Here is a 144,179-nt window from a genome sequence, read left to right on the forward strand (position 1 = left end):
GGTGTCTTGGTATGGTCTGGGACTGTTTTTGCTGTTGTTTTTGCTGCCTTTCTCAAGCTTGATACATCGGACATATAAGGAATGTGTATTTATTTATATTGTGACATGCTTACCATTCTCTATTTCACACTCCTATCGATTTTTGTATTGTTGTTGACCTGCCCATACTAAACATTTGTGAAAAATAGCTTCATAGCTCATCGGATTTCTTCAACCTAAATAAAGATTTAGATTCATACGATGTAAATGTGCAGCTCTGAAATTGACTGCTTGTGTCACTTGGCGGAAGAGTCTCCACTAGAGGGAGCTCTAGAGAGAGAGCCCATCGAGAGTGTATTTGGCCTACTCTTCCACCCTGGGCTAATACTCGAGTTGCCTGTTTCTTGAGTGAACTAACGTTAAGTGGAGTGATGGGGGTGGGGATCCCTCTCCCCCCTTTAAATCCCGACAACTGGTTATTTTGTTATTGACCAGAGGAAAAAAAAAATTGCATGTTTTACTTTTTTTGTGTGTGTAGGGCTGTGTTTCGTGATGCCCGGAGCTGGGATAAGTAACTTGCCCACGGTATTTCTTGTGGCCCTTTAAATATCTACCGGAATAGTAAGGTCACGTGGACTCCTCGAGCCAAACGACTTCCGGGAGTCGGTGGACCCTACCAATAAAACGCGCGCGTTCACGTGATCAGCTGAGTAGTGATGACGCAATCACAATAATCTCCCGCAGTGTTAGAAACTTTGAAGAGAAGTTTAAGACGAATCTGAATTTAAATCGTAAATTAAACTTGTAAGTGTCGGGGAAATCCCCTTAAATGACAACTGGGCGCTTCGTCGGAGCCGAAGCGGCGTGGAAAAGCAATTGGAGCGCCTAGGCCCAATCCCGGTGAGTGAAGCCTAAGGTCTTTCCTGAGCGGCGCAGCCCGCAGCGCTCGTGGGGTCCCCGTGTACCGAGACCGTGGCTCTCCCCGTCGGCCCTGCCACTAACCTACGGGAGGGGGGTGTTATATCGGAGTGTAACTCGCGCATTCGGCATGAGAAGAAGACGAGCGCATCTCGAGGTGAGACTCGAGCCTTTGGCGTGAGACTTTGAGGACACCATAAGGGTGCGAGACTCCCGCGTAGCGACTTTGTCTCATTTGTGAGAAATTGCTCCGGACGGCGTGGGACTCGCGCAGTTGGGATATGAATCTCTACGCATCGGTCAGACAGCATTTGGACGGCAGACACATTCGCCGTAGGAACTGGGGAGTGGGACTCAACGTGGCATGGCAGCTCAGGGGCTGGGGTCGAGACGGTAATCGGGAGAGACCCCCCCGCCCAACCGCAGTGGCCGCACGCAGTAACGGCGTCAACATCTCGCGATTGTACTATGCTTGTTTTTTTTGTTGTTGTTTTAAAATTCAACAGTGATTCTGTGCGGTCAATTGTTGTTTTGTTTACATACGTGGTGGTGGTGGCGCCTTTTCGGTAACATATCTGTCACTTAAAGCGCCATCACATTCAAACTCATAAATTAGACAATTCTAAACCCACCGGGAAGAGATCGACTTAGGATGTCGGGACGCGGAGAGCGGGGCCAGAGGCGTGCGGTTCACAACAAGGAGCGGCGCAGAGGGAAGCGACCGACGGGAGGAGGAGGAGGTGGGGGAGGAGGAGGAGGAGTTGGAGTTGACCCCGTGGATGAGTTCAAGTCGTTCTCCAAGCAGCTGTTGGCACTGGGATTGAAGATACGCGAGGTGGCAGGAGATGGGTGAGTGCGAGAGCCAGAAGGTTTGGAGGGTGAGTGTGTGTGTGTGAGGTAGTTTTTGGTGCACCGAGCATGGCACAAGCGCCATGGCGACGTCACCACCACTTCGTGGCGAACGGCGATTGTTTTTGAGGGTGTGATGTAGAGGAGGTAAGTAGTGTGTGAGTGTTGAGCTTAGAGCAGCGTTCTTCATTGCAAGTCTCGCGGGCCGCTGGTGGCTCCTCGTGGCCTTTAGTGTGGCCCCTGGCGTGCGCCTCACCTCCCCCTCCGATAATACACAAATGTGAAAATGCCCCATCGTGCTGTCAAACCCCCAATGGTTTAAAATGTGTGGCAGCCCTCCTACTGATGTCTTATTGGCGAAAATTGCCCCCTTCTGCAAATTAGTCAAGAGCACTGGATTAGAGTGTGAGAGTGGGGGGTGAGGTTGTGTGAAGTGTGACTGAGAAGTGAGGGTGTTAACGTGTTTGTGGTGTTCTGTGAGGTGTGGCTGTTGGGATCGGTGAGATCTGTGTTGGGCTTAGATTGTGGCTTTCGTATAAATGAGGGCGCTTCTGTTATGCCTGTCTGAGATGTCGGGGGATTGTGATGTGTGTGTGGTGGTGAGGTTATTTGGGTGTATATCATTTTGTGGGAACAGTATGTGAATGTGTGTGAGGTGTGGTTGTTACCGTTGGGGTGAGTGTGAAGCGTGCGAGGGTGAGAATGTTTGGGGAGCTTGTGAGTTTGCGAGAATATCGGGTGTGCTTGGTGTGTGAAGTGGTGTAAGTGTTGGGGTTAGTATGGTGTGTGAGGTTGAGGTCAGCGTCTGAGTAAGATGCGATTGTGTGTGTGTGAGAGAGTGGGGTCAACATATGAATGTGTGTGTTGGGTGTTTGATGCTGTGTGGAGGTGGTGAGTATGGAAGTGATGGTGTCAAAGAGAGTGTGTGGTTAGGATGTGCGATTGTGAGAGTGGGTGTGTGCATTTTGTTATCATTCCTTCATTTCTCCATGTCCCCAGTCGTCTTTCCGTGCCTCACTTCGCCTCCCTTTGCTCCCCTTCACCTCTTCCTGCCTCCCTATATTTCCCTTCATCTTTTTGTGCCTTCAAATCCCCATGTATCCTTTCACCTCCCCGTGTCTCCCTTCACCCCCCTCCCCCCCATACTTCCCTTCTCTCTCAAAATTCCTCCACCTCCACGCCCCCTGTGATGGTGGGTGCAGGAACTGCCTGTTCCGAGCGCTGGGCGATCAGCTGGATGGCGATGTAGGGGGGCACCTAAAGCACCGTGAGCACACGGTGGAGTTCATGCGCGCTCACCGCGCTCACTTCGAGCCCTTCCTGGAGGACGACGTGCCCTTCGAGCGGCACGGTGCGTGCGACTCATCACTGATGGTCGATTCACAGAGTACAATCCATTGTCACTCAAGCTGGAGTGTGTCCCTTCATCAGTTCTCCAATTGAAATTGATTGTTACGCAGAAAATGTAACATTGATTCGTCAATATGCCGTGTAAAAGTGATTGTTATGCTCGTGACATGTGCAACAATACAACAATTCACTGATTAAAATCGATCATTTATCACATGATGAATGCATCAATGCGTGCATCTTAGAATCGATTCTTTTTGATTAATGCAAATCAAATTATTCAAAAATCAAATTATTGTGTTAGCAGAGAGCAGAACAACAACATCCATTGTTGAACTGTGTTATTCTCCAGCGTATATACTCCCTGCCTTAATCAACCAGGACTGATAACCAGCTTTGTGAAGTATGGCGTTATTTTGATGAATGGGGAGCCCCTCATCAAGCAGTGGAATGACAAAAGGGCTGCACCCGTGCATAAGCGAATGCATTTGTCATGTATTATATACATGTGTAGTGAGTCCAACTGAGTTGCAGACATTATCTTAGGAGAAACACTATTTATTTACACAACGGTACGTAACATAACACAATCTTCACTCGGGTCTCGAATGCCCATCTAACCACGCTACGGCGGAACTAGACACGGTTCGCAATCCCGGTCCGGACCACAAGCTGGGTCCCGGACCGCGTGGCTAGAGGCTTCTTTTCCCCCGACGTTAATTTTCATAACACCAGCACATGAAGAACCCCGAGCTCTTCACGGGGCCCTCGTTATATCCTCCCGGGCTGGGGCTGGCTCCGCCCTTCGCCCCGCCCACCTTCCAGGTCTCTCGGGCTCCTTCTCAAAAGTTCCTGAGAGCTCTTTTGGACCACGTGACCGCCCTGTGGCCCCCGTCCAACGGTGGCCCCCTTCCAATATCATCCGGTCACGTGTCAGCAGGTCAACCAGCGTATCATGCCCTAATGTAACCCTGGCTGGCTAACGCTCCCTCTCGCTCCCTCACCGGGAGCCCGCACCGCACACTGCTCGCGGTGCCTCCACGCTAACTAGCGCTCACCCAGCCCCGCCAGGGCTGGTACTACACCCCGTAACCCGGGCTGTCCATAATGACAACACATCCGCCGTGGCTTCGTAAGCCCCGGCACCATACAGTGACAGCCACAGTCACTACACATGTATATATGTGTACATGGAGGTTTGTGAAAGACGCTACTGGAGAGTTGGAGGCAGTTGCCTTCCAACAACAACCGAGGGCAGAGGAGCAATGCTCACAACAACGAGCAGAGCGCCGTGTGGCTAAAACACAGAGAGTTGGTACAGTGCGAAGCACAGCTGGTGCATCTGCCATTCATCTCAGTCTGTCAACCCATGGCACCTGGGTCTGTTGTGTGACCTGGCAGCAGGCCTTCCACACTTCACGTGACCTCAGTGCATCTAGCATGGCACAAGCGCTGTGGTAACGTCAACCGCCCCTTCGTGATGAACGGCGGTTGTTGTGATGGTTACATTTGTGTTTCGCTAAACAGTTGTATGTATGCATTTTGTGTGTGTGTGTGTATAGTCGCGAACCTAGCTAAACCCGGAACATTTGCGGGCAATGATGCCATCGTGGCATTTGCTCGGAGCCATGAAGTTGTGGTCGTCATTCACCAGCTCAACGCACCTCTCTGGGAGGTGAGATCGGTGGTGGTGCTGATGGTGGTGGTGTGGCTGTGTGATGGTGGTGCTTCGTGCCCATGATAGTGGTGGTCCGTGACCATAATAGTGTCAATGTTTATGATGATGGTAATGATGAGGATTGTGACCATGTTGATGGTGGTATTTGTTGTGGTGTTGGTCATGCTGATAGCGGTGTTGTTACATGGTGATAGAAATTTAAGACCCCAGGACTGAACTCACAATTACAAGTTAATCTGATTGCTGCAGTGATTTTAATTGAACCCAGGTCTGGAGAGGGAATGGTGGTGTTGATGTTCATTGTATTGGTGTTGATAGTGTTGATGATATTCTTGGTTCTTTCGGTAAAGTCACGTAGAAGGGAAACAATAAAATAATTAAAAAAAACACGTTACCACAGCGTGTTGACGATGTCGGTAGTGTTCACATTGATGGTGCTGATATCGATGCCATTGTTGTTGGGTGATGTCAACGATGTTGATGTCATATTGATGGTGTGAATGTCGGTGATGGTGCTGCTCCTACAATTGGTGACTGATTCAAGTAGGCGTTCATGTAGTTGGCGATGGTGTGAACGTAGTTGGTGACCGTGTTGATGTTGGTGACGGTGTTGTTGCTGGTGCATGTAGGTGCGTGGCACGGACAAGGCCGGTGCCCGGGAGCTGCACATCGCGTACCGGCACGGGGAGCACTACGACAGCGTGCGGCGTGTCGGGGACAACACGCACTGCCCCGCCAGCCTCCACACCAAGGTCCAGTGCCCCTCCACTCGCTCACTGGCTCACGCTCTCGCGCACTCACTCCGCATGCTCCCCCATGCTCGATAACATTCTCCATAGGCGTTCCTGACGCTCCCAATCTTTCACGTAAGCTCCCGCAATCGGTCGCGCTCGCTCTCGCACACTCTTCTACATGCTCTTGCACACTACCACATGCTCCCAGACTTGGTAACACTCTCCCTAGCTTTCCCAAACACTCCCCACACTCAATCGTTCTGCCAAACTCTCGCTTTTAAAAACTTGCCCACTCTCCCAGACTTGCCCACGCTCCCCCCCCCTCCCCCACTCTCCCCCCAACTCTCCCAGATTCTCACCAAGACACTCGCCCACTCACTCCAACACTCTCCTCCTTAATCTTCCACACCTTTCCGCACTTTATCAAACTCGTCTAAACTGCTTGACCTCCCTCCATCCCTGCCTACCTGCCTGCCTGCCGACCCTGTCTACACAGACGCTGAGCATGGATGAGGAGAACCGTAACCGCGGTGGGAGCAATCACTCCCCGAGTTCCCCCGCACGGCGCTCCGAGCGTGACGAGCAGGGCGCCCTTCAGAGAGTGAAGCACGCAACAGGGTGTCAGGTGACCCTAATATGTGTGTTTGTGTGTGTGTCAGGTGACCCCGGTGTGTGTATATGTGTCAGGTGACCAGTGTGTGTAAGTGGTGCATGCTGTGTGTGTGTGTGGGCCTTGGTAGTGTGAGTGGGGGGTGTGAATGTAATTAGGTTAATGTGTGTGAAGGGCTGGTAACCCCTCCACCTGACACTTCTACCAAACACCACGGTGGAAACACCGAAATAGCTCATGCTGGAGGCCCCAGAGGACAGGCGTTTATGACGTCTTCTGGCCAAACTCCGTTTGACAGAGCCAGACTCAACCCCACTCCCCACTCTCGGGGTTCCTCTAGGAACAGGAGACTTCTGCAATTGGCCATGTGGAATGTTTGGACTCTCATTGCAGAGGAGAGACTGCCACTCCTGTCAGGAGATGGACTGGTACCGCCTGGACCTCTATGGAATTCAGGAGGTCCGGTAGACCGGTTCTGGCTCCAGTCATGAGGAGTGAACAGTTGTCGACTCGGGGCAGGAAACTGCCAAACAACAGGGAGTGAAACTTATTTTGAACAAAAGAATGAAGGTTGTGTTGGAGCATGGCTGTGAGGTGTGGGAAGTTCCAGGCTGCTTTGGGCTTGCCTCCCCTTCAACAAGAGGAAAGGAATGGTGGTGGTATTTGCTTACGCCCCCACTGAAAATTAACATCAGTGGAAGAATGCAGAAAAGGCCGATGAGTCGGACGTCTTCTATAACCTCCTCTCCTAGGTGCTAGCTAAAATGGCCCATCTGAATAGAGTTATACCTGTTGGGTCACTTTAATGCCCGAGTGGGTCATGAAGCAGACATCTGGGTCGGGGTAATTGGAAGGCATGGGCCAGATCAGGTGAATAATAATGGTAGGAGGCTGCTAGACTTCTGTGCAGCCCATGACCTTGTAATTATCAACACGTGCAGTGCTGCAAGGATGATTGGTGGCCGTGGGTTGCTAAGGAGATGCAATCTGCCTCAGTAGCCCGTGATCACAAATCACTCTTTAATTTCATTAACGTTACTTGCAGCGTTTCAGCGATAACCATCCTTAAGGGAAGAATGGTGAATCTGATCTCCGACCTCCAGAAACTGGTCTGCAAGTTTATAGAGCGTTTCTATGAGGTCTTGGGGGAGGGGAATTCCCTTAGCCCAGACAACATCATTGGGCAAGGTGCGGACAACCCTGCTGGGGCTACTGTGCTTCAAATATTAGCAGAAATAGCCACCCCTTCTGAGTGGTTAGCTGATATGCTATTTGTAGAGGAAGTACGAGAGACCAGGAAAAACATTGGGCAGAAATGAATCTCCCAAGAGAAATGCTGAGTGAGGGTGGCATAGTCATCTGTGTGCAGACTACAGGGGCATCTCAGTGTGCCGAGAAAGGTCCTGGAAAGGATCATTCAACATCGCCTTGCCATATTCTCTGTCCGTCTGTTGCAGCAAAGTTGTAGAGAATTCCAACAAGACCTAGATCTTTGCTTTATTGACCTGTTCAAGGCCTATGATATTATGAACAGGCCAGGGATATGGGCTGTGCTTCGTGCTTTCAGAAACCCTGACTCTTTGCTCACAATCATTCAGGGCCTTCATGATGGTGGGCAGGTCCGGGTAAAGCTACGTGGCCAGGAGTCAGAACCATTCCCTGTTCACCTTATGGTGTGACAGGGATGTCCTCTGGCTCCCATATTATTTAACATCATCTTTGATCACGTAGTTCCAGAAGCTTTCCATGGCTGCACCGGAATAATTTCCATCTGGTACAGATACAATGGGAGGCTGATCGATGCCTGGGTGCCATCGAGGGATGACTCCCTATTGGTCAGCCATGTTATGTATGCTGATGATCTGGTGATTGCTGCTCACTCAGACTCAACTCCCCATTGGTGATGGAGTAATTGTGGAGAGAGTGGAGAGGTTTCCATTCCTGGGCAGTGTGCTTATGACCAACTCCGGTTTGACAGCAGAGGCCTTACTCCGCATGCCCAAGCAGATTCTGTTTGGCTGGATAGTGGGGGCTAAACAGCCATGACTCGGGCTGGAGAAGAGATGGACTGATGTGGTGAGGGAGGATGTGGACATGAGTGGACTTGGAGGCAGTCACCCTCTAACAACAATGGAGGGCAGAGGAGCAATGCTCGCAACAACAAGCGGAACACCAGGTGGATAAAATGCAGCGAGTTGGCACAGTAGGGGACACAGCTAGTGCATCTGCCAGTCATCTCGGTCAGTCAACCCAAGGTACCTGGGTCTGTCCCCGTGACCTGTTGGCGAGCCTTCGAAACTTCACGTGGCCTCAAAGTGCACCTGGCGTGGCACAGGTGCCGTGGTGACGTCACCGCCATTTAGTGGGAAATGGCGGCTGTTGTCTTCAGTTGATCCCTGTGTGTATGTGGCAGATTACCTATGTGTGTCGGGATGTGTCGGGTGACCACGTGTGTGTGTGTCAGTTATGGATACAGTCTGTTAAGACTGTATGGGGGATCTTTGTGTCAGGTGACCCGCGTGTACCCATATGTAGTCATGTAATGAGCTGTTTGTTTAATGTATCACCTGTTTAATGTAGCAGTCTTAACGAGGTGGTAGTTAACGAGGTGTCGTGGTGGCGCTGCAGAACGAGCTGCTGGTGCGTCAGTCCCTTGAGGATGCGGGCTTCAACGAAGACACGGCCATCGGGGTCGTGCTTCAGACCATGGAGGCCCTCGCCTCGTCCGCTCATGGTGCCCGAACGCCACGCACCTCCTCGCCACACTCACGTCCTCATTCACCACCTCACCACACTCGCCTTGCTACACACCACCTCGCCACACAAACATCTCGTCACACACCCCTCATCACCACAGCCACTTTGCCAAACACATACACTCTTCATTACGCGCACCCAAACCTTGTTAAACACTCCTAAGAAATATACCTCTTCACCACACTTAGTTCAACATTTCATCACCACACCTCTTAAAACACCTCTTCACTATGCCTCCTCACGGGTGCATAGAGAATATATAGAAAATGTTTCCGTCACTACCCTCTCCTCCCCTCGTACAGATGAGGTGGAAGAGGATATCATCTCATCGTATGTGTAAAAAACCCTAACACTTATCTTTCACCCTCCTCCTCTTCCCTCCCCCTGTCGTGTAGATGAGGTAGAAAAGGCTGTGACCTCGTCACTGCTGCTGGACGATCCAAACCTCCCGAGCGGACCAGACGAGAAGAACCTCCCGCACAGTTCCCACGACGACAGAGATTGCGACGATGACGATGAGAGGCGGAAGCACGGAGCCAGGCAGAAGCAGCAGCAGCAGCAGCAGCACACCAAGGCATGAGCATCATACACACCCGGAGTTGTTAAACGGGTACGGGTTAAACCGTAACCATTTCCAATAGAATCATCGTAACGAATGCACCGATTGGCACGCATTAATGTATAGACGGCACAGCGGCCCAAGTCACTGCGTGCCATCGTTTCTCGGTTAAAAGGTAAAGGCACAGCCCTGCAATTGCTTGATGCTCTCGCCACTGCTGGTAGAAGAGGCCTCCACTTGAGCTCTTGATCTCAGAAGGGGTGAGCGTACCCACACTTTACCCCACCACCACACGGGATGTGCCGGTCGATGAACTTTTGGATGACGGAAGTGGGCTGGATGGTGAGGGGGTGGAGTGGGGGTAGATTTAATAAATGTACCCCATTGTTTCAACTATTTCACTGGGAGTTTCTCGGTTCGAAGTGTTACGACTTGTCAGCCCTTTCTGTTTGTGTACAAATGCAGCAACCAGGTATTTACAGTTCTTTCTCGCACGGTAAATAATCGGGAATCCAATACAAATATATAGTTAATAATACAATTATTTGGGACTTTCGGTTAAGCCACGTAGATAGAAAAATAATAAAAAATATCACGACGTTTCGATCACAACACAAGCAATCGTCATCAGGTGAAAAATATAGCGGGAGAGTTGCTGAGGCAGGAAAAAATATGTTGCGATCGAAACATAATATTTTTTATTTTTTAATTATATTTCTATCTACGTGGCTTTACCGAAAGACCCAAATAATATAATTTCCTGCAGTCACGAAAGCTTCAAGTCAAGATTTATAGTTAACTAGCGGAAAGTACCCGGCATTGCCCAGGTCTTAAAAATATTTCAAAACTACTCTTAAAAATCTAACAGTAGTGCGTACTGACTGTGGTGGAGTACCTGTTATGATTACAGCAGTGAATACTTTGGTGGTATCTGCTTTCACTGCAGCAGTGCATACTGTGGTGGTACCTGCTATCACTACAGTAGTACATGCTGGCTCTATAGCAGTGTTTATCGACTGTATAGCACAAAGTACTCATCTGACAGAGTGGCATGGTGAGGCCGAGTCCCATGCAGAGCCTCCGGCCTCGCCTAGATTGTCCAGCCGGCCGAGGTGGCACCTTGGCAGGCTGGGGCTGGGCTGCTGACCCCCCCCCCCCAGCCACGATCTCCCCGGCCGCTCTGCAGTACCGTATTTTCACGCATATAACCCGTGGGGTAAACAACTTGTTTACAAACAAAACAAGAGCCTGCAGGATATATGGAGGTGCGGGCTATCCCAAAAACATTTTACACGTTTGACATGTCATAGCTTGTTTAATGTTTTCATGGTAGGACTATCCACTATGCAACACTTACCTTTGACGAAAGCACTGCTGAATTAACCACTTGCACTAAAATTGCACATGTTCTCACGTTTTAAATGATTCTAATTGTTTGTACAATTAAACGAAGTGGGCGCACTTTGTTTACCGTAATACTTTCAGTGGCTGTAGGGGGGTGAGAAAGTTTCAGCTGAGGCTATGGATTGCACAATGGGAAGGGCCTTAACAAGCGTCTACCAGACGCGGAATCAATTGCTGAGTCCCTTAGGCCGCTGCTATTGGCTGAGCACTATACAGTCGCGACCATGAGCTTTGTTTCAAACTTCCAATGGCTTTGTTGCCAGGAGGCAATGGCGTAACCGTAGTGCCGCTATTGTCTGCGCAGTGCGCAATCTACCAGTGCTAAAACTGTACAGGGGTAACTACCGGTCCAGTAGCGGCACTACGGTAACGCCATTACCTCCTGGCAACAGAGCCATTGGAAGTTTGAAACAAAGCTTACTTACTTATCTACCAGTTGTGTGTTAGTTATTTATTGGATATTTACTTTTGTTACTTATTTACTGTTTTAAGTTCACTCGTTTCTGGTTAGTTTGTTTTCTTTGTGCGCGTTATGATTTTAATGTTAACAATTGATAGTGGAATGTATTACAAATGTAAACTTTTTATTAATATGATGGAATTAAGCTGCAGTAATGACGTTAAAGATATTAATGCATGCGGGGTATATGGAGGTGCGGGCTATCTGAAATTTGTTTTACACAAAACGCTATTTTTGCGGGTTATATGCGTCTGCGGGTTATATGCGTCTGTGGGTTACATGCGTATGCGGGCTATATGCGAGAAAATACGGTAATATCTACGGCCTATAGTGGTAGCATCTAGCGACTGTATAGTAGTAATAACTGCACGCATCGGGGTTGGGGGGATATCACACAGTGAAGAATTAACGTCAGTGTTTAGTATATTTTAATAGCATTTTTAACGCGAAAGAAAATGTCCCCCTCACTCCCACCGAAGGCGTGCGACTTGGCATGGGCCCCCCCCCCCCCCCCACCAAAGGCACGTGAGTTGGTATGGTCGTGCACGCATCATAAATAAAAGGGAAGCGCACTAAATCGCTAATTAATCTAATTTAATATTGACGGATGTGAAAAAGGAATAGCGCTTGCTCACCGAAGGGGGTTATGGCCTGGTGCCTGGCTATTTTTTAATGTAAACCCCATCGTTGGAGAGCAAAGCGCGCGACCACACACAAACTCCGCCACAAACCCATACACAATTTTTGACTTTTATAAATATATAGATAAGTTGGTTTCTGTAGCCGATATCACGAATTGTACTAGATTTTTGGGTTAGACTACGTAATGTTCTGACCAAATCTGTTTTGCGAACTCTTCTGCACCTGGCATAGCCAAACAAATTTAGCAAATTTGTATTCTTTGGGTCTTATTTTTCTATCTACGTGGCTTTACCGAAAGACCCAAAGAATATTAATTTCTGCAGTCACGAAAGCTTTAAGTCAAGATTTAGAAAATTTGGTTTGTGAGAATTGTCTGTCAACTTACCGGAGAGGAAACACTTGTACAACACGTGTCAATTTAATTTGTTTGGCTGTGTTGGGTGGAGGAGGGTTCATGACACAAATGTGGTCAGAACATTACATGGCCTAACCCATAAATTAAATATGAACTCAAATATAAATCTAAATTGTAATGTTGTGTCGAGAGGGTCCTTTCGATTTAAAGCTTTTGTGACTGCAAGGATTCATCTTCTTTGGTTCTTTTGGTAAAGTCACGTAGAATGAGAATAAAATAATAAATTGATAAAATAAAATAACACAATAAAATTATCACGACATTTCGGCCACAACACAAGCGGCCTTCATCAGGTGAAGGGACGAGACTGTCTGGAGAACAGCGCTAGAGCGAACACAGCCAAGCTCAGACCGCGACCTTTAAGCTTTGTGAGAAGAAACTGAGCGCCTTGACAAAGGAATTAGCATAGAATTTAGCATTGAAATAGCTGAGTGATTAGCTTGTGACTGGTCACAGAAATGGCTATGTTACAGTCAAAGCATACACATTCACAGAGGCACATAGTACAAATCAAACAGGAGAATTTAGCATTGAAATAACTGAGTGATTAGCTTGACTGGTCACAGAAATGGCTATGTTAAAGTCAAAGCCTACACATCTGAGCTATTAACAGATCTGAAATCGCTGCAACCCTCAAAAACGCTAAGTTGCCACCTAGCAACATCAGCAAAGATGAACGCTTTGAATTATCTCAATTAAAAAAGAGAGATAAATATTGTCGTCCTCTCAGCCGACAAGGGCAATGCCACTGTCATCATGGACAAAACAGAATATAACAACAAAATTCAAGAACTACTCAACGATGGCAGGTATACAGAAATAAAAAGAGATCCCACCAACAGCCTGGTTACCAAAACGAACAAAATCATCTCTGATTCAACAGCATTAATTGATCAGACCAAACAGTTCTCGTTGAAACCCTCTGCTGCCAGACCACCAAGATTATATGGCCTTCCAAAGATACACAAAGAAGATACACCCCTTCGTCCCATCGTCTCTACTATCAACTCCCCCACCTATAAACTGGCACGTTTTCTTGCTGATATACTGCGACCTTTCACTGGAAAAACCACCTTTGCGGTACTAAATTCTACGCGTCTGGTATCGACAATCAAAGGCATTTCCCTGTCCCCAGACGACCTGCTTGTCAGTTTTGATGTGGTGTCCTTGTTCACCAAAGTCCCGGTACCTGACACCATCGCTATCATTGAAGACCTGGTTCATCAAGGACTGCATACTGATGTACCCCCCCTGGTGAGACATTGCTTAACCAACACATACTTCACCTGGAATGGAACTTTTCTACAGACAAACTGAGGGCACTCCAATGGGCTCCCCCCTATCTCCGGTTGTAGCCAACGTATTCATGGAAAAATTTGAAACTGACGCCATCCAGACTGCCACTCTACGCCCGACCTTATGGAAGAGGTACGTGGATGACACTTTTGTCATCTGGCCACATGGCCAGCCTGCTCTAGACCAATTCCGCGACCACATCAAATCCATACACCCAGCCATCAGATTTACCATGGAGGTCGAAAAAGATGGCAAACTACCCTTTTTGGATGTCTTAATTGAAAGGAGACATGATGGTTCAATGAGCCACTCTGTCTACAGGAAAGCTACCCATACAGATGCTTACTTCAAACCAGATTCCCACCACCATCCATCCCAGAAGAACTCTCTCATCAAGACTCTATACCATAGAGCCCAATGCATTTCCGACCAGGAACACATTACCAGTGAACTCAAGCACGTACACCAGGCTCTCAGGGCTAATGGTTACTCCGACTACACAATCCGCAAAGCCATCACTCCAGTCATGAAGAAGGATCCTCTTGTGGAGCCACTCAAAACCATCACCTTACCCTACATTTCAGGGGTCACTAAAAAGATCTCCAAAATCCTGAATAAACACAAGATCCAGGTCCGATTCAACACAGTACATAAAATCCGTGATCTGGTTCCATCTGTAAAAGATAGTACCTGGGCGTTTACAAACTAAAGTGCCTCTGTGGTAGTAGCTACATTGGAGAAACCAAACGACATATCTCGGACCGCATCCGCGAACATAAAGCATACTTGAAACACGGTAGGACGAACTCCTCTGCCGTGGCAGATCACTGTTATAATTCAGTGGGCTCACATGACATTGACTTCTCCAAGACGGAGGTTCTTTGCAAACCAACCGGCTACCATGAGAGATTCGTTCATGAGGCCATTCACATATACAAGCACAGAGACAATTTCAACCGAGAAGATGGATTCCGCCTAGTAACCATTGGAAAGATGTTTTAAACCATTTCCGTTCTTAATTGTATTTTACGATGACCTTCAGACCGCAGCTCTTTCGCTGGCATTGACTCTTAATACCTCTGACACCACGGTTAATGGTATGGTTTACAACATGGAGTATAACAGCGCCTCGCAGCTGTCTCTCTCTCCCTCCTCCGTTCCGACCATGGATGAACTCTTCCGTCTAAACGGGGCTCGTAGTTATCCGTGGTGCTAAAGTTGAGGGTAAGAATCCACCCATTTTTTCGCCATATAGCATTGTGATATATAACGACTTATTGTTGGTAGCTTAGCTGATTGGAGAATATATAGAGTTTATTGATAACAATGAGGTAATTTATATTTTAGTTTTTTATTGGTTTACTATATAGTATTCATTGTATTGTGTAGTGTATACCCAGTTCCTGTTAATAGCTCAGATGTGTAGGCTTTGACTTTAACATAGCCATTTCTGTGACCGGTCACAAGCTAATCACTCAGTTATTTCAATGCTAAATTCTCAATGCTAAATTCTCCTGTTTGATTTGTACTAGGTGCCTCTGTGAATGTGTATGCTTTGACTTTAACATAGCCATTTCTGTGACCAGTCACAAGCTAATCACTCAGCTATTTCAATGCTAAATTCTATGCTAATTCCTTTGTCAAGGCACTCTGTTTCTTCTCACAAAGCTTAAAGGTCGCGGTCTGAGCTTGGCTGTGTTCGCTCCAGCGCTGTCCTCCAGACAGTCTCGTCCCTTCACCTGATGAAGGCCGCTTGTGTTGTGGCCGAAACGTCGTGAGAATTTTATTGTGTTATTTTATTTTATCAATTTATTATTTTATTCTCATTCTACGTGACTTTACCGAAAGAACCAAAGAAGAAGATGGTCCTTTCCTATATAGTACACATCTGGGCAGTTCGGCAGCATTGGTTCAAGCAAGCCTGACTGCTGATGAGACCCTATCTGTCAAAACCTGTCCATATATGTTGCTTGTAATAAACCAATGCTGCTGAAGGCCGTGTTGTAAATTGGGAAGTGTAATAATTTTACACAGAGGGTAGATAAATGAAGGTGAGACGTATTTCGTGCTCATTTATTTTTTTGTTACTAACGATCGTTTTCTGTGACCTCCTCCCCCCCCCCCCTCCTCTTCCCCCTTCCTCCTCCTCGTCATCATCCTGTGCAGCAGACCGGCGCTCGCCAGAAGCGCGAGAACAAGCGTCTCGATAAGAAGAGGCGGCAGGTGGAGCGGCACAGGCAGCGGGTGCTGGGCGAGCACGGAAACTCCGCCGGGGGTGGCGGTGGCGGAGCCGATTTGTCCGACGGTGCTCTCCCCGTTGCTCTCACCAAGGGGCTGTCCACGCTCAGCATTTAAAGTCCGAATGGAAGAGACCTCAGTGATGCCACTGTTCTCTCTCGGTCTCTCTCCCTCTCTCTCTCGCCGGGTCTCGATTCTTATTTTAGTTTGTGGTGGGGATTTTTTTTTCATTGTGTATTTTGTTCGGGTTTGCTTTGAATCGCTGCTGCGGCCTAGGCATTCGACACTTGCAGCGCGAGTTCAGATCCCGGTCGTGATGTTGATGCAGCCCATCGTCGTGATTGTCATCATCATACTATCATAATTTAGGGCAGCAGGGTGGCAACACAAGGGGAACACGTGTGCCTAACGGCAAGAAGGGACCTGGGTTCTACTCCCGACTCGGGGGACCTTTCGGTGTGTGGAATTTGTTTGTTCTCACCCTCTATCTCGCATCAGTTTCAGAATCAGAATATTTATACTGGATGAATTCAATGAGCTATGAAGCTCTTTTTCACAGATATCCATCTATGATATCTACTGGACATTCTTCCGGATTTTTGGGTTTCCTGCCATAGAGGAAAAAAAACCCTACAATTTTACTGGCATTGGCCAAAATAACCACAATGATGAAAACATTTCCATGCGCACCATTCAATTGGGATTACACACAGCCCCGTCCTGAAAAAAAACTTGGAGGGACCCACATGAAGATGAGTTTGAGGCTTTCCCGCAGGCCACACAGAACTTTCAAATACCTTTTGGCAGGCGACCACACAATAACACAATCGAATAATTAAGTGAAAAATAACGTACATGTCAACTGAGGCTTGTATTTTATGATAATTATACCCGCTGTAATAACCAGGGCAGCCTGTTAAAAATCGAACCGCAAGCCTCTGCATCGAGCGGCGGACTCTGCTGGAACGCGTCACCGTCCGATTGCGTCACAATAATTTTCATCTGTCATAGGTTCACCATGATCGTCGCCCGGCCGGACCCACTGCTCGGCAATCGACTCACAATCAGTTTAATCCCTGATTGGGGGGGGGGGCGGGGGGGAGGTTGACTCAGCTCATTGAAAATATCTCTGAGGTTCATAATATTGGTACCACTTTGTGCAAAGTCATAATTCTTGTTACAATAATGATATCACCAACCTATTAATCATTATGCACCACTTTAACAATTGTTACGACATCAACGTCATTATGTTTAGGTCTGTCATCTCTATCAACATCACGACCACCACTAACCTATCATCTTGTTCCAGGTGGCTACATTGAGTACCACCAAGTTAAGGCTACTAACAATACACTGTCGGGAATTGACAGTGGCTGCTGCCGTTATATTTAATTGCAATAGTCTGGGTGCTACCATAGTAATGTTGAATTTCATCAGCGGGTGACGAGACCTCGCGTGCAAAATGGAAACTTTTTTTTTTAACATATATAAACGTTCAATTTGAACTACAGAATTCGGCATTGAGTTACTGGTAAGTCATGCACCGAATCGAGCACACGACGATGTCTGGGTTGGTGTCTCGGGATTGCCGCTTATGTTTTAAATATGTTTTCCATTGTAAAAATGTGCGTCTCTTCGACTGTGTAACTGGAAAAGCCAATGTGAACGCAAGGGTCCCTTGTATAATTTAAAACAATTTCTTCGTCTATTTCGCTTTTGTCATTTTTTTCCTCCCCCATAATATTCGTTATCCCCACTGCTGTCGATATCGTGGCAAGAGACGTCGTAGGAATGGATACAATCGAACAAATTTTGATAGAACCAAAACCTGGCTTCTATAAGAGGTATTTACATATTTTTAGTGTCGGAAAAATGTTGCTTCGTCATCTCGTTTCGCTCCGTTATAGGGTAAACGCTCAACCCCAATGTCTTGGCAAGGCAGAAACAATGAGCACTCGGTGGAAAGTCAACAGTGGCTGTCCCTTGGAGAAACTGGCTCTCACCATAGCAATGTGGAATTGCCACCACTGTGCCCTGGGCGGACGATGGAGATGTGGGCACAGCCCTGACCCTTATCTATGACTAATCCTGACTTGACAACATATCTCTAGCCCTAATCCTCACTCTAACCCATAACCTCGACTAAACCATAGTGCTAGCTCCTTAACCTGACACCGACCAAACCTGAACTCTAACCTCAAAACTAAAATCTGACTTTAAACCATAGCTGTAACCCCTCTAAATCCTGACCATGACTAAACCTTAACCCTGATTCAAAACCACAGCTTCATCCCATAGCCCTAGACCTGACTGATTTAACTGAACCCTAGTCATTTAATCTTGACACTAGACCACACATTTAACCTTGTATATAAGCTAGTGCTCTAACTTCAATAAACTATTTCCCTGACCTGACTCCTTTCTGTAAAATTGCTCTATAAAGCCAATTTGTGTGGGGGGGGGATGTAATATGATATATATACGCATTGAGATAAGAATGGTGTTGTGATGTTGAAGAGCACTTAAGTATTGAGTTGCGTGTGTTTCACATCATTTCAAACTTGCAAATAAACCAAATGCATTGAGTGGAGTTTTGTGGATTTCAGTTTAACCCCGGGGGGTAAAAGATAGTGGACCTCTCGCCAAGGTAAGGGTCGCCTGAGATTCGTTCTTGTGATGGTTTTTAGCCAGGTAAGAGCCCACTGTGAACCATAATCTTATTATTGTGCTTGATATAACGATAGGTTTGGGGGGGGGGTTAAAGAAAGGATTTCGTAGATCGTGCAGAATTGTGCAACAGCCATTAATGAGTGCTTGGCATGTGGAAGAGATTACAGTACAGTATCCCGAGAAAACCCATGCGTACGAGGCGTTAACACTGAAAGCTCCACATTTAGTAGCTTCAGAATCCATGCTATCCTACCCCAGTTCACATATGCACTGACTAGCACTGGTTAAGTGGGTGTTAAACAAGCCCCATGACTAACATACCGCGGGGAGGCCTGAATGGATTTTTTTTTTATTATAATACCACCTTAACGAGGAAAGCATCATCCAGTCTTAAGTCTTTTTCAGGAGGGTCCTGCCAGGTTTTTGCAGTAGGGGTTGACGTGTGTCATCCCAATTGAGTAATGTGTAGTTAATTACGAGGCATTCGGATGTTTGGCCAATGCCACTTACATTGTGTGCATCTATTTAGCTATGGGAGGACACTGTGGGACCTAAAATGAAACCCCCGCAGAACAGGAGAACATACAAACTCCACACAGGTGCCCGAGTCACAAATCCAACAGGCCCCTTGCTGAGGCACAAGCATTAGGGGCCGTCCATAAATGACGTCACGCACCTGGGGGGGGGGTCAGACATTTGTGATGTGTGACGGGGGGGGTGAGAAATATGACGTCACATAAAAAGGCGCAACTTTAAATATAGACAACACGTTCTACTTAATTAGACTTTTTACAACATCAGAGTGCAGCGCCACATTAAATACGCACCACAATGACAATAGTTTAAAGCGATTTGAAGCATGTTTTATTTTGGGGGGGGGGCACAGCTTTGTGACGTCACATTTGAAAGGGAGGGGAGGGGTCTGACTTTTTGTGACGCCGTGTGACTAGGGGGGGGGTAAAAAAATCGTCCAAAATCGCGTGACGTCATTTATGGACGGCCCCATACCTGATGCACAACTGTGCGACTGTGATCATCCAGACCAGAAAACGCAATTCCCGATCCACAAATACGAAGGAGACATCGCAGCGATACAACTTCCGCTGCTTCTGACGCGGTTATCTGGCTTGGCCACCTGAATGTCAAATTGCAGTTGTTTCGATTTAAAGCTTTCGTGACTGCAGGGATTCACACTCTTGGTATCTTTCGGTAAAGTCACCGTAGAAGGGGAAACAATCAAATAATAAAAAAAATATATAAAAAATAAAATTCCCACGCCGTTTCGACCGCAACACAAGCAATCGTCATCAGGTGTGAAAACCCCTTCCACGTGACTTCACCGAAAGAACCAAGAATGTATTTGCAGTTGTTGTTGCCCTGCGCCTACATCAGCAGCCGCACGAAAGAAGATGAGCGGGGGAGGAGGAACGCGGACCACGCCCCGCCCCCCCCACTCCCCGCCCCGCCCCCTAACTCTCCGCCCCGCCCCCCCCAACTCTACACCCCGCCCCAAAACCCCACCCCGCGTCTGAACTCCGTCCCCCCCCCCGACGATGAAAAATCCCCGGGACAGGGAACCGGATCCCAGAGCCGGTTCCGCGGGCAGCGGCGCTGGGCGGGAAAGGTGAGGGTCTTGTCGAGATTCGGAGTGAAATTCGCGTTTTATTATTATTTTTATTATTTTTTTTAATCGTCGCTTTGTCTAATTTACGACGTTTTGTTTTTCTCTCTGTTGAGAACCCCCCAACTGAATCGACGCGTGGCTAGGGCCGTGTCGAAATCGGCGTGTTTTGTTTGTGGTAAAATATCGTGAGGAGGAGAGCTGTGATGCAGGGGGTGGCTACGAGGAGGCTATCGGCTGAGTTGCTTTTATTCCTCGGCAGCGGTCATCATCATCATCTTCTTATCCCCTGTGGATGGAGGTCGCGTTCCTCTCGCGATCCTGCCGTGTAACGATGCAGCCCTCTCACCTGCACGCGAGCTGCTGTTTCCATCGTTCCATCTCCCCCGTGGATGTCCTCCCGGAGGCGTTCCCGTTCCTTGGCGGCGCTCGCTGGCTTTTATTGTGAGGAGTCGGTGGGGGGGGGCGAGATGCGATTGTTATGGTTGTATTTTTAAGACGTTCGCAAACGTCTCGGTTGTTAACGTTCGTATTTTTACCTCGGAGGCGAACGGACAATGTTGTGCAAGGTTAAGGTTTGAGGCTTTCTCGTGTCGGCGATATCCCGGTATCTGTTTTTATTGTGTATTCCGCATGTTTTATTACGGTAATAATTGTAATGTTGGATGTTATTGCTTTAACTGCGGTTTTTGACTTAAATGGAATGGAACTCATCTTGTGAGAGTACGTCTGCCGAGGAGATGTAATCAGTAAGATCGGCTAGTGTGGCAGACGAGGTGCTGGGTGGATTGTTTACATGGCACGATTTGGGAGATTGCGAAAGCTTTAGGGGGGGGGAGCCTTAATCCAGCAGTGGATTGAGCATGGCTGATGAGGATCATCTATAGTAAATAGTAACAAACATTTCAAATGCATGCAACTCGTTGTGCAAGAGCTCATCATGACATGCCACTTCACTACCTGCTTTACCTGAACATCTCATGCAATATTGATTATATGACGATATATATGGTCCGGCAGTGGATTGATTGTGGCTGATAAGGACTGTGGCTCACGTTGCAGCGTTTTATTGTGTGTAAGAGGTGAGGTCATAAAGGCGCTTAAGGTATAAAAACAGCTTAACCAGTTCATAACACTCCCCTAAGGAGACGTTTCAGGTAATGGCCCTGATTCATGGTGTGCTCTTTAGAAGGGCCATTGCACGAAATGCCACCTAGTGTATATTGTCTCTCGTTAGATGATGTTTTGCACCGCTGCCAATGCAGCATCACAATATATTTACGTAGGGATAGGTACGTGGTTATTGTGAAAATGTATACATTGTAGATCGTATTACAAATGTACTTGTGCTATTACAACTAAAATCTGTTTATCTCACCAGGTAAGGTCCCACTGAACTATATAGGTGATTTTCAGAAGCGACTTTGCCACAAATGATAGCCCCATGAAGTAGCTTTTATGGGAAATGAATAGCAGCCAAATGCTCTAAATGCATGTTTATAAATGTGGAGGGAAAAAAACAGAGGACCCGGAGAAAAATCCACGCGACCACCGGGCGAGAGAGACGCAAACTCCAAATATACAGCAGGCGTCAAGGGTCGGGATCGAACCCATGTCTCCTGTATACCAGGCGAGGTAGTTAACATCTCGCCACTGCAGCGCCCTTAATTAACCAGTCCAGCTGTTAACACGATACGGCAAGTGCTACACTGATCATTTACTAATACTGTACTCTGATGTGGCTAATATGTTAAAAAATTATGCTGCATTATTAATAATATGGTGGACAAGATATGCAAGTAATACTTTAAAGTGATGTAGTTTAGTGAGCTCTTGTTAATGTGTTATATGTATTTTAAGTGTTTAAGGTACGAACAACATGCTTAATCATACTCGGTCATGATCTACGGTATACACAGCTGATGAAGATCACCCCGTGGTGTCCCCATCCCTTATTTGATTGATGCCTCATCTCGCTCCAACAATTGAGCTCATCTTAACATTCCAACTCTACGGTCAAACTATCAGCCCCCTTCCTGCCTTTGGCTGCCATTCTGTCAGCAGTCTCGACACTTAACTTGATATTCGGTTGACTGTTCTAAAATGAATATTGTTGAGGCCTTCATCCAGCAACGGATTGTTCTTGTGCACAAGACAAGATGTTTTTCATCGTGAGGTGTTTAAAATGTGTTTTTATGCATCCTGTTACTGTATTAGGGTATCAGATTGTTATGAACCAGTATTGTTGCTAGATTAGCATTTTCATCAGCCATGGTCAATCCAGTGATCGGTGGAGGACTCCGATGAATCTCAGTATGCTCTCTCACCAGGTAAATAAAGAACGTGAATGCATCAGCGTGCAAATTTACAGTACAAAAGCCTAATGCCATCCTGCCCTGTGAAAGCCTGTCAATTAAGACATGTGTTTGTTAATTTCATAGTTATAGTCGCTTCGTGCTTTTGCTGTTACATTGGCGTAAGATGAAGACATTTACATCTGGAACTCTCACAAAAAGTACAGTTTGGCAACATCACCCAATGTTAGACAAACGACATGTGGAGGATGACATTACAGAAATACATCCGTGGTCCCTTCGATTACCTGTGATCCATAACAGGTGGTGGTGCATCTTGTGAGGTGCTCTGTGTAGAGATCGTTTTCGTATGTCCTCAAGATAAATTCTGTTTTAGGAGATTAATTTGTTTTCAAACTAAGTGAAATCCCAGTTTTATATTGTGTTTTTTTTTGTGTGTGTGCAGTCACTTGAGAACCCGGTTTAAACAAACGGACACGGCCGAAACCAGAGATCTCAGCCATTGCTGGTTCAGTGCTCTGACACAATATTAGCCCCCTGTGCCACTTAGGCACCTTCATATCACTCCGCACAAAAATGTTATCTCATGGCTCCACCTCCTCCACGGTAGTCATATTCTCGGATGTGTTCCATCCTTTGGCTGCCATTCCATCACTAGTGTTGTCCATTTGCCGTCATCCGTTCTCACCACGATGCGTCATGTCCGACCCCACTTGCCTTAACAGTCAATGTGTTGTCTGATTTGTATTTGTTCCCTGATCTGTGTGCTCCTACCACTGTGTTTGTGCATTCTAGATGTTGTCCGTATACATATTTTAATGTGTTACGTATGATTCACTGTCCCGGAAACATGGATTGTCACGATTCAGGCTCTCAGTTTCATTCAGAAATCGATTCTGCTCGACCACACGTGTCCTGCGACTGACTAACTGTGGTTGCATCCATTTATACTGCTGGGTGGACAAAGGTGGGGAGGTTTAAAAAACTTGGCCATTATTTCAAATGCCAAGCTGGGTAACCGAACCAGCGATCTCTGCCCAGCAAATTTCGTGCACTAACAATTGCAACACGGCAGCATAAATATTTTATTAATATCATATTTTATCAATGGTCGTGTGATTAATTATCACAGTGAGTTCCCCCCGCTCAACGAGCATGCATCGTTGCTCACCTTCACTGACGGCCCCCTGAGCCGGCGGTGGAAATTCCTTATTCCCGCGGCGGATTCCAGTCTATCTGCAGTTTGCGAATTATTATGAAGTAATTTGGGAGGCACATGTCTTCAACTTTGTGCACGATCGCTCGCCCGTTAAACGCCGCAATTGGCTTTTGGATAATCAATACTTGGTGCTGGTTACCGTGGAAACAGTTACACTCGTCTACTGAGTGGGCAATTCAACTTGCTTCCAGATCGGAGGGTTTTCCTCCAGATTCAGGGATTTTCCAGAGGTGCGAAACAATGGTTAGATTCCTGTCGCAGTGGCCCAGTGTATTTTGTGTCCTTGCTGCATTCAGATGGCTGTCCTCTCACCCGGTTCATGCTGGTTCATCAGCTAATAAGCTTGTGAAAGGAGAACACTAAGAATTTCAATGTGCTCTCACATGGTTAAATAAAGGATATTAATTCCTTAACAGGCACATATTGTAAGGCTAAGGCATTGTGCTGATTTCAACGTGCTCTCATTTGATTAATTGAATTATTTTAGGTCTTGAATCGGCAAATTTACAAGCTTTGGACGTTGTGATACATTTTAGAGTGCTCACCTGGTTAAACAAAGGATTTAATTTTATCAACCGTGCACCGTGACAATGAAGCCCGTTGTGCACTCGCATGGTTAATAAAAGCTCTTATAGCAGATTCACAAGCCTGGTGCATTGTATCGCTGAATCTCAATGAGCTCTCACCTGCTTAAATAAAATATGTCAATTGAAGCGCGTTGGCAGGCCTAGAGCATTGAGAATGTATATACTTGTAATATTATTGGTCTCACAATAGATTTGGATAATAGATTTAATTAATTATTTGGCATGTTAATAAACCCAGAGCATTGTGACCTTGAATCTCAATGTGCACTTACCTGGGTAAATAAGGGATTTCCATTCAGTACCTTCACAAACCTTGGGCTTTGTATTCTGGCTACCATGTTTCAAAGAGACCTGTAAATTCATTTAACCCACCCCAGACCCTAGTTAAATCAAGATTTCAATTCATCAGTCGACATGTTTACAAGCCAAGTGTGTTGTGGAAATGCATATTAATGTTGTGAAAACACATTGTAAAATAAAGTACAAAAATTCATAAGTCGGCACGTTTGCAAAAAGCTTTATCAATGTGACTGAATCTCAGTGAACTCTCCCATGGTTAAATAAAGGATTCAAATCCACAGTGCACTGTTTTCCAGTAAGCATATGTCAAAGAGATCTCAAGCTACATCTAAAACTCCCACTTGCCTCCCACTCCTACCCCGCCACCATACGCCTCGGGCATCTTGACAGTGAATCTCAGCGAGCGCTCACCTGGTTTCATCAAATATTTTAATGCTGCACATTGACAAGGCGAGGGCATTGTGTTCCGGTCACCGTGATCTGTAAATGCGTTTAAATCACCCACCCTCTCCACAAGCCGAGGGTGTCATGACGATGAATCTCAGTGTGCTCTCATACAATGTAAATAATGAACGTGAATGCATCAGTCTGCAAATTTACAGCACATTCAAAAGCCTAATGCCATCATGGCAATGAATCTTGGTGTGGGCTCACCTGTTTTGTAATGGATTTCAATGCAGCACCTATATTGCTGTGATATTGAATCTCAATGTGCTCTCACCTGGTTAAAATAAAATATTTCAATTCACCACTTTCATATGCCTTAGGCATTGTATTCCGATGATCGTGTATCTAACACATGCGTGTCATTGTGGAGAATATATACCAAAATAAATAGGCAGATGGTACGCCTCCTTGCCATATCCATCCCTCCACATAAAAAATTATAAAGTATTTTTTACACATCCTATCAGCCACATGGCTTTCTGTGAGTGTCTTTTTTAGTAGCTTTGGTTTAACACAAGCAAACTCTGGATTGGTTCCTTCATTCGTCATTTCATGAGCAGAGTCAGGCTTTCTTGAACCAATACTGGTGAATTGCCAGATGACAATTAGGCAAGTGTTTCTAATACATCTGTGGATATGTTTGAACACCCTGCCCCCTACCCCCAATCCTACTGGCAGCAGGCAACACGAGCGCACAAGCAAGCGTTGATGCCTGCTGAGTGGCGGTACCAACAGCAGCAGAAGCAAGGAAGGCTTCGCCCCCGGAACCGGCCATTGTGTTCCTCTCATCCTGGGGGTTCAGCCGCTGTCATCAGAGCCGCTGGTGAGTGCTTGGGAATGGGTTCATAAAGGGCGAGTTTGTGACACCGCGTCGGCGCCGCTGAGATTATTATTAATATACGAATTAAGGTTTCACTCCAACTGGGATTAAACTGGGTTCTCAGAGAGTTGATGGTGTCAGCCTGCTGAACAGTGACTTGCATAGAGACCCATCGACTCGCAGAGACCAATAGACTTACATAAAGACCTATAGATTGACAGTGCGGTCCATAGACTTACCTACAGATGCATATACTGCAAGGGCAAACCAAGAATCGATCAAATATTGGCGATTCAACTCATCTCGGGGCTGTGACTTGTTTGGTGAGTGTTTGCATTGGGTGGTGATTCATCGAGCAGCATGGGACATGATGGCGGTTTCTGATTGTCCACACCTTGGTCGTGCTGTTGACACCTGATGTGATTATCTTGCGATACCACATGGCAAAACGAGAGCGCGATGTGGTCTCGACTGTAAATATGACTATGTGCAAACCAGGCTTTCAATGAGAGCTTCAGTCCGAATGCAAGGGTGTTTGTGTGTAGTAATTTATATGGAGAGTGGTGGCATAGTGGTTAACGCACTGCACTATAAACCCTCCATCCTGGGTTCAATTCCCACGTGTGGCCAACATCATTGACAAGTCATATCTGAACCGGTCCCGGGCTTCCTCTAGTCCGACTCAATTTTAAAGTAAAATGTGGTGTGGTGTTTATACATTGAGGGAAAAAAGTATTTGATCCCCTGCTGATTTTGTACGTTTGCCCACTGACAAAGAAATGATCAGTCTATAATTTTAATGGTAGGTTTATTTGAACAGTGAGAGACAGAATAACAACAAAAATCCAGAAAAACACATGTCAAAAATGTTATATTGATTTGCATTTTACTGAGGGAAATAAGTATTTGACCCCCTCTCAATCAGATTTCTGGCTCCCAGGTGTCTTTAGAAGGTGACAACAGTTGATGCGATTATTCGTAAATGGAAGAAATACAAAAGAACTGTCAATTTCCCTCGGCCTGGGGCTCCATGCAAGATCTCACCTCGTGGAGTTGCAATGATCATGAGAACGGTGAGGAATCAGCCCAGAACTACACGGGAGGATCTGGTCAATGATCTCAAGGCAGCTGGGACAATAGTCACCAAGAAAACAATTGGTAACACACTACGCCGTGAAGGACTGAAATCCTGCAGTGCCCGCAAGGTCCCCCTGCTCAAGAAAGCACATATACATGCCCATCTGAAGTTTGTCAATGAACATCTGAATGATTCAGAGGACAACTGAGTGAAAGTGTTGTGGTCAGATGAGACCAAAATGGAGCTCTTTGGCATCAACTCAACTCGCCGTGTTTGGAGGAGGAGGAATGCTGCCTGTGACCCCAAGAACACCATCCCCACCGTCAAACATGGAGGTGGAAACATGCTTTGGGGGTGTTTTTCTGCTAAGGGGACAGGACAACTTCACCGCATCAAAGGGTCGATGGACGGGGGCATGTACCATCAAATCTTGGGTGAGAACCTCCTTCCCTCAGCCAGGGCATTGAAAATGGGTCGTGGATGGGTATTCCAGCATGACAATGACCCAAAACACACGGCCAAGGCAACAAAGGAGTGGTTCAAGAAGAAGCACATTAAGGTCCTGGAGTGGCCTAGCCAGTCTCCAGACCTTAATCTATAGAAAATCTGTGGAGGGAGCTGAAGGTTCGAGTTGCCAAACGTCAGCCTCGAAACCTTCATGATTTGGAGAAGATCTGCAAAGAGGAGTGGGACAAAATCCCTCCTGAGATGTGTGCAAACCTGGTGGCCAACTACAAGAAACGTCTGACGTCTGTGATTGCCTACAAGGGTTTTGCCACCAAGTACTAAGTCATGTTTTGCAGAGGGGTCAAATACTTATTTCCCTCATTAAAATGCAATCAATTTATAACATTTTTGACATGCGTTTTTCTGGATTTTGTTGTTATTCTGTCTCTCACTGTTCAAATAAACCTATCATTAAAATTATAGACTGATCATTTCTTTGTCAGTGGGCAAACGTACAAGCAGGGGATCAAATACTTTTTTCCCTCACTGTATATCAGCACTGGGGAGACAAAGGTGGCCTGAGACAGACAAAGGCTGACCGAGATATATAGACAGAAAATGAAATGAAGTGAGACTGACAAATGTACGTATGAAAAGAGGAATAGACAGAAATATGTAGTGACAGACGTAATTACATTCAGACAATGACAGAGAGGACCAATACAGACATAACGACAATAAACACAGTCACATAGACAAAGAACAGAACGTGGACACAGAGACACTGACAAAGAGGGAAACACTGACATAAAAATAGGCACACACAGATATGGACACTGACACAATCGAGAAAAAAACATAAACAGACTCGGAGCCCTGGCATTTGACTAGATTATGTAAAACAAGGTCCCTCATTGGATACAAAGACTGATTTGCACATGCGCAGAGGCACATGGAGAACTAGAGAGAGAGTACCTACGAACAAATGAATTATATGCACCTGATCTCAGAAGCTAAGCAGTTTTTAGCTCGGTTAATGCTTGGATAAGAGACTGCCAAAACCGTTATAGACTCTGGCTGCGAGGTCCAGAAAATGGTCATAGTGGTTTCTTTAATATATCAGTGGGGAGATTTAATTGCTATCCCCTCATATATGAGCTTTCGCTGTGGGCTGTGGTTTCTTTCCCACACAAAACATTCATTGATGGAATTGTCCAAACATAATGCAGGAGGTTACTGGAAAATTCTTCGGATTTTATCTTTAAAAATTCGCACAAATAATAATAACTGTTTTACAGAGATCTATACAGAAAGATGCTAAAAACGTAGGCACACACAAATATACAGAAAGGCTGACCGACTCAGAGGTAAAGTTTGAGGCAAAAAAGGCAAAGGTCCCCCATATAGACTTTAACAGATTTTTGGGGCAAGTGAAATTATTGAACGTCTATGAAGGCTGGCAAGACACACAATGGGTTGGGTGTCCAGCAGCATGCCTGGCTGCCTTCATCTCCCCAGTGCTAATGTTTACAGACCACACCAGGTACTCGTTTAGGGCTGACTCGACATCGGGGAGGCCCACGATCGGTTCAGATATTAGTCACTGATGTTGGTGGTGAGCAGGTATTGAACTCGAGTCGCCGGGTTTGTAGTCCAGGGTGCTAACCACTACACAACCACTCGCCATATTCTGAGACAACAACTGCCATTTGCCGCTAATTTTAGGGGAGATATCACCACAGCACTCGTGCCAGGCCTTGTAAAATAGCATACACGGAGATGCACACCTACATACGCTTATAGAGATACACGTGTGGATACACACAAACTCGTTGAAATGGACAGAATTAGACTGAACCGTGATACACACACACGGAGCCTCGTCTTTTGACTCGATTATGTAAAATAAGGGGCCTTCTCCTGGCATCTCCCTCTCATTCCCATTTGCATTTTTATTGATTCCAAGCCCAGGATGGCCAAGCCCTGAATAATTAGAGCCCTCCCTCTGGCTCGCTCTTGCTCGCTCTCGTTCTCTCACTCTTGTTCTCTCACACTCGCTCATGTTCTCACTCGCTCTCTCGCTCATGCTCTCACTTGCTGTGACTCACTCGCTCTCACTGACACACTGTGAGGGTTACAGGCCGATTTGCGTCATTCTGGGTAAACCTCCACCACTGCTATCTGCCAGTCATTTATCTTGTCTGCCCCTGCATAGCTCTCCCTAGTGTCATTTGCATCACAATTACGGTGTACAGTTTAGTAAAAAAATGGTATCGGCCCACCACCTTTTCCCTCTGTTTACACACTGGATGTTCAAAGCGTCGTGCCCCAATTTCACAAATGTTTCTTGCCAGTGCATTGGTTCGCATACTGTGCTACAATTCCTGACTACGGCTTACATCAGTGGCATGTATCTGAACCAGTCCTGCGCCTTCGCATAGGTCGACTCGGCCTATGCGATCGCGCAGAACTGTACCTTGTGTCATATGTTAAAAAAAAAAATTTGCACTGGGGAGACAAAGGCTGCCAGGTGTGGTGCTAGCTCCATCACCCTCTCTCGTGCCTTGTCTCACTGATAGCACTTGCCCCAACAGTCTGCATGGCTCTGTCGTGAATCTTTGTCTTGTCTGTGTTCTGTGTAGTGGTTTTGTTGTCGTTAGGTGGTAGCTCATTGTGCCACAATCCTGGTGACCCAAGTTCAATTCCTGACCTTCAGCACAAAAGCAAAGAGAGCATTCAGTCTTTCAATCACCCATCCATTTACTCATTTGTTAATTTCTTTACTCGCTCAATTGTTTGCTTGTTTGTTAAGTCACAAACTCAGTTGGTGTCTTTTGTTCATTAAATCTTTTTCCTATTTCTACATTCAGTCGTTCATTCGTTTTCCAAACACCATGCACTTGAATACTCATTTATTCACTCGCTCGTTCACTCGTTGGTCCAATCAGACGCCTGTGCTTGTTCCTTTTAATCCTTTGCTCATTCATAGGCTCAATCTGATTGCTTAATCTATCACTTATTTGCTTATTTTGCGTGTTCATTCACTCAGTTCATTATTTTGTTCGCTCACCCATTGGCATGTTAACCAACTTATTTTTTCCTCGTTCAATCAGTCACTAACTTATTTGTTTGCACATTCTTTCTCTCATTCAGTAGTTAACTCATCAGCTCGTTCTTTTCTTGATCGCTTAACGAATGTCTTATTTTTTCATTCATGTCGATTCATTTTGCTTATTTATTGATTAGTTGGCTCCATGTTGCTTATTCACTCAACTGTTCAGCCATTAAACCAGGCTTTCACTCATTCTTACAATTATTCTGCTCAACCATTGTGAGTCTCTCAATCAAATACACGCTCATTGGCTCATTTGTTCACTCGATGATTCGTTTTATAATTAACATGCGCGTATGACGTCAACATGTGAACTCAAGACGACAAGCTGGGACAATGAGACTTGTATTGTTTGACAGTTGAGATGTTTCAACGGCAGCTACGTGCTGACGGGCTGACATCTACCCACCGTCGATGCAATCATTTCTGATAATTAGTACATTTGGTTTTCGTGCCATTTTGATAGTGCGGGTCTAACATGAAGCCGCTATGTTTCAGATATGGATATAATGTAGTCTGCCAGTAGGGAGGGATGTTGATACTTGTAATCCCAAGTGAGTAATTTTTTTTTATTTAGACCATGATGCCGAAAGACAATGGCGTGCTCCATTCGAATGACATCAGAACTTTGACGTCCACTATCAAGCAGACGACATGTATTTGTATGGTTAATGCACCCGCAGTATTAATCAGGGCAGTCTGCTGGATTCAAACCAAGAACCTCTAACATGCAGTGAAGGTGCTCCCTTGTCACCACCTTGTCAACTGCTGTGAGATTATCAAATTATACTATACTACTAAACTTTGACTATTTTTATCTTACCTGGTAAGGCCCAATGAGCTTTAACTCCTTTTCAGAAGCGACTTGTCCACATAGCTCAACGAAGTGGCTTATTAAGTGGAAATTTACAGCAGCCATATATTATAAATGCATGTTTCGAAATGTGGAGGGAAAAACAGAGGACCTAGAGAAAAATCCACGTGACCACGGAGAGAACATGCACACTCCAAATGTACAGGCGTTCGGGATCAAACCCACGACCTCCTGTATACCAGTTGAGGTAGTTTACATCTAGCCACCAGCGGCTCTAGGTAAGCATAGAGCATATCCGAAGGGGAGAAGTGAAGGAAGGGGGTGGTCATTTATGTAGCCAGCTCAATTAACTATCGAAAACAAGGATCGGTACATTCCAGACGTGATCTGTCGACACATACGAATTAGCATTCACAGGGCTCAGGTATGTGTCTGTTTGTGTCTGTGTGTGGAGGGGAGGGTAACACGGGGGTGAGAATTAAGCATCGGAGTTGTATTTGCATGCAGATGTTGTGTGTGGGGTGTTATCCGTGCATGTGTGAAGGGGGGTTTGTGCACGTATGTACACAGTCTGTTTATATGGGGTATGTGTAATTGCGTGTGCAGGTTTTTTGTCTATGCGGGTGTGTATGCGTGTCATTGTCTTTATTATACAAATCCTGGGAAGCGGGAGGGGAGTGGAAAGTACATTGTTCGATTCCTGCTCATGGCCAACATCGGTGATAATTATCTGAACCGATGTTGGGCCTCGACGAGGTGGATCCAGCCTCAAATGAGTCACTGAGGAGGTGTGTAAAACATCAACACTGGGGAGACAACAGGGAACCCGACGTGGTCCTGCTCACACCACCCAGCTCTCGCACCATGCCCAGCCTTCACAGGTGCTTGCTAACAGCCCTTGCCCCAGCAGTATTTTAAAGGCTACATAGAGGTTCTTTGTCTTTGTTATACACACCATTGTGTATGCAGAGTCCGTATACATGTGTGTGTGGATGAGGATATCCTTGTATGTGTATGTGCAAGCACGCCGCATGTGTGTGTGTTTGCATGGCCATCCATGGTATAATTTGAGGGTAATCGTGATTATCCGGGGTTGTGAGAAACCAAGGCTCCCCCCCCACCACCCTCCCCAAAGGCGTGGAGAGCAGGGATGTACATATCCTAATTAAGCTTGTTTACCTAGTAAAGCCTCGCTGTATGTTGCTGTGTTTAATCCCAAATTAGTAATTTGCAGGTCATTTTTCAGCATTCGAATGTTGAGCTATAAGTTACATTGCATGGGTTTTTTGCTCAGGGAAGAAGAAATCAGAAAATGCAGAGGAAACACATGTAGAACAGACTTAGAATGTACAAACTTCCCCTAGAAAGATGCCCGAGTCAGGAATCTAACCCAGGAACTTCTTGCTCTGAGGCACAAGTGTTTTTTACTGGACCATTCAGGAAAATCAGACTGCGTTTGAAGACTCGTTTTCAAGACCATCATTTATTAGATCAAAACTGGAGAACCCGGAGGAAACCCATGCAGAACCGGTGATGCAGGTGAACGAAGCTCCCTGGCGGTTTTCAGACGAATGCTCTTCCCATGCACAGCAGTGCTGCTTGTGGGGGGCACTAACCATGGGGGGGGGGGGGGCACTGGTCCACACAGCTGCCGGCAAAACAATATCTCGCGTACAAAGGTGGGAGGGGGGGGGGTTGTTGTTACAGCAGAGCTCTGCTGCTTTCCCAGTGGGTCCTGCACTTTGCTTATGTGGCCATTCACACACGCGTACAATAGGAGAGGGGGGCACCACGGTTTTACTAGTGGGGGGGGGCGGGGTGGGCAGGAGAGTGAAGGCTGTTGGGCACGGTGTTGAGTGCTGCGGGTGTTAAGTGAGAACACAATGACAGATTCCGTGCGGGGGAGCTGTAGCCGAAGGGACAGCACGCAAAGGGGGGAGTTACTTTAACACTTGAATATGGCGCAGGTTCAAATCCCGACTCCGGTTATGACGCGGTTCTTTTCTCGACCCACCGGGTTGAATCATCTGACTTTGTTATGAAACTGCTGGTACGCCCCAGCTTGTTATATTTATTCGTCCATTTATTCAATCAATCTCATTAATTTGCTCGTTCGTATAATCGGTCACTCGGTGCACTCGTTTTACTGAATTTCATTCATTGTTTCACTCATTTCATTTAGTGCTTGACTAATTTCCTTCAATTGACACATGTTTGTTCAATCATTTGCTCACTCATTCGCCCAGTATTTCAGACATTCATTGAATTGTTTACTCGTTTTTTCCCTGCTCATTCAAATCATCGATCACACGGACCCCATAGCCCACACACTCATCCATCGCCTGCAGCGGTCCATTAAAGTTGTCTCGCACGATCGCTCACGCACACACTCGCACTATCGCTCACACACACGCACACAAACTCACACGCACACAAACTCACACGCACACTCATATGATCGCTTGCGCACGCACGCATGTAAACATGCTCAAACACATACATACAAACATGCGCACTCAAGCAATTATCACTCGCACGCTCACACACGATCGCTCACACGCGTAGGCTCGCTACGTGATAGCTCACACATTGACACTCGCACAATTGCTCGCACACATGCAGACACACGCGCACAATTGCTTACGTGCAGTTGCTCTCTCCGACACGCGCTCTCGCTCACACACACATGCATACTGATCGCCACTCATGCGTTAGCGCTCGTTATGTCCGCCGTCGCCTCGGAGCAGCCAAATTAATTGGTCGCACCGCGAGAAACGCCGAACGCTAGCGGCAACGCGCATCACGTTTAAATGATCGTACGACTGCAAACCTTCCTTTTGCCCCGTCTCTCGGTCAATCCTTGGGTTGATGTATTCATTCACCGAGTATTTTGTTGATTTGCTGAATCGTTAATTGAATGATTATCTCATTCTGAAGCTCCTATTCTTCCTTTTTATTATTCGTTTGTGTTGGCTCATTATTCTTGTCTGCCATGAAATCATTGACTCGTTTGTTCAATCGTTTGATCAATTATTTGTTTATCAAGGCAACCGTTGGATTTTTCGTTCACGTGTTTATGCATTATTTTTGTCAATTGTTTACTCAGTCTTTCATTATTTCAGCGGTTTGTTCACCTGTTCACATGGTCATTCTTTAGCTCGTTCAGCCATTTGTTTGTTGAATAGTTAACTTGGTCCTGTATTTACTGATTTGTGCACTCACTGGTTACATAATTTAATGTCATTCATTTGGTCACTCAATCTTTTGCTGTATATTTCAGTATTATTTAAATTATCGGTTCAGTAGTTTTCTGATTCATTCACTCATATGTTTGCACAATCTTCAGCTCATTTATTAAAGTGTCTGCCCATTCTGCTGTGCTCGTTGTAAACCCATTCACTCATTCAGTTGGTCCCTTGTTTAATTTTTCAATTGCTTTCATTCAATCATTCCCTCACTCCCTCATTCATTTACTCCACCTTTTGCTTATTCCTTCCATTTGTTTAGTCTCGTGTCCATTTGTTAAAGAATTCCTTGAATCTTTCACTCATTCATTCATTGTATATGTCACAGACGTTCACATTTTTATATTATTTTGGGGGAATTTTTGTTTGAGATAAGGCCACTGCCTCATGTGGCTCATCGCGATGAGCCCCGTGGGACCATGCTTCGCCGGCTCGCAGAAGTATCGCTATAACGACGCTAATTTCATTGCCAGTGTTAACTCATGCAAGTCACGCATTGTGCTTTGATGAGACCAGGGCCTCGTGAGGTTGTGGGGACAGACAAGTATGTCAGTTTTTCATTCTCTTAGAGACGCCGTCAGGAACGGTCTTTTTGTCTATCATTGTCTAGATTTCCCGTCTGTCAGAGTCTGGTCTGTCTGTCATTGTCTAGAGACTCCATCAGAGATTGCTCTGTCAGGCTATTGTTGTCTTGAGTCTCTGTCCGTTAGATACCTGTCTGCCACTGTCTAGACCCCCCGTCTGTCAGAGACCGGTCTGTCTGCCTATCATTGTCTAGAGACCTCACCAGAGACTGCTTTGTCAGTCTATCATTGCCTAGAGCAGTGGTTCTTAACCTGGGTTCGATCGAACCCCAGGGGTTCGGTGAGTCGATCTCAGGGGTTCGGCAGAGCCCCCGCCATGGAGGTCCGGACACACTTGAATTATTGTATAAATTTGTGATGACACACACGGCCCGCTTGGCCATCACTGGCTGCAGATGATCATGCTACACTGCTTGGCCAATCAGTGCTGCGGGGCATTTAGTGCGTACTCAGTAGTCAACGTGTGACTGTTGTTGTCGTACGTCGTGTGATTTCTTTAATATTTTATCCATACTAACTATGTCGGGCAAAAGAAGAAAGTGGTCGGACGAATATGTACAACATGGATTCTCATGTATCACGGAACGTGATAGGAGTGAGCGTCCTATCTGCATGATTTGCAACGCCAAGTTGAGCAACTCTAGTCTTGCACCGGCAAAACTAAAGGAACACTTCTTGAAGCTGCATGGAGACGGGGAATACAAGAACACAACACTTGCTGAATTCAGGGTGAAGAGAGCCAGATTCGATGAAAGGGCCACTCTGCCTGCTCTTGGATTTGTACCTGTTAACAAACCGATCCTGACAGCATCGTACGAAGTTGCTTACCTGATCGCAAAGCAGGGCAAGCCACACACCATTGGTGAAACACTTGTGAAACCAGCTGCTTTAAAGATGGCGAATCTGATACTCGGAACAGCGGCCGAAGGTAAATTATCCCAAATTCCCCTTTCAAATGACACCGTCAGTGACAGAATAGAAGACATGAGTAAAGACATCTTGGCTCAAGTAGTCGCGGATCTGATTTCAAGCCCGGCAAAATTCAGCCTTCAACTCGACGAAACCACAGACGTTTCTGATCTAAGCCAGCTTGCTGTTTTTGTACGCTATGTGAAAGACGACATGATAAAAGAAGAGTTTTTATTTTGTAAGCCTCTTACAACAACAACGAAGGCAGCCGATGTGAAGAAGCTTGTGGATGACTTCTTCAGAGACAACAATCTTTCATGGGATATGGTTTCTGCAGTTTGTACGGACGGAGCTCCAGTCATGCTGGGAAGAAAGTCTGGTTTTGGTGCGCTAGTAAAGGCCGATGCACCACACATCATTGTGACGCATTGTATTCTGCACAGGCATGCGTTGGCAACAAAAACCTTACCTCCAAAAATGGCAGAAGTATTAAAAACTGTGGTGGAATGTGTGAACTATGTGCGAAAAAGTGCTCTGAGGCACCGCATCTTCAGTGAGCTGTGTAAAGAAATGGGCTCTGAATTTGAGGTACTTCTGCTCCATTCTAATATTCGGTGGTTATCCCGGGGACAGGTGCTGAATCGTGTTTTTGCCATGCGTGTGGAATTAGCCCTGTTTTTGCAAGAGCACCAACACTGCCATGCAGATTGCTTCAAAAATCCTGAGTTCATTCTCATTTTAGCGTACATGGCTGATATATTCGCAGCTCTCAATCATCTCAATCAGCAGATGCAGGGTGGTGGAGTCAATATCATGGAAGCGGAAGAACACCTGAAGGCTTTTCAAAAAAAGCTACCGTTATGGAAACGACGAACAGAGAACAATAACTTCGCAAACTTCCCGCTTCTGGACGACTGTGCAAGTAAGATCGAAGATGTGTCTGGAATCGGAGATATTTCTGTATCCACGGAACTGAAGCAAACAATTGCCACGCACTTAGATGAGCTTGCAAAGTCTCTCGACGGATATTTCCCTACAAGAGAGTCATATCCAGCATGGGTGAGACAGCCGTTCACGTTTGCTGTTGAAACAGCAGATGTCAATGATGAATTCCTCGACGAAATCATTGAAATTCAGCAGAGCCAGGTTCAACAGCAACTCTTCAGAACAACAACGCTCTCAACGTTTTGGTGTCGACAAATGAACAAGTATCCAGTTATTGCTAAGAAAGCCCTGGATTTTTTTATACCATTTGTTACAACACATCTTTGTGAGCAATCCTTTTCGAGGATGCTGGACATAAAAACGAAGAAAAGGAACAGACTTTGCTGTGAAAATGATATGAGAGTGGCACTTGCCAAGGTGAAGCCACGCATATCTGAACTGATCTCTCAAAGGCAACAGCAGAAGTCACATTGATTTCCAGGTATGTAATTTGTTGTGAGTTTATGCATTGTGTTGGTTTTATTCTTTGAACAAGGTAATGTTCATGCACGGCTCATTTTGTGTACCAGTAAAAAACATATCTATGTCTTGAATTTGAAAAAAATCACATTTTATTTTTCACTAAAGAGGGGTTCGGTGAATGCGCATATGAAACTGGTGGGGTTCGGTACCTCCAACAAGGTTAAGAACCACTGGCCTAGAGCCTGCTTTAGAGACCGGTCTATAAGTCTATCGATCATATTTCCCTGTTTTTATTCCATGGAAGTCACTTAAAACCCTCCCTTGTGTAATATTCTCAGCCGTTTTGGCCTGGTTGCCATTGCAAAATAACGTCTTGAGCTCGGTGGGCCTTACCCAAAATAAACCGACTGACTGACATAGACCCTGCAGAGGGACCAGTCTGTCTAGAGTCCACATCAGAAACCGGTCTGTCAGTCTGTCGTTCTCCCAATGACCCAAAAAGCCAAGGGACTAGAATAAGAAGCAGAGGACTGAACAGTGAAGTTTGACGAGGCAACGTTTTATTCAATTACTGTAAGTGTAACGGATAACGTTTCACTTGCCCCACATAACCTGCAGGCTCGGAAATTGCATATGTGCCCCAACATTCACTAATAGACAACATCTGTAGTAACCTCATCCATTCATATTTCCTGAGTTTCTGTATTGTTCATATTTTGGCATTATTTTTATATTTCACTGTTTTTTGCATGTACTTTAGTAGGGTTTATGATGGGTGGGACACGTGTGCTGAGCAGAGGAGGGCAGGATACTCAGGCAGTTGAGTGGCACCCAGAGGTTGGCAATCAAGGGGCCTTGCGTTGGCTGTATAATAGGAAAGACATAATGGCAGATAATGGCAGTGGGACTGTGAGAGTGGTGATGATGGATGCATTGTATGTCACAACATCAAGCCTGACCTCTGGATTGTGGTGAGGATATTTTATGAGTGGTCCTTGGAGGTCTGGTGTCGACTGCATCTCAAATATGCCACCCGTTTGTATGGAGGTGCATAAATCCCTATATAAATAAGTGGGTATTCTTTAGCAGTCCAGGAATCGTCGAAATAATCCCCATTCATGCCAATGCATCTGTAATCAAGCGAATGGGATTCTAGTCGTGAGTTGGAACGATCGCCACTAGATGGCGCACACATGTTGTTTTGGTACCATTGATGCAAGTGGAGCTTTGAATGTGGGAATCGTCCAGAGAAGAATCGCAATTCCTGCTTTAAACATCCACAGTGAAAATCCTGGGATTTGATTACAATGCCTTCAGGAATTGCCCAATACTAAGCACCGTGTGCGGTTTCACACCTCTGAGCATGGTTAGTTACGTACGGTGCGAAAGAAGTTCAACATACATACACCACCACAAACCACACATTAACACACCATCACAAACAACACAGTTGCACATCGTCTAACACACCACCACAAGCCACACACCATCACACATCACCACATACCACCCACACCTCTACGCCACTAGAGTCTAACACACAACAATACATACCTCGACCATACACACAACCCCACCTCACTTGACCATAGTCCTCCATACCGAACCAATGCTAACACACCTCGGCACAAAAACCAATATCATCCAATACCACTGTATACATGACAACACACACCAACTCGTACAACTGCTCCTCCATATCCACACGCACAACCACTCTCAACCCAACGTCGACTGCACACCAAAACCCCACTAGCACCCACCTCCACACACAACCCATGTCACCACCGCTCACCAACGCTCACCACCACCGTACACCACCAGGCCTCCCCACACCTTCCCCTACCAATCATTTCCAGATGTGGACTCTGTGCAGGAGTCTGCATTGGAGGTGGGAGAGGGGATGGCGGTGGTGGAATTTGGGCTGTTTTGATATATTTTATATCACATACCTCTCATTTATTTTCTTCTGGTCTCGTTTTGTTTTAACAACTCCTGGCGGTTTTAAAATGCAAGCATTTCTTTAATCGCATCAAGTTTTATATATAAACACACATTGTGATATACATACTTACATAAAAGTTCCCTGGGAACCGTGAAGAAAAGAATGTTTAGATGAGTGCTGTTAACGAGCGCGTGAAGAGGTATTATGGCAAATTCCATGCCCGGCCTCCTTTGTCTCCCTCATTCCGAAACGTTCGCACTGCACACGGTCCTCATTATTAAGGCAGACTTGGCCTTGTCAAAACAACAAATTAAAATAACGTAGCATCGAAACATCTATAATCCATTAAATACTGTTGGTACAGATCGTTCACTTGTACTGTGAGTCCCCAAATGCTTTACATGATGGCAAGATGTTAACTACCTCTCCTGGTATACAGTAGGGTCGTTGGGTTCGATCCCGACCCTGACCCCTGTATATTTGGAGTTTGCATGTCTCTCGTGGTAGCGTGGATTTTTCTCTGGGTCCTCCAGTTTCTCCCTCCACATTTATAATGAATATGCATGTAGATTATTTGGCTGCTATTAATTTACACAAGTCACTTCGTTGAGCTATCACTTTCAGAAGCCAGATCGCTTCCGAAAAAGAGTTATATATCTCAGTGGACCTTACCTGGTAAAATAAAAACAGTTAGTTAAGATGTTTGCACCTTTCAATACGTCACTTACCGTGATGTCAATGGAGTGCTGCTGATTATGATTTTAAGTTGCTTCACGCAGTTCAGACTTCGTGTGTGTTTTTGCATAAACATTTGCAACACGCTGATTGTTCGTAGAAAAATGTAATCAATTGGGATTATATGTAGCAATCATCGCCCCCTACTCCTAAAACTTAGAACCATCCTGAAAGATAGGCACGAGACTCAGGGGTTCTTCCTGGGTAATCAAGTGTTATAATAATACCATATGGACAATCCTCGACTTATGAACATAATCCGTTCCTGAGGCCCGTTCATAAGTCCGAACACAATCATGTACGATATTTAAATGCTCACGTGGTCGGTGTTATGAAATGTTACGGTTCAGAAGAAAAGGGAAGCATTGTTAAACTCATAAATAAAAATAAACATTGTACATTTCCATGTAATATTTTAATAAATACTGTATAGTAAATAAAACATAAAATAAAGTAACATAAGTAGAATTTTTTTAATTTTCACTTACCTTGAGTCCTGATGCTGGCTTGCATGTCGGAAGATGTGCAAGGAGTCACCACAATTGCACACACACACGTTATACGCGCATGCACAAAAGACAAAGACATACGACAAAGATCCCCCGTATAGCCTTTACAGACTGTTCGGGCAAGTGTTGTTCGCGAGCACCTATGAAGGCGGGCACGGCACACGAGGGGGTGGGTGGCCAACACCACACCCGGCCGCCTTTGTCTCCCCAGTGATGATATGTACACACCAGATACTCATTTGAGGCAGTCAGCCTAGGGGGGAGGCCCATGACCAGTTCAGATAATCTTCACTGGTATTGGTCGTGAGCGGGAATCGAACTCAGGTCGACGGGTTCGTAGCGCAGCACGCCAACTTCTTCACTCTTTTCAAACACACACTTTCGCGCGCAAACACTCACTCCCAGTGCAAGTCTGGCTCGTTACGTCTCGCGGAGGATCACTCCGCTGAACAAAATAGTTTTGCAGCTCAGTTTACAAGTGCGAGTTTGCAATGTAAGTCGGTGTAAAAAAAAAAAACGGTATTTCATGGAAGCTGGTTCGTAAGTGTGGGTGTTCATAGGTCAGGTGTTTGTAAGTCGAGGACGGCATGTAATACGTTTGTGGGAGTGTAGCACAGTGGGTTATCACACTGCTATGAAACTGGAGACGTGAGTATGATGCCTGGCCATGGCTAACATCAATAACGAATTATATCTGACCCAGTCATAGGCATGCTCCACTTCACCATTCGGCACTGGTCAGCGTGGTTAAGCATGAGAAGGCCTTCATCCAGCATTGGTTTGACAAAGGGCCGTAGACTCCAGCAATTAAATGTTGGCTAATTGAAACGCAACGTTTTGGCTTTAAACGCATCTTTTATACAGTCATACCTCGGTATACGACCGCTTTGGAATACGTTTGATTTTGGTATACGTCGTGTTTTGACGAGAAAAAAATGTCTTGGGATACGACTTCTTGCTTTGGGATACGAGGCGCTTGCTAGAACTTGTATGGGTCGGGGATGAGTCACCGCGTACCCACGTATACCCCGTTCACGACTGAGACACAGCGCCGCGCCTCAGTCTGTAGGCTATCAACTCCTCTCGGCAAGGTTAAATGATGTAAAATTTTACGTTTATTTCAGTTTATTTTAACGTATGCATTTTAGTAATAAGTAGTGTCTACATTATGTTATACAACCCCATTAATGTATAATATGCCATATAAAATGTAATTTCTTATACTCTGGAACGGATTATTTCCTTTCATTGTATTTCTTATGGGTAAAATTCGTTTGGTAGACGTCATTTTCGGTATAAGTCCTACCTTCTGGAACGAATTATCGACGTATACTGCATTTTGTTACCACTATGCCACTTCCCATGTGCTCCACAGTCTCACGCCATCTACTGGTTACCCGTTGTGTAGCAGGCACTACCTGCAGCTTTCCAAACGATTCAGAAATGTCCCAGTGTCGAGTCCTCCGACTAATTCACCTTCCCTGCAATTCACTAAATTCCCACGATTCATGGTCACGATTTAATTCTAAGATTGTACTTTCGTCTACATTATTCACTTCCCGTTTCTTCAAAGTTTCGGTATCAAAATATGGTTGCGTATAAACTGCAAAAGTCTAAATCTGTCTCTTCTGTCCAGTAACATTTGGTCCGGAGGGTGGTTGATGGCTGCACTCCCACCTGCACTGCCACAGATTTGTATTAAGCTTGTTGACTGAGGAAAGATTCAGTCTCAAGACTCTCTTTCAGGAGGGTCCCACCAAGTTTTTTTGTAGTGGTGGCCGATGTTGCTGCTGTGTGCCATCCCAATTGAGCAATTTTCAGGTAGTTTATCAGCACTCGGATCTTTGGCCAATACACAATGTACATTGTTTGTTTTTAGTTATAGGAGGAAACTGGAGAATCCGGAGGAAACCTATGGAGAACGGTGGGAGAATATAATACGCCATACAGATAGGCGCTCGAGTAGGAATCAAACCCAGGCCCTTGATGCTATGAGACACAATTGTCACCACTGAACTGCCATCCTTGCCACCCAGGTTAACGTCATACCCCAGGATGTTGAATCATTCTTAATTGTTCACCACAGCTGCCCGGCCGATGGACAAGGACGCGAGCGCTGGTGGTGGTGGTGGGACCTCTGGAACAGCCAGCTGCGTTCCTGCTACTGCTGCTGCTGCTGTTCCGGCTGCCGGGGCAGGTGGCGCCGTTGCCACGGCGACCAACGGTGCCGCCGCTGCTGCTGCCAATGGGACGGCGGCGGCAGTCGGGGTGGGGGCGGCACGGTCGGCACAGATCTCGGTGTACGGCGGCCTGACTGACCGGCAGACGGTGCAGGTGAGAGAGCGAGGGCCGGGGCTGCTTTCACACAAAGATGAAATAAGACAACTCTTACTCTGTGGATGTACACAATTAGGCTGCGCATGTCCCCTGGGTCTGATGCTTTGTTAATGACTAAAGGAAAAGGATCTAGTCATGGTCATCTGACTTCAACGTAAACTTGAACCTACAACCTCAACACCAAGCCTAATACTCATACTGACCCTCGCAGTGATTGAATGATTTGTCACAATTTAGGATCATTAATTGATCCAATAACTAATTGTTTTGTATTTTTTTATTGATTTGTTGTTACTGTTTGCCTTTGTACTGTCTCAGCTTGTACGGGCTATCTTGTCTCTACTGTTGGTCTCCTCAGCACTGATGCACCTTTGCCTCGTTGTAATTGCCTGTCATTATAATTGCTTGTGACAATTATATTGTCCATCCCATTTGTACCATGCGTCTTATCTCTACTGTTTTCGTTAGCCTCGTTATGTAACGTCCCGTTTGTTGTCCGAGGCATTTGTAGTGTCTTTTGTCTCGTATTGTCTCATCTGTGTTGTCTTGTCTCGTGAGCGCCATATCGTTGTCACTGTGGCATTTGAACTCTTGGTCTTGTCGAGACTATTTGTCTCACTTGTACTCTATCATACTGCCAGTCTGGTTTGTGCTCCACATTTTCAATTGTTCAGTCTCATTTCTTCTATTGGCACAAAGACTAACGCTTGCATTTAACTTGCACAAAACATGAACAATCAACTCTCACTCCTACGATTCGTTGCACGTGCCGTGAGCGAGACCATCGCTTTTGATCCATGAATTGTCTCGTGCCCGCTCTGCAATGAAAGTACGGTGTCTCTTATGATTGGATGGTCTTGAGACAATAGCTGTAGATGGCGTGAGCTCATGGGTGGCTGAGTCCCCTAGCGTTTGACTGATGTGTTGCACGAAAGAACAACGGGGCTTGCGCGTGTTAAGTATTTTATTATTTTGCGTCGATCTAGGACCAATAATTAAAATAATAGGCTCCCTTGCCTATAACATCTGGCTTTCACCAGTATTGATTCAAGAAAGCCTGGCTACTGATTACACACTACGTTGAAACTGGTCCAGTTTGCTCGTATTGAATCAATATGCCTAAAAATATGCCCTCCTAAAAGGGCATGGGGTTCATAAATGGTGTAAAGTAAATAATTTAGTTTTTTTATGTGGAGAGACGGACATCTGAAAGAGATTCTTTTGCGTGCTTATCAATGCTGTTATTTTCTTCTCCACAGTGACGCTCATGATATTGAGTTCAGTTTTTTCTCAAACTATTCATGTTGGCAACCCTCAGTGTCAGATCTGGAGGGGGTGGTGGAGAAAGGAATGGGGGTAATCCACTGTAATGTATATGCTGAATAACAGTGTACAGTACAAATGAAATATGACACGAGGTTTTATTTTTCATTTAAGCTGAAACGGTTGCATCAGGCCAATAGAGGGCAGTGCAGCAAATCCATTGTTCTACACTCCCATAACTCAACCCACACTAATCAGTACGGTCAAATATCCCTCATTCACTAGTACCTATGATCTTGACAATCTACGGCATGGGGAGGCTCTCATCCAGCAGTGGATTGACAAAAAAACATGGGCTGTACGTATACATTTGCTTGGAAAGTTAGAATAAAACTGCCAACTTGATGAGAATAAATGTAAAAAAAGTGAAATAGCTTGCCAGGTGAATTGGGTGAATCAAAATGAATTTTTATTTTAACTAGGTAAGGCCCACACTGAGCTATGTAGCTCTTTTTCAGAAGAGACCTAGCCACAAATGATCGCTCAACGAAGTGGCTTATCACGTGGAAATTTATGGCAGCCAAATAAAATGCATGTTGATTCTAAATGGGGAGGGGAAAATCTGACGATATCGGAGACTTTGAGTCAGCACAACTGAGATCCTGGGTGGGTATGTCTAAATGGGTTCATGATGGGCATATAGACAGAACAGACATCACTGAGATCATTAGTTTCAGGCACTTGGGCTGGTGTTTTCTATTCTCTATCATGAGGTTAATAAAGCCACCACCACTAACATGCTGGGTCGAAGCATCAGGTCTAGAGGTGTCTGTCCTTCTTTGTCTCATGGGGTTCATAGTGACTGTGGTAGACATTGAGCAGCACTGCCAAAGTCTGAGGTTCAAAGCCTGGGCCTGAGTCGTCTGTTTTTCCCATGCGGTTCATAATGGCCAGATATACTGAACCAGCACCATTACGATCCTGAGTTTGAGCTTTCACACTGGGTGTCTGTCTCAAGGGGTCCATAATGGCCTTGTCATAGAAATTGCGTCAGCACCGTTGCGCTCCTGAATTAAAGCCCTTGGTCTGAGTCTGTCTCTGTCTCAGGGGGTTCATAATGGCCTTGCCAGAAATAGTGACATTCTGCGTTCAAGGCTTCTGACTCGGTGTGATTATATCATGTGGTTATAATAGCCAGCGACAGCAAACCAACACTGCTAAGATAATATCGTCTTGGTAATTTAAATAATATGGTGACCAATAAGTCACTATTAGGGCATACAGTATAATATAAAAACTATTATTTTTAAAAGACACATGGAAGTGTTTTCCGAACTACACAACATTATTTGTCTTCCCATGCCCCGGAATGGCCCCTGCCATGGAAATATGGAATTTCCACTCTTGGCTCAAGGCCATCGGTTGAAGTAAACGCCGCTCCGCTTAACGTACAGTGAGGGGAAAAAAGTATTTGATCCCCTGCTGATTTTGTACGTTTGTCCACTGACAAAGAAATGATAAGTCTATCATTTAAATTGTAGGTTCATTTGAACAGTGAGAGACAGAATAACAACAACAAAATCCAGAATAACGCATGTCAAAAATGTTATAAATTGATTTGCATTTTAATGAGGGAAATAAGTACTTGACCACCTCTCATTCAGAAAGATTTCTGGCTCCCAGGTGTCTTTTATACAGGTAACGAGCTGAGATTAGGAGCACACTCTTAAAGGGAGTGCTCCTAATCTCAGCTTGTTACCTGTATAAAAGACACCTGTCCACAAAAGCAATCAATCAATCAGATTCCAAACTCTCCATCATGGCCAAGACCAAAGAGCTCTCCAAGGATGTCAGGGACAAGATTGTAGACCTACACAAGGCTGGAATGGGCTACAAGGCTGGAATGGGCTACAAGACCATTGCCAAGCAGCTTGGCGAGAAGGTGACAACAGTTGGTGCGATTATTCGCAAATGGAAGAAACACAAAAGAACTGTCAATCTCCGTCAGCCTGGGGCTCCATGCAAGATCTCAAGTCGTGGAGTTGTAATTATCATGAGAACGGTGAGGAATAAGCCCAGACCTAGACGGGAGGATCTTGTCAATGATCTCAAGGGAACTAGGACCATAGTCACCAAGAAAACAATTGGTAACACTACGCCGTGAAGGACTGAAATCCTGCAGCGCCGGCAAGGTCCCCCTGCTCAAGAAAGCACATATACATGCCCGTCTGAAGTTTGCCAATGAACATCTGAATGATTCAGAGGACAACTGGGTGAAAGTGTTGTGGTCAGATGAGACCAAAATGGAGCTCTTTGGCATCAACTCAACTCGCTGTGTTTGGCGGAGGAGGAATGCTGCCTATGACCCCAAGAACACCATCCCCACCATCAAACAAAGAGGTGGAAACATTATGCTTTGGGGGTGTTTTCTGCTAAGGGGACGGGACTTGACCGCATCAACGGGACGATGGACGGGGCCGTGTACTGTCAAATCTTGGGTGAGAACCTCCTTCCCTCAGCCAGGGCATTGAAAATGGGTCGTGGATGGGTATTCCAGCATAACAATGACCCAAAACACACGGCCAAGGCAACAAAGGAGTGGCCCAAGAAGAAGCACATTAAGGTCCTGGAGTGGCCTAGCCAGTCTCCAGACCTTAATACCATAGAAAATCTGTGGAAGGAGCTGAAGGTTCGACTTTTTTATTCACTTTAGCCTCGAAACCTTAATGACTTGGAGAAGATCTGCAAAGAGGAGTGGGACAAAATCCCTCCCGAGATGTATGCAAACCTGGTGGCCAACTACAAGAAACGTCTGACTTCTGTGATTGCCAACAAGGGTTTTGCCACCAAGTACTAAGTCATGTTTTACAGAGGGGTAAAATACTTATTTCCCTCATTAAAATGCAAATCAATTTATAACATTTTTGACATGCGTTTTTCTGGATTTTTTTTGTTGTTATTCTGTCTCTCACTGTTCAAATAAACCTACCAAATTATAGTCTGATAATTTCTTTGTCAGTGGGCAAACGTACAAAATCAGCAGGGGATCAAATACTTTTTTCCCTCACTGTAGGTAATGAAACCAGAAACCAAAGTGGTTTTCCCTGCCCAAGGCTGAGTTACAATGGGACGCCCAAATAAGGGATGGAATGTGAACTGTGACCCTAGATTTTACGCAGTGGCCTTTGCCCCTGCTGCCCCATCCCCTTCCTCTGCCGCAGCCCCTCCCCTTGCTCCTTCCCCCACGGCCCCCTCTCTCCCCCATAACCCCCACCCCCCAGTGCCCCTCCCCCACCCCCAGTGTCCCCTCTGTGCCAAGCGGGCACGTGAGGGACTCTCATTGTTCCCAGCGAACACCAACTCCTCTTTCAAAGAGCCTTGCTCGCTTTCTCTTGGCTACCTCCATCTTTGGCAGGGCTTACACAGCGTGCCCGTGTAACGGTGAGCGAGGGTGATGTGTGCGCGTGTGTGGTGCACGTGTGTGTCTGTGGTGCACGTGTGTGTCTGTGGTGCACGTGTGTGTCTGTGGTGCACGTGTGTGTGTGGTGCACGTGTGTGTGTGTGAGGCGCGTGAGTGCTTTGTGGCATGTGTGGTGTACGTGTGTGTGGGCTGCATGTCTATGAGGTGTGTTTTATTGTATGTAATACGCGCGCGCGTTTGTGCAACACGTGTGTTTGTTTTAGTATGTGAGCGAATAGGTGTGTAGTACGTGCTTGTATATGACCTGTGTTTGTGAGCGTCTTGGTTGTTACGTGTGTAACTGTGTTCAGAACACGCTTTTGTGTGTCACTGCATATGTGTGGTTAATGTGTACGTTTTCTCATACTTGATGCATAACGTGTTTGTCTTTTGTATGTGACTTAATGTTTGTAGTCTGCGTGGTTGTGTGGCTGGGACGTGTGTGAGCCCAAGTGTGATGTGTAAATGGGTGTGTCCAAATGCGTGTAACATGGGTGATTGTAACATGGGTGTGTGTCTTTTTAGTACCGTAGAGTCAATCATCTGTACATGTGTGTGTGTGTGCCAGTGATCTCAGTCAGCCAGTCATCTCAGTCGGTCAACCCGTGGCATCTGGGTCTATTCCGTGACTTCCTGCCAGCGGGCCTTAGACACTTCACGTGGCCTCAAAGTGCACCTAGCATGGCACAAGCACCGTGGTTCTGTCACCACTACGTAGTGGCGAACGGCTGTTGTGTGTGCTTGGTACAAGTGCGACTGCGTGTGGTGAATGCCACGTTGTGTGAAGTGGTTAGTGAACTGCGTGACAAACCCGCAACCTGAGTTCGATTACCGCTCACGGCTTACGTCAGTGGTGAATATCTCGGTTACCTTAAATGAAGTACCTGTTGCGGTTTGTAAACATCGCCATTGGGGAGACAAACACAGCCAGCCGTGGTGCTGGCCACCCACCCCTTAGTGTGCCGTGCCGGCCTTTATAGGTGCTCGCTAACAGCACTTGCACCTACAGTCTGTTATGGCTACATAGGTGATCTTTGCATGTTGTAAATACAAGTGTGTCGGCGTCTGTCTTTGTGTATATGTAACACACGTTTGTGTGTGTGTGGCCTAATACGTGCTTGCTCACAGCACCTGCCCCCCCAGTCTTTAAGGCAAAACAGGGGGGTCTTTGTCTCAAAACATAATTGTGACGTCTTGGTGGATTGTTGGCCAATTAAAAGACAAGTGTGTGTTTCACGACCCACCAGTCAAATAAATCTTATTTACACCCGTCAGCCCACACTCCTTGTGAACCAACAGTGTTAGTCTTGCTGCGTTAGGGGAGTAACACATTCACCATTCGATTGGCGAATTTATTTTTAACATCGTGGTGAATGTAGCAACCTCTCTAGTGGATGTGGGGTTTGGGGCAGGGTCAAGTAAAATTGTTATGCAACTTGTGGCGTTGAATGTATGTCTTGTTTAATGTGCAGCCCGTTTTGGGGGGTGACAGCATCTGCAAACCTTGCAAGCCATGAAGGATATTTGACCATATTTCACCGCGCTAATCAGTGGCAGGTTGGTGAAGGTTGAGGAGGGGGGAAGAGCAGAACAAGTATTCTGAGGTCGAGGCTCATTTCCTTGGGTCATCGGCCTTTTTTCAGTGCAGCTCCAAAGCTTTGGAACGCTTTGCCTTTGCTAATAAGACAGCTATATTTAAGTCTGTCTTGAAAACTCGCCTCTTTAAATTGGCCTTTACACTACTAGTTCTGGACGTTTACCCTGCAGACTCTGTTTATTTCATGCTTTCCATAGACAGTGGCACATTGGGATTTACAGATGAAATGCACTTTAGAAATGTACAAAATTGTTGTGTATTTTACTGCACTGCCCCCTACTGCTCGCAACAACTATTACACTTGTTTGTGCATGGTAGTCTCCCATCCAAGCACGATATATCCAGGCTCAGCCCTGTAGAGCTTCATGAGATCCGACGATCACGTGCATTCTGGGTCATTTGGTCATACCAACATGACAAAAAAAACATCTTTTCTGTCGCTTAGGATTTGATGCATATGTCGTGAGATTAAGAATCGATATTTATATATTAATTAGTGCACCGTTACACTCCTGGGGGGCAGGGTGGCTGCGCTATATTAACACTTGTGCCTCACAGCAAGAAGGACCTGGGTTCGATTCCTAACTTGGGTGCCTTTCTATGTGGTGTTTGTATGTTCTTCCCTGTTCTACATGGTATTCTATGGTTCTTTCCGTGAAGTCACGTAGATAGAAAAAATAACAATAAAATAATACAAATAAAGTAAATAAAAAATTATAAAAATATCACGACGTTTCGATCACAACACAAGCGGTCGTCATCAGGAACAGGTAGGTTAGCCTCTGAGGGCAAGCTGTTTATAAAGGTTTAGAGGTGGGCGGGGCAGCTAATGTTAATGTAGGAGAGGGCTCCGACACCGGCAGTAGGTCTACACCAATCAAAGAGCTGTTTATAAAGGTTTAGAGATGGGCGGGGCAGCTAATGTTAATGTTGGAGAAAGCTCCGACACCGGCAGTAGGTCTACACCAATCAAAGCATTGCACCACGCTCCACACACCCACACTGCTGACGGTGGAGGTGGACAAGAAAACAAATCAAGTCATGACCCGAAGTGGTTGATGACATCTTTCCAATGATTGCTGGGTTTAAAACCGTCGTCCCGGTTGAAATTGTGTCTGTGTATGTATATATGGGTGGCTTTGTGAACGAATCTTTGTTAATAGCCAGTTGGCTTGCAAAATACCATCGTCTTAGAGAAATCATTTTCACATGAGCCAGCCGCGTTAAAGTAATGATCAGCCACGGCAGAAGTGTTTCAGATCTGTCTTATGTTCACGAACACGGTCTGAGACATGTCGTTTGGTTTCCCCAATGTAAATGCTGCCGCAGATACAGCTTGGTTTGTAAACGCCGGGATATTGTATGTCAGGAATGTTGTCCTTCACAGATAGGATCAGATCACGTATTTTACGTACTGTGTTAAATCGGACCTGGATTTTGTGTTTGTTCAAGATTTTGGAAATATTTTTGATTATCCCTGCTATGTAAGGTAAGGTGATGGTTTTGATTCGATCTTTAGATGGCTCCTTCCTCACTGTTGGGGTGATGGCTTTGCGGATTGTGTAGTCAGAATATCCATTCGTCTTGAGATCCTGGTGTACGTGTTTGAGTCCACTGGTCAGGTCTTCATGGTCGGAGATACATTGAGCTCTATGGTGTAGCGTTTTGATGAGGGAATTCTTCTGGGATGGATGGTGGCGGGAATCAGATTTTAGGTAGGCATCAGTATTGGTTACTTTCCTGTAGACAGTGGCTCATTGAGTCATCTGGTCTATTTTTTATTAAGACATCCATGAAGGGTAGCATGCCATCCTTTTCTACCTCCATGGTGAATTTGATTGCTGGGTGTATGGAATTGATGTGGTTGAGGAATTGTTCAAGAGCCGGTCGGCCATGTGGCCAGATGACAAACGTGTCATCCACGTACCTCTTCCACAAGGACAGGCGTAGAGTGGATGCCTGGATGGCGTCCGTCTCAAAATTTTCCATGAAAATGTTGGCCACAACCGGAGATGAGGGAGAACCCATTGGGGTGCCTTCAATTTGTTTGTAGAATGTTCCATTCCAAGTGAAGTATGTATTGGTGAGGCAGTGTCTTACCAGGGCTGGTACATCAGCATTCAGGCCTCGTTGGACCAAATCTTCAATTATTGCAGTGATATTGGTGAACACAAACTACATCGAAACTAATGAGCAAATCACCTGGGGACAGTGAGATGTCTTTAATTGATGATACCAGGTGAGCCGAGTTAAGAACAGAAGAGGTGATCTTACCAGTGAATGGCTGTAAGGTCTCAGACAGATATCGGGCCAGTTTGTAGGTGGGTGAGCCAATGGTGGAGATGATGGGATGAAGGGGTGTACCTTTTGGTAAACCATATACTGTATTTTCCCGCATATAGCCCGCATATGCATATAACCCGCAAACGCATATACCCCGCAAAAATAGCGTTTTGTGTAACACAAATTTCAGATAGTCCGCATCGTCTTATACCCCGCATGCATTCATATCTTTAACGTCATTACCACAGCTTAATTCCATCATATTAATGCAAAGTTTACATTTGTAATACATTCCACTATCAATTGTTAACGTTAAAATCATAACGTGCACAAAGAAAACAAACTAACCGGAAAACAGTGAACTTAAAACAGTAAATAAGTAACAAAAGTAAATATCCAATAAATACGTAACACATAACTGGTAGATAAGTAAGAGTACTGTTAGGCTGACCAGCATTCGACCTCATATTACAGCTACTGGACCGGTAGTTACCCCTGTACAGTTTTAGCACTGGTAGATTGCACACTGCGCAGACAATAGCGGCACTACGGTAACGCCATTGCCTCCTGGCAACAAAGCCATTGAAAGTTTGAAACAAAGCTCATGGTCGCGACTGTATAGTGCTCAGCTAATATCAGCGGCCGAAGGGACTCCGCAATTATGATTCTGCATCTAGTAAATGCTTGTTAAGACCCTTCCCATTGTGCAATCCGTAGCCTCAGCTGAAACTTTCACACCCCCCTACAGCCACTGAAAGTATTACGGTAAACAAAGTGTGCCCACTTCAAACATTGTCGTTTAATTGTACAAACAATTCGAATTATTTAAAACGTGATAACATGTACAATTTTAGTGTTAGTGGTTTATTCAGCAGTGCTTTAGTCAAAGGTATGTGTTACATAGTGGATAGTCCTACCATGAAAGAATTAAACGAGTTATGACATGTCACACGTGTAAAATATTTTTGAGATAGCCCGCACCTCCATATACCCCGCAGGATCTTGTTTTGTTTGTAAAAAGTGGTTTGCCCAGCGGCTTATATGTGGGAAAATACGGTAGTCTGGGTGGTCTAGCAGCAGAAGGTTTTAAGGAAAACCGTTTGGTCTGTTCAATTAATGAAACTGAATCAGTGATACTGTTCGTTTTTGTAATGGGGCAGTTGGTGGGGGATCTCTTTTAATTTTTGTGTAGCATCCATCATTAAGTAGGTCCTGAATTGTGTTATTCGTGACCTGATCCCATCTGTGAAGGACAAGATTCCTGACATGCAATATCCCGGCGTCTACAATCTAAGGTGTATCTGCGGCAGCAGTTACATTGGGGAAACCAAACGACATGTCTCGAACCGTGTTCGTGAACATAAGGCAGACCTGAAACACGGTAGGACCAATTCTGCTGCCATGGATGATCATTACTTTAACACGGCTGGCTCACAATGGTACTTTGCAAGCTGACTGGCTATCAACAACGATTATTTCACAAAGCCATATATACAGACACAGACACAATTTCAACCGAGACGATGATTTTAAACTCAGCAATCATTGGAAAGATGTCATAAACCACTTTGGGTCATGACTTGATTTGTTTTCTTGTCCACCTCCACCGTCAGCAGTGTGGGTGTGTGGAGCGAGGTGCAATGCTTTGATTGGTGAAGACCTACTGCCGGTGTTGGAGCTTGCTCCAACATTAACATTAGCTGCCCCGCCCATCTCTAAACCTTTATAAACAGCTCTCTGATTGGTGTAGACCTACTGCCGGTGTCGGAGCCCTCTCCTACATTAACATTAGCTGCCCCGCCAATCTCTAAACATTTATAAACAGCTTGCCCTCAGAGGCTAACCTCCCTGTTCCTGTTAACGAATGCTTGTGTTGCTATCGAAACGTCGTGATATTTTTATTATTTTTAATTCAATTTAATTTTATTGTAATTTTTTCTATCTACGTGACTTTACCGAAAGAACCATAGAATATTAATTCCTGCAGTCACGAAAGTTTTAAGTTAAAATGTTCTACATGGGTTTCTCCGGTTTCCTGCCATCATAAAAAAACACGTACAATGTAACTGGTATTGTCCAAAATACATCCCAAATGCGGAAAAGTTTTCTGCAAATTACTCAATTTGGATTACACAGAGCAGCAACATCATCATCCACTTCTGCGGAAATTTGGCAGGACTCTCTTTAAAAAGAGTCTTGAGACTCAGGGAGGCTGTCCTGAGCGAACTATCATGCTTAATGGAAAATAAATAAAATGCCTCTGCTGCCCCTTCTGTGTCCCAGGTGATTCAGCAGGCCCTGCACGGGCAACCGTCGGCAGCTCAGTACCTGCAGAGGATGTACGCCGCCCAGCAGCAGCACCTCATGCTGCAGACTGCTGCATTGCAGCAACAGCAGCAGCAACAACAGCAACAACAACAGCAGCAGCATCTAAGCAGCGCTCAGCTACAGAGTCTGGCGGCTGTGCAGCAGGTAAGTGGATGATTGCAGCAGTAGAATAGATGGGTGCAGCCGTAGACGAGATGTGTGCAGCCATATATTATATATGTGCAGTAAGAAATTAAATGTGTAGTGAGACTAGATGAGTCCAGCGGAGGAAATGTCAGGGTGAGTCTCACTCCCATAATGGCCATGTCTTAAAACATCGAGCCAGTCCTGCTGAAACTCAGGGTTCAAGCTTTGGTGTTTAGTGTGTCTTGGGGGATTCATAATGGCCATCTCAGACATTGAGCTGACACCCTCCAATAAGCGTTGAGAGGTTGCTGGAGCAGGAAGGAGACCGGAGTAAGATCAAAGTGGAGAGATGGGCAGAGGAAAATCCATGGACCATTTTGGAAAGGCGATGGATGGGATACAGAGACAGTAACTGAAAAGGCGTAGGCAGCCACGAATGGGTATTTGATGCATTGTGAATATGATCAGTCTGATCTTGTCGTTGGATTTGGAGGCAGTGGAGGATTGGGGTAACAGAGACAGTAACTGAAAAAGGCGTAGGCAGCCACAGTCCAACAGGAGAGACAGACAATAACAGACAGAGGTGAGACTCCCAACACAGAAAGACAAAGTAACAGGATCTACTGGAGGGGGACTTGTGTGAAGTGGAGGGTATGGCAGTAGAATTAGATGAGAAGGGAGAGATAGCTATACACGAATGGGTATTTGATGCATTGTGAATATGATCAGTCTGATCTTGTCGTTGGATTTGGAGGCAGTGGAGGATTGGGGTAACACTGGTTTGTGGATCAGCTGTTCAGTTTGAGCAGTTGCCGGAGAGCTTAAATTAACACCACTAACCTCTCCGTTTCGTCTGTTCCCACTTCTCCGCCTGTCCTCTCTCAACAACACCAACAATAATCCTCTGCCTGTCTGTTCCCCCCGCCCTTCCTACCTGCCACCCATGCCCTCACCCACCCCTTAACTCTCGACCACTCCAGTCCTCTGCCAACTGCCCTCTCGACTACTCAACTCCGTGCCTTGCGCTGGTACGACAGCGAGACAACAGTAACATCAAACCCCTGATCTCCTTTTCCATCCTCCCACCCCCACGACCTCTCCTTCTCCCCCACCCCCTTTCCTTCCTCCCCCACCACCCCTACGTATGCACTGTTTTCCACAGCCTGCCCAGCTCTCCTAACCGTGACGTTACCCGGCCAAGGAATGCCCTGAGCCCTGACTAGGGTTGCCGTAACATGGCCGTGCTGTGATATATCTTACGATACAAGATCCACGACAATCGAAAGTCCGTTTTGCACAATATTGGTATATCGTGATTATCATGGCTCTCTTTATAAAAAAATATTGTTTTGCTTCCTGTCAAAATATTTGTTTAAGTTAACAGTACTAATTAAGTTCACGATATGAAATAAAGTTCGCAATAAATTAAGCTATTTCCCATTAAGTTAGTGATTTGTAAAATGTTTTCCAAACGTATTCACGCATCCGTGGTTATATGACATCATATCTGTAATCTATCCATTTCATTATTTATATTACGTAACTTTCCACTGACTTGCATTATTAGCGTTAAATATTGTAAAGATGTAATCATTGGAAGGTATAACACTTCCGTCGAGTGAAATGCGGTCGAAAAAGTTATGAGCGATCTTTATTCGTGCCTAAAGTTATAGCAAACACAAAAGCAGTGCAAATGTGAAGCAAAATTACAGTCTTGTGGAAACGCCGATTTAGCAATAATCGCCTCATCGTGAAATGGCATCGTATCGTGAATTATATCACAGCAAACCTACCACCCACCCCCTTACCCATTGCATGTGCGTGGATCGCCGTTTCACAGTGCCCCCTTTCAACGGATGCAGGATTATAGATGCTCAGGGAGTTCCCAGAGGGAGGGGATTGTGATGATTACATTTTTATAAAATAATCGATTATTATGCTTTTATATTAGATGCATTGAATCCTGTACATAAGGATCAGCAAAATTGTTAACTATACAAGTTTTATTATGCGAGACCGGCACGGTTTGTGCACGCTTGTGATCCAGCAATTTAGGCGCAATGGTCGGTGGGTCACGTATAAATCTGTGAAACTTCAAAGCCCACTGGGATGTGGGATGGGAGAAAACCTACACCTGCGAGGGGGCAATTCTCTATCCCATATAGATGGAACAGATGGCGATTAGTCCACATTTTTATCTATTGTCTTCCTGGTGAGCCATGGTATAGGCGCCATTGTGGCGAAATGTTGACTCCCTCGCCTTGTGTACAGGAGGTTGTGGGTTCGATCCCGACCCTGACACCTGTATATTTGGAGTTTGCATGTTCTCCCTGTGGTCGCGTAGATATTTCTCTGGGTCCTACAGTTTTTCCCTACATTTAGAAACATGCGTTTCGAGTATTTCCCTGATATAAATTTCCACATGATAATAAACCACTTCGTTGAACCATCAGTGGGCCTTGTTACCTGTTAAAGCAACAATTCCACAGTGCTGGATTACAGGCGTGTGCCACCACCGCCTACCTCCAACAATAATCAGTACAAATTATCATCATCGTCTTTATTATTGTTCCATTTTGTGAATCCTGACATCTGTTGTGAACTGGGCGGTGTGTGGGGGTCCCACGTGTGAGTGTCTGTGTGGTTGTTTTTGCACGATGTGTTTTTTTGACTTCCTGCGATTCCTGCCGTGTCTCCTGCTTTTTGATGTCACAGCCTGCCATGCATGTGCCCTTGCCTTTCCACTATTTTTTGGAAGTGGGCGTTTGATCCTGGGTGGCTCATAATGGCCGCGTTGGAGTGAATGAGCCAGCACAGCTGAGATGCTGGGCCGAATCCAGGTTTTAGCCTCCTGTGATTAAATCGGCGTCTCAAGTGTTGCGAGGTGGTGGTCTGAGCCCACCAGTCACCACAGACTGCACAAAAAAAACAATAATTTATTTGGTTTATTATTTAAATCACCTAACTTTATCTCCAAGTATCTAGATGCGTTTTATTGACATACAGACACCCCGTGCAGGGCATGGTGTGGCCAAAGTATGGCTACAGAGCCAACTAAATTGATGTCCTTGATACACGGAGAATGGCTCCTTCATGGATCTGTCTCTCCACATGAAATGTAAAAGTATTTGTTACTAAATCCATCGGCTCCACATCCATCTAGAAGTGTTTCTTTTCAGCAGCATTGATTCAATACAAACAAACTCTCGACCGGTTTTGACAGTGTCTCATTCGGAGTCAGGCTTGCTTGAACCAATGCTGGTGAACTGCCAGTTATTATAGGCACGACCTTCTCTTTAAAATATGGGTTCAGAAGTTAGGTGTGACTTCAGAAGTAGTCATGTGGCACGGTGATTCACTACTAGCTGCAGAATTCTATATAGAAGTGTATTCCTTTCAAAACAACACAACACTGATTGCCAAATTGTTAGTTAACTCATTTTCAAAGTACTGTTTTATTACATACATGTTATCTTGCATGCATAATATATTTTGTGTATTTTGTTTTATTGTCACTGGAGATTTTTCAATCTGCTATAATCACGTAACTTGTGATTCGCGATTGACAAACGGTTGTTGTGTTCTGAGAATTTCCCAGAAATAAATGCCTCCTATTTTTTATTGAAACAGCTTTTTATTATTGAATTGTTACAAAAATGTTTGATTCTCATTTATGGAAATTTTTAGTCTAAAAATTTGTCAGGTGGCAGATTTTCTTCTTTAAAACATGCCAGCGCCACACCGTAAACAAACCTAAGAATATCACACCCCATTCTCACTGTACAGCCAAGCTCGGACCTTGCCAAGCCTGCACGGCACGGCTCAGGATGCACCACTTTCTTTAACACGTAGGCTTTTGCGACCAATTTTTTTTTTATTTTAAACAGGAAAACTGATTCAATTCTGGCAATCGCCTGATGATGCTGGTTGTAATCAGCAAAACTTCGTACTCATTGTAAATGTTGTGGGTTTGCTCTCCAACACACTGGTGTGCTGAAGTAATAACTGATTGGCACGTTCTATTCACGTGACAAACCTTAATAATTGGCCGTGTTGGGTGGTGGTTGGTATACGACACATTTAGCGATCTAACCCAAAACATATTTTTTCCAAAGACTTTATTGTGAGGCTCCAGGTTGTTTGTTCCACTGGAGAAACTGAGCCATACCGCTTAATGTCACACGCAATGACCAAGTTTAGACGCATGTAGAGGACATGGTATTCACCGTCATCACACGTCCTGGCCCTGCTTGGCCCAGATCCAGATTCACGTGTCTTGTGAGGCCAGCGTATCACATATTGGTTCTGAATTAGCACGGAATATAGCCAGCGAAAAACTACCCATATGACGACACCCTGCGCTGGCACGGCTCAGATGTGCCATTGGAAAATAGATATTAGAGGCCATTACACAGTTTTGGTGAACTGCTGCCCCATCCACCATACTGCCCAGCATTGGCACCCTCACAGTTGGCCTTTTGACCTACCACTTTTGTGGGCAATGTTTTAAAAATTACGCTGCTGTCAGTATAGGATTTCGCTTGCAAATGGTTACGTGATGCTGACGAATTTTCCCGTGATGGAATGCTGGCCCTGTTTCTGCACTGGCACAAGCACGGAGAAGAGAAGGATGGAAATGGAGTTGAAACAACCAAATGTTAGTGACATTCACACGAATGGAAAATGAGGCCGCTGTCTGTAGAGGATAGCATTCATGAAACCATTTGTGCGAGTGTCACGAACATTCGGTTGCGTTTCATCTCCGTCTCCATCCTTCTCTTCTCCGCACTTGTTGCCAGTGCGGAAACAGGGCCAGCATTCCATCGCAGGAGGATTCGTCAGCATCACGTAGCTATTTGAGAAACATCGTAATTCTATACTATCAGCGACCGTCCTTTAAAGGGCCTCACGGATACAAATGTAAGGATGCCAGAACTGGGCTGAGCTGCTGGATCGGGCAGCACAGTTGACCCGAACTGCGCAATGGCATTTTTTGTATATTGTTTGCCCCCCCCCCCCCCCCCCCTTGCACGTGTGCTTCTCCTTGTGCTCTACTTTCCTCACACGTGTATTCACTCGTGTATCGGCTGATAACGCCTCGATGTGTCGAGAACCGGAGAGCCCGAGCAGTTTTTGGTGCCTGCTCCACTGCGTGGATGCTGCCTTTCCTGCTTGTCTGTGGTTCCTCACGCCTTCAAGTTCTGTCTGTTAGAGCGGGAGCGAATACCCTGCGACGCATTGCAAGTTGAAATCATTCTTATGAAGCCCATATGCAGTTTGTCATTTTCATTGCCTGGCATCGTTGTGTTGAAAGAGAACTGATAAATATGCCTGGCAATCAAAACAATCCCATGAATGAATATCAAACATTGTCAGTTCAGTAAAACGTTATGGTGGATGCAAATAGGAGGTGTAACTTTTGGGAATATTCTTCTATAGTAATGTGTGTGTGTGTTGCCTTCCCACTGAGTAGTACCAATTGAGTTGTAAGTTGCTGATTAACTGTCGCACCCAACCAATACATTTCACTTTGTGTACAAATCTGGTGGATATTTATAATTTTTGTGTAAGGCTTTTCTACTCCGTCAGCAAAAACAATCCGAAGTGAGTGCTGGACAGCACTCATCTCTTTTGGCTTGCTTGTGACGGTGGTGTACATTTTACATTCCTATGGCAAGTTCCAGCCACATTTGGATTCCCATGAAGTGGTACTGGCTGGAGCGTTTATTTGTCAGTGTTGTAAATGAGTGGTGCTCAAGTGCGTGAGTGTTCCTGTGAGTGTGTTCAGCATTTCACGGTGGTTCACATACTGCATTACAATCCTCTCAACCTTGTTTGATTCACGCTCACTGTCTATATCAGTGGTAAGTTGTATCTGAACCGGTCTTGGACCTTCCCTAAGTCAACTCAGCCTTCAATGAGTACCTGGAGTGGTTTGTGAATATCACCACTGGGGAGATAAAGGTGGCCGGGTGTGGTGCTGGCCACATTCAGACCCTCCTGCACCATATTGGGCTTAATAGAGGCTCGCTAACGGCACTTGCCCCAACAGTCTGTAGACTACATGGGTGATCATGTCTTGACTTGTTTGATGTATATAATGAATAATTATTGAATTCACAGCCCTTTATCAATATGCTGCTGGATGAAGGCCTCCCATTTCCATGTCAGTGCAGGTTGTCTAAGGCAGTGGGTTCAGGACCAGTTCTGATCTCACTCGCCACTGAGTCATATTTAACTGGTTCTGGGAATCAAGTGCGTGAACTACTGCACCACCCCCCCCCCCCACTCCACTCCACACAGTTGTTTACTATGTTTGCTGTGGGTGCATGTGTGTCTATACCGTTTGTGTTTATATCCCGTGTGTCCCGACAGGCGAGTATGGCTGCTGGTCGTCAAACAGCCACCATGAATGGCCCTAGCGCTGGGCAACAGGGTGGTGGTGGTGGTGGCAGTGGTGGTAGCGGTGGTGTCAGTGTCTCCCAGGCTTCCGTGAGTAAAACTCTACACACAGATCCCCATGTATACGGGGTATCTGAAAATAACTATAGCAATCCCTCACCAACCGTGGGGCTTAGGTTACTGAAACCCCCCATGGTTGGAAAAACCGTGGTTGGCAAGACTAAGGTTTATGGAAAAATAGGTTCCGCAGCCACAATGAACACTCTCATCGAAGCCTAACGACGCATCCTATGCCTTAAGTAAATGTGAAAATATGTACAGTCCTGTAGAACGTACACAAATGAACAAATACTTTTATTGAAAGCGAGCAAAAATACTTTTAATTACCTTTAATATTTATAGTGAAGTGCAGACAATGTTGACCGACGATGTTAGGGGAGGAGGCTTTGACTCGCTCACAGCCATATGCCGTCCTACTGTCGCCGCACTCTCTCCACACGCAAGCAGTTCACCACCAGTTCGACGCGTAGGGGCCATAATTAAGGGAAAATGAGTGGTGTTATACAGGAGTTATAGTACACTTTCACGAGGTATAAATTACAGCACTACGCCTTGATGACTGCTGCACAATACTGAACGACGCGGACAAGTACTATACGCAGGCAAGTGAGGGTACACGCGCATGATGCGCTCCTGGTGGCCGATGGGTAGAGGAAAACTAAACCGTGGTTACGTGAAACTGTATACCGTGGTAGCCAAAACGGCATATTATGCGTGGATACTTGAATCAAAACTGTGGTTTCCGCGGAATTGCTGTTTACCAAAGAGAATGTTGAATCATTTTATTGTTATTTAAGATACTGACATATATTTAATATGAATACATGTGTAGTAACTGACTCAGAGACACTAAGAGTAGGAGGCACTGTTTATTAACACAGCCTGACAGTAACATATAGTAACTACAGTTCCCAGTCAGGACAGCTGGTAGACTGCTTGACTGGCAACGCCGAGATGGTGAAGATGGCGATGACAGTGAAGACTTCAGCAGCATGACGGGATCCCACTCCAAACAACAGCCACGAGGTCCCCTCTCAGGGCCCCTCTTCTGCTATCAGCGTGGCCTGGCTCCGCCCCTGGCTACGCCCACCTCTGGAACCTACCAGCGGGTTCTCGATGTGCCCCTTCCGTAACATTTCCCCTAGATCCCTCTCTGGTCTATCACGTGGCCTGCTGTAAGTCAGGGCTGCTGTAAGCTGCAGATCCCCTTCCCTGCCAGCAGCAAGCGCTATGCTGCTACTTGACCGATTCTATGTCACCTAACATGTTATAGGCTTGAGTTTTAATTTTTTTATGGTATTGATTAGATATTCTCGAATTATTAATACACTTCTATATGTCGTCCATCATTCACTATAATCAATCTAATTCAACGTTCAAACTCTGAGAAAAGGTTTTCCAACACACCTGTAGGGATGGATGACACGGCATCAACAATATGGTGTTTAAGTTCTTCAAGGTCCCTTGGTTTGCGAGCATAGACTTTACTTTTTTTTAAATCCCAGACGTAAAAATCTCATGGTGTTAAGTCGGGTGAATGGGCGGACTTGTCATTATATCATCCTAGCGGTAAGTACCCGGCGTTGCCCGGGCAAAAAGACAGACACACTCATCGACTTACACACAGACATCGACCCACACACATAGAAACACATCGACTTACACACACACACATATGGACTCGCACACACAGACATCGACTTTAGACACACACAGACATGGAGTTACACACACACACTGACTCACACACATAGACTTACACACACAAATAGACCTACACACACACACATATGGACTTACAAAGACACATCGACTAAGAAACACACACACACAGACTTACACACACACATCGACTCACACACACACATAGACTTACACATATCCACTCACACACACACACAGATACAAAGACTCGCACACAAATTGACCTACACACACATATGGACTTACAAAGACACACATATCGACTAAGAAACACACACATGGACTTACACACACACATGGACCCACGAACACACGTGGACTTACACACACATATGGATTTACACACACATATCGACGCACACACACACACACATGGACTCTCACACACATACACACATTGCCGTACACACATTGACTCACACACAGACTCACACACAAGCACACACATCGACTCACACACGTACATAGAGCCACACACACATGGACTTACACACACACATGGACTTACACACACACACACACATGTACGTACACACACACATGTACGTACACACACACATGTATGTACACACACATGTACGTACACACACAGATACATAGACTCACACAAAAATGTATCTTCACACACACATGGACTTATAAAGACACATCACCTAAAAAACACACACACATGGACCCACACACACACCTGGACTTAAACACACACACACACACATGGACTTACACACACATATATCGACGCACACACATGGACCCTCACACACATACATATTGCCGGACACACATCGACTGACGCACATAGACTCGCACACAAGCACACACATCGACTCACACACACATAGAGCCACACACACATGGACTGACACATACACATGGACTTACACACACGTACGTACACACACATGCACTCACACGCACACATGGACCTACATACACGCAAAGAAATGGACTTGCACTGAATCACATGGAGCTACGCACACACAGCGACTGACACACACACATATCGACTCACACACACAAACACATCGACTCGCACACAGACACATCGACTTGCACACACAAACACATTGACTCGCACACACAGACACATGGACTTGCACACACACATCACCGCAGACACGCACATCGACTCGCAAGCACACATGGACGTAGACACACGCATTATTATTGTTAAAATAAGTAACTTAATTTTCAATTAGTAATTGTCTACACACACACACCACGCACACACATTGGCTAACACAGACATCGACTGTATGCACTGCTATCACTACAGCAGTGCATACCGACTGGTGGTGGTACCTGCTTTAACTACGGCAGTGCACACCGACTGTGGTGGTTCCTGGTATCACTATATCAGTGCCTACTGGCTGTGGTGTAACCTGCTATGACTGCAGCAGTGCATACTGACTATGGTGGTACCTGGTATCACCACGGCAGTGCATACCGACTGTGGAGGTACCTGGTATCACCACGGCAGTGCATACCGACTAGGGTGGTGCCTGGTATCACTACAGCAGTGCATATCGATTTTGGTGGTACCTGCTTTCACTACAGGAATGCACACTGACTGATGGTACCTGCTATGATAACAGTGCATACTGTGGTGGTACCTGCTTTCGCTACAGCGTACATACTGAATGTGATGGTACCTGCTATTATTACAGCAGTGCATACTGTGGTGGTACCTACTATCACAGTGCATACTGACTGTGGTGGTACCTGCTATCACCACAGCAGTGCATGCCGACTGGTGGTACCTGCTTTCACTACAGCAGTGCATCCTGTGGTGGTACCTGCTATCACTATCACAGTGCATACTGACTGTGGTGGTACCTGCTTTCACTACAGCTGTGCATACTGACTGTGGTGGTACCTGCTATGATAACAGCAGTGCATACTGTGGTAGTTGCTGCTATCACTACAGCAGTGCATAGTGACTTTGGTGGGACCTGCTTTCACAACAGCAGTGCATACTGAATGTGGTGGTACCTGCTATGATTACAGCAGTGCATACTGAGTGTGGTGGTACCTGGTATGATTACAGCGGTGCATACTGACTGTGGTGGTACCTGCTATGATTACAGCAGTGCATATTGTGGTGGCACCTGGTATGATTACAGCAGTGCATACTGACTGGTGGTACCTGGTATGATTACAGCAGTGCATACTGAATGTGGTGGTGCCTGCTATGATGACACCAGTACATACCGACTTTGGTACCTGCTTTCACTACAGCAGTGCATACTGACTGTGGTGGTCACTGCTATGATTACAGCAGTGCATACTGTGGTGGTAGCTGCTCTCACTACAGCAGTGCATACTGCGGTGTAACCTGCTATGATTACAGCAGTGCATACTGACTGTGGTGGTGGCTGCTATGGCTACAGCAGTGCATACCGACTTTGAACCTACTTTCACTACAGCAGTGCATACCGACTGGTGGTGTCTGCTATAACTACAGCAGTCCATACCGACGTTGGTGGTACCTGCTTTCACTACAGCAGTGCATACTGATTGGTGGTCACTGCTATGATTACAGCAGAGCATACTGTGGTGGTAGCTGCTCTCACTACAGCAGTGCATACTGTGGTGTAACCTGCTATGATTACAGCAGTGCATACTGACTGTGGTGGTACGTGCTAGCACAACAGTAGTAAATGCTGACTCTATAGCAGTCTATATCGACTGTATGGCACGAACCTGACAGTGGCGTGGTGAGGCCTAGTCCCGTGCAGATCCCATGGCCTTGCCTAGATTGCCCAGCCGGCAGGCTGGGGGCTGGGCCGCTACCCCCCTCCACCATCCCCCCCGGCCGTGCAAAAAAATACTATCTAAGCACTATATTAATATGTACGGACTCTATCGTAGTAATTGTACGCATCGGGGTTGGGGGGGGGGCATCAAACAGTGAAGAATGTACCTCAGCGTTGTGTTTTTTTTGTAGCATTTTTAACGCGAAATAACATTTCACCCCCACCGAACGCGTGTGACTTGGCATGGTCCTTCCCCCCCCACCAAAAATGCGTGAGTTGGTGTGATCGAGCGCGCAATAAATAACGAAAAACCGCACAATCGCTAATTAACCTAATTTAAAGGTGACGGACGTAAAAAAAGTTATAGCGCTTGCCAACCGCGGGGCTTACGGCGTGGTGCCTGGCTAAACATTTTTTACGTAAACCCCACCGTTTGAGAGACAAATCCCTCGCAAGCACGTGAACACACAGACAGACAAAAATGACATTTACATATAAGAAAATGGGGTTTCTCCTGAAAGAGAAAGAGAGTACCGACTATTCTTCTCAACAAACTAAAACCTATAATTATAATGCATATATTAATATCAAATTTACGTCAGTCTCTCGAGTAACAATAAAATTATTCCTCTTTTTGGTTTATTCATTTTTGGACACTATATATACACATGATGCTCCCAGAGGCATATTGCAGCATCACACATTGATGACTAGAGTATACTGATGATTCCTAGCAAGGATGAAACAGGTTTGCAGTGGTATTTGTTTCACTGCTGCCTATCGGCACAACCACTTTTTCTTTACTCTTCGAGTTGGTGGTCTAAATGACAAAAGTCACATTCAGTTCTTTTGAACTGGTGGTTTGGATAAGGCTGAGAGATCTTGTATATTGGGAAATGAATTTAGGTGACATCGTTAAGTGACCGTAGAGCTGAAGGCTTTGAGATCAGGCCCCAGGTATGGGTCTCTCTTCCTATATTTAGTGATATGGGGTTGATAATGGCTATCTCAACAACAGTCAGCACTGCTCAGATCCCGTTTTCGATCTTGAAACTCATGTCGGGACAGCCTTCCCTCCCTGTCATGCCTCCCCCTCCCTTCCTCCCTTCAGATTAATTTGACTCCGAACTCGGCCATGATTGGCCGGACTCAGGGCGTCTCCACGCAGCCCGTGAGCGGCCTTGCCCAGCAAGCTGTGCTCCTGGGCAACTCGGCCACACCCGGGCAGATCAACCAGGCTCAGATGTATCTACGAGCGCAGATGGTGAGGAGGCGAGAATGTTAACAACATTTTTTCATTTTTATACTACGGTTACTATAAGTGGACAAATGGCAACAGGTGTGACGACGGCTATGAATACCACCAAATACCAGATCCTTCCTGACTTTGATGAGATGGGCTTAAGGCGTTTGAATGAAGACGTAGCCTTAGATGATTTAATAACCTAGGCTAAAAACTGCAGTGCACTGGGGAAGACCAAACGTGGTCATATGTATATAAGGAGAGTCACTGATTTCACTGATTGGCTGTGCTGATAATACTGCTGGGGGGGGGGGGGGGGTGCGGATTTGCATGTTCCTCACACCAACATTGAATGACTAACAGCAACTAAATGTTTGACTGCTCTAAGTTGGCTAAACTAACAGAATAACAACATGAAACCATCGGCTTGAGATTTGATGAAGATTCCACTGGTGTCGTGGACTCGACTAAGACTACAAATTAACACGGGTCCATTCTCAGATTAATAAGATCCATCATGACAATTTGTTCAGTTGAGGGTTGTGAGGTAGGTGAGAATCAACACATACTTTAGTGGGTACACATAATTATATACACAAAGTATTCAACTTCAGTAACGTGGTGGAGGACTGGCACAGTACTTACGCGATGAATCCAGGTGGCTAAAATTTAAAACTATTTTAAAATATTGAGACCTCCTTTGCCAGTAGCAAGATATAGTAATAGGTTTTTACCCTTTTATCTGGCACCAAAACTGACACCTTTATACAAGGGATCATGTTTGCAATAACCACAACACAAGCAGTCAAAATGCAAACAAAAAGAGACAACTCTGATAATGATATGCACTGTCCTTGAAATTGATTGGTCCACACCCGAGACGGCTTTTCTTAGAGCCTAGTCTCCACTGGTGTTGGACCAGATGACGCCAACACCAGTGGAGACTAGGCTCTAAGAAAAGCCGTCTCGGGTGTGGACCAATCAATTTCAAGGACAGTGCATATCATTATCAGAGTTGTCTCTTTTTGTTTGCATTTTGACTGCTTGTGTTGTGGTTATTGCAAACATGATCCCTTGTATAAAGGTGTCAGTTTTGGTGCCAGATAAAAGGGTAAAAACCTATTACTATATTTTAAAATAGTTTTAATTTACCAGGTAAGGCCCACTGAGATGTATAGCTGTTTTTCAGAAGCGACCTGGTGACAAATGATAGTTCAACGAAGTGGCTTATTGGGAAAAATGTACAGCAGTTAAATATCAGTGGCGAGTGATATCTGAATCAGTAGCTGTATGCTCCCCCCTTTCGTTTCCCAATGTGCACTGGAATAGATCTCAGAAGTAGTTTTATGATATCCACCTCACTGAGATAAGTGGACACAATCAAGGAGGGCATAATCCAAAAAGCAAACGTCTATTATCTTGCAGATGTACAACGAGGCCATAATTACCTGGACTGCCCTACTTGCTCTTCCTCCGATTCAGCCTTTCCCATCCACTCAACCTCTCTGCTCTATCACACTCACCCTCCCGCTTGCTCTCTCCCACCATCCTCCCCGCAGCTGATCCTGACGCCAAGCGGCACCGTCACCACCCTGCAGCCAGAGACGACGGCGTCGCACTCGGCCCCCTCCACCGGCGCAGCGCAGTCAGTGGCTGCTCAGGTGAGAGAGAGCGAGGGTACGAGAGTAAAAGCCCGCGCCCCTCTATCTGCCTGTCTCTCCCACTGTCTTCCTTCAAACTGTCGTCAATATGCCTGTCTCTCCATCTATAGGCAGTCTCCGGTTTACAAATGCTTTGATTTATGATGATCCACATTTACGTCGTTTATGTAGGGCGACCGGATCGATTTATGATGCTTCTTACGACACGACTCTGAACGCGTTCAAACAAGTCAGTCCGGTTTCCGATGTGACTTGGCGTGGAGCTTTTATTTTCAAGTGTTTCTTGTGGATTTTCACCTATTAAGCCCTGTTAAATATGGCTGATAATAGGAAAACACATCGGCAAGTAATGTTTCTACTGTTCCCACTGTCTGGGAAAATATGGTCTGTTTTACGACGATCCGATTTTACGACGGGGTTTCCAGGAATGCGTTGTGACGTAAAAGCGGAGAATGCTTGTATTTGTATGTCTGTCAGCTGGTACAGTGAGGGAAAAAGTATTTGATCCTCTGCTGATTTTGTACGTTTGCCGACTGACAAAGAAATGATCAGTCTATACTTTTAATTGTAGGTTTATTTGAACAGTGAGAGACAGAATAACAACAAAATCCAGAAAAACACATGTCAAAATTTTTATAAATTGATTTGCATTTTAATGAGGGAAATAAGTATGTGACCCCTCTGCAAAACATGACTTAGTACTTGTTGAAAAAACCCTTGTTGGCAATCACAGAGGTCAGACGTTTCTTGTAGTTGGCCACCAGGTTTGGACACATCTCAAGAGGGATTTTATCCCACTCCTCTTTGCAGATCTTCTCCAAGTCATTCAGGTTTCGAGGCTGACGTTTGGCAAATCGAACCTTCAGCTCCCTCCACAGATTTTCTATGGGATTAAGGTCTGGAGACTGGCTAGGCCACTCCAGGACCTTAATGTGCTTCTTCTTGAGCCACTCCTTTGTTGCCTTGGCCGTGTGTTTTGGGCATTGTCATGCTGGAATACCCATCCACGACCCATTTTCAATGCCCTGGCTGAGGGAAGGAGGTTCTCACCCAAGATTTGACGGTACATGGCCCCGTCCATCGTCCCTTTGATGCGGTGAAGTTGTCCTGTCCCCTTAGTAGAAAAACACCCCGAAAGCATAATGTTTCCACCTCCATGTTTGACGGTGGGGATGGTGTTCTTGGGGTCATAGGCAGCATTACTCCTCCAAACACGGCGAGTTGAGTTGATGCCAAAGAGCTCCATTTTGGTCTCATCTGACCACAACACTTTCACCCAGTTGTCCTCTGAATCATTCAGATGTTCATTGGCAAACTTTAGACGGGCATGTATATATGTGCATTCTTGAGCAGGGGGACATTGCGGGCGCTGCTGGATTTCAGTCCTTCACGGCGTAGTGTGTTACCAATTGTTTTCTTGGTGACTATGGTCCCAGCTGCCTTGAGATCATTGACAAGATCTTCCTGTGTAGTTCTGGGCTGATTCCTCACCGTTCTCATGATCATTGCAACTCCACGAGGTGAGATCTTGCATGGAGCCGCGGGCCGAGGGAGATTGACAGTTCTTTTGTGTTTCTTCCATTTGCGAATAATCGCACCAACTGTTGTCACCTTCTCACCAAGCTGCTTGGAAATGGTCTTGTAGCCCATTCCAGCCTTGTAGCCCATTCCAGCCTTGTGTAGGTCTACAATCTTGTCCCTGACATCCTTGGAGAGCTCTTTGGTCTTGGCCATGGTGGAGAGTTTGGAATCTGATTGATTGATTGCTTCTGTGGACAGGTGTCTTTTATACAGGTAACAAGCTGAGATTAGGAGCACTCCCTTTAAGAGTGCTCCTAATCTCAGCTTGTTACCTTTATAAAAGACACCTGGGAGCCAGAAATCTTTCTGATTGAGAAGGGGGTCAAATACTTATTTCTCTCATAAAAATGCAAATCAATTTATAACATTTTTTGACATGCGTTTTTCTGGATTTTTTTGTTGTTATTCTGTCTCTCACTGTTCAAATAAACCTACCATTAAAATGATAGACTGATCATTTCTTTGTCAGTGGGAAAATGTACAAAATCAGCAGGGGATCAAATGCTTGTTTCCCTCGCTGTATTCCTGTCTGTCCATATGTCCATCGTTATGCCATTATTCCAGTTTGACCATCAAAAGCCTATCTCTGCATCTGTGTCTCTGTTAGTGGACCTGTCCCTCCGTCAGTGTCTGTCTCTCAGTCGTATGCCTGTCTCTCCATCTGTCTGCAGTGGAGGGAAAGGCGCCTCCTCTCCTGATCTTGTCGTTACAGGGTGACGTCTGCTCTCGCAGTTGGCGTCAACATAATTTCGCTATCCCTCGTTAAATTGCTTCTGAGGGCAAACGCATCTCGGAAAGCGTTACAGAATCCGAGTGTGCGTACCATTGATTTTTTTCTCGTTAATGTCTCGGTGTTTCGCGGCATCAGAACCTGGTGTCTCGCTCAGCGGGGCAGCCTCTGGGTCTGAGCGGCATTGCTTCATCTCAGAGCGTCCCTCTCAAGGCCAGCGGTGGCAACAACATCAACAGCGGCGGAGGCGGCGGTGTCGGCGCTGGCACTGGTGGCATGGGTGTGCCCCACCTGCCCGGCACCAACCAGGCTAAGTCTCCCAAATCGGGTGGGCACACAGAGCTCATGGGCGACTGTGGCAAGAAAGGAGACCTACAGGCAAACATCATGACTCAGCAGCAGCAGCAGCAGCAGCACGGCATGATGGGAAGCGGGGACGGGCGAGGGGGGACGGCACGCATGGCGGCAGGCTCGGTGGCTGGGTCAGCGACAGCGGCTGGGTATCCACTGCTGCCCATCACTTCAGGTGACATCTGGTGACTCAGTGAGCCACGTATTTGGTAGACTGATATCACAGCAGTGCGGAATGGTTTTGTATACGAAATTGCTTTTTTATGCATTGAACAGGACCTTGAGTTCAGATTCAGTGTTCTTACCAATAATATCTGGTAATCCTGCAGCATTTGTTTAATCTAACTTATATGTATAAAGTGCCTTCACTCAAGGTGCTTGACATAGCTCACAAAACGATGCCAGAATTGAATGATGTAGTTGACAGGGGCGTACATGGATTGAGGAATGAGTGACAGCGATAGAGGATACTTGGGGATCACTGAAGGGTAGGGGAGGGATGGCAAGTGGCGAGGGGCTGAAAGAGAATGAGCAATAGTGAAGAGGTAATCTTTAAGAGAGGAATGGAAGGAGGTTAAAGAGGGGGGGACTGCTTAATGTACAGGGGATGTTTATTCCAGTGGAGGGGAGCAAGGAGGTAGAAGGACCAGGAATGGAGTAGGGCACAGGGAGAAGGAGGGACAGACAGAGAAGATTGGGAACGAAGATGACAGGAGGGAACACGGAAGGAGATGAGACTCAGAATGTTGAAACCAGCCCAAAGTTTTCTTGATTAAAAAGTGTTGCTGGTTAATATTGGCCTGAAAACCCGATAGGCCGATAAACTTGAACACATGTTTATATGTGGAGATACAGAATAGTGTTCTCCTTATATTTGCTTTTACTCTTGATGCTCCACAACAACACATCGTGAGTTTGTGAGACTCGGTGAGGCTTTCCCACACGTTAAATTCTAATTGCATATAAAATAAATACAACAAATATAACTTACAGCTCCTTGTCAATCTGCTGAATGCATTAGTTTCTCCCTTAGCCATGTCGGTCATTGGGGTTGTTTGACCATACTTCACCACACTAGTCGGCGTGGATTAGTGAAGGTGGGGGGCTATGACCAGTTCAGGCAGCACTCACCACTGGTGTTCGCCATGGATGTAGTTTAAGGTAAAGGTGTAGCCCTGCAATTTCTTGCTCACGCCACTGCTGGTGAAAGGGCCTCCACTAGAGGGAGTTCGAGGGAGCCCCTCTCCTGAATATATTTTTGCCTACTCTTCCACACTGGCCATACATCTTTTGAAGAAGTGGGAGTACCTACACTTTACCCAACCTCACATGTTCTGCCAATCAACTAACTGTGTGTTTTACCCATTTATACTGCTGAGTGGACATATACATTTCTGCTTACTGCTGGGTGGATGTAATCTCCACACAGGTACATTCTACTCCAATGAACTATTATTGTGGGCAGCAGGGTGGTGCAGTGGTAACACTGGTGCCTCACAGCAAGAAGGGCCTGGGTTCTTTTCCGAACTCGGGCACCTCTTTGTACGGAGAGTGTATGGCCTCCCCGTGTTCTCCATGTATTTCCTCGGGGGTTCTCCGGCAAAAAAAATGACCTCCAATTTACTCAATTTCAATTACACACAGGCAATATCGCTCCCTCCTTTCGAAATCTTGGCAGGACGAGGTTTTTCTGGATGAACTAGGATTATATTGAGAAGTGCACAGTGGGAACATTTCTATGAATGTGGAGTTTTATGATTGGGACTTGTCGGTGTTGAGATGTGGTTTTAACTGTGTCAGAGATTAATCGATTGTCATTTTCAGGAGGACCGCACTGGATGCTCAACACCAATGATCGCGGAACGCTGCATATCAACTCGAGTGAGTGAATGGGAAGGGAACTCACGAGTGGGCTTAGCTGTGCTTCAATTAAAATACGACACTGACAATTTCCACAATAACATCATCTCCTAGCCCTATGCTGTACACTCCGATACACTTAGAACAACAGTAACCTGCTCTGAATAAACTATATTGGGCTCAAAAGCAAGAACACACAATGTAACTGGTATTGGACAAACATCCCAATGCAAATAAAAATGCCTACAAATAACTCGATTGAGATTTACAGATAGCAACATCGCCCATCAATGAAAGATACACAAATGAAAATATTGAAAACATGTACGGCACTAAATTTCGATTTAAAGCTTTCGTGACTGCAATGATTCATCTTCTTTGGTTCTTTCGGTAAAGTCACGTAGAATGAGAATAAAATAATAAATTGATAAAATAAAATAACACAATAATATTCTCACGACGTTTCGGCCACAACACAAGCGGCCTTCATCAGGTGAAGGGAGCGAGACTGTCTGGTAGGACAGCGCTGGAGTGAGAGAGCCACGTTCAGATCACGGCTTTTAAGCTGTGTGAGAGGAACAAAGAGCCTTGAGGAAGGAATTAGCATAAAATTTAGCATTGAAAAGGCTGAATGATTAGCTTGTGACTGGTCACAGAAATAGCTATGTTAAAAGTTAAAGCATACACATCCGCAGAGGCACCCATTGTTAAAAGGAATTAGCATAGAATTTAGCATTGAAATAGCTAAATTAAGGCATTCGCTTGTAACTGCTACAGTGCTGGATGAGGGCCTCAACATGCCGTGCCAGTTGTGAGGGTTATTTGACCATACTTCAGTGTGCTGGTCAGTGCGAGATTGTGAAGGCATCGAGCATTAGAAGTTGGGCATGGTAATAATTCTCATGACAACTGCATCTTATACTTCTGCTACATGCTCCCATATGCATTGATAAGAGCTGTTGGTCTTTTGAGGTTTGGGCCTTTAAATTGGTTCAAAGTTTCACTGCGTTCCCTAACGTTCTCTCGTGTTACTATCCCTGCAGCTACCTATACGTCAATGCAGCAGCAACAGCAGCATCACCTCATTCAAACACAGCAACAGCAGCAGCACAAGCAGCTGCAACAGCAGCAGCTTCTTCATGGACAGCATTTGCAGCACAAACAGCATCAGCAACAGCAGCATCAGGCGACCAGTCACGTGTCACAGAGTGCTGCCACTACCACCACCACCACCGCCGCTGCTTCCGCCGTCTGTTCCCATCATGCATTGCTTTCCCAGCATGCACCGGTACAGGCCGGGCAGGTGGCGATGGGAGTGGCTGGCACCGTCAGTCAGAGACAGCAGAGTGCCGTGATGGGGGCCAGCGGATCCCATCTGCCCCCAGCGGCACAAGCGTATGGAGCCACTCAGGTGAGCACCCAACTCGCATGATTATTCTATTTGCATCGTATTGTTTTCAAGCCGGGTTGGGCGACCGAGCCAGCCCCGTGATATATTCAATTCATACAACCCACAACTTAATTTTATACATGGCTCATGACTTCATTTCAATGGCTCATGACTTCATTTCATATGGCACACGGCCATACCTTGAAATGTTCTGCAAGCGATATTTATCGGTCACTGCAAGCATCTTAACTGCACTGATCGAATACAAGATGGGAATATTTTTGGTGTGTGCTTATGTGTGGCTCTCCAAAAGTATTTGACAGACCTTTTGGGTGGGCCGTAACGGGCCAGTGGGACTTACAGTGAGGGAAAAAAGTATTTGATCCCCTGCTGATTTTGTACGTTTGCCCACTGACAAAGAAATTATCAGTCTATAATTTTAATGGTATGTTTATTTGAACAGTGAGAGACAGAATAACAACAACAAAATCCAGAAAAACGCATGTCAAAAATGTTATAAATTGATTTGCATTTTAACGAGGGAAATAAGTATTTGACCCCCCCCCCCCTCAATCAGAAAGATTTCTGGCTCCCAGGTGTCTTTTATACAGGTAATGAGCTGAGATTAGGAGCACACTCTTAATGGGAGTGCTGCTACTCTCAGCTTGTAACCTGTATAAAAGACACCTGTCCACAGAAGCAATCAATCAATCAGATTCCAAACTCTCCACCATGGCCAAGACCACAGAGCTCTCCAAGGATGTCAGGGACAAGATTGTAGACCTATGCAAGGCTGCAATGGGCTACAAGACCATTGGCAAGCAGCTTGGTGAGAAGTGACAACAGTTGGTGCGATTATTCGCAAATGTAAGAAACTTAAAAGAACTGTCAATCTCCCTCGGCCTGGGGCTCCATGCAAGATCTCACCTCGTGGAGTTGCAGTGATCATGAGAACGGTGAGGAATCGGCCCAGAACTAGACGGGAGGATCTTGTCAATGATCTCACCAAGAAAACAATTGGTAACACACGACGCCGTGAAGGACTGGAATCCTGCAGCACCCGCAAGGTCCCCCTGCTCAAGAAAGCACATATACATGCCCATCTGAAGTTTGCCAATGAACATCTGAATGATTCAGAGGACAACTGGGTGAAAGTGTTGTGGTCAGATGAGACCAAAATGGAGCTCTTTGGCATCAACTCAACTCGCCGTGTTTGGCGGAGGAGGAATGCTGCCTATGACCCCAAGAACACCATCCCCACTGTCAAACATGGAGGTGGAAACATGCTTTCGGGGTGTTTTTCTACTAAGGGGACAGGACAACTTCACCGCATCAAAGGGACGATGGACGGGGCCATGTACCGTCAAATCTTGGGTGAGAACCTCCTTCCCTCAGCCAGGGCATTGAAAATGGGTCGTGGATGGGTATTCCAGCATGACAATGACCCAAAACGCACGGCCAAGGCAACAAAGGAGTGCCTCAAGAAGAAGCACATTAAGGTCCTGGAGTGGCCTAGCCAGTTTCCAGACCTTAATCCCATAAAAAAATCTGTGGAGGGAGCTGAAGGTTCGAGTTTCAAAACGTCAGCCTCGAAACCTTAATGACTTGGAGAAGATCTGCAAAGAGGAGTGGGACAAAATCCCTGCTGAGATGTGTGCAAACCTGGTGGCCAACTACAAGAAACGTCTGACCTCTGTGATTGCCAACAAGGGTTTTGCCACCAAGTACTAAGTCATGTTTTGCAGAGGGGTCAAATACTATTTCCCTCATTAAAATACAAATCAATTCATAACATTTTGGACATGCGTTTTTTCTGGATTTTTGTTGTTATTGCGTCTCACTGTTCAAATAAACCTACCATTAAAATTATAGACTGATCATTTCTTTGTCAGTGGGCAAACGTACAAAATCAGCAGGGGATCAAATACTTTTTTTCCCTCACTGTATGTACCCCTCTCTTTTAACCAAATAACTCACGCGATTTGGCTGCTCGGTCGCTGTGTAGGTGGTGGGCGCGACATCATCATCGTCGTCATCGGCTTCCGGAGCGAACCACCTCGTCTCCCCGAGCTCCTGCGCGACCCCATGCGCCCAGCCCCACTCGACGATGACAGTAACGGCAGTGACATCATCATCATCGTCTGCTTCGTCGTCCTCCTCCTCGTTCACTTCCTCCGGCTCGTCCTCGGGAGTGACGACATCCAGAAACACAGCGCACCCCTGCGTACACTCCTCTCCACGTGCCGCCCCTCCCACCTCGTCCACCTCATCCACAACTGCCGTCGCCGCCACCTCGACGCTGCCGCCCCCACAGACGACGGCGGTGAACCTGCAGGTGGTGCAGGCGGGGACGGCTGGCTCTGGAGAGGTGAGTGAGCGTGGGTGGGGGTTTTGTGGAATACCACTCTTGACACCTTAAACAAAACAGCCAGTCGCAAGGGATTGTGCCGATACACACCACACACACTAATGCATGTAGATGATTGTGAGTGTGTGCTGATATACACCAAAGACAAAGATCACCCTTATAGCTTTAACAAGCTGTAGGTTCAAGTGCTGTGAGTGAGCAGCTGTGAAGGCCTGTACGGCACACAAGGGGGTGGGTGGTCAGCACTACGCCTGGCCACCTTTGTCGATGTTTACACATCGCACCAGGTACTCATTTGAGGCTAAGTTGACCTAGGGGAGGCCCAGGACAATTCCCAAAATCGTCACCGGTGTTGGGCGTGAGCGGGAATTGAACCCGCATTGCTGGGTTTGTAGTGCGGCGCACTAACCATTGCTGATAAACACGACACACACTTTGGCGTATATGCATGACACACAAGCGTGTGTGGCAATACATACACACACATGAATACATATGTAATTTGAGTGGTTTTCGGGACTGGCAACACTATCCCCCACGTGCTTTCTCAGCCTTCATAGGTACTCACTAGCAGCACGTGCCCCAACAGTCTGTTCAAGTTACATGGGCGATCTTTGTCTTTGCGCGTAAGAAGGATCGCTGCCTAGTAATGCCACCGCCCTCCTCCCCGTCTCGCACAGCCCCAAGGCCCCAAGGCAGGGGAAGTGAACGGGGAGCGGCGGGGTAGTCCCCCCGGTGAGGCGCGCCCATCACGCCGGCCACACACGCCATCCCCACCCTCTCTCTCACCGGCACCGCGGCCCGTGGATGGACAGCCACACGCAGGTGAGGCCGGGTCCTCCACTGGCACCATGTACAATGATTCACTCCACCTCCCCATGATGATTCAACAGTCTCGTACGATCATCGTGATCACAAACTATGATCAATCCAATGCTCTAGCCAGCACCTGGGACAGGTCACAGCAGAAGGTACTTGACACAAAATAACCTTGCCATGCATCCCTCTTACTCATCTTCATCTTTTTTGGGGGGTGTAAGCCACGTCAACACCAGCCCTTGCCTCGTGTTGATGGGGAGGTGTGTCCATAATAGGCTGGGACTCACGGCTTCCCACACCTCACACCCACGCGTCCATGCCCTCTTCATTCTGTTATTCACACAAAAGGCCACTCCCTGTTGTCTGATGTTATGCTTTCCCGAGTGGTGAGCTGTCTACCATTCATCGTCACTGGAGCTAGAACCAATCCACTGGACCTTCTTATTCCATAGAGGTCTCGGTGGTACCAGTGCAGATCCCGACAGAGGAATAGCATGAGAATAGGTTTTACCCTTTCTGGTAATAAAACAGGTGTTCAGATCAGTTTAACATGTAGGCTTTCGCAATCAATATTATTCATAATAAAGGTTTTTGGATTAGATCGCGTTATTTATAAATGTGTCGTAACCCTCCACCACCCGACATGGCCAAACAGTAAAAAATGTGTCACTTTTACAAAGGACAAATGGTTCACTACTTTAGCCCACCGGTGTGTTGAAGAGTGAATCATCATCATTTAAAATTTGAGTACGACGTTTCGCTGGTAATTACATCCAGCATCATCGGGCAATTCGCCAGAATGGTAAAGCCCTCACTTGCTCCCGGTCTTAAATAGAGCAGCAGGGCGCCACCATCATTTAACTCATTCAGGTGCAGTGCTTTGAGGCGGAGGGGGGGGATTACCAATCGATAATTATATAATCGATTGGTAATCAGTCAATGGTTATGATTAGTAATGAGTTGTAGATTAGTAATTAGTTGTAATGTGTGTTATTGTGATTATATGCTACGTTAATAATCCGTTAATTAGTATGTGTTTCCTCTATAAGGATTGTAATATGTATTATTTAATTATACGCTTCTAAGCCGCACTAAGCCTGTAGCTGTCAGAGCGATTAAAGTTATTTCTATTTCTCTCAATTTAAATGGTTTCCCTAATTAGTCTTTGCCAGTAATAATTAGTTTTACACAACGCTTCAACAGTATCAAAATCAATTGAGTGTCCTTGTTGACAAGCATGTTCTGCCACTGCCGACAGGTGGTTGAGATAATTTAATATCTCTTTGGTGTTCTTTTAGTCTTACGCTGATGTTACTTCCCGTCTGTCCAATATAGCATCTGCCACATAAACAATTAATCCGATATACACCTTCTGTTGATAATTTAGATCATTCCTCTTTAGTGCAAGATACTAGTTTTAGAATTTTGTGTACTGTACACAATTAGAGAATCCATTGCAATTGATTGAAATAGAAATAACTTTAATCGCTCTGACAGCTACAGGCTTAGTGCGGCTTGGAAGCGTATTATTAAATAATACATACTATAATTCCTTATAGGGTTAAACACATTCTAATTAACGGATTACTAACGAAGCATATAATCACAATAACACACACTACAACTAATTACTAATCTACAACTCATGACTAATAACCATTGACTGATTACCAATCGATTATATAATTACAATACCCCCCCCCCTTCGCCTCAAATCACTGCACCTGAATGAGTTAAATGATGACGTCACCCTGCTGCTCTATTTAAGACCGGGAGCAAGTGAGGGCTTTAACATTCTGCCGAAATGCCCGATGATGCTGGATGGAATTACCAGCGAAACGTCGTACTCAAATTTTAAATGATGTTGATTCACTCTTCAACACACCGGTGGGCTAAAGTAGTGAACTATTTGTCCTTTGTAAACGTGACACATTTTCTACTGTTTGGCCGTGTCGGGTGGTGGAGGGTTACGACACATTTACAGATAACGCGATCTAACCCAAAAACCTTTTATCATGAAGGTGTTCAGATGTTAAAACACCAAACTGAAACCTTTTGAAAGGAATCATGTCTGTATTAAGCACATATGCTTATGGTGAACATGCAAACAAAAATATGCTCTGGTAGTATATGATGATGCATTTTCCTTGAAACTGATTGGTCCACACCGGAAACAGCTTTCTTTTAGAGCCTAGCCTCAAACAGTGTTAGACCAGAGGACGCCAAAAGGTGAACAGCACACAGACAATACACTATCAGGACATTGAGATGCATGGGATGAGCAGCTACATCATGGGACAAACTGAAACCTTGCAACCTTGCAAAAGGTTTCAGTTAGGTATTTTAACATCTTAACACCTGTTTTATTGCCAGAAAGGGTAAAACCTCTTGTTATATTTTGATACAGGCAAGGGAGGTCCCAAGAGGAATAGCAGCCTCTCGTTTCCCCTGCGACCATTTGGACGTTCCACATGGCCAGCCTTAGTGATTGCCTGTTATTTATGGAGGGACCCTGAGAGGGGGGGTTCAGTCTCCTAGCTCCACGATATGAGGTTTGGCAACAAGACGTTACAGACGCTGGTCCCCTCAATGCCTCCGACACAGGCTTAGTTGATTTTCTCCGTCGTTTTTTGGTAATTAGTTTAATGAGGGAGGGCCCCTCGTATCCTTCCAGTTCCCCCGTTAACCACTCTGGTGACTGTAAGCACCAACAGCTAATTAGCATCAGCCTTTCAGCCTTTCCCCCGTTGCCATTGTTCACAACACAGCTCGGGTGTTACCATCTGACACAATCCAGTAGATGGGTTTGTTTTTTCAGACAATCAAAGATCAAAGATCCCCCATATAGCCTTAACAGACTGTAGGGGCAAGTGCTGTTAGCGAGCACCTATGAAGGCCGGAACGGTACACGAGGGGGTGGGTGGCCAGCACCACGCCCGACCGCCTTTGTCTCCCTAGTGGCGATGTTTACACACCGCACCAGGTACTCATTTGAGGCTGAGTCGACCTAGGGGAGGCCCGGGACCGGTTCAGATAATCGTCACTGGTGTTGGCCGTGAGCGGGAATCGAACCCTGGTCGCCAGGTTCATAGTGCAGCGCGCTAACCGCTACACTATCGCTCCCCACAGACAATACACCTCCATACACAAGCACTCACATGCATGTTCAAAGGAACACTGATACACAATAACTTCTCTATGCATACTCTCATATGTACACACACATTCTAACAACAACAACAACCGCCATTCGCCACTAAGTGGCGGTGACGTCACCACGACGCTTGTGCCAGGCCATGTGCATCTTGAGGCCACGTGAAGTGTCGAACGCTTGCTGGCAGGTCACGGGGCAGACCCAGGTGCCACGGGTCGACTGACTCGGATGACTGAGATGACTGGCTGATGCACCACCTGTGCCCCCTACTGTGCCAACCTGCTGTGCTTTAGCCACCCGGCGCTCCGCTCGTTGTTGTGAGCGTCGCTCCTCCGCCCTCCGTTGTTGTTGGAGGGCGACTGCCTCCAACTGCCCAGTAGCGTCCTTCACGAGCCTCCTCCACAGAGGCCGATCTTGACACCGCTGGTACCAGTCATCGGCAAGTCCACTCAGCTCCACGTCCTCCTGTACCACATCACTCAATCTCTTCTCTAGCCCGTGCCGCGCCCGTTTAGCCCCCTCGATCCGGCCGAACAAAAGCTGTTTCGGCATGCGGGCTACATGACCCAGCCATCGCAGCCTTGCCCGCCGGAGGAGCTCACCGATGGACCTTGCCCAGATCTTTCAAGGATTTGTGAGCTGCTCACACAATCCAGTCTGGTTAAACCCAGGATGGATCATAGGCAGGCCAGCCTAAATGTTTCTAACTGGCGAAGATGTTCCATTAGGGGGGTCCACGTTTCGCAAGCGTAGAGAAGGGAGGGAATGACCGTGGCCGAGAAGACCTGAAGCTTAGTGCGGAGCGACAGACCAGGTAGCTTCCACACAGCGTTACGCAACCGATGAAAAGATATTGCCGCTCGACTGATTCGGAGTGAGACCTCTGCTGTTAAACTGGAGCCGGGCATAAGCACACTGCCCAGGTATGGGAAACTCTCCACTCTCTCCACAACTGCCCCATCACCGATTGGGAGTTGTGGGGGGTGGAGTGTCCGATGGTACAAAATACCCAGGCAGGTGCTTAGTTTTGTTGGGGCTGATGGTAAGGCCCCATCTCTTAGTGGCATGCTCCAGTATCAACAGCAGCGTCTCCAACTCCTCCTCTGAATGAGCAGCTATTACCAAATCATCGGCATACATAACGTGGTTGACCGCACCCGGGCATCGATCAGCCTCCCATTATATATGTACCATATGGAGATTCCCCCGGTACAGCTATTGAAGGCTTCACGAACTACGTGGTCAAAATAGATGTTAAATAATGTGGGAGCCAGAGGACATCCCTATCGCACCCCAAGGGGTACAGGGAATGGCTCGGACTCCCGGCCACGTAGTTTTACCCGGGCCCGCTCACCATCATGAAGGTCCTTAATGATCATGAGCAGAGGGTCAGGGACTCCAAAAGCACGAAGAACAACCCAGAGCCCAGGCCTACTGATGGTATCATAGGCCTTGACCAGGTCAATAAAGCAGAGATGTAGGTCTTGCTGGAATTCCCTACACCTCTACTGTAGCAGACGGACAGAAAATACGGCATCTGTGCAGGACCGCCCTTTCCTGAAACCGCATTGGGGCTCCGCAAGCCTCTCCTCAGCGTGCCTGGCAAGGCGATGTTGAATAATCCTTGCCAGGACCTTTCCCGGCACACTGAGGAGTGAGATGCCCATGTAGTTGTTACAGTCTGTGCGGTCCCCCTTCTTAAAGAGGGGGACCACCAGGGCATCCTTCCAATCCTGCGGAACCCGTCCAGTGGTCCAGACTGTTGTTATGATGTCATATAGGGCAGTCTGTACACACACGCCACCCTCCCTTAGCATTTTGCTTGGGAGATAATCTCTGCCCGCTGCCTTTCCTGGTCTCAGACTCCGGATCGCCTTCAGTACTTCCTCAACAGATGGCATTTCAGCCAGCCACTCACCGGGGGTGTCTTCTTCCACTGACACACATTCTAACACACGCGCGCACACAGACATACACATGCTGTATATAGGCAAACATACGTTTATACACTCACGAAAGACTAAGATGCCCCGTGTAGCCACCAGGCTGTTGGGGCAGGTCCTGTTAGCAAGCACCTATGAAGGCTGATACAGTGGCATGCGATGGCGATGTGGCCATGACCATGCCTGACCGTCTGTCTCCCAAGTGCGACTTTATTTTGCACCGCAGCAGGTATTTGTAGAAGGCTTGCGTCGACCTAGGAGAGGCCCAGGACTGATTCAGATATTGGTCACTGATGTTAGCTGTGAGTGGGAATCAACCTGCTCGCCGTGTTTGTAGTGCAGTGCACGAACCAATACACTGCCACACCCCACCTCTGCGCTACACACACGCACGCATGCCCATGGCACACAAAGGGGTTCAGAGCTCGCGTGTGGTGGTGACGCTGGGAGCAGATGCAGGAATAATAGTCGCTCCACCGCACACATGCGCATATGCACATACAAAGACAAAGATCCCCCCTATAGCCTTAACAGACTTGGCAAGTGCTGTTCGCGAGCGCACAAGGGGGTGGGTGGCCAGCACCACGTTTGGCCGCCTTTGTCTTCCGAGTGGCGATGTTTACACACCGCACCAGGTACTCCTTTGAGCCTGAAGCGACCTAGGAGAAGCCCAGGACCGGTTCAGAGAATCATCATTCTTTAATGGCCATGAGCAGGAATTTAACTCATGTCGTCGGGTTAGTAGCGCAATCACATTTACTGCTACACTACCGCTCCCACTTAAACATATACCCGTACACATGCATTAACGCAGACTCGAACACGCTTACTTACTCACACGTGCGTGCACACGCACTCACACACATGCACTGACACACTCAAACGCAGACTCACACCTGCTCACTCACACATGCTCACATACGAACGCCCGCACAACCACCCGAGCCTTGGCTTTCTCTGGTTCTAATGAATTTTTATTCATGAAAAGGAGTTCGTGGGGGCAATACCGTATGTGTTGGGCGGGAGGCGTGAGTGTTTGTGTATGTGGGAAGCAGTAGTATAGCGGTTAGCACGCTGCGCTATGAACCCAGCGACCAGAGTGTGCAGCTAAAGAACCCTGTTAACAGCACTCAACTGTGGGGATCTTTGGGTTTGTGTGAGAGAGACTGATGGTGTGAGCACATGGTTGTGCGTGCTGAGTATGTGTGCGAGTGTGTATGAGAAGTGGGTGTGTGTGTGAGGGGACAATATTTTTGTGTGTGCGTGTGAGAGGGTGGTAGATGTGTGGGGGTGTCTCAAGGTGGCCAGGCATGGTGCCGGCTACCCACCCCTCATGTGCCGTTGCCTTCCTTCATAGGTGCTCGCTAACAGCACTTGCCCACCAGTCTATTGAGGCTATACGGGGGATCTTTGACTTTGGGGGTGTCTCACACCCTGTGCTGCAAACACAGCAAACACAAATTGGTTTCCAGGCTTCAGCTCACATTAGTAGCAAGCAATATCCGAACCAGTCCTAGGCCTGACATAGGTTCACTTGGCTTACAGTAAAGTACCTGAATTGGGGTGTAAACATCTGCACTGGGAAGACGATGGCAGATGAGGCGTGGTGCTTTATATATCACCCCTTTGTGTACTTTGCTGGCCTTAATAGGTGCGAGCTAACAGCACTTTCCCACGAGTCTTTGAGGCTACATGAGGATGTCTGTCTTTGTAAACAGTCTAAGTATACTGTATATATAAAGACATGGTTTAATAACTGCCTCCTACCCTTGTCACCGTTGCAAAAGAGACGTGAAATTTCAGTGGGTTCTCACCTGATGAAATGGTCTGCTACTCCTCGAATGCGGATCAGGATTAATACGATATAAAGAGGTGAATAAGAGCTGGATATAGTGATTTTGGTAAAGACAATCTTACGGGAAAAAAAACATTTTTCCTTACGAGGAATGATTTCCACAAAGTGCATATTGCCTCTACTGTGACATGGATTAGAAACGTGGACACTGACAAAGGCATTGGAACAAAAGGTTGAACATTGTACAAAGAATCATGATGAGAGGTGAATGCTTGGAATTACACTAAGAGACTGAAAGAAGAGCATGTGGATCAAAGGACAAATGCAAATCAGAGACTTGGTATCGGCTGTAAAGAAAAGTGGGTTTTCGCAGAACACATCATGGCGCAATGGAATGATGGCTGCTGGATGAGACTGGAGATATAATGGCAGCTAAATGAGTGAAAATACCAAAGATAAGATTGGCTCTGACAGAAGCTCGATGGATTGTGGCATTTCAGTACCATGCATGATGGCGAAAGTGGAGAGGCCTTAATCGAGCAGTGGATTGACCATGGCTAATGATGATGACTACTCCAATTTTATAGAGGGTACAATGTTGCATATATTACTCGCTATTGACGGATGTATGAATAAGTCGGATTTGTGATTATGTATTAAAATGTACAGATAAACCATTCGATATGTGACTTTTTTTATTGTAAATGTACAAATGCCGTCAGTGCCTTCGTAATAGTTCACAAGGAGAAACACAAATCCAATCGCACAGATATATACCACTTTGATAGGTAAAACAATGAATACAAATGAGGTTAACATTATTTGGCACGTGGGAAATTTGCTAACACAATTCCAATGGCACAGATATATACCACTTTGATAGGTAAAACAATGAATACAAATGAGGTTAACATTATTTGGCACGTGGGAAATTTGCTAAATGTAAAGAATAATGAAGTCCAGTTGATGGTGACACTGACAAAGAGTAACACCGATGCGTCGTCACAGCATGTGATTTTCATTCGCAAGGTCTAAAGTTCAAATCTGGGTTGGGCATCCACCTCCTCTATCATCAGCAGCAACTACAGCATTGTCATTGCCAACAAAGACGTCGTCATAATCATCATTTATATTTAATAGTCACAGCAAGAGCATTATCAGCCGCGTTTTCAGGAAAAGCAGTAGCATTATTAGTAACCGCTTCTACATCATCAACAAAGGCAACATCATTACCAAATAATAGCAGGAATCATAATTTATTAATACCACACCTCCCATGCAGTACATCTCAGGACACCAACATAATTACAGCATCATAATCAGCAGCATCTCCTTGTTTTTGATAAAAGGTGTATACCACCACTCTGTGGAGAAGGTCCACAATTCTCATGTGGACAGTCTGGCTCCCATCACGGGAATGTAGAATTTCCACCACGGGCTGAGGGCTGACAATGGCGAAGAGCTCCCCACCTCATGCGTGTTTGAATTTGAAGTTGAAACCCACGTATCATGACAACACAAAAGCACTCCACAATGGAATATTTGCCTTAATGGGTGCTCGCTAACAGTACTTGCCCCTGCCGTCTCCAGAGTGGAAATGGGAGCCTCGGTCTTTGTGTCTTTGTGAGGGGGGCAGGGGGTTGGTGGGAGGAGCTTGGTGGTGGGCGGTAAAGTGGGAGTAGTCATGGGTAATGTGTGTTGATGGGTGATAATGGGTGATGGGAGGAGATTTGATGGTTAGGTTAGGGTGGTGATGAGTGTGGCCTTGGATGCTGGGTGACTACGGGAGGAGCTAATGACTGATTCAGGGGATTTTGTGCTCAAACACCTGTTGCCATTATTTTCATCCCAACGCCATGCATCGACCGCCTGCTCTGCGGGAGGATCCTGCCTTGCATTGCGTGTGTGTGGGTACTGTAATGGTTTACAATGTATGTTCATGCCACGAAACAATTTGCATTTACCTAGTATCTAAATGAAATTGCATCTCAAGATGCTCCACAGAAACCGTGGGCAACATTTGTTTTGTAGAGAGAGAGGCAGTTTGTCATAGGCAGAGGAGAAAATGAAGGCCTTGAGCCTAGAGTTAAACAGGGGCAGGGAACCGTGAGCACAGATGGCTAGGGGAAGGGAGTTCCAGAATAGGAGCAGCAGAGGAGGAGTGAACCTCCCCCCCCCCCGGAGCAAAGGTTGACTGGAAGCTTGGACAAAAATCCTTGGTTGGAGCAGAAACAAATGGAATCTGACCTCGTATCACCGGGTTCGTGATACGGTGTGCTAATCACTGCACCACCACTCCTCAAACATACATACAGGATACAAAATAAAGTTCCCCTGTATAGCCTTGCAGAGTGTTGATGACAAGTTGTGCTAGCAAGCACCCATTAAGGACAAAACACACGTGTTGGTTTTGTGTGTTGTGTGTATTTTGTGTGTTGGGTATGCATTAGGTGCGTGTTGTGTGTAGTGTTAGCGATGTTTGGTGTGTATTGAGTGTGTGTGGTATCTGTGTATGTCGTGTATATTTGCGGCTGTAATGTGCCGTGTATACATTTCGTGGCGTGTGAATAGGTCCTTCCTTACAACACATAACCCAACAGTCTCTAAGGTTACACAAAGGTTCTTTGTGTGTGTGTAGTGGTCGTGTTTGTATGGGTAATATGTATAACATGTGTTCTGTGGGGATCAGTGGCGCAGTGGTTAGCGCACTGTGCTGCGAACCCAGTAAACCTGATTTTTATTCCCAGCCACGGCTCACATCGGTGGCGGGGAATATCTGAACTGGTCCACGGCTTCCACCAAGTTGAATTCAATCTTAAATGAGTGCTTGGTGTAGTGTGTAAAACATTAGCACTGGAGAGACAAAGGTGGTCAGGCATGGTGCTGGCCACACAAGCCCCCTAGTGTGCCTTAATAGGTTTTGGCTCGCAATTCGTGCCCTAGCAGTCTGTTAAAGGCTACATGGGGTCTTTGTGTGTGTGTATTTTAAGCATATGTGCTTGTGTGCGTGTGTTTTTGTCATGGAAATATAGCATGCTATTTTTGTGTGTATGTATTGTGTGTAATAAAAGTATATACATGTATGTTTGTACATTATATGCGTTTCTGTATGTTGGGTTGCTAATAATATGGGTGTGTCTGTTGGGGATGTAATGGAGGGTCGTGTGTGTGTATGTTGTGTGTGTGTGTATAGCTGCTTGCCTTCAACACTTATCCAGCAACCTATATGGTTAAACATAGTTGTTGTGGTATGTGTGGGGTTTGGTAACTATGAGTGGAAGTATGGTCAAACAACCCCCTTGACCGGCACAGCACGGGGAGGCCTTTATCCACGAGTGGATTGACTTTGGTCTGTATATCAAATTTATGCCCATATATGCAAGTATGTGCAGTACGTATGTGAACGTATTTTATATGTGTATGTAATGTACGTTGATTGTGTGTCTTGAGTGTCAGGGAGTGCACATGTATTAATACATGTTCACTAACAGTTTAACACGTAGGCTTTCGCGACCAATATTATTCATAATAAAGGTTTTTGGGTTAGATCGCGTTTATTTATAAATGTGTCGTAACCCTCCACCACCCGACACGGCCAATCAGCAAAAAAGTGTCACGTTGACTAATGGATGTATTTACCAGCGAAACGTCATACTCAAACTGTAAATGTGGATTCACTCTTCAACACACCGGTGGGCTAAAGTAGTGAATTATTTGTCTTTTGTCAACGTGACACTTTTTTGCTGATTGGCCGTGTCGGGTGGTGGAGGGTTACGACACATTTATAAATACACGCGATCTAACCCAAAAACCTTTATTATGAATGTTCACTAACAGTATTTCACCCAGAAGTCTGCAATGTTACACCGTAATCTTGTGCGTATTTATGTGATCGTGGTGGTGGTAGCACTGCCAGCGGTAGTTATGGCAACACTGGTAGTTGTGGTAGTAAGTTGGATTGTGGATGCGGAAGTACTGATGGTAGCACGTGTGGTTGTGATAGCACTTGTATTGGTGGTGGTTGTGGTAAATACTGGCGGTTTATGGTAACACTGGTTCGGTGGATTGCACTGGTAGTTGTTGTGTAAACGCTGTTGGCGGTAGTAGCAGCAGCGGTTGTGGTAGTAATAGCAGCAGGAGTGGCTGTACTGATTGTCAGGGGAGGACAAAAAAACAAGCATGGTCCTGAGTTGGGCGAGGTGGGGGGGGGTCAGTGTTGGGGGATGGGTTCTGGTGTTGGGGGCAGGAGTGGGTGAGTGAGCAAAGGCTCACAAAGGCAGACATCTGGCTTTTCAGGGCAGGCAGGCGGTCGGGTTGGCGAGCCGGCGGGAGAGGGGGCGGGTGGGTTGGTGTGTCACAGGGAGAAGCGATCATAAAACCGGCCTTTACGTGGCGTTGGCAGTCACAATCGCCACGGCAATTGTCGCGCTCGGGAGTGTTTCTGGAGTTGCGCTGAACCAATGAAACGAGCAGCGTATTAACAGGGAAATTTTGAACAGGCCAGCCCAAGATTACGTCGTTATTTTTTCGAGCGTTTTTTTTCTCTGTTCGCACAATTCCCCCCAAGCAAGCCTTGCCGCCTCCTCCTTGACGAACGCGTGGCTTCATCCCACCAAGTTCTGTTTCTGGATGCCGTTCCAAACCTATGCGTGAGTTTTTGTTTTGTTTTTCATTTGGTTTTTGCCGGACGGCCGTATGTACAGAAAAATTGCTGCACTGCTTTAAAATGCACGTGCAGGATATCACGGCCGTGATGTCAAGAATCGAGCGCATTTGTGGCGGCTCAACGGTGAAGCCTTCGCCTCGTTGCCGCATGCTGCTCGCTGTCGCCAAAGAATTCTCCGCTTGATTTTCTCAAATCCTGCGTCTTTCAGTAACCTTCCTCGCTTCCAGCCGCATCTCGCCAAAGAGAGAACTTGTGGAAAGAAAATTCAGCAAATCGGATTCAAGTTGCCAAATTTCCAGCGTGTCACCATCGGAGGAAGGAAAGGGGGCAGCATTACTTATTTATTTATTGTTTGCCTGCTTTGTTTTCCTTTCATTTTCTCCACCCATCTGTTGGGCTGTCGCTCGTGCCAGAAGCCCTGCAAGCCACGCTTCGCCTCTTCGTTTATGTCTTCCTTGTCGTCGTCGTCGTTTGAGAAGGTGCTGCTTGTCTCTGGGACGATGGTGAGGTTGGGGTGGGTGGCGGTGAACACCGGCGACATCTGAGCCTGCCTCGCAGCGTGCGCTCACCGACCCCATTGTTGCGACAGAGCGGGCGAGCGTGGTTTTGAATCCCTTGGAAAGAGTCACTTGCTTGGCGATACAAAGCGAGCCACAGTGACACAGGTTGAGAAACAATTTATTTACTGCAGATGATGGAGAACTAGCGGTAGGACAGAACACAAAACTCGGATGTCGGAAACGTGTCCACAAAAGAAGACTCGGGGAAAGATAAAAAAAAAACTTGTTTTGCCAAAGTGGTGATTGCTGAGAGCTCGTCGTGCTGGCTGAATCGATTTTCATTTTGTCACATGTGCAAGACAACATTGTATCAAATAGAACCTTTACAAGAAGATGTTGAAGACATTGTTATTCCTAAAAAAATTAAGCCGTGAAGGCAAGCATTTGTATTGAATTGCAGCAACTTCTTTGCTCCCGGCTTGGCTGGCCGTTTTGTTCATTTGTAAGTTGTGTCGTCGCATGGAAAGAGAAAGTGTAATAGGGAACAAGGTCCAACAGGCATTGTTGACATCTTCCTCTGAGCGGTGGCGATGAAATTGGTCGTTAGTTTGTTCCTGCCAGGATTGACGCGTTTAAAATGAGCGAGGGAACGGAGCCTTCAGCAGAATTTTAGCGCCGAGTTTATCACTCCCTCGTCATGAAATGCCTTAGCCTCGTCGTCGCCTTTGGAACCCGACTTTTAAATCCTGCTTGACCAATTCTGGAAGGAGCCGCCTCTTGAGACCATTAACCTAAGAAAATATACGGCGCGCAAAGTCAGATTCTAAAACCACGACCGGTTAATTTGACAGGGAGCAACAACTGACCGCCCCCCCCTTCCCCCACGCAAGTTTCTCCACCGTCGACGCTTTTGCTACATTTTGTGAGTTGGTGAGTTCACAGACTCTGGCCACCACTGTGTCGGATGAACGGCGACGATAACAACAAAATAATTATTTACCCAACGAAGCAAACAGCAGGAGACCACCCACGCGCAGCTCTGACAGCCACCGCTGTGGAAGAGCCTTTGAATGAGGAGTCTGGCGGTGTTGGCGCCGGTTGTTGGCCGGCGGATCCATGGTTCTGTTCTTGGAGGTGGGTGCTCTTCAACCCTGTAGTATAGCGAGACCTTGTTGTTTAAAGTGAAGTTGGGGTGTGTGGGGGGCATTTGACAATTCGGGGGGGGGTGGGGAGGGGTACACGACACAGTTAACGTTAAACTAATTAAAATGCGAAGCAGAATGAGTAACGATACGATATAATTTTGTGGGTTCGGCTCTGCTATGCTCACCCCATGTGTGTGTATGTATTTGGATGTTATTGTGCCAAGATTTTGTCAAATTTAGTTTTGTGATACCGCATGGGCAGTGGTGCGCAAAGACAATTGAGATCATCTCTACTGTGAAGAAGGGCCATCGTCCAAAACATGGCCTATCGTTTTTATTTCATATCCTTTTAAGGGTAGTATTATTGACTAATGTGAGTTTCCACTGATTATTAGAATTTAGAATAGAAATGGAGTACTGACCCTTCAAGGGGGAAGCGGTGGGCAGAGGTGGGGCTGTGCCCCCCTCCCGCCCATCAACTCTGCGGGGTTGGTGCTATCGCTGCTCCTGCTGCTCCAGAAGATTTGTGTTTTTTTTTTCGTTCAATGACGTCCCTTTGTTTGGGCGTCTCTTTTGTGCTGTAACGCTTAGGACCGACAGTGTGCGCTAGGAAAGTGCAGGTTTGTCCCAGGGTGGTGATGGGGTGGGTCCATTTGAAATTGTGCAATTGCTTTGTTTTGTGTTTGTTGCTGTATTTTTTTTATTTCACTCTTGTAATTGTTGGCGAGGATCGGCAAGTCTCCGTGTTGTCATGAGACCCCATCAGAGACCCATCTGCTCACCTTTTATGTAATGCCTCCCATCCGAAAATGGTCTGTATATTATCATTTAGAGATCTTATCAGGCAGCAAGTGTGTAAGTCTATTATTGTTTAGAGACCCTTGTCACAGACCTGTCTGTCATTATATTATCTTAAGATCCCATCGGAGACCAGTCTGTTAGTCAATTGTCTAAATATCCCATCAGAGAGCCAATCTTTTAGCAAACTGTGTGAAGACCCCATCGGAGACCAGTCTGTCTGTTATTGTCTATAAATAATGGAGTACTACAACAACTCTACTGGCAATAGTGAAAAACTATCAAACATCCAGCTGTTATTAATTGTTTTTTTTTACGTGATGAAAAACAATAATTTTCCGATGTGATTCATAAATCTTTAGTTTTTTTTATACATGTTGAGTGTAAACATCCAAGACCCATGGGACCAACTTAGGCATTATGAGACGAATGACTCAATTCGGATTATATGCGGCACCAATCAGCACTCCCTATTGGCAAACTAATGCCCCAGGTTACTCTTGCAAATGAAACTCTTCCTGGTTTCTTGAGTTCTTAGCTGGTTAAAACCAAATACAGTAAAACCTTGGATTGCGAGCATAATTCGTTCGGGAAACGTGTTTGTAATCCAAAGCACTCGTATATCAAATCACTCGTCGTATATCAGTTGTGATCACGTGACGCTCGACAGACAAGGCGTATATGTACCTGCTCGTATTGCAAGACCCTCGCTCGTTTATCAAATTAATATTTACTTAAAATTTTTGCTTGTCTTGCAAAACACTCGCAGACCAAGTTACTCGCAATCCAAGGTTTTACTGTACTTGAAACCTGAGGAGGTAGATTTCTAAGGAGATTAGTCAAAAGGCACAGCTCATCACGACCAGCAGCAGTAATGAGAATGATCTTAGGCTGGTCTGCGTGACTGTATCATGATGATAATAACATTAAAATGTATCATTTATAGCTACCAAACGTCATAGCTGCCTTGTGTGTCCCATTCCGAAGCTCAGCCTCAATCAATCAATCTTTATTTTAAGTGCCAATATTGCCCCCAGTAAAGTAGGCATCAGTGCACATTACAGCAGAATGGGAATGGTGCATAGGGGCATCCATCAAAACATGGCTCAAGCTTGGTGTCTGGTTTGGGGAAAATGACCCAGGAGACACCACGAATACGACAACATCCTCCCCATGGAGAACATGTGGCCGTTGCTGTTTGTAAAAGCTTATTTTCAGGAAACCGTAGTTTGGTTGGTGGGGGGGGGGGGACTTGTGTGGATGAGAGCGGTGTTGACGAGTGACTCGTGAGAGATAACCTGCGGGATTTAGAAGTACAATACGGCGGCGTTGCATATCCCACCGCCACATATCCACCCAGGCCAATTGACACGGTTGTCGTGTTTGTGCACGGGTGTAGTTGTCATTTTCTATAAGATATTCACAAGTTGCACCTTGTCACGCACAGCAGTAATGAGTTCTTAATCTCGCATACATTCACTTGCTTGTAAAGAACATTCAAGCGTTTAACCGCGTTTAAAGCGGTTTGCGCTTTATTTTCGTCCAATCATCCGGCTTGTGCATTGTGTAACTCTTTTGTCATGATTATTATCTACCCAGTAAAGCCTTACTGAATCTCAAGACTCCTTTTCAGGAGGGTCCTGACAAATTTCTTTGTAGTATTGGGCAATGATGACTATATTCCAACTGAAGTAAATTTGCGGATAATTTTCAAACTTTCCAAATTTTGACCATGATTTATAATTTCTATAGATCTTCATGTTATCTCAGAGCTGTTGACATATCCACCCATACTACATCAGTCCCCAGCAAGTCAAATATGCAACGTTGTACTGTATGCATACGTATAGTACATTTTTTTTTTACAAGCAGCAGCCCTTTGTCAATCCACTGCTGGATGAAGACTTCGCCATGAGTCAGTCACACCACACTTCGCACTGGTCACAGGGACTACACTGGTGGATAGGGGACCCATTCCAGGTTCAGATATCATTCATCACTGATGTTAGCTGTGACCGGTAGTCGCACATATGTAGTGTCTCACATGTCCTGTCTTGTTTTGTCCATTAGCCTGAAGGGAACATTTATACTGTCCCATCCATGTTGTCTGTCTCTTACGTTCGGTCTCATGTGGATGTAATATTCATTCTTATGTGGCACGATTCAATGTGTGTATCCTGAACTTGAGACTCACTTTTAAGCCATGTATCCTCACCTTCCTGCGCCCTACTCACACATGTTCCCTGCCGCCCTTAATAGGTGCTCGCTAACCGTCGCCTCCGTTGTTTTTGCGCACAGACAAAGTGGAGCCCAGCACCACCTCGACTCAGACGACCTCTGGAGCCAGCGGCGGGCCTAACGGGGTTACGGGTCAAGGGGTCAGCGGGTCGGAGATCACGACCCCTGGCGGTCACCTGGGCGGTGGCGGCGGTGGTGGTGGAGGAGGAGGCGGCGGCGGAGGTGGTGGAGGAGGAGGAGGTGGTGGTGGTGGTGGAGGAGATGGAAGACCACCTCAGGCCATTGTCAAACCTCAGATTCTTACCCACGTCATCGAGGGATTTGTCATCCAAGAAGGCTCGGAGCCATTCCCCGTGAGTACAGTGGTTCATTACTGAAGGAGCTCTGAGCCTGCTTACTCCTCTACCCAGTGAGTGTTGTAAAACGTCGGCTCGCCCAACTAATGGGGGAGAGGCCTGGTCCGGCTCGCTGAAAAGACCTGCTACTAGCTGTTAAACTAATGAAAACCTTTACATTAAAGGCCCTGTGTATGTTTGTGTATGTATGTAGTGTAGAGGTTAGTGCGCTGCACTGCGAACCCAGCGACCCGAGTTCGATTCCTGTTCACAGCCAACACCAGTGAAGATTATCCGTGAGTGTGTCTTTGTATAGCTGTGCGTGTGTGCGTGCCTATGAATAGCTGTGTGTGGGTGCGTGTACCCCTTGCGTGTGCAGGTTGCGCGCAAGACCGTTATCTCCGACAAGAATGCCAAGAAGCCGCTCGCCCCTCGCTCAGGATCGTCAGTGCCAGCAGCCGCTGTCGTTGCTGCTGCCACCAGACAGACACACGCAGTGCACGCGCACATCCGCCACCAGCTGCAGCAGCTTCATATACAGACGCCCGCCGCCACTGCAGCTGCCGCAGCTGCAGCCGGGACTGAACAGCAGCGGGGGGGAGAAGGGCGTCGGTCAGAAAACAGTGACTCTGATGGAGCGGAGGCGGGGAGAGGTGAGGGGGCGTGTGGATGCGAGTGGGTGTGTCTGTATGAGTGTGGATTTTAGTATACGTGGGGAGCGGCAGTGTAGCAGTTAGCGCGCTGCGCTACGAACCCGGCGACCCGAGTTCAATTCCCGCTCATGGTCAGCAACAGTGACGATGATCTGAACTGGTCCTGGGCCTCCTCGCCGAGGTCTACTTAGCCTCAATTGAGAACCTGGTGCGGTGTGTTAAAACATTACCACTCGGGAGACAAAGGCAGCCGGGCGTTGCGTTGGCCACCCACCCTGTTGTGTGCCATGCCGGCCTTCATAGATGCTCGCAAACAGAACTTGTACCAACAGTCTGTTTAGGCTATAAGGGGGATCTTTGTGTGTTTGTGTTTTGGTATGTGTGTATTCGAGTGGGCATGTGTAGTGCAACCTTAATCTTCACCCCCCCACCAACAGAGCCCCCTCGAACCATAGTCCACGATCGTCTGCTGAAGTGCGAGTTTTGTGGGCGTGTGGATTTCTACAACACCTTCAAGCGCTCCAAACGCTTCTGCTCCATGGTCTGTGCCAAGCGGTAAGTGCCCCCCCCCCTCCCGCACAAATCAGACGTGGCCAGATGGGGAGGCCGCCCCCATCCCAGTAGGGGATTAACAAAAACTATGCTTGCCCATACATATGGGAGCTTGCAGCAGAGGGGTGAAGGTGATGTCATCGTGATAATTATTGTCCTACCTTAATTGCTGCATTTTTTATACAACTTTATTGATTTCCCTTCTGTGACAATATGCCAACCCGGCCATTGACCAGCTGTGGTGAAGTATGGTCAAAATAACCCTTTCTGTGTAGAGTTTGTATGTTATGCCCCCTGTTCTGCATCAATTTCCTTCAGGTTCTGCAGTTTCTTCCCATGGCTTAACAAAAAAAGTAAACTTCCTACTATTAGTCAAACAATGGTGGTATAAAAAAAAAAATTTACAGCAAATAACTCAATTGAGCTTACACATCACAACATCGCCCCCTACTGTGAAAACCTGGCAGGACCCTGTTGAAGAAATCTTATTGACTCATTGACGCATTTCCTGGGCAAACAAGCGGAATTATTAATAAATGTATGCGTAGGTGGCCTGCAGCTTGTGCATAATGTGTGTGTATGTGTGTCTTTGTTTCAGTTTTCAGTTTCATTTATTTGGTATAGCCCTGTGAGCCATTCAGCTCTTGAATCGGGTGCAACCGCAACAGACTAAAAACAAAAAACATGAACAAGAAAACATCTTAAAGTGACTATGTGACTGTGCAAACAGAAAATCCAGGAAAAAACAGCAAAATATTCCTGAAAAAGCACCGTATACCAACGCTGTGTGCAAAAAATCCCAGTGGGATGCAAGTCAAACAACAACAACCACAAGACAACTTAGATTAAGGCCATCAGTCTAACTCCGTACTACAACAAACAAACATGGCCAAACCAAAAAACTTTTCGAAATCACCAAAATAAAGCCATAAATGCAATGTAACAGTGAGCATAGGGACTCTGCTGTGACCGAATTTTTAACAATAAACTATTGTACGTGGGGAGCGGTAGTTTAGTGGTTAGCAAACTGATCTATGACCACATTGGCCCGAGTTCTATTCCCGCTTACGGCCAACACCAGGGACAATTATCTAAATCGGTCCTGGGCCCTCCCCTAGGTCGACTCGGCCTCAAATGAATACCTGGTACAGTGTGTAAAAATATCACCTCTGGGGAGACAAAGGCAACCGGACGTACTGCTGGCCTCCCACCCCCCTTGTGTGCCGTGCCGGCATTCATATGTACCCCAACAGTCTGCTAAGGCTAAACGGGGAACTTTATCTTTGCGTGACGGTGGTGGCATAATGAGCAGGTATAACGTCGGCTGCAGTAAGCGAATTGGCTTGTTCAAGTCGGACGCCTCTAAGAAGAACAAGGTGGGGCGACCACGTAAGAACACTCGCAAGGCCGGAGGAGGGACCAGGTCCAAACTCAAGAGGGTAAGACGCACACACACCCACACAAAGACGAAGATCCCCCGTATAGCCATAACTTTTGGGGCAAGTGCTGTTAACGAGCACCTATGGGTGGGTGGCCAGCACCATGCCCAGCTGCCCTTTGGCTCCTCGGTGTAAATTTTTACACTGCACTAGATACTAATTTGAGACTGATGTGACCTAGGGGAGACCCAGAACCGGTTCGGATAATCGTCACTGGTGGTGGTGTTCATGACTAGGTATCGAAGTCGGGTCGCTGGGATCGTAGCGCTGCGCTACAAATCCAGCGACCAGAGTACGCCACTGCTCCCTATATATATGCACACACACAACACCACACACAATACATGGATTCCCCGTTTCTATTATAAATTCTTACATCAAGTGTAGGGCGGTGGTGGTTTGGGGCCCAGTCACTGATGACTAAACAGTCAGTTCTGCACTTATATTTGTTACATTCCAGCTCTGAGAATTATAACCATTGGTTTTACGGTTGTTGCCAAGTGGCTCACAGGTCGGAGCGCTGACCCGGTAACGCTAGGAACCCGAGTTCAAATGCAGGCAACCCGCTTGTGATTAAATTGGGTTCTCAAGCGTTATGAGTTGAGGGTTTCATTCCGCTCACCAACAACCACAAAAAAATCCCTTAATTTTCATCTACACTGGTAACTAAAATTCCAACATGCACAAATCTTTTGGTTTGAGTCTCATGCTACAAACATTCTTCTCGGTGGCAGGGCAGGTAGGAAAGTGCTGCTCCCTACTGCATGGACCACAAGTCACTTAAAAGGACCTCAGAAGTAGTTCTGTGATATCCACTTCCATGGGCTCTTTCCTAACCTTGGGTGATGTACTGATTGTGGGAGAGTTCCCTGCCGGTTATTTGTCTCGTAACACAACGCTAAAAGTACGCTCGGGATAAAATTGGGGGGGGGGGGAAAGTATTCTTATGGTAACAGTACATCGATTTGTGCATGTTGGAATCAATTGTTCATGTTTTACGCAAACTGATTGCTAATTATATGATAACGTAACATTTAGAATGGAACGAATCTCCATTCCTAAAATTAAGCCGTTTTGCCCATGCCATTCCCACACCTCCCGACCCTCTCGTCGGGCAGTCGTTGGCCTGTCCCTCGGGCCTGAAGGACCAGGCTTTTGCCGGCAGCGACGATGCCTCCAGCCCCGAGGAGCCCTTCTGCCCCCCGTCCACCCGCTCGTCAGCGACCACCAGACCAGAATCGGGCGCCACAGCCAACGCAACCAACGCCACCAGCACCAGCAGCGCCAACGGCGGTCGTGACGCGGACTCGAGGCGGACGGCGGCGGCGGCGCAACTTGCGCCGCAGCCGCCGCCGACGTCATCGTCGACGACGACGCCGCCGGTGCCGACGCTGCCGCCTCCGCCGCCCTCTGCCACGCCGCGCCCGCCGTCCGAGCCCGGCGCCGCCCGGCCCCGCCCGGCCAAACGCCGGCGCCTCCACTCGCACCGGCACGGCGCTTCGGGGGTGCGCGACACGGCGCGGCAGCGGCTGGCGCGCAGCGTGCCGGTCACGAGGCGGACCAGCGCAGGCCCTCCCAACCCCGGCAGCGGAACCGTCGCTCCACCCGAGGGGGGGGGAGGAGGAGCGGTGGGAGCGATGGGTGGCAGCCGCGTGATGGGAGGAGGAGGAGGAGGAGCTGGAGGGGTGGTGTCTGGAGCTGTGGGAGTTGGAGGAGGGAGCATGGGTTGTCTGCACGGGCAGCACAGGCACCACGGGCAGCATGGGCAGCACGGGAGGGGAAGGGAAGTGAGGCAGCCGGGAGCTTGGAGCGTGCTCGAGGTGTGGGAGTTCATCGGGCGGCTGCCGGGTGAGGTTCACAAACTCCAGTCACAACACCCTCGCCTACAGCCCCCCCCCACCACCACACAAGGGCGGGGAGCCTACAGTGACTTGATTGCACACTTCCCAAGCCTCCATTTCACACAGCCGCCCCCCGTGTCGCCTTCTCCGTTGGTGTGCAGGCTGCCAGGAGCTGGCAGACGAGTTCCGTCAGCAGGAGATCGACGGGCAGGCCCTGCTGCTGCTCAAGGAGGATCACCTCATGTCGGCCATGAACCTGAAGCTGGGGCCGGCACTCAAAGTCTGTGCCTGGATCAATCGCCTCAAGGAGTGCTGAGCCAACAACATCTCCCCGTATCCCAGTCTCTCCCCGCTGTCTCTGCCTTCCCATCTCTCTGTGTGTCTCAGTTTCTTTGTGTGCCTGGCAATATCTTTCTCCATCTTGCCTATATACAGTAATAGCCCGGTTTATCTCCCCCTTTTACGTCATTTCGTAAATTCATCGTCACTTGTTAACACCGCTACCCGATTTGCGTCGCCTCAACCAACACTGACAGCATCGTCCGTCCTTTCTCGTATCCGCCGCCTCGGCGTTTGCCTCCACCTACCCTGTAAATTGCTTTGATTTTCATCGTTTCGATATTTGTCATCACACCTTTCAGGAAAGCATTCCTGACGTAAACAGGGTCATTACTGTATCTCTTTGGTTATGCATCTCAATATCCTCCAGACTTATTATCTCTATCTCCTGGTCTCTGTATCTTAATATGTTTATTTATATAATGTCCTTCTGTATAAGTCTGTCACCATCTGTATCTCAATCCATTTTTGTATTCCTCTGTCATCGTGTATTTAGAATGTGAGTGGGTGTGTGAGTGCACGTGTCTTTGTGTGTCTGTCTCTTCATCTCTCTAAATCCCTCTCACTATCTGCATGTGTCTGGCGTGTTATTGTCACACACGCTGCATCGTTTGGGAAATCGAACATGAATCGATCTCCAGTCTGAGTGTGAATCCCACTCTAGTCTGTGTCTAAATTCCATGCTAGTAAGTGTCCGAATTTTACACTAAACTCTGTATCCCATATCAGTGATATATTACCATTTTTATTATATTTTTGAACGGTCGTTTAGTTCTATTCCACCACCAGCAGTATGACTCGTCTGAGCTGCTTTGTGAGAGCGGCAGAAAGTTGCCGGCGCAAACTCCTCCACAAACAAGAACCCGGCAAATCCCTCTTTCCTTCCTAAAATGCATCACAACCACCGTTCACCAAATCAGAAATCCGCGCGGGAGCTTTGCGAATGGACTCTGCTGTACCGCTGAGCAAAGAAGACGGAACTGACTTTCAAGACGCAGAGGTTTCTAAAAAATACGAAGTCAAAATGACGTTGGAACGTACGAAACAACAACGGCCGCCATCCATGATGGCTGCTGGTAGCACTGACCTTGGTCACGAAAAATAGCGGCTGGGAAATTTGCCGCTACTGCCGTTTGTTAATTTTCGCGGCAAACGAGGGTGCTTCTTCATGACGCTCCACTCTGTCGTCGTTTGTAGGCGACCAGACATTTTTTATTTCAATAAGGCTTTGCGGAGTGTGGAATTAACTTAAGGTGCTTTTTAAAATAATCTTTGCTGGTGTAATCATAATGATTCTGAGTATTACAATAATCATCAGTGCTTTATTTATCCAGGAAAGCCTTCACCGAGCCTCAAGACACCTTTTCCACTGGCACATCTGAGCCAAGCCATACACAGATGGTTTTCCACTGGATATTTGCTAATCCAGAACGAAACCGTGCTTCAACTGGCCTCACAAGACACCTCAATCTGACTTGGGGCCAACAGGGCTCAGAACGAGGCCAATAGTTTTCATTATACGCTGCGTCAGTTCACTACGCGCACCTTGACTCGTTCATATTGCGTGTGCCGTCCGTGGCACAGCAATCATTCAACCGCAGTGGAACAAAAAAAAACCCACTTCTTGATCCACGTAAGGCTGGCTCGGTACAGCCCCAGCGCGGCTCGGTTGTGCAGTGGAAAAAAAAAACACCCCAGTTCTTGATCCACGTAAGGCTGGCTCGGCACAGCCCCAGCGCGGCTCGGTTCGGGATGTTTGGTCAATTCTTACCTCTTTGCATTCGTTTTTTTTATTGTTTGAGTCGTGGGAGGAAACCGGAGTGCTTGGTTACAAATAACTGAGTGCAACTGGAGAACACTCAAGTGCACACCGTGCTGTACTGCTCAGCAACCAACTTGCTCTGCTGCTTCCCAAGCTGTGGGACTGCCTGTAGACTCGGATAAGAGAGTGTGTGTGTGTGCGCTGTCAAGTTCGCGTCGTTTTGTCTATAGAGCAATGTAGAGCGTTGGCTGTTGTGATATGAAAACAATGGTCTGTAAGGTGTCTCTGAAAACAAGTGTGTGCGTTGTACGCAGTGGTGGCGAGGAGTAAGCAAACCAAGCAACGTGTAGGTCCTTAAGTAGTTCAAGCAGCTCTGGATTCGTGAGTAATAGTGTGGATGCATCGTGTCGGCGTGTTACCATCCAATCGCTGTCATCTCATCACCTTTACGAAAGAAAATGGATGCTTAGCTACGTCTTGACTTTAGCGTGGCTTGGCTCTGGCGTAGGGTAACCAGACGATCACAGAGCCAGGTAAAGGGGGGGGGGGGCATTGCATTTTTTGTGCTTGGTGTTAATTGCCGAGGCTCGTAGAGTCAGACTAATACATTGGTAGGTTGCTTAGGGTTCAGTGTTATTGCCTATGGCTCAGAGCCAAACGAATGCGCTCGTAAGATTCATAGGTTTGAGTGTTGATGGCCAAGGCTGGCAGAGCCAGAAGAAGGCAGCATTATCATTCTTAGGGTTCAGTGGTGCTTTCCAGAGCTCAGAGGGTCAGACCAAGGTTTCAGAGTCTCAGTGTCTGCAATTGGTTTTGTTTGTCCCTCAATGAAGCTCTTCTCCATTCTGACACCAACAATAATTGCTGTATTCTCTGGACTGTAAGACTTTTTTTCCCAGTGCTCATGAAGTAATGCAGTGATCCATATGTGGCCTCGCATACATGATGTACACTAATATACTAACGTGCACTTGTATATGTAAGAGATCCCCCACATTTGTGTAACAGACTGTTGGGGTAAGTACTGTCGGCAAGCACCTATGAAGGCCGGCATGGAACATGGTGGGGGGTGGGGGGGGGGGTAGTCGGTGGCCAGCACCACGCCCGGCCGCATTTGTGACCCCGGTGCTGATGTTTATACACCGTTTCAGGTACAACATGTAAGGCTGAGTCGACTTAGGGTAAATATTCACAACTGTTATTGGCCGTGAGCAGGAATCTGACTCGGGTCGCTTGGTTCGTAGCACGGTGCGCTAAACACTGCGCTACCTCTCCCCACTAGCATACACACACACAAACTGAAGCTACTTTAGCTTTAAAATACAGTGGGGGAAGGGGGGGGGAGTGCATTTTATAATATGGAGAATGCGGTATACGGTCATCGAAATTGGAGGGTGTTTGGAAAGTAAAAACAAACCATTCCCCTTCATGTGACTAAGCAAAAGGTAATCGGGAATTTGCGATCATTTATCAGTGGGTTTTGCTTAGGTCGGTTATCGTTGGTCTCATTCCTTCCAAAGGGGGGCGGGGGTCTACATCATTAGCCAGCTGTACTTTGTTGCTCATGATGCTCTGTCAACGATGGGGATTGCACTTGCAGTCATATCCAGTATATATACAAGCACATATCAGGCGGTCGAGTGGCCCAGGGGTCAGAATACTGAGCCAGCGATGCTGAGGATACTGGCTCTGAATCCAGGTTTTAGGCGCCCATGATTATAAACTGGCTTCTTAAGCGTAAGGAGTTGATGGTCCCAGCCAGGTCACCGATGACTGCACAAAACAAACATGTTGTGTTGAGTTTGTTACTTAATGCTGCTTCTGGTGAATTTGGTTTGATTTCCATGCGACAAGAACAATTCCATAGCAGCGCATGTGAGGATGCGCAGCATCACTCGGCGTGGATGAGAGGCAACTGTAGGGATCTCAGAAAGTATTTTTTTGGCGTCAACTTCCACAGGCTGTTCTTGAACATGGCGGGAGATGCTGCTTTCTTTAAGAGTGCCGAATCGATGTCTTCATCGAATGACGTGCCGTCAGTGAGCACAATTGGAATATATTCTAGATTTGAAGCTTTCGTGACTGGAATATAATTGGGGTGAGGGGGATAGTTAAATGTAAATAATTAAAATCGATACATTCCCAATTAAAAATGTCGGAATCTTTTTGAAGGCACTGCTTTTGTGTGGGCTATAATCAACGGCAAGTTCATCTCTGCCCCCTCTGAAAAATGGCATTTGTACAGAATGTTATCTTACTCATGCAATCGGTGATCCAATTAGATACCGCACTCGAGTGATATTCAGATATTGCAGAGAAAACGATATCGTATTCGGCTCACACCCAATCTCAACAGACTTGCCAATTATCTTTAGGCACTTCCTCTGATTTTGGACCATCGCTCTCCAAATATTCAGTCAGCCGTTGGGAAGGCGAGATGGCCACTGGAAACAAGTTGGGGTAATCTGTAAATGGGTCGCCCTGTGTGTTTGTAAGCTCTTGTTGACGATAGTTGTGAGTTTTTGCAGGTTAATATTTATACGCATTTTCGTTCTACTCAATCGTCTGTTGGGTGTTTGGGTGCTTCACGGTTTGTGATGGGGTTCTGTTGTAAAAAAAAAAAAATACTCCCGTGATAAAACGTCCGAATTAATTTCAAAGACATTTGGACCCAGAATCTCCGTTCCAAATGCTCGCTCACTGGTCTTGCGGCATCCCACGATGCCTCGCATGAATACGTAGCGCGTGCAGGGCCTCTTATCAATCCCCTGCTGGTTGAAGGCAACTGCACATGTCGCGTCGGTCGTGGGTCCCGAGGGGCTTCTCCTTGACTAAACTTAACCACCTGCGGTCAGCGCTGCACTGCCGCTAAAAGCTGCGCTTGGCTACGTACGGTGCTAAAAAAAAAGTTCAGCCTACATGCGGCGCTGCTCAGCATGCGGGGTCGGTGAAAGGATGGAGGGCCACGACGGGTTCGGGTCCAGTTTGGATATCGCTCTTCACTCACGTTGGCCGTGGCCGTGTCTGGGTTTGTGGTGCAGTGTCGTTGCAGTATTGCCGCGTGAAAGGAAAGGAGAGGAACCACAACCCAAAGAGACTAGGCGGCTCTTGTACTTACATGCACGTGCTGTGTATATTTCGGGCTGAGTAGTCCAGTGGTAAACATTCCAAATTTCCATGCCTATTCCAATCCATCCATAGGGCGACCATTTTGTTGAGTAATTTGCATTCATATTTGGGCTGTGTGTAAAATGACGCACGGTGCTGTTGTGTAAAATGATGCACGGTACTGTTGTGGTTTCTGTAACACTTTTATCACTTTTATTCAAGCGTGTTCTGCATTGGGATTTTTGTCCATTTGTTTTTAATATCCTGAATTGTATTACTACGTGTTGGAGGGGAAAGTCGGAGTATCCGGAGACAACTCGAGGGTCCACATAGGACGGGTTCGTGAACCCACTTGTTGTAATGCCTGCTGGCCAGCTCACAGCCAGGCGGGGTTTGTAAGCGTCACAACACGCAGCGCCTGTTTCTGGCTGAACCAACAACCTGGCCCTGTGAAGCGTTCCCTGTGCACTACCAGGCGTTGTTCGTAATGCCAGCGACGTTTACAGAAGATGGATGGTATTTGACGGCAGCTTTTCAATTGTCGCCGTGCAGCCAGCGCCACGCGTGGACTTTAGCGATGCAGCTGAGTCAACAGGGAAACGAATCGCGCCACACGACATTGTCAGCCGAGCCAATTGGCTGCTTTCCGCTGTACCTGGGTATGTTGTATCTTTTGTCCGTCCATTTGTCCGTCCATCCGTCTGTAAATTCGTCCGTCCAATGACACGCTCCAGTGTGTTGTTACAACAAAAATTAATCGCTAGAAAATTCACCACACCAGCTTTACCTATAGCAGTCCCCGGATCCTATAGAGCTTTTGGGGGAAAGATTGCAATAGAAATACTTTGATAAACGGCGTTTTCATTTCAGACTAAAGATGTAGCATCGCGACTGGTCCACACGGTCGACCGAATCTCGCAAGCAAATCACTCCCGAAACCACACATGGTCGTAACTAATTGCAGAGACGACCACGCAACCAGTCGCCCGGGCGTGGACCCGGCTGAACCCGCGCGTGCGTCCGTGTCTCCGTTTGTCCGCGCGTTTCCCTGTACGATCGAAGCGTCCCCCCCCCCCCCCCCCAACGAACCGGAAGGCTCCGTTATTACGGACTGGCTTGCCCAGCTCGTATTAAGGTTTTGGGATGGCAAAGAACGTGGCCATAACGGCTGTTAGTAGCGTTTTCTAGCAGTAGGCCTGGTGAGCAGCCTTTGTCGACCACACACTGTGACACATGGGTGCGTACAAGTGATGTCAAGTTAGTCGACTCGCTGGCAGTGGGTGCTGTGAACACGAGGGGTGGGGGAGTTAGTGGCCTGATGTGTGTGAGGAGTGAAGATGCAACGGAGGGCGGCTGTATCCGTGCCAAGTATATAATTGCAGTCTGTCGGAACGCGCACTAAATGTCAATGCTTTCGACCGTTCGTAGTCATCGGGTTTGCGTGTTCGCTGAGTAGTGGACACGTCCGCTTGAAAATGCAGAGCAATCTGGAGAAGAGAGAAATTTCTGGGAGAGAACCGATTCTGACCAGGCTGGGCTCCCAGTGCCTTCTTCAAGCGAGCGGTTTGAGAAGCGTGACAAAGAATTAATTCGTCCCTGGCGGTAATAAAGGCTTGGGATATCGATGATGCTGATGACGACTGTGGTGATAATTGCTGTAGAACCAAGTGCCCTGCACTTTAAGGGGGGGAGGGGGCATGTAGAAAAATAAATAACTCTGCTTTCATCACTGCGTTGTGCCAGATCACAGACTTTCCAATCAGCCCTAAAGTCATTTTACCTTTGCTCGTTTCCAATACATAAATAAGCGGCGGTTTTGTTTTGACTTTTGTTTGGACCGCTGGGTTGGCGTGTGCGTGTTTTACAGATATGAAAACAAAATGTTTCGCGTTTTTAAAAGGCTCCCAAGTCGTCGGGAGGTTTTTAGAAAGTTTTTTTTTCAGGGAAGATTTGCTTTTACTAAATCGTTTTTGTAATATTGTGAATTTAACCGGAGGGTTTTTCTTCTTGTTGTACGTGCTCATTCGTAACAGTTCTCTTGTGTTTAAATAACGATCGGTTTTCATTCTTTTTCAAGTATGCGTGTTTTCACCCCCGACTTGTTGCCGCGTGTTCTCGATGCTCTGTCGGTTTGTGTGCGACTTGGTAATCCATATGCAAAACAAACGAAACATTAAAAAGGGATTTACCCCCCGAGTTTGGTTCCAAACAGGGCTCTCGTCCGAAGGGGAAGCCGCGCTTGTTGTTTTCAGCACCTCGCGGCTTTTCCCCCATGATCTTCGTTGTTCGTGGCTCCTTTTCGCCAGCCACCGCTGTGAGCAGTGTTGTTTTTGTATCGTCGTTTTTTGTATCGATTTTGTATAGAAGGCAGCGCGGATGCATGTGTTTCAAAAAGTGGTTGTACGCTAGTGTGTGTGGCAATTCATTGAACGTTTGTAACAATGTTGAGCTCCAAACCGGTGTGCATGACCCAATATCTTTTGTTGTTGAAAGTTTGCTCACGAGAGGTCGAGACGCATTCGCAAAGCCCAACACAGCTTTGCAGATCTAGGAGCTGTAGGCAACTAACATCAGATTTGCTAAAACCCCCCAAAAACTACACATTGTAACTGGGTTGGAAGAAAGATTATTACAGTATTATATTATTACGCTTGGTTACCCAGGTAAGCCTCACCAAGTCTGACGACTCTTGTTTCAGAGGGTCCTGCCAAGTTTTCACAGTAGGGATAGACCTCGGCAAGGTAAGGTAATTTACCCTTTTTACCGGGTAAAAGGGGAAACGTGTCGACATGCCAAGGGGTAAGGTAATGGGTAGGGTAAAGGTAGCTCGGAAGGATTACCCGGTAGGGTAAAGGTGGCGCGAAGTATTACCCGGTAAATACGGTACCTTGTTTACCGCTAAAAGCTCCGTGGCGCAGTCCGTGGCCTCCATTTAACAAGTAATATTTTTTTTTACTTGTTTAAAAACACGCTTTTATGAAATGTACGAGTAATGGCAGAACTCCACGACTCCAGGAAGTGGCCCCGAAGCTTGTCACAACGTAAGGGGACCGTGGCCAATTACAGCCAACGTCAGTTGACCGTGGACAAATTAGACCCAAGCCGAAACATAACATATACAAAAGAATGTTTAAAAATATTTTTTTTATGATAGAATATAGTATTGTCATCAGTATGACATAAGTATACAAAGTTGGCAGCCGATACCACATTGGGAAGTGGGTTAAAATTGAGTTACAAGATTTGAGGATACAACAATAACAACAAGCGTGTAAAATTGGAATAATCTAGAGTATTCTATATGAATAAAGCGCTCTACCTAGCATTTACCATTATAAACCTTTTCATGTGTAGTAGTACCCCAGTAATTAGCCTGTAATCGGGTAATTTGTATGGGGTAAGGGTAAAAGGTAGGCTCGTTGCTTTTTACCTTACCTGCTAAAGGGTAAAAGGTAGGGTAGAGTGATTGATTGTGGTAAGGTAAAAGGTAGGGTAAAGGTAGGCTCGTTTTTACCTAACCTTGCTGAGACTAAGTAGAGGGGCGATGTTCCTGCTGTGTAATCTCAATTAAGTAATTCGAAATTAATTTTACAGCATTGGGATGTTTAGCCAATAACGGTTACATTATGTTTTTTTCTAAGCTTGTGGAAGGAAACCGGAGAACCTGGAGGAAATCCATGGAATACATGGGGGGTAAAGAAGTACAAACTCCACGCAGAAATAAAGGTGACCGAGTCCGGAGTCAAACCCAGGTTTTTCTTGCTGTGAGGTACACGTCTTATCACTGCACCACCGAGCTGCCCAAACGGCGTTATACGCGGGGACACGAGAGCCGTTCCCATGAGGTTGGCACATGCATCACACTGGACATTGTTTAATGCATGGCAGGGACGCCTTTTCCTTACTGAGAGATTAATAGGACTCAACAACCCTTATATTCTTGGTTCTTTTGGTAAAGTAACGTAGAAGGGAAACAAAATAATAAAAATATAAAACAAAATTCTCACGACGTTTCGACTGCAACACAAGCAATCAGGTGTGAAAACCACAGCAAGAAAATTTGAATAAAGTGGCGGTTATTTTTAACGTTAGCACCACGGAGAGCGATTTGACAGTTTGTTCAGATGGACGAGTCCATCTATGTTCGGAAAAGAGGAGGGGGGAGACGAAAATAATGGATGCGGTCTGAAAGCCACCGTAAGCGTGAACAATCAATTAAGACCCGAAATGGCTTATCAAATACTTCCAATGATTGCTAAGCCAGAATCCATCTTCTCGGTTGAAATTGTCTGTTTGTATATGTGGATAGCCTCATGAACGAATCTCTCATGGTAGCCAGATGGCTTGCAAAGAACCTCTGTCTTGGAGAAGTCAATGTCATGTGAGCCTACTGAATTATAACAGTGATCTGCCACGGCCGAGGTGTTGGTCCTACCGTGTTTTAGGTCTGATTTGTGTTCACGAATGCGGTCCGAGACATGTCGTTTGGTTTCTCCAATGTAACTACTACCACAGAGGCAACACGGTGAGACTATCCACATATAAAAACACAGACAATTTCAACCGAGAAATTTGATTCTGGCTTAGCAATCATTGGAAGGATTTGATAAACCATTTCAGGTCTTAATTGATTGTTCACGCTTATGGCGGCTTTCAGACCGCATACATTATTTTCGCCTCCCCCCTCCCCTTTTCCGAACATAAATGGACTCGTCCATCTGAATAACTGCCACATCGCTCTCCGTGGTGCTAACGTTAAAAAAACGCCACTTTTTTCAAATTTTCTTGCTGTGGTTTTCACACCTGATGATTGCTTGTGTTGCAGTCGAAACGTCGTGAGAATTTTATTGTTTTATATTTTTATTATTTTATTGTTTCCCTTCTACGTGACTTTACCGAAAGAACCAAGAATATGAATCCCTGCAGTCACGAAAGCTTTAAGTCAACAACCCTTGTTGGAATGCACCATCTGATGCTCGTATAAAGCCCTCTGGGAAGGACCAAGTCATATTCAGATACCTGTTAGCCACTAGCGTGCATTTTGACCAGGAACCAAACCCATGTCAACAGGTTTGTAGCGCAGTGTGCAACTTGATTGCATTTACTGCACCCTTACCGCACACGTACCATGGGACCTGGAATCGAACCCACGATCCTACGTCTTTCTCACGTCAGGCCAGGCCCTCCAGTGTCTCACCTCTCGATAGCGCCACTCCACTGAGTAAGTGCAAACTGGGCGGCAGCAGGACGATGCAGTGGGAACAGTCGTGCCTCACAGGAAGAAGCACCTGTGTTCAATTTCTGACTGGGGTGCCCTTTCTGTGTGGAGTGTGTATGTTCTCCCCGTGTGCAGCATGGGTTTCCTCCGGGGTTTTCAGGTTTCCTATCAAAGCTGAAAAATCTTGCAATGTAAATGGCCAAAACATCCCAATGCTGAAAATGTTCAATTGGGATCGCACAGCAGCAGTAACATCGCACCCCTATTGCCAAAACTTTGCAGGAGCCGTCTGACAGAGTATTGAGACTCGGTGAGACTATCCTGGATAAACGAGTGTAATAATGAATTTATAACATGCATATTTCTGTTTATAACACTATACAGTGCATTAACACATCACAAATATTCTCTACAAATGTGGATTGATCGAGCATCTAAAACTCACTGCTGTACAGAAACAGTCGGGATATTGATTTGGTGAAAACTTGGCCTGGAATCGAACTCTGGAGGGTGTCTGAGCGCAATGCAATCACTGCTGCCCCACTAATTGATATTAACATCCAAATGAATCCTCTGCACACACACACTGCATGCACCTGATGGTTGGTAATCCTCTAAAGCTGAACCCTGGATGGGGAGGGGAAATTAAAAGGCTTTACCCTTCAAGGCTAAAATAGATTAGATGTTAACCACACATGGTTCTAGTAAAATATGCAAACAAACATGCTTTGTATCTATAACTTTCGCACAGTAGTTGCGGGGGAAGGACAAATAACTAAACACAAAGCCGTTTTAAAGAAATGAGTTTGATAATGTAGGCATTGTCCTTGAAATGGATTGGCCTACACCAGAGCTATAGCCTCCTTGTATGGCTTTGTCTCATTGGCGTTAGACCAGAGAACGAACGGCACAAAGGCAATGCAAATATCAAGACATTATTAGCTCGGATTAACCACAATACTTGTGGTCAGAATGCAAACAAAAAACATACTGTGATAATATATGCATTAAACTTGATTTGGAGCTTTGGTGACTGCAGGAATTACTCTTTGGTTCTTTCGGTAAAGTCACGTAGAAAGAGAAAATAATACATTAAATAATAGCATACGACGTTTCGATTGCAACACAAGCAATCATCATCAGGTACAAATGAAAGAGAAAACAAACCTCGTAAACTTAGAAATATGAGAGTCTGTTAACATAAGTCAACACCCTGCCTGGTTGATTACGTTCTTCCAAAGATTGCCACGTTGTATCGATGTTAATTTAAGTCAGAAATCACTTCACTAATATTCATCACCGCAACGCACGACAAACACCCACCATGTAACCCTCGCAGACGCAGTGGTGCCAGCCCCACTTTGCACTATTGACATCCCCGGACACCTCCACTGCCAATGTGATCATCATCATCACCACTTCATATTGAAACCGCACCTCCCATGCCGAGCGTCTCGAGGCGTTCGTGGTCGCGTGGAGTTTTCTCCGGGTCCTCCGCTTTTTCCCTCCAAATTTAGAAACATGCGTTTAGAGAATTTGACTGCTATCAATTTGCACACGATAAGCCACTTCGTTGAGCTATCATTTGTGTCCAGGTCGCTTCTGAAAAACAGCTACATAGCTCAGTGGGCCTATACCTGGTAAACTAAAAAATGTTTTAAAATAGTTTACTTCTGCCACCCATGAAACAGCATTGTGCACTTGGTGATAGACTCTTGACGAGTGAATTACATCTCACAAACACACAAGTACATGTACGTACCGTTTGCCAAAATCCACTGCTGGATGAGGGAGCGCCTGATTCCCCACCAGCACCACTACCACGTCTTTGGTGCGCACTGGTGAAGGCGGGGAGCATTGATGGCAGTTTCTTCATCAGCAGCAGCAGCCATGATCACTCCGTTGCTGGATTCAGGCATCGCCAAGCCGTTGGCATCTCGGAGTCGTGGATGCAGAGGTAAAAGTCCCTCGTACGCCAGCCTGAACAAGGGGTGAGCCTGAGCCACGTGAGAGCCTGAATAGGTGAGGACCTGAATAGGTGAGGACCTGAAGATGTGATACTGAACGGGTGAGCCAGAACAGGTGAGTGAACCGGGTGAGAGACTGAATTGGTGAGAGATGAGAACCTGGATAGGTGTGAGCCTTGAGCTGCTGCTTGAAGGTGGGTGACGATGTCTGGATGCTGGGATGATGCAGCGAGGAGTTGCAGGCTCCCTCTGCCGGTGCAGCTACGGAGGAACGCGGCTCGGCCAGGACGCTCATTGCTCTGGGTACGATGATTAATTGCTCACGACGTTAAGTATAAAACTTGCATTTCTTGGTGGCATATTTAACCGCATCGGTAGTGACAAGCTGGCAGATAATTCAAACGAAACAGCTGAGCGCCGCGTATGCGAGTGCAGGAATGTATTTAAATATTCTGTTCACGAATCATATCTTCTATTTTTTTTCTTGTTACGTCATTTAATTTTAAAAAGCAATGGTCATCTTATTCGGTAAATATGAAAGGAAATGAACGGTATTTGTCGATTATTATCAGCCTGCCAAAGTCCCTGAGATCTTCGGATCGCCGCCTACGGACTCCGAAGCTTAAGGCTCCGTTCCTGGAGCGATCGGCCGTGGTTTTTTTTGCCAGTGCAGCTCGCCGAGCTTTGGAACAACGCTTTTCCAATAAGACAATCGGAGTCGTTCTAGCCGTTTAAGTCCCGTATTGAAAGCTCACCTCTGAAACTGATCTTTAACCCACCTCCCGCCGAGTTCTGGCGGTTTTCCCCCTGCCTCTGTTTATTTCCTGGATTTTCATACACGGCGCATTTATGACTTACGAATGAAATGGGCCACTTTCCAAATGTCGAGTGAGTATACTTGGCCGGCCCTCCGCCCCTCTCTCCAGCCAGCCAGCAAAACGTGTTTCTAATACTGTATACCTTATATATATAAAGTATAGTATTATGTGTCAATAGATATAAACCTCCAACCATAATTGGTCCATTGTGAAATTGGGTGTTGCCATTTTGAAGGTAACCAAAGTTTTAGAAAAAAACTTAATATGGATTATTTAGTCATGGCATAAGTCGACGCTTTTACACGCGTGCAGCGAACTGAATGTAGCATCACCAATGCTCCCCACGCCGCTCTACCGCAGCAGCTACAGCCTCCAGCATCTGTCTTGGTCGCCCATCCAATCCTCATCCCAGGCTCGAGACTGCTTCCCGTCCGGGCCATCTTCTCACAGCTTTTCGGTTAAATAAAGGCACCTCGTGAGTTCTGCTTGTATACATTAACAGTGACCATGATGAGTTTCTATGCAAAAATTGCTGATTTGCATTGAGTTCGGGCCCCTTAGTTTAGATAGTCCTTGCCAATAACATCTGGACATGCAGAAGCATTTGATTAACGCTCCTGACTCTGCAGATGAGACCCAGAATGTCAAACTCCGTTCCATAGATTGCTTGCTTGCTTCAATAAATTCCGCTGGATGATACTGGTCTAGAAAGCCCAATACTGAAGTAGAACTAATTTGTGTATTCGTGGACACAAGGGATTTTGAGAGCAGTAGCGCGGCCTTGGTGGCTCGTTGCAGAGGTTCGCAGCTGACTTTCGGCAGGCCGCCCTGGTCAGTGCCGCGGGTGTTAATTATTAAAATACAACCCAGTACGCCGTCAGCTTCACAGTGGACTCTGAAAGATTTGATTCAAAGCTTTCGTGACTGCAAGAATTACTCTTTGTTTTTTTTTCGGTAAAGTCACGTATAAATAAAAAAATAACAATAGCGTACGGTACAACAGAGAGAGAAGCATACCAAACAATCAGGGTTTAGCAAAATTTGGAAACCATATAAAGCAACACAGACGGTCGGTCAAAACACAATTAACGCATAGTCTGGTTGATTACGCTATTTCAAAGATTGTTGAATTGCAAGTTAAGTATGAAATTAAAAATACAGACCGCGCGCACACACATAGACATCCAAGTAGAGTGAACCAGCACAGAGTAATTCTTGCAGTCACGAAAGCTTCGAATCAAGTCTGAACCACCTCTACGGGGAGGTATGAGGTCTGTGTCTTTGTGTTGTCTCTGCTTGTGCATCTGCCTTTGTGTCTTGGCTTGGATTTGTGTCTCTGTGCTGTCTCTGCCTGTGTGTGCGCCTTGGTGTTTCCGAGTGTGTGCTGCCGCGCCCCCTTTGCTCCATGCATTCCTCATGCTAATTTGTCCCATTGTCTCTCAGCCTCACCTTCTCTGCCTATTTAAGGCGACTTCACTGTGTGCGTGTCTGTGCTGGTTCACTCTACTTGGATGTCTATGTGTGTGCGCGCGGTCTGTATTTTAAATTTCATACTTAACTTGCAATTTAACAATCTTTGAAATAGCGTAATCAACCAGACTATGCGTTAATTGTGTTTTGACCGACCGTCTGTGTTGCTTTATATGGTTTCCAAATTTTGCTAAACCCTGTTTGTTTGGTATGCTTCTCTCTCTGTTGTACCCTGTTGTATCTGTGTTAGTTCCCCCTTACTTGGGTGTCTGTATATACATCTGGGGTTATGTGTTTCCTCTCTCTCGTAAATTTAGCTCTTCTGTACCTGATGATGGCTGCTTGTGTTGCAACCGAAACGTCGTACACTATTGTTATTTTTAAAAAAATTATTTACACGTGACTTTACCGAAAAAAACAAACAGTGACTCTTAAAGATGTTTTGACGTCATTCGAAACCAGTAGGCCGTTGTGTGCCGGCATCTCGCTCCAAATTTTCAAAATTCGAAAAATTACACCGCAAATTACGGTACTCAATTGGGATAACACGCACGGCAGCGATCATCGCCCGCTTATTGGCAGGCTAATCTCCACGCTCCTAGATCATGCGCTGAGTCACCTCGTGCCACAATTCTGGCTATTGCCTGATGAAGCTGGTTGTAATTGCCGGCAAAACGTCGTACTCAAATTGTCAAAGTAGTTGGTTTACTCTCCAACATAGCCGTGTGCTGAACTAGTAAGTAATCGGCATGTTTTGTTTACGTGACAAACCTTATACTGGTAGGAAGGAAGTTGTAAACTGAGTGTACCAGCCTGCAATAGATGAATGTGTCCGTCCGTCCCCTTTCAATACTTTAACGAAGTGATACATTCCAATGTTCCTACCAGCCCACCCTGCAGGGACCTGTTTAATTGGTTGTATCGGGTAATGCCGGGTTTAATGACGCATTCATATTTACGCGATCTATCCCAGAAAGAAGGAATGGATTATACTGGTAGGAACGAAGTTGTAAACTGAGTGTACCAGCCTGCAATAGATTAATGTGTCCGTCCGTCCGTCCCCTTTCAATACTTTAACGAAGTGAAATCTCGTGCTGTTGGGGTGTAAAAATAAAATTGCGCAAAATTCCAATGTTCCTACCAGCCCACCCTGCAGGGACCTGTTTTTATTTTGCTCCACGGATGGTTGCGGTTTAGCCAGTTGAGATCCGTGGCGCTGCGTGAGCACAAGAACAACAACATCAACAACACAATTACAAAAACAACATCGTTATTGTAGAGAACGAGTGTACACGGTCCTTCAGGATGCAGTATTATTTAACGGTCGTCAAACAAAGCGCACGCGAAGCAAAACGAGAGTTTGCCAATCCAGTCGACTCTCGATTATCCGTACTAATGGCGGAGACGGCAGCGGGTAATTAAAAAATCGCGGATAATCCAAATAAAATCATCATTTTCTATGCCAAAAAAAACACTAATATAGGTATAAATTATGTTTAAGTGGCACAGTTTCGTAAATTAAAACCCCCCCCCCAAAAAATGATCAGATAAATCACTCAAAATGAAGCACAACTGACGATTCTGATTGTTTCTCTTTCGATTTAGGATGAATACTAGCGATCGACCGATCGATGCGCGTGCTCAGTAAAAACTTTCCTGCTCTCGGCACAGACGACTGGACCCATCAATTGGATGACAGAATCGGAACCAAACTCCGCCCACTGTTGTAAAGACACGGCAACTACTGTACTGTAGAGGCGATCACGCGGATTTCGGACTAACCGGAGCAACATATTTGTTCGGTTTAAGCACGTGACTTGTAATAAACATTTCCAAGAATAACAATGTTGTATAACTATTGTTTAGATGATTAATTTGGGCGTAAAAGATGAAAATTAATGAGTCATTAATTTATTTCAAAATATCAGTGTGGACGGTTAATCCGCAAATCGGATAAACCCGCGCGCGTATCATTGAGAGTCTCCTGTGTGATGACAGGGAGAGGCGTCATAAATAATATAAAGTGAAGCACACGTGCAAGCAAACTCGAGGCTGTAATGTTAGTCTCGCAGGGACGCCGTCGAGTGAATAAGGGAAGGAAGGCGATCAAAGCGTGCCCCTCATTACAAAGTATTTTACATTATGGTCCTTGTACCACAGCTCATTGGTCAGCAGGGGTCGCTTTCACAGTCCCTCTTTCCTTCATCGTTGAGCCCCAGGGTGCGGCGCTCACCTCCATCGGCGAGGCATCAATGGAAATTCCACATTCATATGGCAGGGACCAAGTATATCCACGTTGAACAAATCGCCTACTGGCTCTGCCCAAATGTGGCGCTACTCGTAATTGTATCGACCCTGGTGGCAGCTCTGATTATTATGATGGGTTCATGATGAAGTTCGTGAGTCGATGATGGTAATAAAGATGAGTTGGGAATGTATGCATGTTTAACTTATTTCGCACCGTACGTAGCCAACCGTGCTAATCGGAGGTGCGGGAATGATTAGTAGCGATTTGTTGATGATGATGATGATGTTCATGATGAAGTGATTAGACTCTGATTTGAATTCGTCATGTCTAGTCGATTGCATATTAAACGCCATTTACTATACCAGGTGAGAACCCATTGAGATCAATTGAATCTTGTGATTGATATCCTTTATTTAACCGGGTGAGAGACCATCGAAATTCATTTTGTGTGGTCAGTCGTGTAAATATTTATTTTAATATTTCCCTTAAATAGACTCGCATCGAGACCTCGCAGTCATCGGCCAGAGTTTAATAGCAGAGTTGCAGTCTCCCCCACTTGAGAAATCAAAGTTTTCCTTACACATCCCGTCAGCCCCCACTAACTTCTGGGAGTTCATTATTTCTGCGGCATTCGTTCAGGACAAGCAAAAACCCTTCGACCAGTTTCGACACTCGGTGTCTCATCCGCAGTCAGGCTCGCTGGAATTAATGCTGGTGAACTGGCGAAGATTAAATTTAAAAAAATATCGGGGTTTTTTGTTGTTGTCGTGGACAGATATCCGAAGACGAAATTATTATTTTTGTGTTGTTATTTTTTTTATGGGTCGCGAGTAGCTATACATCCATAGCGGGGCTGTATACTGGACGTGATATGCCGAGTGCAGGGAATTATTTGACGGATTGCCGAATCAAGACGGACGGGAGAGACCTGGTGGGAAACTAAACCGTCGAACACGAAACCATCCACGCGTTCGCAATGCCATTGTGCGAGTTGCAGTGATTTTGTGAAGCTGCTATGTCAACCTTGACCACGAGGTGGAATTGTGGACTCATTAGACACTGCAACACAGGACTGTACACACGCGCCTCACCTCGTGTACACACACAAGATATACACAACACACTGCTAACGTGTGATCTTAAGGCTGTGTACACACCACATACACAACACACTGCTAACGTGTGATCTTAAGCCTTGTGTACACACCACATACACAACACACTGATAACGTGTGACCTTAAGCCTTGTGTACACACCACATACACAACACACTGATAACGTGTGACCTTAAGCCTTGTGTACACACCACATACACAACACACTGCTAACGTGTGACCTTAAGCCTTGTGTACACACCACATACACAACACACTGCTAACGTGTGACCTTAAGCCTTGTGTACACACCACATACACAACACACTGCTAACGTGTGATCTTAAGGCTGTGTACACACCACATACACAACACACTGCTAACGTGTGACCTTAAGCCTTGTGTACACACCACATACACAACACACTGCTAACGTGTGACCTTAAGGCTGTGTACACACCACATACACAACACACTGCTAACGTGTGATCTTAAGGCTGTGTACACACCACATACCCAACACACTGCTAACGTGTGACCTTAAGGCTGTGTACACACCAGATACACAACACACTGCTAACGTGTGACCTTAAGGCTGTGTACACACCACATACACAACACACTGCTAACGTGTGATCTTAAGCCTTGTGTACACACCACATACACAACACACTGCTAACGTGTGAACTTACGCCTCGTGTACACACCACATACACAACACACTGCTCACGTGTGATCTTAAGCCTCGTGTACACACCACATACACAACACACTGCTAACGTGTGACCTTAAGGCTGTGTACACACTAACACACCACATACACAACACACTGCTCACGTGTGATCTTAAGCCTCGTGTACACACCACATACACAACACACTGCTAACGTGTGACCTTAAGCCTTGTGTACACACAACACATACACAACACACTGCTAACGTGTGACCTTAAGCCTTGTGTACACACCACATACACAACACACTGCTAACGTGTGACCTTAAGCCTTGTGTACACACCACATACACAACACACTGCTAACGTGTGACCTTAAGGCTGTGTACACACCACATACACAACACACTGCTAACGTGTGATCTTAAGCCTCGTGTACACACTAACACACCACATACACAACACACTGCTAACGTGTGATCTTAAGCTTTGTGTACACACCACATACACAACACACTGATAACGTGTGATCTTAAGGCTGTGTACACACCACATACACAACACACTGCTAACGTGTGATCTTAAGCCTTGTGTACACACCACATACACAACACACTGATAACGTGTGACCTTAAGCCTTGTGTACACACCACATACACAACACACTGATAACGTGTGACCTTAAGCCTTGTGTACACACCACATACACAACACACTGCTAACGTGTGACCTTAAGCCTTGTGTACACATCACATACACAACACACTGATAACGTGTGATCTTAAGGCTGTGTACACACCACATACACAACACACTGCTAACGTGTGACCTTAAGGCTGTGTACACACCACATACATAACACACTGCTAACGTGTGATCTTAAGCCTCGTGTACACACTACCACACCACATACACAACACACTGCTAACGTGTGACCTTAAGGCTGTGTACACACCACATACACAACACACTGATAACGTGTGATCTTAAGCCTTGTGTACACACCACATACATAACACACTGCTAACGTGTGATCTTAAGCCTTGTGTACACACCACATACACAACACACTGCTAACGTGTGATCTTAAGGCTGTGTACACACCACATACACAACACACTGCTAACGTGTGACCTTAAGGCTGTGTACACACCACATACACAACACACTGATAACGTGTGACCTTAAGCCTTGTGTACACACCAGATACACAACACACTGCTAACGTGTGACCTTAAGCCTTGTGTACACACCACATACACAACACACTGATAACGTGTGACCTTAAGGCATTGTGTACACACCACATACACAACACACTGATAACGTGTGATCTTAAGCCTTGTGTACACACCACATACACAACACACTGCTAACGTGTGACCTTAAGGCTGTTTACACACCACATACACAACACACTGCTAACGTGTGATCTTAAGCCTTGTGTACACACCACATACACAACACACTGCTAACGTGTGATCTTAAGCCTTGTGTACACACCACATACACAACACACTGATAACGTGTGATCTTAAGCCTTGTGTACACACCAGGTACACAACACACTGCTAACGTGTGACCTTAAGGCTGTGTACACACCACATATACAACACACTGATAACGTGTGATCTTAAGCCTCGTGTACACACCACATACACAACACACTGCTAACGTGTGACCTTAAGCCTTGTGTACACACCACATACACAACACACTGATAACGTGTGACCTTAAGGCTGTGTACACACTAACACACCACATACACAACACACTGCTAACGTGTGACCTTAAGGCTGTGTACACACCACATACACAACACACTGATAACGTGTGACCTTAAGGCTGTGTACACACTACACACCACATACACAACACACTGCTCACGTGTGATCTTAAGCCTCGTGTACACACCACATACACAACACACTGCTAACGTGTGACCTTAAGCCTTGTGTACACACAACACATACACAACACACTGCTAACGTGTGATCTTAAGCCTTGTGTACACACCAGGTACACAACACACTGCTAACGTGTGACCTTAAGGCTGTGTACACACCACTTACACAATACACTGATAACGTGTGATCTTAAGCCTCGTGTACACACCACATACACAACACACTGCTAACGTGTGACCTTAAGCCTTGTGTACACACCACATACACAACACACTGATAACGTGTGACCTTAAGGCTGTGTACACACTAACACACCACATACACAACACACTGCTAACGTGTGACCTTAAGGCTGTGTACACACCACATACACAACACACTGATAACGTGTGACCTTAAACCTCGTGTACACACTAACACACCACATACACAACACACTGCACACATGCGCACACAAGCCCTATGTACACACTATATACACAACACACTGCACATCTGTGACCACACGACCCGTATGCACACATCACATACACAACACACTGTACACATGAGCACGCAACCCTTGTGTAAACACCATATACACAACACACTTTGTGTACACAACACAATTCGCACGTGTGACTACACGACCCTCGTGTACACACCAGGTACACAGCATAAGGCACGCATGTGTGAACACACAAAGACTATACAGGCATATGTACAAACAAATATACTACACGTGTGTAAACAGCACAGTACGCATTTGTGTACACAATACATACACATATGTAAACATATCGCACATGTGGTGTGAAACACACGCACTCTATGTATTCACGTGTGTACACACGTACACACAATTACAGGCATACCTACACAAACATACAGCGTATACGTGTATGTACACGTATACCACGTGTATGCCTACACACATGTACACACGTGTACACAGACAATTTTACGGACTGTACGCATGTATATGTAAACATGCATTTACACACGTGTATATGTACACACAAAAAAACAATCTACACATGCACAAGTACACAGACATATATACACAGGACACATTTTCATACATATGAAGATACGGATACGCAATTGCAGTGCACACGTATGTACAGAACATACACATGTACACGTACAAAGATAAACAGACTGACCCTACACACATACACATGTACGTACACATGTACTTGTCATGTACGTACACATGTACGTACATGACAAATACATGACACATACATGACACATACACACTTCACGTGTACACTAACATTATTGTGTTTAGATCAGTGCACTACGTACAACTCTAACGGGTGTACAGGGGCAGTACGCACGTTGTGTACCACAACACTGTCCTGTACACACACACACTCGTATACACACAAGTGTGTGTACACACACACACTCGTATACACACAAGTGTGTGTACACACACACACTCGTATACACACAAGTGTGTGTACACACACACACTCGTATACACACAAGTGTGTGTACACACACACACTCGTATACACACAAGTGTGTGTACACACACTCGTATACACACAAGTGTGTGTACACACACTCGTATACACACAAGTGTGTGTACACACACACACTCGTATACACACACAAGTGTGTGTACACACACACACTTGTGTGTGTACACAAACACACACACTCTTATACACACGTGTGTACACACACTCTTATACACACAAGTGTGTGTACACACACGTATACACAAGTGTGTGTACACACACGTATACACAAGTGTGTGTACACACGTATACACAAGTGTGTACACACACGTATACACAAGTGTGTGTGTGTACACACACGTATACACAAGTGTGTGTGTGTGTGTGTACACACACACACTAGTATACACAAGTGTGTGTGTGTACACACACATTCGTGTACACAAGTGTGTGTACACACGTATACACAAGTGTGTACACACACTCGTGTACACAAGTGTGTGTACACACACTCATCCAAACATAACGACAAAGACAAAGAACCCCCGTGTAACCTTAACAAGCTGATGGGGCAAGTGCTGTCAGCGAGAACCTATGAAGCTCGGCACGGCACACGAGGTGGTGGGTGGCCAGCACCACGCCCGGCCGCCTTTGTCTCCCCAGTGGCGATGTTTACTCCACACCGCACCAGGTACTCATTTGAGGCTGAGTCGACCTACGGGAGGCCCACGACCCTTTCAGATAATCGTCACCGGTGCTGGTAGCCGTGAGCAGGAATCGAACCCGGGTGGCCGGGTCCGTGGCGGAGCGCTGCCCGCTACACGACCGCTCCCCCACAATGTACATCCATGTACACACTTACATATACACACTTACATATACACACTTACATATACACATTTACATATACACACTTACATATACACACTTACATATACACATTTACATATACACATACAGTATACTAATACACACACGTGTACTTACACACACAGCACTAATGAACTCACTCAGACACATTCGTGTTGGCCTATGACACACGTGTTGTTAGTGAGCGCCTATTAAGTGTGCGTGTGCATGCACGTGTACACATACACACACACTGTATTTATAATTCCTGATCTTTATCACTGCCCAAACCCCTCCCCTCACCCCACAGCCCCTCCCCCATTCCACGCAACCCCTCCCCTCACCCCCCAATTCCACCCCTCCCCCACACAACCCCTCCCCTCACCCCCCACTAAACCCCCCCTATCCCAACCCCTCCCCTTACCCCCCGACACTCCACCCCCTCACCCCACCCCTCCCCTCATCCCCCACTCCCCCCCCTTGACCCCTCCCCTCTCTCCCTCATCACCCCCTGCACCACCCCTCCCCTTCCCCCACAACCCCTCACTCCGTGAAGCCCAGACCCCGCCCCTATCCCCCGCTCTACCCCTCCCCTTTTCCTCACCCCTCCCCATAGCACCCCCCCGCCCCTCACCCCACCCCGCCCCTCACCCCCACCCCGCCCCTCACCCCCACCCCCTTTTCCAGCCTCCATCTTCTCGTCTGCCCCCTCCCCCCATTCCCTCCTTAGCCCCTCCCCTCGGCCCCCCCCCATCCCCCCCCATCCCCCACACACACGCACACCCACCCACCATTTTAAAATACAGAACCATCTCTTCAGCACACACATACACACATATACATACACAAATATACACATGCATATACATACGGTACACATATCTCTATAAGGTGACACATATAGGCACGTTGACATGGCATGCATACACACATACTCATGTACATACAAAGACAAAGATCCCCTGTACAGCCTGTTAGCAGACTGTTAGGGGCAAGTGCACATGGGCACACACAATGTACACACATCTGTCATATGAGTGGTGAGTTGTGTGTATGTGTTGTGTTCTACTAGTGTCTCTGTAGTTGCGTGTAGCTTGGTGAGTGGGGTGATGTATATGGCTTGCTGAGTGGAGTTGGTGTGTGGTGTGGCTTGGTGAGTGGGGTGGTGTCTGTGTCCTGGTGAGTGGGGTGGTGTGTGTGGTTTGGTGAGTGAGGTGGTGTCTGTGTCCTGGTGAGTGGGATGGTGTCTGTGTTCTGGTGAGTGGGGTGGTGTCTGTGTCCTGGTGAGTGGGGTGGTGTGTGTGTCCTGGTGAGTGGGGTGGTATGTGTGGTTTGGTGAGTGGGGTGGTGTTTGTGTCCTGGTGAGTGGGATGGTGTTTGTGTCCTGGTGAGTGGGATGGTGTTTGTGTCCTGGTGAGTGAGGTGGTGTGTGTGGTTTGGTGAGTGGGTGGTGTTTGTGTCCTGGTGAGTGAGGTGGTGTTTGTGTCCTGGTGAATGGGTGGTGTTTGTGTCCTGGTGAGTGGAGTGGTGTCTGTGTCCTGGTGAGATGATGGTGTTTGTGTCCTGGTGAGTGGGGTGGTGTTTGTGTTCTGGTGAGTGGGTGGTGTTTGTGTCCTGGTGAGTGGTGTGGGGTTTGTGTCCTGGTGAGTGGGGTGGTGTTGTGTCCTGGTGAGTGGGGTGGTGTGTGTGTTCTGGTGAGTGGGTGGTGTTTGTGTTCTGGTGAGTGGGGTGGTGTTTGTGTTCTGGTGAGTGGGGTGGTGTCTGTGTCCTGGTGAGTGGGGTGGAGTCTGTGTCCTGGTGAGTGGGGTGGTGTTTGTGTCCTGGTGAGTGGGGTGGTGTGTGTGTCCTGGTGAGTGGGGTGGTGTGTGTGTCCTGGTGAGTGGGTGGTGTTTGTGTCCTGGTGAGTGGGATGGTGTTTGTGTCCTGGTGAGTGGGGTGGTGTTTGTGTCCTGGTGAGTGGATGGTGTGTGTGTGTCCTGGTGAGTGGGGTGGTGTTTGTGTCCTGGTGAGTGGGGTGGTGTTTGTGTCCTGGTGAGTGGGGTGGTGTTGTGTCCTGGTGAGTGGGGTGGTGTTGTGTCCTGGTGAGTGGGGTGGTGTTGTGTCCTGGTGAGTGGGGTGGTGTTGTGTCCTGGTGAGTGGGGTGGTGTTGTGTCCTGGTGAGTGGGGTGGTGTTGTGTCCTGGTGAGTGGGGTGGTGTTGTGTCCTGGTGAGTGGGTGGTGTTTGTGTCCTGGTGAGTGGGGTAGTGTCTGTGTCCTGGTGAGTGGGTGGTGTTTGTGTCCTGGTGAGTGGGGTGGTGTTTGTGTCCTGGTGAGTGGGTGGTGTTTGTGTCCTGGTGAGTGGGGTGGTGTCTGTGTCCTGGTGAGTGGGGTGGTGTTTGTGTCCTGGTGAATGGGGTGGTGTTTGTGTCCTGGTGAGTGGGGTGGTGTTTGTGTCCTGGTGAGTGGGGTGTTGTTTGTGTCCTGGTGAGTGGAGTGGTGTTTGTGTCTTGGTGAGTGGGTGGTGTTTGTGTCCTGGTGAGTGGGGTGGTGTTTGTGTCCTGGTGAGTGGGATGGTGTTTGTGTCCTGGTGAGTGAGATGATGTTTGTGTCCTGGTTAGTGGGGTGGTGTTTGTGTCCTGGTGAGTGGGTGGTGTTTGTGTCCTGGTGAGTGGGGTGGTGTTTGTGTCCTGGTGAGTGGGATGGTGTTTGTGTCCTGGTGAGTGAGATGATGGTGTCTGTGTCCTGGTGAGTGGGGTGGTGTTTGTGTCCTGGTGAGTGGGGTGGTGTTTGTGTCCTGGTGAGTGGGGTGGTGTTTGTGTCCTGGTGAGTGGGGTAGTGTTTGTGTCCTGGTGAGTGGGGTGGTGTTTGTGTCCTGGTGAGTGAGATGGTGTTTGTGTCCTGGTGAGTGGGGTGGTGTCTGTGTCCTGGTGAGATGATGGTGTTTGTGTCCTGGTGAGTGGGGTGGTGTTTGTGTCCTGGTGAGTGGATGGTGTGTGTGTGTCCTGGTGAGTGGGGTGGTGTTTGTGTCCTGGTGAGTGGGGTGGTGTTGTGTCCTGGTGAGTGGGGTGGTGTTGTGTCCTGGTGAGTGGGGTGGTGTTGTGTCCTGGTGAGTGGGGTGGTGTTGTGTCCTGGTGAGTGGGGTGGTGTTGTGTCCTGGTGAGTGGGGTGGTGTTGTGTCCTGGTGAGTGGGGTGGTGTTGTGTCCTGGTGAGTGGGTGGTGTTTGTGTCCTGGTGAGTGGGGTAGTGTCTGTGTCCTGGTGAGTGGGTGGTGTCTGTGTCCTGGTGAGTGGGTGGTGTTTGTGTCCTGGTGAGTGGGGTGGTGTTTGTGTCCTGGTGAGTGGGTGGTGTTTGTGTCCTGGTGAGTGGGGTGGTGTGTGTGTCCTGGTGAGTGGGGTGGTGTGTGTGTCCTGGTGAGTGGGTGGTGTTTGTGTCCTGGTGAGTGGGGTAGTGTTTGTGTCCTGGTGAGTGGGGTGGTGTCTGTGTCCTGGTGAGTGGGTGGTGATTGTGTCCTGGTGAGTGGGGTGGTGTTTGTGTCCTGGTGAGTGGGGTGGTGTCTGTGTCCTGGTGAGTGGGGTGGTGTCTGTGTCCTGGTGAGTGGGGTGGTGTTTGTGTCCTGGTGAATGGAGTGGTGTTTGTGTCCTGGTGAGTGGGGTGGTGTTTGTGTCCTGGTGAGTGGGGTGGTGTTTGTGTCCTGGTCAGTGGGGTGGTGTTTGTGTCCTGGTGAGTGGGGTGGTGTTTGTGTCCTGGTGAGTGGGTGGTGTTTGTGTCCTGGTGAGTGGGGTGGTGTTTGTGTCCTGGTGAGTGGGATGGTGTTTGTGTCCTGGTGAGTGAGATGATGTTTGTGTCCTGGTTAGTGGGGTGGTGTTTGTGTCCTGGTGAGTGGGTGGTGTTTGTGTCCTGGTGAGTGGGGTGGTGTCTGTGTCCTGGTGAGTGGGGTGGTGTTTGTGTCCTGGTGAATGGAGTGGTGTTTGTGTCCTGGTGAGTGGGGTGGTGTTTGTGTCCTGGTGAGTGGGGTGGTGTTTGTGTCCTGGTCAGTGGGGTGGTGTTTGTGTCCTGGTGAGTGGGGTGGTGTTTGTGTCCTGGTGAGTGGGGTGGTGTTTGTGTCCTGGTGAGTGGGTGGTGTTTGTGTCCTGGTGAGTGGGGTGGTGTTTGTGTCCTGGTGAGTGGGATGGTGTTTGTGTCCTGGTGAGTGAGATGATGTTTGTGTCCTGGTTAGTGGGGTGGTGTTTGTGTCCTGGTGAGTGGGTGGTGTTTGTGTCCTGGTGAGTGGGGTGGTGTCTGTGTCCTGGTGAGTGGGTGGTGATTGTGTCCTGGTGAGTGGGGTGGTGTCTGTGTCCTGGTGAGTGGGGTGGTGTCTGTGTCCTGGTGAGTGGGGTGGTGTTTGTGTCCTGGTGAATGGGGTGGTGTTTGTGTCCTGGTGAGTGGGGTGGTGTTTGTGTCCTGGTGAGTGGGGTGTTGTTTGTGTCCTGGTGAGTGGAGTGGTGTTTGTGTCCTGGTGAGTGGGTGGTGTTTGTGTCCTGGTGAGTGGGGTGGTGTTTGTGTCCTGGTGAGTGGGATGGTGTTTGTGTCCTGGTTAGTGGGGTGGTGTTTGTGTCCTGGTGAGTGGGTGGTGTTTGTGTCCTGGTGAGTGGGGTGGTGTTTGTGTCCTGGTGAGTGGGATGGTGTTTGTGTCCTGGTGAGTGAGATGATGGTGTCTGTGTCCTGGTGAGTGGGGTGGTGTTTGTGTCCTGGTGAGTGGGGTGGTGTTTGTGTCCTGGTGAGTGGGGTGGTGTTTGTGTCCTGGTGAGTGGGGTAGTGTTTGTGTCCTGGTGAGTGGGGTGGTGTTTGTGTCCTGGTGAGTGAGATGGTGTTTGTGTCCTGGTGAGTGGGGTGGTGTCTGTGTCCTGGTGAGATGATGGTGTTTGTGTCCTGGTGAGTGGGGTGGTGTTTGTGTCCTGGTGAGTGGAGTGGTGTCTGTGTCCTGGTGAGATGATGGTGTTTGTGTCCTGGTGAGTGGGGTAGTCTTTGTGTCCTGGTGAGTGGGATGATGGTGTTTATGTCCTGGTGAGTGGGGTGATGGTGTTTGTGTCCTGGTGAGTGGGGTGGTGTCTGTGTCCTGGTGAGTGGGGTGGTGTTTGTGTCCTGGTGAGTGGGATGATGGTGTTTGTGTCCTGGTGAGTGGGGTGGTGTTTGTGTCCTGGTGAGTGGGATGATGGTGTTTGTGTCCTGGTGAGATTATGGTTTTTGTGTCCTGGTGAGTGGGGTGGTGTTTGTGTCTTGGTGAGTGGGGTAGTGTTTGTGTCCTGGTGAGTGGGGTGGTGTGTGTGTCCTGGTGAGTGGGTGGTGTTTGTGTCCTGGTGAGTGGGGTGGTGTTTGTGTCCTGGTGAGTGGGGTGGTGTTTGTGTCCTGGTGAGTGGGGTGGTGTTTGTGTCCTGGTGAGTGGGGTAGTGTTTGTGTCCTGGTGAGTGGGGTGGTGTTTGTGTCCTGGTGAGTGAGATGGTGTTTGTGTCCTGGTGAGTGGAGTGGTGTCTGTGTCCTGGTGAGATGATGGTGTTTGTGTCCTGGTGAGTGGGGTAGTGTTTGTGTCCTGGTGAGTGGGATAATGGTGTTTATGTCCTGGTGAGTGGGGTGGTGTTTGTGTCCTGGTGAGTGGGGTGGTGTTTGTGTCCTGTTGAGTGGGGTGGTGTTTGTGTCCTGGTGAGTGGAGTGGTGTCTGTGTCCTGGTGAGATGATGGTGTTTGTGTCCTGGTGAGTGGGGTAGTGTTTGTGTCCTGGTGAGTGGGATAATGGTGTTTATGTCCTGGTGAGTGGGGTGATGGTGTTTGTGTTCTGGTGAGTGGGGTGGTGTCTGTGTCCTGGTGAGTGGGGTGGTGTTTGTGTCCTGGTGAGTGGGGTAATGGTGTTTGTGTCCTGGTGAGTGGGGTGGTATTTGTGTCCTGGTGAGTGGGATGATGATGTTTGTGTTCTGGTGAGTGGGGTGGTGTTTGTGTCCTGGTGAGTGTGTGGTGTTTGTGTCCTGGTGAGTGTGTGGTGTTTGTGTCCTGGTGAGTGTGTGGTGTTTGTGTCCTGGTGAGTGTGTGGTGTTTGTGTCCTGGTGAGTGGGGTGGTGTATGTGTCCTGGTGAGTGGGGTGGTGTTGTGTCCTGGTGAGTGGGGTGGTGTCTGTGTCCTGGTGAGTGGGGTGGTGTGTGTGTCCTGGTGAGTGGGATGATGGTGTTTGTGTCCTGGTGAGTGGGGTGGTGTCTGTGTCCTGGTGAGTGGGGTGGTGTCTGTGTCCTGGTGAGTGGGGTGGTGTTTGTGTCCTGGTGAGTGAGATGGTGTTTGTGTCCTGGTGAGTGGGGTGGTGTCTGTGTCCTGGTGAGTGGGGTGGTGTCTGTGTCCTGGTGAGTGAGATGGTGTGTGTCCTGGTGAGTGGGATGATGGTGTGTGTGTGTGTGTCCTGGTGATTATGGAATCAGGTCTGTGTAGTGACAGGCAAAGGTGCAGCCCTGAAATGTATTCGCCCTCGCCACTGCTGGCGGAAGGGGCCTCCAGGTGCCCAAACTTTACCCCTCCACCACCACCACACAACCATTGGGCGATGGGGCTCGGTGGGCAGACGGTGGTGGTTGGGGTGGTGACGGAGGAGCTCCAAGACTTTCGCCATCGTTACGGAATTGCCGCGCCGGGAGATTAAACCCGCGACCTCTGCGTGCTGGCCATATAATTACCCCCCACACTATACTTTCTATATAAGATGTATCGTCATGTTTATACATTAGTGTCACAGTGACACGATTGTAAAGTTCGTATAGATATTAAAAAAGTGGAACCCAAATAAATCAAGCTTTTGCGGGTAATTCATTCCAGCGATCGAGACGCAATTAGAAAGCTTAGGCCGCGTGATTTATGCTAATGAGGTCGATTTTACAAATTGTGGCCGTCGGGCAAATACCCTATGAGCTTATCCACGCTACCATATACAAGAGGCGGCCGTGCGACGCGAAACCCCTTCAAATACCTTACAATGAATAGGCAAGCGAAATTGTTCGTGAGGGAATTTGTCGGTGATTTTTTATTTTTTAAAATAAATGTAAAGTTAGCAAATTAACTCCACAGAAGCTTCCGAAACTTTGGCGGTGCCTTCGATTTTGAAGTATTTTATCCTCACCCTATTCGGATGACAAGACTGCGGCAAGTAACGTCCACCCAAATGTGTGTCCCAGCGTGTCAACAAAGTGCACACAGCAGATGTGGCGTTCTCGACACGCCGAGCGGGTGATAAGACCCTCTCATCATCCTCCTCCTCCCCCCCCCCCAACTTGCTTTAAGGTACAGAGGCACACCTGTCAGCTCCCTATCAGCGCTGCCTACCTTATTTACAGACCAATTCAGAACCTTAACGGTCACGCTGTGCCCTTATAAATATTATCGTTCATCCTGCAAAATCCCATCATCACAAGGGAGCAACACAACCAAATGGACACACACACACACATGTTTATTGTGCCCGTCTTGAAAACGACTGTGCGCCCGTATGGACGTGAAAACTCAATTTCCCCTGTACAAGAATACGGGGTAAAAGCGTACGGGTTGACAGTGTAGAGGCGTTAACTACGGCACTGTTGGGTGACCTGCATTGCCACCAGGGCAGTGCAGCGTTACCTCTGGGGTCAGACGAGGTGAAGTGGATCGTGGCCACGGGTTGGTAGGAACCAATCAGACGGTGCCACGTGGGAATGTGTGATTGGTTCTACCTGGCCACGAAGGAGTATAAGAAGGGTGACCCAACAGAGCTAGGGGAGTTCTCTCCCTACACGAAGACAGAAGCCCGGGATGAAGACTAGCTAGGACCCTGGACCAGCCTTCCAGCCCTTCTGAGTGGTCAGGACCCACCGGGCCAGCGGTGGGTCAGAAAGCCTCCCCTAGATCCTCGCCGGAGGACTCTAGGATAGCGGTAGACGTGTAAGTCCCGCCAAGTCCGGAGGCTGTACCTCCTTAGGTATCAAGGAGGTTAGTGGTAGACGTGCAAGTCCCGCCAAGCTAGGAGGTTAGCAAGCTAGGAGGCTGTACCTCCCTAGGGTATCGGGTGAGGGGACCGTATACCCCTCTGTGTGTGTTACGGACTGTATAAGGAAATAAGTACAATAAACTGTGCCTCCTAAGAAGTTTACTCGTCTTTACAACACTACAACAGCAATGGACGGGATGGGGGGCAAAGTTAATTGCGTTCCCCTATTGCTGGGTGCGGAGTTCAATTAGCAGCCTGTTTTCTCTGTACTTGGAACAATGAAACGTGTAATTTGGCTGATGCTGCTGTGTTTGGAGGTGGTGCTCAAAGTGAACAAACGGAACAATGTGTGGCCTTGAAAGAGGCAGCATACAACACGAGGCGTTGCGGGCAGAGACCCGGAGCAAATCTGATCTCCCAAACACACGTGCACGTGAAGTACGTATTTGTTATGAATAAGGGCCATTGGCTGGAACATCACCTACGATATATGTTTTACGTATAAGGCCCCGCACACTTAACGAATGTGTCGACTTTTTGTTGGTTATTTTCTGTCAAGGCCGTAGCCATGGAGTCAACATTGAGGGGGGGGGGGACCAAATCTTCTAGGGGGTCTGGCCCCCCCGCCCATAAAAAAATCTAAATTTGAAAACAAATTTCCTGCCTAGAATATTTTAAAATTCACGAACACATGGGATGGACTTTTTTTGTTTACAATAATGTCTAGTAGTGTATTGTATTACATTGCTCTGTTTTTTAAAATTTTTTTACCATTTCTTGTTTCATTGTATGTAATGACAGAGATTAGGGATGAATAAAGTACAACTATAACCACAATCATAAACAGAAATCCATGCATTATATGAAAACAAGTACAGATATTGTGGCCAAGGTTTAGCAAATTTTTGTTTTTATTTACATGGCATAGATTTTTTAAAAAAATATATATATATTGTTTATAGCAATATATTGAGGAGGGGGGCATTTTGAACATATTTGAATATATTGGGGGTGATGAACGTTGATCTGAATCGCGCATTATAGGGGCAATATTTGTGGCCAGGGTCACATAATCCCAGCCGTCTTTGTCTCACACGCAGGGCACACTCAGGAGTTGGTGATTCTGAATTGTATTCCGCTCACGAGCTGATTTTTTTAATCGCTCCATCTCTCCGGCGTTCGTCCACTCCGACACGTTCCCTCGGTTGTCACTCCCTACTTGGGGTGGTCAGGGTGGTGAGATGTTAACTACCTCGCCTGGTATACAGGAGGTTGTGGTTTCGATCCCGACCCTGACGCCTGCTGTATATTTGGAGTTTGCGTGTCTCTCTCTCCCCGTGGTCGCGTGCACTTTTATTCAGGCTCTCTGGGTTTCCCCTACACATTTAGAAACATGCGTTTAGAGTATTTGGCTGTAATACATTCGTGGCCAGGTTGCTTCTGAAAAAGAGCTATATAGCTCAGTGGTCCTTACCTGGTAAAGTAAAAAATAGGTCTATTCTCGAAGATCGGCCACCATCATCATCATCCCTCCTAACCGTGGGATGATGATGGAACACGTGGATTTTCATCCTTTCTAACCGTGGGATAATGGTGGAACACGTGGATTTTCATCCTTTCTAACCGTGGGATAATGATGGAACACGTGGATTATCATCCTTTCTAACCGTGGGATGATGATGGAACACGTGGATTATCATCCTTTCTAACCGTGGGATGATAATGGAACTCGTGGATTATCATGCTTTCTAACCGTGGGATGATGGAACACGTGGATTATCATCCTTTCTAACGTGGGATAATGATGGAACACGTGGATTATCATCCTTTCTAACGTGGGATGATGATGGAACACGTGGATTATCATCCTTTCTAACCGTGGGATGATAATGGAACACGTGGATTATCATCCTTTCTAACCGTGGGATGATGGAACACGTGGATTATCATCCTTTTTAACCGTGGGATGATGATGGAACACGTCGATTATCATCCTTTCTAACCGTGGGATGATGATGGAACACGTGGATTAAAGGACATACGCAAGGGTGAGAGAGATCATTTTGACCACGGAAAAAAGTTATTAGGTGCTCGCAAACAACACTTCCTTTCTTTCTGCTAAGAGTCTACGACATCCTCTGCCTGCTACGTGTTTATGTATTGTCGGGAGCGGTGGTGTTGTGGTTAGAGCACTGCACTACGAACTCGGCAGTGTTCGTTTGCCGCTCACGGTCAACATCGGTGACGATTATCTGAACCAGTCCTGCGCCTCCCCTAGGTCGACTCAGCCTCACATGAGTACCTGGGGCGATGTGTAAACATCGCCACTGGGGAGACAAAAGCGGTCGGGGGTGGTTGCTGCCTTACCGACCCCCTCCTCGTGAGCCGTGCCGGCCTTCAAAGGTGCTCGCCAACAGCACTTGCCCCAACAGTCTGTTAGAGGTTATACGGGGAATATGTCTCTTTGTCTAACGTTGCCGCTGGGGAGATAAAGGCGGCCGAGAGTAGTTTTTTTGCGGCCATGCTCGGTCGTCATAGCATAGGTGCTACTCGCTAAAAAATACTTTCCCCAACAGTCACTCTAGGGCGATCTAATAGGTTGGAATCTTTATGTGTGTGTGCTGAGTGTATGTTTGTTAATATCTTTCAATCCCGAAAAGCTTGTTTTTCTAGGCACGGGGAATCTACATCTTCGGTGGGAAATCTAATTTACCACAAATCATCTTCCTCCGTGACATATCTACCTTGATGATGACCCATTTGGAGAGCCTTCGTAGCAACGTGAAACATTGCGTACGTTTTGAAACTACAACAACGTTTAACCACAAATGTAGTCGATTAATTAACTGATTTACAACGTCGCCTACACCAATGTGTGCTAAATTACATGGCCATCCCCCCGGTGAAAGCGGGCAACCCCCCCCCCCCCAAAAGAGAAGCCACGCCCCAAGTGATGACTGATTTTAACTAAGCTCCGCCCATCACTCCCCCTCCAGTGGCACACTTTTTGTGACCAGATGTCAGATGGATCCCCCCCCCCCCAAAAATATATTTTCGCATTTATCCAATTACTCGATTAATGGACACGCAAATAATGGGTAGAGTAATCCATTACTTAAACAACGGATTACATCTCCAGCTAGATTGGGTTGGTTTTTACAAGGATCTGGGATGAAATGCGCACAGATTTGACAAGGAGAGAGCTTTGGTGTAGTAATTTATCTACGTAAATTTGTTGTTGAAAATTATATGGGTAGCACTTGTGCATCGGTAGCGTTCAAGCCCAACAGCAAGGAGCTAGGTTCGATTCCCGACACGGTGGAGTGTGTATGTTCTCCCTCTGTTCTGCACAGTGAGAGTATGTGTGGTATGTGAAGTTTGTATATTCTACCCTGCTTCACAGAGTGTGAGTGTAATTGAGTGTGTGGAGTTTGTATGCTTTTTTGTGTTTTGTTTGTTGTCCTTCCCCCGCACCTCCGATTTGCATGGTGCGAAAGAAGTTTAACGTACATACGTGTTCTCCCTTTGTTCTGCACGGGTTTCCTCCGGATTCACCGGTTTCCTCACCTGCAAACTACTCTCAATTGGGATTACACACAGCGGCAACAACATCACCCCCTATTGGAAAAAACTTAGCAGGACCCCTCCCCTTTAAATAGTTTATTGATGCTCTTATTAGATAAACAGGCGCATACAGAATAGCATGGAGACACCTGGATGGACTTAAATTATAGTGGCAGTAATATTTATTATGCTATTTTTATATGGTCATTTACCCACCCCCTCTCCACGACCCGCAGAGCATGGGGGGAGGGTTGGAGTGACTGATCCAGCAGTGAATTGACAAAATATCTGCACATGTGCGTACGTACATGGGCAGTCGGGGTGGAGGGGTGGCGCAGTGGTTAGCACACTTGCCCTATGACCTGAGATCGATTCACGGTCACCACATCAATGGCCGAGCGACATCTGAACCGGTCGGACTTGGACATCCTCCAACGAGCCGCAGATTGACCAGCGTGGTGAAGTATGGTCAAACAAAGCCACACGACCAACAAGGCGTGGGGAGACATTCATCCAGCAGTGGATTGACAAATTGCTGAAGACAAAAAAAGTTAAATTGGTAGTAATCGATACTAATACAAATATGAATCTCATTGTACCAAGTGTTTCTTGCAACAGTTTGGGCTTTTTACTTAAAACTTTCGTGACTATATTCTTGGGTCTTTCGGTAAAGTCACGTAGATAGGTTCAAAGAAAATGACAAAAATGTAAAAATAAACTACGACGTTTCGATCGCAACACCAGCAGTCGTCTTCACCTTTTCCTGAAGACGACCGCTGGTGTTGCGATCGAAACGTCGTAGTTTATTTTTTTTATTTTTTGTTCTTTTCTTTGAACCTATCGACGTGACTTTACCGAAAGACACAAGAATATGAATTCCCCGCGGTCACGAAAGCTTTAAGTCAACTGTGGTGACTGCAGGAATTCATATTCTTGGTTCTTTCGATAAAGTCACGTGGATAGAAAATTAAAATTAAATTAAAAATAAATTACAATTGAAAGCAACAAAAGATGACGTTTCGATCGCAACACAAGCGGTCTTCATCATTCTCTCCGCCTGATGAAGACCGCTTGTGTTGCGATCGAAACGTGTTTTTGTTACTTTTATTCATCATTTTAAATTATTTTTATTTTCTATCTACGTGACTTTACCGAAAGAAACAAGACTATGAACAGTTTGGGCCTTACGACTCAATTCTGATTTCACAATCAGGATCTTTGTTGACACCGCAGGAAGAATCCGATGAGCTTGGAAACTCTTTTTCACAGATGTCCGATTTGGGCGGGCCAGTGAGCGAACAACACAGTACGTGACAAGTTCTGGAAATGCTTCAAGGTTCTTTAATGAACCAGGTGGGGGTCGGTAGAGATTCATTATCTTAATCGGTCCTTAATTTAACCATGCAGATTATGTTTTCCTCGACTTATTTATATATCCTTCATACCAGATAAGTGTCAATTGAAATTAATTGCGTCTCTTGATTGACCTCCTTTATGTAACCATGTTCACAACGGCCGACTCTGCAGTGTCGTATTAACCACAATGTATTAACCACAATACAGTCTACTATGGTTATTGAAACATGCACTACCGATAACTGCTTGTGGAAAACCGGTAAAAACCGGTTACCAGTTTTCCCCACGAGTAGAAAATATCCGTCAATAAGTACTCGATAGCATTTGTCGTACCGTTGCGATACGAGAGGAAGCTGCCGCGACGGAGGTGGGAGTATTGGGCAGCACGTGGGACTTCCCAAAGGTCACGGTCACATAGGTCACAGCTCATTCGATTTTGATCTCACGGAGCGGCAGGTGCAAAAATGGGGCACGTGTTTTTTTTTCTTCAAATGCTCTACCTTCTCCGGCATCTGCGCGCTCCCAGCAGCGTAAATTCAGAGTCACGGTTATTAATGTCTGTATAATATTGTGCCCCTTAACAATTTGCATGATTACATATTATTTTTTTTACTGCAATTCCGCTGGAGTCGCTTTACCGGCGCTTCCTTACTTTCTAAACCGATTTACCGGTGAGGATTTAACAGTCCTATAAAAAACAATGCGCATCACTATCACTGTGGATACAAATTGCTCTGGCACAACTTATTACGGAAAGAGGCGAAGGACATCAGTGGGTTGTCAGAGATTTTGGGGAGGTGAACTTGGTGATGACGAGAAACAGATCGATGTACCCACCCTAAAGAAGGATTTTTTCTTTAATAAACTAAAATCAGTGCGTACTACCTGTCGTGGCAAAGTTCAGAAACGTGCCTAATCGCCACAAAAACGGAACAAAAACTGAAGGAAAAAACCCCATGAAGAATCACGGAGAAATGCGTGCTGGTAACTACAGTCAGAGACAGAAGGACGAATACGCGGACTGGAGAAACGTTCACAATCTTTCACGATCCTGCTGTGCAACCGATCCATCGAGCACCAGTGCATGGACTGATCGCATCGCTTCATTGCCACGGTGCACCTCCTTTCAGACGTGTTCCATTATAACAATAAATTATTTGTATTTTACCAGGTAAGGCCCACTGAGCTACATACCTATTTTTCAGATGCCACCTGGCTATCACCAATGATAGCTCAACGTAGTGGCTTATCACGTTCATTCTAAATGTGGAGGGAAACACCAGAGGACCCGGAGAAAAAACCCAAGGTCGGGCTTGAACCCACGACGTCCTGTAAATCAGGCGAGGTAGTTAACATCTCGCCACCAACAAAGCTGCCCTGACACCGCACTCTAAATGCCAATGGGTCAGCTCTGACATTCTTAAGAATCGTTAGGAACATTACAACGCCGATGGTATCTCTGCTGGCGATGGAGGTAATATTAGTTAGTAGCCTTTTGCCCGTCCAAGGACGGGTGTATTGCAATACATATGAAACTTGCAAGCAAAAAGCAGACCGCGATGTGATGCGTTTGCAATTTGTAAGGGCGTTGTGACAGTCCTATTTCATATTAAGGTTATAATCCCTTGTTCATCACGACGTCATTTTTACTTTGATGTCTCAACAGCAGCGTGATGGAGATCACGTGACGTGAGGGTTCTGCCCCTTTGTAGTGAGGGTTGTGAGTTGACGCCGAGGAGGGGGGAGGAGGCGCCTCGCCCCCCATGTGGAGTGACGTCAGCCGCTAATTATTATGAATGGGGGGGGGGGGTCTACTTGGAGGACGTCACATTATGATTATTAATGAGGGGGGTTGTTCGATGTGGAGTGACGTCACTTGCACATGATTATTAGTGAAGGAGGGGAGCACTCCATGTTGAGTGACGTCACCCGCTCATGATTATTAATGAGGAGGGGTGGGGGGGTCCATTTGGATGACGTCAATCTGCTCATTAATATTAATGAGGGGGGCTGGTCGATGTGGAGTGACGTCACGAGCGTTAAGGACAGACATTCCTTGGTGATTATGGTCGGTATGTTGGTGAAAGTGGTGATGTTATTATGTTGGTGGTGATATTATTATGTTGGTGGTGGTGGGGTTGCAGTGCTGGCGATGATGGTCATGATGGTGATGATAGACAACCTTAACGATCATGCCAGAAGCTCCTAGGCAGCCGCTCCATTATTAGTCTCGACCATGGTCCCTTCTAGCCGTGATGACGCATCCAGGCCAAGCTCCGCTCACTTTGATGAACGGTTTGGATGATCGAATAATGAACTTCTACGCGTGTCCTTGAACTTGTGCCTCTCCCCTCTTTCTCTCTCTCTCTCATTGGAAATGCCCAGCACGCATCTCTCCATCCTTCTTTGCTCAATTTTTTAGCTTTTAGTTTCGTAGTTTTAATTTAATTGTATTTGTTTTGGCAGTTATCATGTTTATCACCCTCGTGTTCCAGAGTTCTTTCCGAATAGTCGTCGAGTGTCATATCCACACTTGTTGACAACTCTCAGGCAAAACTCTGGTGCCGTGATGCTTGGCAGAGTTATCGAAAAATGACATCCCAAAACGCAAAGGTATCTGCCACCGATGGAGCTCGCTTCTTATAATTGCGGCAAATGAGAAATATAATTACTAAACGGGAATTTGGTGTTTTTGCCACCAAAGTCATGTGCCAGCTCTTCCCCCCAGAAATATAATACATTAAACACATTCCTGCGGAGGGAGCTGGTAGGAACGTTGGGTTGCTCGGTCAATGGCCAGGGTCAACGGCGGCGTGGTGTATTCCACAAATATGCCCGACTGTGAGGGCGGGCACAAGCCGGCGTGAGTAGGTTAAACGTTGAGTTTTATAAGGGCACCACGGGGTGACCAGCCCCTCCCCACCCAGCCCCACCCCTCCCACCCCCCACCCAGCCCCACCCTCCCCACCCAGCCCCTCCCCACCCAGCCCCACCCCTCCCCACCCAGCCCCACCCCTCCCATTTTTGGATGCACGACGGACGGACGGACACAATAATCCCCTGTGGGCTGGTGTAACCAGGAGGTTCCTACCAGTATCAACGTTTAATCAATGTAACCCTAAATTAAACTCAATATTTTCAGATCGCGTATGACTAACTGGAATGAAGTGGACAAGGGAGTAGGGTCGAGAAAAGTTTAGATTTTACATTTAATTTGCATCTGTTTATGTTGCATTGCTTTTGCACATTAGATTTTTGTTTGCAATCACTTCTTGACTGAGTATTTATCCAAGTTCCCCGGTGATTTGGCCCCTGGAGATGCGCTGCATGGAAGGAGGGGTATCAATATTACATTCTGATGATGATGAATGAGTGGGTGATTGAGTGAGCTGATGAGTTCGTGAGTGGGTAAAGGAGTAAGTGGATATATCAGTGAGTGGGTTGGTGAGAGGGTGGAATGAGTGGGTGGGTGAGTAAATTAGGTGGTGGGTCAGTGAGTGTATTTTGTCTATACTGTATTATTTGTGAATATTGTATTTGGTCTGCAATCACTTCCTTACTCAGTAATTATCTCAAATTCCCCGTGAGATGTACTGCATGGGAGGGGTGGTATCGTCATTACATCATCATGATGATGATATGAAATTGGCCATGCATCCCAATGCAGGACCCTCCTGAAAGGAGTCTTGAGACTCAGTGATCCTTTCCTGGGTAAATAAAGGATTGCTATTACTCGAGCAAGAATATTGGTTCGCACTTTAAACTTGAAATCCAGAGGTTCCCGGTTCGATCTCCCGGTGTTGCAATTGTAACAATATTCTTAAACTAGCCTTTGGCCCGTCCAGGACGGGTGTATTTCAGTAAATCTGAAACTTGCAAGCGAAAAACAGACTGCGACGTGATATTCATTGCATCAATTCGTGGTGAGACAGACCTATTTCATTTAAAGGTTATAATCCCTTGTTCATCATGACGTCCTTTTTACTTCGATGTCTCAACAGCGTCACGGAGATCACGTGACGTGATGAGGGTTCTGCCTTTGTAGTGAGGGTTGTGAGTTGACGCTGAGGAGGGGGGTGGAGGCGCCTCGCCCCCCCCCCATGTGGAGTGACGTCACCCGCTAATTAATATTAATTGGGGGTGTCCATTTGGAGGACGTCCCTGTTCATGATTATTAATGAGGGGGGCTGGCCGACGTGGAGTGACGTCACCCACTCATGATTATTAATGAGGGGGGGGGGGTCCATTATGGAGGACGTCCCTGTTCATGATTATTAATGTGGGCGGCTGTTTGATATGGAGTGACGTCACCCACTCATGATTATTAATGAGGGGGGGCATGTGGAGGACGTCCCTGTTCATGATTATTAATGAGGGGGGCTGGCCGACGTGGAGTGACGTCACGCGCGGGACACACAGACATTATTGGCTCATTAATGAAGTTAATGTCCAGATGCCCACCAACCCCCTCTCGCTCAGCAGTCTTAATGGTTACAACCACAGTCCATCAGCAGGTCGTGTGTGTGTGTGGTGGGGCAAGGTGTCGCTACTCTCACTTCTTCCAAGATCTCTGTGTGTTTCAGTGTTTTCCCGTGTGTGTGTGAGTAATTGTGTGGGGAGCGTTATTGTAGTGGTTAGCACACTGCGATCAGGAACCCAGTAACCCGATTCAAATTCCCGCTCACGGCCAACATTTATCTGATCTGGTCCTAGATCTCCCCTCGGTCGACTCAGCCTCAAATGAGTACCTAATGCGACGTGTAAACACGAGGGAGACAAAGGCTTTCATGAGTCCTCGCGAACAGCCCTTGCCCCAACAGGCTGTTCAGACTATGCGGGGGATCTTTGGCTTTTGTTTCGTGTGTTGGATTTATGTGTCGTGTGAATTGTGTGTTAAGTCTTGATTTCACGTGTTCGATTTAACGTTCATACATAAACACGTGCACGAGTGTATGTCTACAGTTCTTGTGAGTGTGTAGCATTGTATACCTGCGTATCTATCAGTGTATAAAAATGCATCTTTGAAAAAGTGTGAGCATGTGTAGGTGTGTATATTTGCGGACGTATGTGTGTATATAGCAAGTATGCATTGTATTTACACAATGACAAAGATCACTTTGGTCTTTAATAAACTGTTGGGTCAGGTGGAGTTAACGAGCTCCAGTGAAGGCAGGAGATGGGATGGGTGGCCAGCAACCACCCCTGGCCGATGCCGAGATTTATACACCACACATTTAAGGCCGAGTTGACCTAGGGGAGGGTCCCGTAGCGGTTCAGATATCCGCCACTGTTATTGACCTTGACGTAGAATTGAACTCGGGTCGCCGGGTTCAAAGCGCAGTGCTACCTAATGCACAAACAAAGATCCCCCGTATAGCCTTGACAGGTCGTTGGGGCAAGTGCTGTTAGCGAGCACCTATTAAGGCCGTCACGGTACACGAGGGGGAGGGTGGCCAGCACCACGCCCGACCGCCTTTGTCTCCCCAGTGGCGATGTTTACACGCCGCACCGGGTACTCATTTGAGGCTGAGTCGACCGAGGGGAGGCCCAGCACCGATTAAGATAATCGCCACCGACCTGTGCAATGCATTCACCTTATTGAAGTCGATACGTATGCATATATACATTTATAAGTATGTCAATTATTGTATGTGTGTGTATGATAGTGTATGAGTTTGGTGTGCGTGTGCAAATGCAACTTTCATATGTACTACTTATTATATCTCTCTGGCCTCTCTGCGTACTGTAAAGAAGGGCAATTGCCCGAAACGTTGACCATCATATACTTTTTCTCTTTAAGGCCAGTGTTATCGACGAATATGTAGCGTTTTAGTTGTTGTCTCTGCTTGTGGACCACTACAGCATTACCAATATAATTGGTTTAGTTTTGAATACATGTAGTACACATGTGCATTGCATGTTTACACAGACACGTGGGCAGATTGGTACACATGTGTATGGAGCTAATGGAGTGAACTTAATGAACATGAATAGCTAGAAAAAGTAATTCAGTGCATGTGTGTGTGTGTATCCATACATATACGTGCATGCATGCACTAAAACACGTGCGTGTGTAGATACAGGTGTGTTGTAACAGTGTATGGGAGTGCATGCATATGCGTGAAAGTACATGGGAGTGAATGGCCAATGTACACGTGTAGACTTGTGAGCATGTATGTATATATGCCTATACATGCAGGTGTATGCATATGCACACGTTGCAGCAGAGTGTTTGTATGGCAGTGTATGCGTATGCGTGAAAGTGCGTGGAGTGAGTGGTTCGTGGATATGCGTCCATACACATGCATGTACACGTGCATGTACACGTGTGTGTATGTACCCTGCTAACAGCCCTCCCTGCCCACTTGCATGCACATAGAGAGATTGGGGCTGTGAGGGTGGGGGCGAGTGCAGTGCTGGGGGGGGGGAGAAGAAGGGGGGGGGAGTGAATGGGGGGTGAGGAGGCGGGAGGGAGGGTAGGGAGGGAGGGGCGGGTGGGGGCTGGAGGGGGAGGGTGGGGGCTGGGGGGGAGGGTGGGGGTGGGGGGAGGGGTGGGGGGGGGCACTCAGCCAAAGCAGCCATTTTAGGATTCACGTCACGTGACCCCAACTGAGCTCAGTGAGTGAAATGGAGGCTGATTTTTTTGGGGGGTGTGGGGGGAGGGGTGTGGGGGGGAGGGGTGTGGGGGGAGGGGTCGGGGGGATGTGGGGGATGGGGGGGGTTAATAGGGAATAGAGGATAGAGAGGTTAGCACAATGGCGAGACACATGGAATTACACATATGTATTGACACACACACTGACACAGGCACAGTAACACAGGCACACAGACACATGAACACACAGGAACATTGTTATACACAAACACGTGCACACTGACACGCACTGATACATACAAACATACTTACACTCACTGATAGGTGCACTCTCAAAAGCCCACTGATACACACAGACTGACACACGAACATAGGCACACCATCACACCCACGAACACACATGCTAATATATGAACACGCTGAGGCACACTGACACATACACACAGCACACTCACACAGTGTGTTAATATATTAACACACTGTTTGAGTGTGTTAATATATTAATGTGTTAATATATTAATATATTAACACACTGACACTCACATTGACAGGTACACTAACAAAGGTACACATTCACACAAAGACATCTCATGTAGCTTTTAACAGACTGTTTTTGATGTTGACACATACACTAATACAGGCACACTGACGTTCACAGGCACACATTAGCACACATACTAATATGAACAATACGATATATTAACAAGCACACGTGGATTAAAATACACATCATACAGACAAAGGCTGACACACACACGCCAACACACACAAAGATCCCCCATATAGCCCTAATATGCTCTTGGGGCAAGTGCTGTTAGCAAGTGCTGTTAGCAAGCACCACGCCCTTCCGCCTTTGTCTCCCCACCAGGCACTCATTTCAGGCTGAGTCGACATAGGGGAGGCCAATGACCGGTTCAAATATTCGCCGCTGTTATTGGTCGTGAGTATCGAACTCAGGTCGCCGGCCTTGTAACGGACTGCAACTGTTCACGAGCACCGATGAAGATCAACACGGCACCTGATGGGGGGTGGGTGGCCAGCACCACGCCCGGCCGCCTTTGTCTCCCCAGTGGCGATGTTTACACACCGCACCAGGTACTCATTTTAGGCTGAGTCGACCTAGGGGAGGCCCGGGACCGGTTCAGATAATCGTCACTGGTGTTGGCCGTGAGCGGGGATCGAACCCGGGTCGCCGGGGTCATAGCGCAGCGCGCTAACCGCTCCACTCATACACACAGCAACACACATACACTTACACACACACTCATACACAGTAACACACACACAGCAACATACACACACACCGCATCATACATACACAGCAACACACACACACAGCAACATACACACACACAGCATCATACACTCATACACACAGCAACACACATACACTTACACACACACACTTACACACACACTCATACACAGCAACATACACACACACAGCATCATACATACACAGCAACACACACACACAGCAACATACACACACACACAGCATCATACACTCATACACACAGCAACACACATACACTTACACACACACTCATACACAGCAACACACACACAGCAACATACACACACACAGCAACATACATACACAGCAACACACACACAGCAACATACACACACACAGCATCATACACTCATACACACAGCAACACACACACTTACACACACACACTCATACAGAGCAACACACACACAGCAACATACACACACAGCAACATACATACACAGCAACACACACACAGCAACATACACACACACAGCATCATACACTCATACACACAGCAACACACACACACTTACACACACACTCATACACAGCAACACACACACAGCAACACACATACACTTACACACACACTCATACACAGCAACACACACACACAGCAACATACACACAGCAACACATACACTTACACACACACTCATACACAGCAACACACACAGCAACATACACAGCAACATACACACACACAGCAACATACACACACACAGCAACACTCATACATACAGCAACACATACACTTACACACACACTCATACACAGAAACACACACACAGCAACATACACACACACAGCAACATACACTCATACACACAGCAACACACACACTTACACACACACTCATACACAGCAACACACACACAGCAACACACATACACTTACACTCATACACAGCAACACACACACAGCAACACACATACACTTACACACACACTCATACACAGCAACATACACACAGCAACACATACACTTACACACACACTCATACACAGCAACACACACACACAGCTACACACATACATACACACAGCAACACATACACTTACACACACAGCAACATACACTCATACACACAGCAACACATACACTTACACACACACTCATACACAGCAACACACACACACAGCAACATACACTCACACACACAGCAACACATACACTTACACACACACTCATACACAGCAACACACACACAGCAACATACACACACAGCAACATACATACACAGCAACATACACACACACAGCAACATACACTCATACACACAGCAACACACACACTTACACACACACTCATACACAGCAACACACACAGCAACATACACTCACACACACAGCAACACATACACTTACACACACACTCATATACAGCAACACACACAGCAACATACACACACAGCAACATACACACACACAGCAATATACATACACAGCAACACACACACACACAGCAACATACACACACACACAGCATCATACACTCATACACACAGCAACACACACACTTACACACACTCATACACAGCAACACACACAGCAACATACACTCATACACACAGCAACACATACACTTACACACACACTCATACACACAGCAACACACACACACAGCAACACATACACTTACACACACTCTCATACACAGCAACACACACACAGCAACATACACTCATACACACAGCAACACATACACTTACACACACACTCATACACACAGCAACATACACTCATAAACACAGCAACACATACACTTACACACTCATACACACAGCAACACACACTTACACACACACTCATACACACAGCAACACACACACACTTACACACACACTCATACACACAGGAACACACAACACAGCAACATACACACAGCAACACATACACTTACACACACACACACTTATACACACAGCAACACACATACACTTACACACACAGCAACACACATACACTTACACTCATACACACAGCAACACACATACAGAGACCCAGGAGCAGTTTATATATTCGCCACTGATGTTAGCCGTGATAGTGAATTAAACCCAGCGGGAACCACTCGGCATACACACGTTCACCCCATAGCCACACAATCACACCAGTACATGAACTCACACAAACACACAACACACAGATCCCCTTTCACAGACTGTTGGGGCTGTTAGCGAGCACCTATGAAGGCTGGAACGACACACGAGGGGGTGGGGGGCCAGCACTACGCCCGGCCGCCTTTGTCTCCCCAGTGGCGATGTTAACACATCACACCAGGTACATCATTGAGGCTGAGTCGACCTAGGGGAGGCCTCGGGACTGGTTTCGTGTGAATGTACGTTGAACTTCTTTCGCACCGTACGTGGCCTCACCGTGCTCATCGGAGGTTTCGATAATCGCCACTGGTTTTGGCCGTGATCGGGAATCGAACTTCGAGTACTGCCAGATCGTAGCGCAGCGCGCTAACCGACGCACCACCGCTCCCCACCCCAACACGC

The 144,179-nt window shown here is 46.6% G+C and overlaps 2 protein-coding genes across 8 annotated transcripts; both read left to right on the forward strand.

Annotated features, from left to right (window-relative positions):
• The first annotated feature begins 637 nt into the window (after window positions 1–637).
• OTUD3 (OTU deubiquitinase 3) lies at window positions 638–18,477 on the forward strand. 4 transcript variants are annotated; one of them, XM_032968453.2, is made up of 9 exons: window positions 638–879; window positions 1,514–1,746; window positions 2,949–3,097; window positions 4,659–4,771; window positions 5,404–5,526; window positions 6,005–6,133; window positions 8,747–8,852; window positions 9,271–9,449; window positions 15,818–18,477. In XM_032968453.2, exons 2-9 carry the CDS (start codon window positions 1,550–1,552, stop codon window positions 16,004–16,006), a joined length of 1,185 nt encoding a protein of 394 aa, XP_032824344.2. In that variant the 5' UTR covers window positions 638–879; window positions 1,514–1,549; the 3' UTR covers window positions 16,007–18,477. The 4 variants fall into 4 exon arrangements, with proteins under 4 accessions (XP_032824344.2, XP_032824347.2, XP_032824343.2 ...); XM_032968456.2 differs by having other exon boundaries at window positions 1,537–1,746; window positions 15,821–18,477; XM_032968452.2 differs by having other exon boundaries at window positions 639–879; window positions 1,537–1,746.
• Window positions 18,478–20,107: 1,630 nt separating this feature from the next.
• Window positions 20,108–105,699, forward strand: LOC116950413 (polyhomeotic-like protein 2). Of its 4 annotated transcripts, none has more exons than XM_076072828.1 (19): window positions 20,108–20,186; window positions 25,733–25,874; window positions 42,743–42,990; window positions 53,880–54,068; window positions 55,031–55,078; window positions 60,426–60,542; window positions 66,084–66,236; window positions 67,775–67,876; window positions 70,326–70,713; window positions 72,363–72,419; window positions 73,442–73,809; window positions 75,794–76,156; window positions 76,837–76,981; window positions 93,275–93,567; window positions 93,929–94,202; window positions 94,640–94,757; window positions 96,067–96,193; window positions 97,312–98,041; window positions 98,196–105,699. In XM_076072828.1, exons 2-19 carry the CDS (start codon window positions 25,760–25,762, stop codon window positions 98,348–98,350), a joined length of 3,990 nt encoding a protein of 1,329 aa, XP_075928943.1. In that variant the 5' UTR covers window positions 20,108–20,186; window positions 25,733–25,759; the 3' UTR covers window positions 98,351–105,699. The 4 variants fall into 4 exon arrangements, with proteins under 4 accessions (XP_075928943.1, XP_075928942.1, XP_075928944.1 ...); XM_076072827.1 differs by having other exon boundaries at window positions 20,111–20,186; window positions 25,730–25,874; XM_076072829.1 differs by lacking the exon at window positions 55,031–55,078 and having other exon boundaries at window positions 20,111–20,186; window positions 25,730–25,874.
• The last annotated feature ends 38,480 nt before the right edge of the window (window positions 105,700–144,179 follow it).

Source organism: Petromyzon marinus, chromosome 39, assembly GCF_048934315.1.
Source record: "Petromyzon marinus isolate PM22_M1 ecotype Great Lakes invasive population chromosome 39, UKy_Petmar_22M1.pri1.0, whole genome shotgun sequence".
Classification (NCBI taxonomy): Eukaryota; Metazoa; Chordata; class Hyperoartia; order Petromyzontiformes; family Petromyzontidae; genus Petromyzon; species Petromyzon marinus.

What these genes read in the sequence shown, in the direction of transcription:
- OTUD3 (XM_032968453.2), top strand. Translation starts at nt 1,550, where the DNA reads ATGTCGGGACGCGGAGAGCGGGGCCAGAGGCGTGCGGTTCACAACAAG. An exon ending in AGCACGCAACAGGGTGTCAG is followed by an intron (nt 6,134 to 8,746) that starts GTGACCCTAATA and finishes GTGGCGCTGCAG; the next exon opens with AACGAGCTGCTGGTGCGTCA. An exon ending in CCTCGCCTCGTCCGCTCATG is followed by an intron (nt 8,853 to 9,270) that starts GTGCCCGAACGC and finishes CCTGTCGTGTAG; the next exon opens with ATGAGGTAGAAAAGGCTGTG.
- LOC116950413 (XM_076072828.1), top strand. Translation starts at nt 25,760, where the DNA reads ATGCCTGCTGAGTGGCGGTACCAACAGCAGCAGAAGCAAGGAAGGCTT. An exon ending in GTCTGGCGGCTGTGCAGCAG is followed by an intron (nt 54,069 to 55,030) that starts GTAAGTGGATGA and finishes CGACCACTCCAG; the next exon opens with TCCTCTGCCAACTGCCCTCT. An exon ending in AACGCTGCATATCAACTCGA is followed by an intron (nt 72,420 to 73,441) that starts GTGAGTGAATGG and finishes CTATCCCTGCAG; the next exon opens with CTACCTATACGTCAATGCAG.